Here is a 144,179-nt window from a genome sequence, read left to right as displayed (position 1 = left end):
GGTAACGGTAACAGGATTAACGGAACAGCATTATACAATGTCATAACTGATTAGTATTTAAGACAAGAGTAGGGGAAAAGGCGTTAATCACGGTAAGTTGTGAATCGGAACAAAAGGAGGGTATATCCGCTACACGAATTTTAGGCTATAGAATAGGCCCTATGAAGTAGTGAAAACAATATTTGAAAACATTTCTGTTCATTTGAAAACGAAACGTAATGTTAGGATTTTGAGAGCTTGGCACTCTTTAATCTTTTGTTTTAACAAGAACTGTGACGCGACCTCGCAATTGATATAGCTGGCTGCGCTTTGTCTAAATACCCACAACATACTCAATGTATTCATTGTGTCATTAGGGTATCTCAGTGTGTAATATTCAATACACATTATGAATGGGATTTTTCAGTTTTTACGATGGCGCTTTCGTGGAAGACGTTGGCCAGACCGTTTTTAATTACATTCATATTTCTCTTTAATGTCCAATTAAATGTTTCACACATATATCTATATCATTCTGTTATTTCAATTTCAACTCAATTTCATACTTCTCATATCAATATTACATAATATATCAATATCATTTGATAGATATAATCTCTGCTGCTTCGCCCGAACTCCTGAGAAACTTGATATTCCAAATTGTAGACATGTGATCATTGAGATTTATCTTATAGAAACTATTTTAATTTTTAGAATTCGTTAAAGTCTGAAACGTGTAGACATAATTAATTCCACATCTTCTACGCTGCCCATGATAACATCCTACTATCATTCTTGCTGTAAATAATTACAGAAGATGTTTACCTTGAATTTAAGGCTAATATGATTGTTGTGGGTATGCTTTCAAGATTAGCATGTTTTGTCGATTCAGTAATATGGAGGATGTAGTTCTAAGTGTTCTTTATAGACAGAACTGTGATTGAATTCTGATTGATTCTGTTTTATGCCGTTATTACATCCACTAATCATCACGGGGAACGATTTGTATGTAATAGCTTGCAAATTAGAGACTATATAGAATGATCCGGATAAAAAAAATCTGATTAGGTTTCAGTCAATATAATCAATCGTCAATCATTTTTTTTTCTTTCTGGTTATATGCGTACTGGTATTCGTCATAGGAATGTATCGATTGGTAAATGCAATGTTTATGTTACGAACGTGCAACACAGTCAACATTTTTAAATTAGGCTATAAAATAATAGTCACCTTGATATATGTACAAAAAAAAAAGAAGAACATGCCAATACTACTTTAAATCAATATACAACTTACATAAGAGTCTAAATGAAGGACTAATTATTAGTGGTCAGCCAATAATTTTGAGTGTTTGGCCAAATGCTCTATCCCATTGAGTGGACATAAATGCTTTTGACAATACATTGCCGATTAACATGTTCACTATACTTTCCCCTTTCATGAATACAGCAGCTGGTGCCTCTCTTATCGGCATTACACCGAAACACAATAATATGGAAAGGATATCGTTTCGGAGTGCCCTTGTGAACTTTTGTAATCGCTTGGCATGGTCGTCATGATTGGCCCACAAGACATTACAATACATGACGTGCAAAGCAAGGAAAAAATTGATGAGGCAGATAGTTATCTTGTAAATGAAAACAAACCAACAACAACACCGATTCCCTGAACTTTGTGAACAAGACAATGCCTCGTTTCTGCGTTGAATCTTGGGAGCGGTACATTGTGAAACTCCAGCACAATGTTACAATGTGTGTTAAACAGGTCCCTCACAATAGAACAGAGCTTGGCGAGATGAGAGCTTAATTGGCTTTGAAAACAGACATGAATAAAAACAAAAAGTTTTGAATAAACGCTAATATTTTCTTCTGGTTCCTTCTTCAAAGTCTCAATTTGTATAAATATCGAACACAGCCATGCCTCAAATCATTCCAGTTTCGGAGCTCAGCTTACAGTTACTTCCATCATCAAAAACCTGTCTTCGAATCAACGGCAGCAAACACTCCATCTAACAGCATAATGGCTTCATCGGTAAGTGCTTTGAACTAAAGTTTTATAGCAATAATCATCTATAGTGAAATTTGTGAGGGGAACATAACAGTAGAGTCAAGTCAAATGTAGTCCGGAAAATTCTTGTCTTGGAATTAGAAATTATATTATGAATCCCCAACTGATGTATAACTATTACTTCGTTCAATTTCCCAAGAGAGATTTAGTTATCACGATTATGCCATGCCAAAATGAACGATGATCGTATTAGCGCTTACAAATCATTGGCTGTGCATCACATGGTGAAATCATGAAGAACAATGTTGATTGCTATTTTAATGGTTTACCAGAGTAAATGTAGGATGGTCAGATCTGATCGTCTTCTTAATAATCTCCAACCACTTAAATCATTCTTCTGCGAAGAACAGCAAGCGCGGCAGTGGCTTTTAAAACCAAACACTTTCAGATGGGATAGCCCTTGTGCTTCCACAGGGCATACAAGGGGGATCACATCTAAACTCGTTATTACATTATGTGTGCTGAGGAACGGGCACCTATGATGAGGATTACTTCAAGCATACTACCATCTTGTTCTATTTTTTGGGCATGTAGCCGTACATCTTTCTTTAACATGCAAAACTGACCGAACAACAAGCCAGGAACATCGACCGTGTTACACCGGAATTATCGTCTTTTTCTTTTTCTTTTTCTTTTTTCACTCAGGTGAACATGTGCTTGGCTCTCTGCCTCTGCTTGATGACCGGATCCACAATCGCTCAGATGCAAGCCCAGCGTAAGTTTGTACCGAATCTGACTGAAATCATTTAATGAATATCAGTTACAATGAAATCGCCGAGTCATTAGTTTGAAAGTGTAACGGAGTGATACGGAAGGTTAAAGGTCGTCAATTCGGATGGTTCGTTGTATAGTATGCATCTTTCCTTCCTTTTCGTAGTGACGAACTTCTTTCGGTTTTCGGAAGCTCCGGAATAACGAATCTTACTTCATTTTCGGAATAACGAACCTTTGGAATAATATTATAATGCTTCAAATGTGCGGATTACCGAACTTTGTTTCATTTTCGGATAAGCAAACACATAAGTACAGGGGATTTGTGTGTTTTGGAATATCGAACCTTCGGAATAAAAAACATCACCAGTAGAATCTATAACCAAATACCCATCAAGCCACCGACAAATTGTTCTTGTCGTTCTACAGTGTTCTTCGTTTGTTGCTTATTGTGAGTGTACCGATGATCTTTTTTTTTTCGTGCTTTTAGACATTGCGTGTTTTTTGTTTTTTGTATCCTGCTTGTAAAAGAAAAGGAAATAACATGATAATACTCTTTAAAAAAAAAATAGTGAAAATATTCACTCTTAAAGGAGTGAATACAAAAAAAAGAGTGAATTTAGAGTGAAATTGGAGTGAATCTTGAGTGAGTTTTATAGTGACCTCAGGGATCAATCCAAAATCTTCGAGTGATCCTTGAGGTCGCTTCAAAATGAGTAAAATGGACATTTTCACTCTAAATTCACTCTTTTTTTGATTCACTCCCTTAAGAGTGAATATTTTCGCTCGATCTTTTTCTAGAGAGTATAAGTTTCACACATAAAAGCCAGTTTGTAAATCAAATTTATGTTCAGTGATATAACAGAAAACGTCAAAATACAATGTAGTAGAAGAAAGTGAGTTAATGTATCATGAATCGTATTTACATCATTTATATTGGATATATGTTATTACAAATTTAGCCAATTCTAACTAAGAAACTGTGCGAAAGAAGGACTGTCGCTATAAGTGGTTGCTTATGAACACGTGAAGGGCTAAGAAATTCATGTTTTTACAGTTCAAATAATAACCTCTGTTTCTTTTCTTTTTTTCAATCTCATTTTTGTCTATTCAGCATCGTCAATAACGCAGATGTTGGGAGGATTATGCAGAGACTACGCGTCCCTGAAGCGCGAAGCGGGCGGCGCGTGCAAAGGGGACGTCATGGAGGATGTGCGCGAAGTCGTCGAGAATAGCGCCATCATACCCGAGTACGTTGAGAACTGGCTCCCCGACAACCTGCAGTCGATGCAGTTCTGCTTTGTCAACGCCCTCGGCAAGGTGCAAGACGTTAGGACTGGATGTCAGCTGATGGAACTTGCTTGCAACACGAACCCCGCAGTGAATGTGTACAAGTGTTCAGGTATATATTTCTTTTGCAGTTGTTTTGAAAACGCACGCACACACACACACACACACACACACATACATACACTCATACACACATTATTATCATGTATATGTACGATGTATATACATTTATATTATAATTATACTAATTTTATGTATATTATCATCATTCATTTTTGCCTTTTCGTATTATCCAGTATGTCCAATAATACAGATACAAATTATGCAAAAAGTAAAAAATTGAAGAATTGAAAATCGATATAGGAATTGCCTATTCTGTAGCAGCACTGCCCCTAATTAATACATCATAATCAGAAAAAATAGCGACATTGCGTACCGGTACTGTAATCATACCTGAACAAGGAAGAAAACAATACCGTGCACATAATTATGTTATAAGCAGAGCTTGACTTGAATTGTGCTTCATCCTACGTTTATTCTCCACGTACCAAACGAGTATTTCATGTGAACATTTCATTTCATATACTAGCACTTGTTGACAACTACATTCTGCTAATATATTGATCGTTTTGACAACTAAATCATGGCATAAATGGAGTAATTATTCTTTGTTACTTCCGAATTTATCGAACCTTCGTCCCACAGATTCATTTCCTGTAGAATATAGATGTTTAGTTAAGCAAGAATTCCTAGTATGAGTCCGCATGTAGATTGTTGTATGAACTTACACGTTTTCCATAATATACCACTTTGTTTATGCAGAAATTCAGGTCCCTGCAACAATTCCACCGACGACCAGGGTTGTCTAACGTTAAAGGTCAGCATTATCAACGTCTGCTCGCGCTGCTCAACCTAACCTGATGTCGTAGCTTTCCTTCGTGACGTCATTATTCATCTCAAGACCACCACGCCCCCATATCACTGAAGTTTCTCACAATCGTGTGACGCTGACGGACTTAATCCAGATCGTTAAGTTTGTTATCCGGACACAAAATTTGATGACATGGGATATCACCATGTAAACAAACTTTACCTTCATAAAGCGCATTTAATCAATATACGTGGAATTAAATTAAGACAATACTTTTGAATAGAAAATGAACAAATCAGAAATTGATTGAAAAACCGTGATATCTTGGAGGGGGAGGGACGGTGTAAATGTCTGTCATACGTTGGTGCATCTATGTAGTTTCCTTCTGGCCAATAGCAAATAACATGAATAATGTGATGTAATTTGTATATGTTGATATGTATTGTTTTGTAGCCTATTTATTCGCTATTTTGTCTTGTTGGCCACTCAACAGTCCGACCCATTTCTTCCCCTGTTGTATGAAAACCGCAATAAAATAAAAAGCAGCGCTCTGTTTGAATTTCTCAACCTACGAAATTGTATGCCCCTGGTTGTTATTCAAATCGTTTGTGACGCCGTCATGAATAGTGTGCTCTGTGTCAAGATTTGAAAGTGCAGTTTGGGTGACAATTATAAAAAGGACATATTAAGTAATGCAAAGATAAGTATGCATATGCTGTATGTGTGTACTTCTTTGTGTGTGTTTGTGTGTGCATACGTGTGTGCATGTGTACGTAGTTGCTTGGGTATTACAAGTAGGCAGTACTGAGTAAGAATGTCAGTGTGCAAAACGACGAACAGATTCAAGATGTGAACACCATGCGAGTAACAAGGAAACTATTTGACCAACAAAACTTGTGCAGCCTTCTCTAAATCGGAAGTCTACAACAATCTGCGATGTCAAAGTAATTTGGACACTATTAGAACAGTATTAAAAGATTATGAAGAGAATTTCACAAAGATTCATCTCCAGGACAGCGAAAGAGCATAATTATGACATATCTCCTCCTGGACATGTAGGAAACCTTTATCTCATTTACATATCTCAGATAGACACAAAACAACAACAAAAACTACTGGTATTCCTTCAGTATTGTAGCTCTACATCACACACTCACACACACAGAGAATGAAAATTAATCAAACCCAACTCGTATATCTAGCCTAGTAGAGATGATACTGCGGATATCAGATAGAAAGGAAGAATAACGAGTCCGAGACGGTAGATTTCGGTCTCGTCTGACTATCACTGATAACATCTCTCAAAGTCACTAATCTGACAGGATCATGTGATTGTCTCCTCTCTTTTGTTCGCACTCGTGTTTGGGAGTGTATCTTGCTTCATTCTTCGTACCGCACCCTGCTCCTCTTGCGCTCCGATGACGGTAACTTACACCTCTGTCAGCCCCACGCTAGAAATGTCAATTTCCAGGGGGTATCAAATTAATCCCTCTTCATAATCATTCACTATAGAATGTTGCATGAAGAAATGAGATATAAATTAACCCGGTCATTTTTCCTGTGTTTAATAGCGACGATTCTTTCCTTTCGTTTTCTCGAGAAGATACTGCTGGGCAGAGTAATTGTTTTACTGCTTAATTTCTCCAACAAAAAAAAACAACAAACAAACAAACAAAAAGGAAGAAAATGTGTGATGGTTTTAAGTACCACCAGTTAGAAAAGTAACAGTTATATTCAACGAGGCATTCATCATCAAACAGCTAACAACAATGAAGTGCAAGATTAACAAAATAGCGGTTATGTTCTTCATCCGTTTTGTCCCGATGACGAACATTTGTTTCCTTTAAAACACTATATACTGAAATATTCTTTTCCCAAAAAGGTAGTTAAGTGTACAGAAACATATCAGCACATATTTCTAATTTGATTTTAATCAGTTAATCACTAAGTAGAATCTCATTTGAAAAAGGAAAAAATGTGTCACACATTAGGCTGATTGCCAACTGATAGATGCTTATTAATAACTGTTATTATCTCAGAGAGATTATTTTACATGAACACGAACGTGATAAGATGAAACAAATTAAATCGTGATTATCCCTCTGCTGTTTAATCCCTCCCTTCTTTTTAGTCAGTCAGCATTAATACTTTATCCAGCCAAAGCTTCCGAATTATGGCAAAAATCTTTGAGTAATGAAGATTATGAAATGCTGAAAATATCCTATTTACGCGGGGTGTCCTCAATAGGGGTGACAGGATAAGCTTTGCTATTCTAAACGAACACTCGTTATCTCTGTCAAATCATCGCAACATTGCATATCATTTGTACAAGTGAGTTAAAGGGGACTTTCGAGTTGAAAAACCTCTTCCATGGACAGGAGACAAGTTTTGAGTACAGAATATCTCGTAAAAGATTCGAAAGGGACGCAATATTTCCTCCTTCAGCTGTTCAGTGAAATTAGGTTAAAGGGACTGTACAGTACTGGTTAAGGTAGGGATTCATGTTTTGAACATTCCTAAGTGAGATAACGAAAAGCCTCTTATGAAATATGAAAGAGCATGTAGTTTTAAGAAGGATTCAACGTTTATTTAATGAAAATTGGTTTTCAAATGGCTGAGATGGTTTTCAAATGGCTGAGATATCCAAAAAAGTGCTAATAATAAAAAGCGACATGCCCCAACTTGATTAGTATCTCTTTGTTTCACCTTGTTTTTGGATATCTCAGCAATTTCAAAACCGATTTTCATCGAATAAACCTTCGATACCTCTTAGAAGCGCATGCTCTTTGACATCTCATAGAGTGGTTTCTGAATATCTCACAAAACGTTAAAAGCTAAATCTTCACCTCGACCACAACTGTACACACCCTTTAAATTATAGAAGAGCGATTGCTTAAGTTTGATGTCAGTAAAGACTCAAGGGATAATCTTATACTGAAGCGGGGCGTATTCAGAAGAAAATTGGCAAATTCATTTTATTAACAATACTATGCCAAGTATCTACTGCTCCATTTCTCTCCTGATTCCCGTCGCAAGGCTCAATCTAAAACCCTCAGCGCATTGATAGACATTTCAAGAACCCAACATCAGCTAGCGTATGTGGGACATAGTCTTGTCTTGCAAACCTCTTTCCTCGTTACCCGGACATGGAAAGAAATATGGAAGAATTGTCTTCACAATACACCCTCACCCGACTCGTCTAGGGTCTACCGGACTTTATCATTCCGTGACTGCACAACTTTCAAGGCTCCGTCATTTAAAGGTGATATCTAGTCCAAATATAAGTTACTCTTGATAAGAAAGAGTAAAACATTACGAGTTCAATGGTATAATTTTAATCGAAATCGGATGAAAAATAAGGAAGTTATGACATTGTGAAGTTTCGGTATTTTGGGGGGAAACAGTTCTTGAACAGTCAATATGAATTCCCTCACAACTTGCCATATCACAGTTTGTACATAAAATTTTGAAATTTCATTTTTTTCATTCAACCGCAAATATATCCGAGGCTCAAATCCTGCTATATCTAACTGATTACTATTCTGAAGTTATTCAATCAGGAAAAGCATCATGTTTCACACTTCAATGGCAGAAACATTGAATTTTCGTATTTTTTTAAAAACATTTTTGTACACGATCAATGGAAAATTGTGAGGGTATGACATGGTTAGTTCACTCATTTGCATATTCATATCCACTGTACAAGAACTGTTTTGCAGAAAGTAGGACAAAGTTCAAAATTTATTGTGGAATTTCCTTTATATTTTCTTTATATTGTTGTCCACTTATAGTATACGTCATAATCTCTAGTAGTCTCCTCATCCAGCGGTTCCAACACCAAAACTTTAAAAATTCATACCTTTTGCATCAATTGTCCGATTTTCCTCAAACTTTCACTGATATGTTCTACTAATGTTGCTGCTTTCACTCAAATAAATGACTCAATTCACATGCCCATGTGTGCATTAGAATTAATCAAACGCAAATGAAAACAAAGCCCCACCCCTCCAATCTGTTTTCCCTTTCAGCGTTCTCAATCTTTTATTGCCCATTGGCAGCACTGTAGGTTGATCACAAAATGTCCGAGAATTAATGTTGCAGAATTATGAAGAACAAGTCATAGTTCTTGTCACATCACCCCCGCCCATCCCACACCCTTCTCTGTTTTTCTATAATGACACATCATACTGGGAGGGACATATTTTTCAAACCAAATACTGCATGCATTCGAAAGCCATTCAATAAATGAATAAAGAAATGAATAAACAAAGTCAACCTAAAGCGCGCAGTGCGCCACCAGCGACAGACTAGCTCATAGAGCGACAGTCATTGGTTCGTCCAGACATTTGATCCCTTGCGTGGGAAGGGTGTCCCGAAATTGAAACTTTTGAAGAGCATCACATGCCGAATTCGTCAAACGTATAAATATCATGCTCTGCTGGTGACGGGTCATTCGTCAAGTTCACCGCCAACAGGAACACAGCCAAGGATACCGGGATTTTAAATCAAGAAAAGACAACATGCCGGATATGGTAAGTCATTTGTTGCTGTTGTTGTCGTAGTTGTTGTTGTTGTTGTTTTTCACTTAAAGCTTTTTTTTTTTGTATCTGCTACACAATAAAGATATTGATCATCGTTGCCGTAGGTGGCGGACGTTCTTATGTGTTTGGAGAATTCGACAATCTGCCATATTGGATAGGCATGTGGACTTTCAAACAGAAAGTCCCGAATTCGAATCCCGCCTGTTGCATTTATCCCATCACAAATGCTTTACCCATGATGTCCTTCGTCACCCAAACAGAGCAAACATCGAAGCATTAACCTTGGGTAAATGGGAGGTTTAGAATTTGTATTTCCATCAAAGTTTTCGGCATTGCTCTGTCCTTCTCATTATCAACATCTTGACAGCTCTGAGACACATTGGTTGCTCTCACACACTTCCTCGTGGGTAAGGGAACACGTGGCAGTATAATGGTACTAAGCCTAAAAGTTGAAATAGTTGTATCTGCGTAGTTCGATTGGAAACATTATTGGAAGGCTTGGAATGATATTCAACCGTAAGATGTGTGTGGGATCTCTATGTCATATCTTTCAGTGAAACACATCACATCATATCAGGAAACCTAAAATGATCTTATCATACAATGGTGCTGATGTATAGGACTGAAGTACATCTCGAGTCGCTCAGTTTCAAGTTTTCAGACTCTCGTTAGCTTACTATTATTATCTAATATCGCAATCTAACAGCTAGGTAAGCATCTAATATTAATCAATCAGATAACAATTGATCTAGTAGGTGTCTTCATTTAGGTCCATAGAAAAAGTGGGCTTGACTAAATGACACAATGAATATAGTAAACATAAAATGATAACGGCGAGCAAAAAAAAAAATCGAAACAATAGGCAACGATGTAAAATTCATTCGTGTATTGTGACAGACATGAGACATTAATGATGTAAAGTTATAAAAGCTCGTATTCGTAAAAGACTTGATAACTAATTGGTGGTAATGTACAACTACAAACATGGATACAAACCTAGCTATAGTTATAGATAGGAAGGCGAGCTTAGACTCAAGAGGTAATGACATAGTGGATTATTCATAGTATAATTATTATTTCATTCCTGTAGTATGTATGTAATGCACAGTATAAAATTTGGCACCAGATTCAAAATTCGGTTGACCAAACTCCACACACAGGTCTAATTCGTCAACGACCATTAAGGCGAATGACAAGACGGCTTTTCTCTAGTAAACTTCATTTGATTTAACTTCATTTGATTTAATTCTATTCATTTTAAGTCATTTTATTGAACCTAGTATTTCATGAATTTTTTTTTTTCAATATTTGGAGTCGATTGACATTCGATACTTTTCCAAGTAATGTTTACCTACGAGTTTTGTATCGTGAGATCGACCCATACTGGAGACAATAGGCGTTTTCACATCAGCCCGAAAAAAAATCCAAGCTCGAGATATTTGTTAACTTCCAAAGTCAGAAAATAGCTCGCTATTTCGAAACATCGGGCTGATGTGAAAACGCCTAATGTGTCAAATTTCGTGAGTGTAATACAGTTAATCGAGTGTGAATGATGCAAATGTTCTACCCTGATGAAAGCATTTGTGATATGTGTGTACTCTTTGATATAAATCAAAATGGTTAACAATCTTTCTTTTTTTTTCTTTTGCTGCTACAGATGAGGCCGATTTTCTTACTGTGTTTATGCGCATTTTTCGGATCGGCACTCGGCCAGAGACAACCGCAAGGTGAGAAATGAGCGAGTAACTTCCAGTAGGAGTACTTATGATGTACTGAAGCGAGACAGCCATTGATTTACAACTGGTGAACTGGACTATCTTTAAAGATAATGAATATGTAAATTACTTAGCATGACAAAATCTGGACAATTCCTAGTTCAGCGATCATACAGATGGCATTTCATGAGTGGTACTCCTCATTCCACTAACTGTCTTTCCACCATAAATTGATAATGTTGAAAATACATTTATATTCATGCCTCTTCTCTGAATTCAATGACTCAATGATCTTAACATTAATTCTTTCAATGTCAAATGAAACATTCAGAACTTAATATAGATATTGAATAATTAGGTGATCCGAGAATCCTCTCGGATCACCTTCTGTATCTGTACTGATTCTTTGTTCTTCTTCTTCTTCTTCTTCTTCTTCTTTATTTCTCCGCAAAAGTTGTGTAGAGACTAGCTCAGAAAGTGCATTGCCTATGAATGTCAAACTTATACCATATGTGTATCATGTCCCAAAGACGACATGTCAAGTAAAATCGTAGTGATCAGTCGACCGTGACGTCACTATGACGTCATTATATGAAAACACATTTTCAATCATATCTCATTAATGGAGTGGAATTTCTCAATGAAATTTACGTCACATAAATTTCAATTCAAGGGAATTCTACCCATATTTTCAGAATTCCTCGCATCGTAAAGACGTGCGCGTACGCGCGCGTTGAAATATTTGTATGCTCCAATCAAGCTCAAATTTTTTTTGCATACGTTTCAGACCATTTGGAGCATTTTTTGAAAAATTGAAAAAATTGGACGGACGCGTACGCGCGCGCACATATACGCACGTACAGCTCATATGCAACAGAAATTTCCCGATTTTTTACATTTATCGGATGTCTGAAAAGTCAAGGAATATTTCTAGCAAGTTTCAAGTCAATCCGACTCAATATGACGTCATACGGGACTGTCAAAGTTGAAATTCCGCGCGCGCGTCAATGGCGATATACAGTACAACAATGCCCCAAAACCGCCAATTTTAAATCCGATTTTACTCGTCAGGATGGACGGTGACCCCCAATTTTCTTTACATATTCTGAAAGCTGATGAGTTGTACATGTCAGTTTATGGGTTGGCGATACTGAAAAAGTGATTCAAAGATATCAAATTTCTTAATAAAGTAAAAAAAGTAAATTTTCAAAATGACGTCATCAATTTTCAAGTTTACTTGGGCGTATCTCACTTATCCTTTGCCAATTTTCACCCAGATTTCAGTATGTTGTAGCTTATTAAATGTTCTTTCATTAATGTAATTACAACATTTTGATTGGATGGCGGCATCACCTCGTAAAAATGGATTAAATGTAATCTTGTCAAATTTGACCAGTTTACGTGTTATCTCTATGGGAGAGCAGTTTTTCTGGCAGTGAAAATTGACATGACTATCTTTTTCGAGCATTAGCTCACTTATGCTTCGGTGAATTTTTCCCAGATTTTAGTATGTTGTAGCTGAGACTTTGGGCTATCGTTAATGTGCCCTCCATTTTTTCATACGAGGCCGGCATCACGTCGAAAAACTTGGTTGAAAATGGCACGTGGCTTCGATGCAGCGTCATTTTGCTTAATACACAGGGCCTATGGAGCATGAAATAGGTCATTGCATAGCGCATCCGACTCGTAATCCTAAGGTCCCTGGTTCGAGCCTCACCCTTGCCAATATTTTTTTTTTCAAACTCTTTTTTTCTTCTTTTTCTTTATTTAGTCTTAATCTCCCTTCCTATTTTTATCTTTTTCTGATTTTTTAATGCTTCTCCTTCAAATTTCTATAAAATAACATAATTTTTTCTTTATTTTTCTTTCTTTCTACTACATTCTGTGCAATAGATGAAGAACAACAATGGTTATCAATCCCATATTTTGCACATGTTTAGTTCATGTCACCTACATTATTTCATAAAATAACAACTTCTTGATCAGACACCATCTTGGGTATGTAAATTAGGGTCAAAGGTCATAAATGTTTCATCCTGTATCTTGGTGAATACATGTCCTATCTTTCCAATATTTTGCACACACAAAGATCACGTTACCAGGATCATTTCACAAAATAACCATTTCTTTCTCAGATGCCATCTTGGCTGTGCAAAGTGGGGTCAATGGTCAAATATACTTTATTCTGTATCTTCGTTATAGTGTATACGGAATATGGTACCAAAGATGGCAAACCCGACTCCCTTTTTTTTAAATGAGAATCCAAACATCACACGGCCAATGTCCATAACCACAGATGAACCTTTACGGTCATGCCTATTGGGATCAGGACTCAAATCATTGACTTTCGAAGAGATCGGATCACCTAATTTGTCAGTGTTGACAAATTCCGAGTCTAGTTACACTTTACGTTGTACAAATATCAGTGAATAATCTTAAGGTATTTGGCTGAGGAGACGATTGCATCGATTCACAATGTTTTCACTAAGTTTGATATCAAAGATATCACAAAATCATTTTGTCAACAACATAGCAACCATTAACTTCTATGCAATACAATTACTAAAATTAGATAATTACAAATCAAAAATCAAATTGCGAAAAAAAGATAAATATCATTCTGTTTTAACTTACTGAACAAACATGACAAAGATTATTGGTTGTGAAGGTAATGAGGGACATGAATTATGAAAGAATGATATCAGACACTTAAATCTGTTTCATCAGTGAAAGTGACCGATTTTACCTTACAATCAATTGTTCATAACTTCAAACACAAGACGGGAGGGGAGGGGGAACAATCATATCATTACCTTTTCTAATTTGAATACGTCAGTTTCATCAATATCAGTTTTTTATGGATCACTGTGAAATTATGGAATGTCAAACCAACTCCGTGATATTTTTTCTTGAATTCAATTTGACGTGCCGACTAATCAAAAGCAGCATGTATCGTGAGTACTTCGTTTGTAGAAAAGGACTGAAAAGTGTTTTTTCTTTTCTCCATATTTTCCGTCTGCATGCAAGTGGCTTTCTTTGAGTAAAAACCTTGTGTGTGTCTGTATCACATATTATGATAATGTTTTCTCTATTATCTATCGCTGTAGTGTCTCGCATTACGTCCATCGTCAGGAGCGTCTGCGGACTCTACCAGCTTCACTCGTACCGGTACGGGCACGGTCGATGCAATCGCAAGGTCATCGATGAGGTGCACGACCACGCCGACAAGGTGTTCATCCCGGCTCGCGGTTTCGGCTACATCCACGGCGACTTCGTCGAGCGAACCCTGAAGCTGCCGAGATACCAGCGGATCTGCTACACGAATGGCCAGGCCATTTATCCTGTGAGGGGCCCCTGTGATATGATGGAACTCGTCTGCAATGGCAACGTCAACGTGGACTTTTGCAGAAGTGAGTTGTTAATTTGGTATGGCTCCATCACCACAACAGGCACACAAAAGCATAAAGACATAAACACATATTTTGTTTAATAGATACTTTATTTTCTGCAAATCAACAAGTCAATCAGCAAATCAATATACATAAGGCACATGATCATGAACATGTGGGAAATATACAAAATAAATTCAAAACAGAGTCGTTTGACTTGCGTAAACAAAGATATAAAAGGTAATTAATGATACAATATACAGTATGCATGTCTATGCAGCGGGGATTACAACAATTATAATTATGGAGCGATAATGCAGAGGGCCGCCATTATAAGCATAGCTTGAAAAGATGGCCGGCCAGAGGAAAAAGTAGGGACGTATACTAGTTTCGTAATAATACAATACAATACAATACAATACAAATTCTGCTGCGAAGATAGCAGGGGAAAATAAACGTGATGCAATTTATATGCACATAAATCATGATGTGTAGGTAAATATGCAGAAACTCATATTTGCGGAATATACAATTTTAGATTGGGAATTGTTGATAAACATAATTTCAAACTACAACATATTCTCAAATTCATGTCAAGTCATAAGTGTGAGATACGTAAATACTGATTCCGACTAAATGTTTGCTTTGACAGACAAGTCATAAATAATGAATGTAAATATGAACACTCACGGTTATGTAGACAGGAGGTGTGTAGTTACAAGACATAGGGAAGGGATTTTAATGACCTAGGCAGATTGTGGAGATGGCTTTAATTTCTTTTCCCACCATATCCAGGGGTGCATATTCCTGCGCCACCACCTCCTCCCCGAAGACCGATGACTACAGCCCCACCAGTGCCTCGTGCTCCCGTAAACCCTCCTGTCCCCGGAGTCCCAGCGGTGCCGGATGTACCACCTGCACCTGGCATTCCACCCGTACCCGGAGCACCAGCCGGCGGATTTTAAATCGGTCAAAAACTCCACTTCGGTCCCTCTTCGCTGATTGCCATGGAAACCACTAGAGATTATCTCTGTGATCATCACCTGGCAAAGACGTCACTTGAAATCAAGCCATATGTTGCTGCTGACAAATGAGATAACCAACAAACCGTGCCGAGAATTTCTGCCAATCCATGACTGATTTTTATTTATCACTATAAAGCTATGACTTAAGTCCTTGCATTTGTAAAACCAAACGAGTGACATATCCATGGATATATTCTGTCGGCAGAAAAAAAAAATGATCCCAAGATTTTATGGTTGCGATCTGCATACGACAAGGTGGTAGCTTTGTGATATTGAATCTGTACCTAGTTATGTCACATCATGTATAGGAGCAGTGGTTTATAGAATCTATAGGCATAATGTACGTCGGCTTTTTCTTTACAGTTTTTTTTTCTCTTGATGAGCAAATACCGAATTCGCATAAAGAAGACTTCTGAAAGAATGCGAATGCATATAAAATGTATATACTTATGTGTTAATGTTGATGTTTTATGTTGTTTATACATTAAACACTATTTTGAGTTGAAAAAGTTGAAAGTTACTACCGATTACACTATTCTCTTCTGTATGCGTACTTGCAAACGAATCCTTTATGAACTTTGAACTATATATATATGTATATATATATATATGTATATATGCATGTATATATATGTATATATGCATGTATATATATGTATATATACATGTATATATATATATATAAATCAAAACAAGGTTATATACATATATATATATATATATATATACATATATATATATATATATATATATATATATATATATCAAGAGTACAAACAGTCGTAATAAACACCGCAGGAGACAAACATATTGGACTGAAGTTTCGGTCAAAGACCTTTATCAAAGACCTTTATCTTTGATAAAATGTTTAAAGTGGCAGATCGACATAGGGAATATCACCCCCCCCCCCTAATCCGTGTTATTGATTGATTGATTGATTGATTGATTGATTGGATTGAATGTATTGATTGAATGATCTGAGGATGCATTAATTTTGTACTTTTCTCCTTGACTGAGTGACTGGCATGTAGTTTTGATATATCTGTGCATAATTTGTGATAACTATGCTTATAAGATCTTGATGTTGTTAATCAACCTTCCATAACACTATGGAATCATTCAAAACGTGACAGAAAATCGCCAGAAAATTCATAAACTATCATAACATAATCAAAACTGTGAGCAAAAGGGCAACTTGTTTAAATGAGAACACTTATTTGGTGCAAGTCATTTTTCACCCTCTGGACAAAGAGCGTCAGTGTTCAGCCAAGAGTGAACAAAAATTTGTTTTGTTGATTGCACTTGATACACGAGAGTATTGGGCATCCATTAATATGAAAAAATCTTCCAAATATTTTGAAATTAAATTTAGAAATTTTTTTTAAAAATGTAACTTTTTTAATATGCCCTGTATATATATATATGTATATGTATATATATACATACATATATATATATATATATATATATATATATATATATATAGATAGATAGATATAGATATATAAGTATTATAAGCAACACGATATACGATATCATAACCTAATATCACGTGAAAGTGTCAAGTCAAGCATCGGCAAGTGTCAAGAGCCAGGTGTCTACGAAAAAGGAAAGTCGTAGAAAATACGAATAACAAAGAAACCTACTTTTGGTACACTATAGGGATGTTCCTCTTTTATATGGTATCTCCCAATCTCCCAATAAATCCAATCTCTGATCTATACTCCTATACTCCCTATCGAATCATCATCACACCTTATATATATATATATATATATATATACAGCAGTGTATAAAGATACTCATGTATAACTTACACGGAAGCCCAACTGCTCTAAAGTCACCGCGTTTTTTTTTATTATTCGTAGACATTTTTATGTTAATGACAACATACGAAGTACGACTTCTTCCACTGCCACTACTGCGTTAGAATTTTCTGTACGCGTATGGGTTTGGCGCCCTGAGAACTTATAGTTATCATTATCAAACAGTGCTATTATCATTGTCATTATCCTTAATATCATCAATACTATCACCATCATCATTATGAAGCGCCAATTCTGAGCAAAGTGTGAAGGGAGGAAAGGCAGAATTGCCCATGCAGCAAAATTTTCAGTTATGGCACAGGTTTTTGGGTGGTGGGAAAGGGGAAACACAACAATAACAAAGAGATTTTTACCTACACAGTTAACTTGAACAAATTGAATAGACCATCTCCCCATGTCAGTCATTCCAATACCCTATTAACAAAGTGGAACAACCCGATATCATCCCCTTTTCGTGCCATATATATTAGAATAAATCAAGGGAGGAAATTAGTGAAAATTGATAAGCAATATCAACTAAGTTGACTTATTAGGTGTGGTTGATGAAGGCTAGAATTAAAGGACAAGTTCACCTTCATAGACATGTGGATTGAGTGAATGCAGCAATATTAGTAGAACACATCAGTGAGGAATTGAGAAAAATTAGACAACTCTTTCAAAAGTCATGAACTTTTGAAGTTTCTGCGCAGTCACTGCTGGATGAGATGACTACTACACCTTGAGCTGTCATATGTGTACGACGATATAAAGAAAAGAAAATTCAACATATTTTCACTTTTCTCGCATGATAAAAGAACGCTTAACTTGCCTCTTTCAGAAGACCCCCAGGGGTAATAATATTACCCTTAACATAACTACGTCAGCGACAAGCCCAGGAAATGTGCACTTTTTCACAAAAAAAGTAAAATTCTCTGTATCGATATTTTCCTTATATTTGTACGCATGTGACATCATACACTGTAGTGTATGGGTTATGAATGGATTGTCCGATTTCCCTCAAACTTTCACTAATGTGTTCAAATAATATTGCTGCATTTATTCATTCCACATGTATATGAACTTGTCCTTTAAGTACATCTTGTGAAGAAATTTTCCTTCACCAACGTGACCACCCACAACCAAAACATTTGCACAAAACTCATCGACAAAATGTTCTGTCTATAAGCTATCTGAATACATTTGGCAAGGGCTAGTCCATTTTATAACAGGTGTGAGGCCTTCAGCAAATGCTGTGTTCGACATAAATACATCGAATTCCGAAAAGGCTGATAGCAGCACAAAGAGGAAGTGGTGAGAGATACCCCCTCCCTGCCAATTTTGAATAACTCGTGCTGTTCCATGGCTGACACAGATATTCATCATTTGGTCGGTTAGAATCGGACATATCCTTCAGAGAAAAAAAAAATGTATGATAATACTTTGTCAATAACAAAGTTATGAACACGTATTTTCTATCAAATTCTCACGAAACTCTCATGTTCATGCATGAGTGAGATCACTTTTTATTTTCACATAAGGTTAAAGGGATCGTATAGTTTTGATTTAGATCCTGTAATTTCAGGCTTCTAACATTTTTGTGAGCTAATGAGAAACCTCTTATGAGATATGAAAGAGCATGTAATTCCATGAGGGCTTCAACGTTTATTCGATGTAAATTGTTTTTGAAATGGCTGAGATATCCAAAACAGAGCGATTCTAATAAAGTGTGGGACCCACCTTTTATTAATGATCGCATTGTTTTTGATATTTCAGTCATTCCAAACCCGATTTTCATCAAATAAACTTTGAATTCCTCTTAAAGTGGTATGCTCTGTCCTATTTCATAGGTGTTTTCTTGGTATCTCGCAAAAAAGTAAAAGCCCAACTCTCCTCTCCACCAATACTGTACAATCCCTTTAACGTTGAGGAGAGTTTCCTTTTTAATAAGCCATGCGTTCATGATTAATTTGCTGAGACACAGATACAATGGTACTCTGTCTGACACGTCACGACAAATCTGAACAACAAATCAATCGTTCCAAAATACAACATGATTCACCAGCTAACGAGGACAGATGAGGGTGATAAGTGTCTAAGTTCGGGGCAGCATTTATCTATTGTAAGTACAGCCTCAAATCATAAGAGAAACAATTAAAAAAAACAGAGAGATGTTAATTAACAACATCGCCAAAATGGCTTTGTGGTCAACGTAGGAAAAAATGGTTTGGATCACAATGCCAACATCACACAGGACGTGTAACAATGTATCAGAATTGGCTAAAGTGTTATGGAGGTGACAAAGAGACAAAACAAAAAACAACAAAGTAGCTCTGCAGTTAAAATGATAATGCAAAGAGAGACTATAGAATATTATTGTCCAGGGAAAAGAACAATGAATAAATGAAATAAAAAAAGTCCTAGTCGGCATAAGGGGGAGGGGTAGGTAGACCATTAAAATCATGCCTTTGTGTAAGTTTCAAATAGTAATAAATTAATCAAAACAAAAACGGTTTATGCGTAGACTTCTTCTAAGTATAAATATCAGATCTTCTTGAAAGATGTCATTGCACTTGCTGTTCCTATCCTCTGTGACTTGTAAGGGGCTATCCAGCAACCGGATACTTGTTAAATTTTCATTGGATCCCGGATATCACTTAATCCTCTTTGGCTACTGGATACCAATTTGATTCCTCAAGATTTCTTCTGATTAAGATGGCAGCAATGGTAAGTGAGATCCACATTGCATCTTTGTATCGGCATCGATGACCGAAATCTTAAACATAATGATTTTACAATTGCATTTCGTTACGTAGTATTAGATTCCTTTGGTTTATGGCATAAGAATAATCATGCATGATCTGACCATATCTTATGTTTCATGTTTGATTCACATGATTTGTAGTGAAGATGAATTTGATCTTTCCTTACGAGCGCAGGGGAAGATGTTGGACTTATTCGGTCTTACCGTTTCGTCTTCTGTGTCATTCTTAAAGCATATATCAAACGTTAAACAAGAAATAATTCTGTACAGTCTAATATATACATACGCAATACATGATACGTTTAATTTGCCATGTCGCATCCTTTAGTTCATACTTTCATTCATTCATTCATTCATTCATTCATTTTTATTTCAATTCCAAAACAATATACAACACGAAAAATGCAAAAACAAGTTATCCTTAGGAAAGGAAGTTGGGAGATCAAATCGAAATTCAAGCTGAAAATGGTCCTCTGCAAATTGGGTGAGAACATCGTTTTTGTAAATCTTCAACTTTCAAAAAAAAATTAAATGAACAATCGGTTTCATCGGTGTGACGACTTCTGTGATGGGTCTCGATTGAAAGCCTTCTTTCCGCGAAAGAATTAAAGCGGGCTGACAAGAAAAATCATTTCCACTCTGCTAATGAATATCCTCTGACACTATAATTGCGTAAAGAAGCAGTTGTATGTCATTTTATGCTGTTTGATTTTCTCCTTTCGTGGACAGTCATATTAATCAGCTTGAGACTTCGATGGAAATGGTATATTTCTAAAATAGAAATGTCAGCACAAACATGTTATTCTCTTTCGTGAATCTTTTGACATCACCAACGGGTTATCAAGAAAATTAATCTATCCCTCCTGAAGTGACGCTTTCATCATGTTTAAATGACATTTGTTTTTCAATGTATGCATATAATTATATATAACTATATATCATATGTACATATACGTATAATGTATATATATATGTATATATATATACATATATATATATATATACATATGCAGAGAAAGAGAAGAGAATGAGAGAGAATTGAAGAGGGGGAAGATGTGCCGTGTCACCTCAAAATAGTTTTCGTACTAAGAATCTTGACTTCCATGATCATGATCTAGGTACAGATGATCCAGGTGATATTCCTTTGCTTGATGGGGTTTCACTGCGACCACGTGTTCGCCCATCCACATCCAGTGAACTTTGCCGGGATGGCCCTGCCTCAAGGTACAAGTCTACTCCAGAATGCCAGATTTCAATTTTCAACTTCAATTTTAATGTATTTCCATATTTCTCAAGAAAATGTCAAAAAAAAATACAGCCTTACAATACTAAAATTGCAAAGTAGAAATCAGGCGCAGCTTTCACCTGAGTGTAATTCATTTCATTTCATTTCATTTATTTCATTTCCAACAAAGTATGAGTACAACATGATATTTGTTATTGCATAGTTATACAAAGTCAGAGAGGGTTGTTTATCATCAGGGAAGGGAAAATATAATGCAATGACATAGAATCATATGTGTATACAACAAGAATAAATGTAGAGGTCTGTTTACAGTAGTATTGGCCTCTAATCATATAAAGGAGGAGAAATATGATGGGCCTACATAAAAGCAAATGTGTTTTTGTTAATTGTTCTTGTCGATTTCTTGATTTTGTTAGGCTACTTCTTTTTGTTGTAATTTTGACAACTTACGAACAATTTTACAAGCATATCAATGCTCTGTCAAAGTGAATAAAAAACAAAACAAAGTGTTACTGATAATCTTCGCCTTTGTTATACGTAGAATCTCATGACTCACACATTCTTTTCCTATTTCATAACTGTGTCCTTGACCATTTAAAGGCTACAAAATTCGTTATTTAGATGTTGATATAATCTTTGTCTAAAACAGTTCAATTACTTTGCTCAATTCAGAATATGCGTCAATACAATGTTCACCCAGCTTTGATTGATTGCCAGGTTTTGCATAACAATGCTACTCTAAATAGACTTGTATATATAGGTCAGTGAGAGCGTTTTTATTGTTATCACAGTGGAAACGGAAGTCAAATCAATAGTTCAGATTTGATGGGAGGTCATGTTTAATCAATGATGCATCCTTTTACAAGAGTGATGATGGACAATAGATATTATTACTATAGAGCATTATGAGTAATAATTATATTGTTTGTTGAAATTAACTTGCCTTGCGGAAAGTGGAGTGTTACACATTCTTTGTTTAACATTTTACTTCATTAAAGGTCTTCTTCCTTTTCTTCTTTTCTTTTTCTCTTTCTTTTCCTATGTCATATGGTAGTGTCATTAATGAGCCCGTTGGTGGATGCCATGTGTGGTTATTATCGCCTAGAGATGGTAGAACAGGGCATGTGTACACTTGACCTCGTCAAAGACGTCGTAGACCACGTGGAAGGCAATATAGACATCTTGGGCTTTGGAGGCGAAGTCGTCGAATACTACCTGGTTGTCGCCCTAGCGGGCGGTCTCTGCGATGCGCAGGGACGGAAGGTGACCTCGCTCCTCGATGGGTGTCACACCATGCAGATGGTTTGCTCGGAGTCGCGGAATCTGAACTTCTGCTCAAGTACGTCACTGCCCCCCCCCCTTCTGTATTATTCAAAGGACACAGTGCGTTACTTGAGCGTTCTGTTGTCTTTTCTCGTCAATGTATGATTTGACATCATAGAGTTACCAGCTGGAGTGATCTCACAAACTGTTGGGGAATTAAGACAACTGACAAACAAGTAGTAAACATTCGTAGGCTCTCCAGTCAGAAGTCATTCCATTCAAAGCCGTTTGACATTTCCTATTAAAGCAATGCAATAGTGGGAAAAACATTAAGCGTTGCATGTGTTTTCAGGGATAGGGGGTCCAGAAAACAAAACAAAAAAAGAGACAGAGTCACTACAGGCTTGTTTTTTGTTATTTGTTTAGTGTTCAATACTTCAACTTAATGACACAATACATGGTTCTAATACTTTTCGTTGCACCACGTCGATCAAAAGCTTTCACTACACTAGATGGAGAGTCATCCCATCTTACCCCTTACTAAATTTGTGAACTCTCTGCGTGCCACATTAAAATCCTGTTCATAGGTATGTGTGTGAAATTTGTGCATATTTGACTCATTGGCGCAAAAAAGGGTTAAAAGGCCGGGCTATGATAAGCAACATGATAGAGTCGGGGGGGGGGGGGGTGGCTCCCATTCCACCCCCATATTCGGCTGTCGACCACGTGATCGTGACGAAAATCGGCGCCGCGATAGCATTTTGCAATGCCGACATAGGCAATCACAGCCCCTCCTCCCACCCCCCCCCCTCCTTTGCCGGCCTATTATAGTAAGGATTAGACGGGAAATCGGAAATGTGATACATTCCAGATGTACGATCCTTATATTCTGATGTTCTTATGTAGGATGAGTGAATTGAGTGTTCTTTCTTTTTCCCATCTAGACAATATGGTCCTGTGGGACAATAATAGTAATAACAAGCATAATTATGTACATCCCCCCCCCCTCCACCCCCACAGATCAGGTCATGCAGCCGCCTTCGAGGCCCTTTCAGCCACGAGGAGGCAACGCCACACTCAACATGGTGAACTTCCCGAATCTCAACATGTTCGCTGCTGGCTGGGATACGGAGTACGGCAGCTACCCTCATCTCGGCCACCTCGGACAAGGAGGGTTAATGTCGGGCTCTTCTTGCATCTCAAGCATCAGGTGGATGGTCCTCGCCGCCCCTGCGATAGGGATGCTGGCTTACGCCATGCAATAGATGTCACCACTAACGCTAAGCAGGACGAAGCAAGACAACGTAATAAAATTCAAGGCGACACAAGATACGGCAAGGTCAAGGGTAGCCAGCGCTATACGTGCTTCACGCACCCGCATTGAAAACGTCCTTGCGTGTGGGCATTATGGACTCTTTGTGGAAATTCATGAGGAAGCTTTTAATCCGAATCTTTTGAATAACAACTGAATTATTGAAGGAATTACTGAAGGACCATTAAAGCTGTAATACGAAGTTAAGGCTTTTTAATAGTAGGCCTATATCTGTATGATGACGATCGATGTTGTGTTAGTGAATTAATTCGAAAGAGTTGCAGGTCATCTCTTATGAAATTTGTATTCGGGTATGTATGCAAGTGGTATGCCGGTGTTTGTGTGTCTGTTTCCAAGTATCTTTGCATAGACATGAACTCTTTATTGTCTTTAAAAAAAAAAGTTCATTCACGGCAATTTAACCGCTGAAATAACATTATACATGACTTACCACGTGCGACTTTAGCACATCCTAAATAAAACGCAATCCAATTTGAAATGTTGCGTTACTCCGAGTGGTGCAACGATTATAAGACTGTGTAAAGAGGGTAATTTGTGATGTCAGAACTGGATTAATTCTCACATACCGATCTTGGCCCAATTTGCTGACTGAAATCATTTAATTGGTCTTTGTCAATGTATGTTGTTTTATTTGCTTGTGTGTTTGTTGGGGTTTTGCATCTGAATGTGCATGCTCTTGCAATCATAATGTACGGTCTGGGTTGTGTTTTGTACTCTTTCCTCACCATGTATTAAAGTTTTGATACTTGTAAACGCTCAATCGTTTTAGATATCTTGTATACTTTTTTTTTTAGTTTGCCACCTTGAAACAAAACTTGAGTAACTGAGTGAAGCTAGAATGACAAAGACATTGAAGAGAAGGAGAGGAAAATCAAAGAGGGGAAAGAAAAGATAGAAGAAAATACAAAGTGAGAGTCTGGGAAGATGAGCATTTAAGAGAATGGACAAGAAAAACGACAAGAAGGGAGGATACGCATTGTTATGAGAAATTAAGGGAAGGAAAACATTAAAAACAGAAAAATGGGAAAAGGAGCTGCAAGGCAGTGTAAGGAAGACTAAAATTAAAGATTTCATCATGCCTGTTACTGTTAAAGATTTTTGCTTGAACTCACATGCAGACAAGCACATACACAATTATTACATATCTTATTACATTTACATATATGTTTATCATGCTCAGCAAAAAAAAAAAGTGATTTTTTTCAACTTTATACGCTCAGCAAAAAAAGAAAAGAAAAGAAAGTAAACACTTTTTTCAAGTTTATATTTCTCATAAAGTATTTGGCTAAAAGTTGATGTACTACATACCATATGATAGGTAATTTAATTGGCTATCAACCTGGTAGGTCAATAGAAAGGGAAACTTTACGCATGAGTGAACACCTTCGTTTTTCTCTACCAAGGCACAAAAGTCAAAATGGCAGAAATGAAAAAGCTGTCATTCATGCGTAAGTGCTCTTTCATGTAACGATAAGAACAAAAGACAAATTTAACACAATAAAAAACATGAATTAAGTTGATAAATAAACCTATGATCTCTTTAATATCTTTGAAGCCCACAAGACCAATAAAAGCTAAAAACAATGGAGGAAAATGAAGAATCTTCTGTCAAATCCAAATTCAAATAAAATGAGAGAAGAAGCAATATTCAATTCAATTCAAATGATTTTATTATTGCATTAATAATAGATAATCTTATTAATATATTTAAAAGATGGTAAGAATTTGAATTTATTTCTCAAATTAGGAAAATTGTAAATAACATTTGGTTCTTGAATTTATCTCATGAATTCTTGAATTACTAAATCATAAGAATTAAATAATGCTCATTTGATCATCTTTGTGCCCTCACTCCTTATGTCATTTGAAGTTTGAGTTGATAGAAAATTCTTATTTTCCCCCTTTAGTTCCCCAATTTGATTTTTTTTGGGAGGTTATAAGGAGATAAAGAGAATGAAAACTTATTTTTGCTATTTCATTCATGTCTCTCATTCAGTTGAACAGGTCTTTTGTTATCACTGTTATCTTGAAGGGCATTTGTAGATGAAAGACAACATGTCAATTTTTGCAATTTTTACTTTTGTGTCTTGGAGGACAAAAACGAATGTGTTTACTCATGCGTAAAATTTCCCCTTATATTGACCTACTTTGTTGATAGCCAATTAAATTACCGTTAACACAGTATATAATTCATTGATTTTCATCGAAATATTCTATGAAAAAAATAAACTCGAAAAAGTGTTTACATTCTTTCTTTTTTTTGCTGAGTGTATTTCTCATAGAATATTTGGCTGAAAGTTAATACATTGTATACCATATGTAATTAAATTGGCTATCAACCTAATATGTCAAAAAAGGGAAAGTTTACGCATGAGTGAACACCTTTTTTCTCTCTTCTGAGGCACAAAAGTAAAAATTGAACAAAATGAATTGTCATTCATGCGCAAGTGTTCTTCCATATAACAATAAAAAAGAAAACTTTAACAGAATAAGAAACATGAATTAATTTGCAAAAATAATCTATGATCTCTATGATATCTTTGAAGTTCAAAAGATCAATAAAGGCTAAAAAATAATGGAGGATAATGAAGAATCTTCGATCAAATCCAAATTAAGATAAAATAAGTGAAGATGTCATATTAACAAAAATGGTAGAATTTGATTTTTTTTTCAAATCAGGAAATTTGTAAATTACATTTGGTTTTTATATCTTTGTCATGAATTCTTAAATTACTAAATAAAGAATGAACTAAACAAATTTTGTTCATTTAACCATCTTTGTGCCTTTACTCCGGACCCTATGTCATTTGAAGTTTGAATGGACAGAAAATTCTTGTTTTCCCCATTTAGTTTCCCACTTTGCTTTTGACGTTATAAAGAGATAAAGAGAACGTAAACTTATTTTTCTATTACATTCAAGTCTCTCATGTGTTAAATTGGTCTTTTTGTTATCATTCTTATCTTGAAGATCATTTGCGAATGAAAGACAATATAATAAAAAACAATTTTTTGCAACTTTTACTTTTGAGCCTCAGAGGGCACAAATGAATGTGTTCACTCATGCGTATTGTTTCCCTTTGTGTTAACCTACTAGGTTGACAGCCAGTTAGTTTTTCATCAAAATCTTCTATGAAAAATATGAACCAAACCATGTGTTTACTTCCTTCTTTTTTTTTTGCTGAGTGTAAGCCCCTATATATATATATATGTGTGTGTGTGTGTGTGTGTGTGTGTGTACGTATACGTATTGTTTATTCTTAAACGATATGTTCGTGTGTGGGATATATATATATATATATATATATATTATATATATGTATATATATATATATATATATATATATATATATAATTTGTCTCATTTTGAATATGATGCTGATATCGACTGAAATTCAAATAAAGATCATCCTAAAAAAGAATGTATTCAACAACACACATGCACACATACATGTACCGCACGCACATCTATGTATCTATTCTTCATAATTATGGAGAATATTACAACCTCCCGGAAGTGAAATCCTTACACAATGATATGAATGACAGAAAATTATAGGAGTTTAAGTCTCCCTGAACTCCGTGCATCCCAAATTGAAATGGTGTTCTATCACGGCAGCGCCTGAATGAACACCGAGTTTGAGTAAATACTGACAATATGCGCAGATTCGCTCACCACCTTCCGGGTTATACAAATGATCACGATATCGAATCCATCTGGAAATGGTAGCCGTATCATGTCACAATTCTTCATCCGAGGTTTGACAATTTGATAATCTTGAGAGAAATTACACAAGTGTAAACTATATTAACATGGTATGGAAAATAGCTTTTATTAAGAAGCAGTATACTCAATTTTGCTGGAAGACGACATAACTTGCCCCATTAAAGATTATCCTTGGTATATATTATATTATGCATAATGAATGCCATATGAAAAAAAAAACGCGGCCTTTTTGTTGTCATATACATCGTTACATGTATAGTCCTTATAGCAGCCATGGTGTTCAAGCATTTAATGGATAAAGCAGAAGCAGTTTATACGCCTACTGACTTTCAGCTTCAATCTTTTAAATCAGCAAGATGAACATTATTGTCACATTATCGCAACCTTCACTCCCTCCCTCTCTCTCTCTCTCTCTCTGGGGGGAGGGGGAGGGGGATGATAAATGTTTTAATGCTGATCTCATAAAGAACGGTCTGTGTGCTGTAATGAGATAATGCACAATAAAGTTCCTTATAGGGAACATTGTATCACTTATCTTTATACTGCGTGCTTACAGCAGACTTCATTCAATTCATGTAATTTACTGAAAATCAGAATCCAAGTCAATGAAGCAAATGCAATTGACCCTCGATTGCAGTGTCTGCTGTGGTCTTTAGTGATTTCGGAGGAAGACGCGATGTCGAGAGAATAAGGATGGGGGCAAGATGCTATCAACAGATTTATCATTAAATCGACAATAATAATTGATTAACCTACTATCTTCCTTCCTACAGAGGCAGCCTTGAGCTAACATCAAGGTATAGCTTAAACAATGGCTTGGAATACTTCCAGCAAACTGTTCGCTGTAATTTGTTACCGTGCACACACAGAGACACATTGCATAATATTCTAGTGCAGACTATGACAGAGTCAGAGGAGTTCCATTGGCCAATCAGCTTATAGCGCCATTTCAAGTCCTCTGTCGAGTTGAGAAGTGTTGAAAATGAAGAGTTTGTTTGCAAAAACCAATAAGTCCATATTTGCCAAATGGAGATATTTGCGATTAAAGGTCAAGAAAAATAAAGAGAATAATAAGAAAATTTTTGCTTCTTTTGACCATATAACTTCAAAAATGTACCTTTATATGTAGTGACCAATATATCATTTAAAAAGTATTATTTTGTACTTTATTACAGAGACCGTACTTCAAAATGTTCAAAAATGGACTTATCGGTTTTTGCAAACAAACTCTTCAAATGTTTCTTGTTGCACTCTCTCAGCTACGACTGTAGTCTGGTTTCCAGACCCTTTGCCAACTGGACTCCGCGGGGACGAAGTCGCCGCCCCGCGACGAAGTCGCCGCCTTTAAACCCTAACCTCTGCGCGACAAAATCAACTTAAACTATACTAGTTTTCGACGTTGAGGGCGTCAATATCATGAATAGCGAAATAGTATGGGCAGAGGGTCTGGAAGCCAGACTACTACGACTGCACACTCGCTCTTTTCTTCACGTAGTAGAGGATGTACACTGGGTAGAGGAAAGTTGCTACGTTGGCAGCTAGAAACCCGACAAGAACCTGTGGAATCACAGTGGATAAATAGCGAGACGGAGACACACACGCAGACACCGTCAGTATTTCACGCGATGCCAATTCTGATTGATCATGTATCATTTTCTTCACATAAGGAGACAAAGGGTGCTTTTTTCTCACTCTTCACAACCATATTATTGATATTTTGTTTGCGCTTTCATTTTTCTGTTGATCACACCCGGATTTCCATAAAACTGGCATCTTTAGAAAGCTCATTCTCAGTATACCGTCATTTCAATCTTATCAATTTCAAAATAATAATAAAAGCATTTTTTTTCAAAGCTATTGTATTCGATATTACATATTGCATTGTTCCAACTAAACCAATCGCTTAATTGTTCCAGAGTACTTATCTACCACATATTCACTCTTTGATCATTCGATTATTAAAGCATCTCGGGCTCAACCTTTTAACGTTTATTCATTTGTCACTGAAGTATACATGGCTGCGTTCATAATAAACATTCAATTTAACCGGTTTCTTCTCACGCGTGAAAGCGATATACTTACGTAAGTTGGGTCTCCCTCCAAAACTTCTTGCATGAGTATAAAGAGTGGATACTGCACAAAGCCAACGACTCCGATCAGCATGTAAAGCATGCCATAGATGATCGCATAGTACTGCATTGGAAATCTGTGAGTGGATGGGTTAGATAGATACTGTTAAGTCTTATGAATGAATAAATAAATAAATAAATAAATAAATGAATTAATTGATTGAGGAAAGGGGAACTCTTCTTCTTTCGGTTGATACCTTATTATGTTGACAAATGCCACGCATGACTGAGCACATGGCATTTAAAGACAACAATGGCAAGTTGCATTTTTTTTCCCAAGTTTGAGTGTTATCATGAAGGAATAATGAATATCTCGCTGAATGGATGAATTCTGTCAATGAAAGTGGTCAAATAAATAGGCCAGCCCGTAAAAATGCCGGTTTGTGTTTAGGGTTTCTTTTATAAACATTTTATGGTCCATAACCTTAACATGGCCACCTGTCCCATGACATGGTCACTCACACAAAAGCTAACCACCACAGTCCATTTTTTCTCCTTCAGTTTAACACATATCTCGCAGCGACAAACCATGACTTCAATATGAAGAAAAAGATGGATTATGGGTTGGCATTTGTGGTAGTGACCGATATCGAAAACGTGGCCATGTTAAAGGTTATCGACTATAAAAGGTTAGGAGAAACCCTAAACACAAACCTAAAGTCGTGCAGGCTGGCCTGCTTATTAGACCACTTTTATTGACAGATCTCATCTATTCAGGGAGACATTCAATGTTCCTTCATGATAACACTCAAAATTTGGAAAGAGTGCGATTCGTCATTGTTGTCTTTAAAGTTCGTGTGGTCAGTCATGCATGGCATTTATCAACACAATTAGGTATCAATGGAAAGGAGAAGAGTTCCCCTTTCCTCACCATCATTATTGTGCTTTCTGCAGCTGACAATAATTATTATCAAATAGTAGCCCTCCAAAGTTGGATTACCTCCTTTTTTTAACGCACTTATGATACATAGTTGAGCTCGAAGTGACGCTGAAATAGTGACACTGAAAACAAACAAACAAACATTCAAATATACCCAATCTGAGGTAATGGATCATTTCTAAACAAAAGAGAAAAGAAATAAGACTATTATTATCATTTTTTTAAAAGGCTATTGTTAAAGGGAATTTCTTTTTTCTGCAGTTATCGCCTTTGTCTCTCTTTGGGCGCTCATCCAATGCGCCAAATGAGTCATCGGCCAAACACAGAAATCTCGAGAAGTTATTTTCGGTGTTCTTTTTAAACAGGCAGTGAATAACAATACGCATAATGAATATCGCATGTCGAATTTCTTAATCAATGGCCATACTTAAAAAAGGAGTTTCATGGTTTATTTATTTATTCATGTTCTTTTTTTTTTGGGGGGGGGGGGGGAGGGGGAGTATAAAGCTGGTCCTGTGCTGTGCTGTTTATTACTAACACGTTCTCTTCTTTGTTTCTTTCTTTGATGTTTGCTTGGCTTACATTATGCGTCATATTTGTATTTGTTGTTGTTGTCGTCGTTGTTTGTTTGTTTGTTTAGCTGTTTGTTTGTTTTTTGAAAAGGAAAGATGCCCATCGGGATACAGTCAATGTACAAAATAGCTGCAATGATTCTTTATTATCCCCATGCGGTATTTATAACGGTGCAATAATAGTGGTTACTACTGAAAAGTCATATATTCCTCTGTTGCCTAGATCTACTTTTGCTACCAGCCAATCACTTTTAAAGTCTTTACAATAATCCACATTGGCTCCACTTCTAATTATCTCATGCCAATCTGATTATCTATACTTATTTTCAGTATGATGATCCTTTACGTTTTTATTCAGTATAAAGAAAAAATAAAACTAATACACAAACTCAATTTCAAATTCAAATTCAAACTTAAACTCCTCAGAGCTACACATAGTCATGAAAATTGTAGATTACACTGCAATTATTTCATAATCTTTGTAATTCTTATACCCGTGTTTTAACATTCATGAATTAACAAGAGACACTCTTCACATATTAAAGAGTTCGTCTTTCATGAATTTTATCAATTTTTCCTCATTTAGAGTAAATTTCTAATTTCGTGATTGTATGATTCTAATTTGTATAAATACCCTACTCTGTTATATTTAAACGTATATGCATATTTCGGTATACAAATCTTGAACAATTCTTATGCTTCACTGCCACTCACGGTAATAAACCATGAATAAATGATAAAGATATGCGGTCACTCCGAATACAGCGTTAAGTACCTCATTCTTATCACTGACACACACACCCACCCACCCACACACACACACACATTCAAACTTTAATAAAAGCAAAATCTAAAGCGGTAGTGAGGGTTTGATAAAGACAGAGTGAGTGAAAAGAAGAATAAGAAGAACAAGAAAGGGAAAAGAAACAGACAAGAACAACAGACTGGACAATGGGAGAGATAATCTAATCTATTAAAAATCAAAATATCTGAGATAAGATGAAAAATGAGGAGATAAGAAGAGAAAACGAAAGACAGTATGAAGAAAAAAATATGGAGATGGGATGAATGATGCGCTGAGAGGGAGAAGAGCGTAGACAGAAAAAAGAGCGAAGGAGCTAAAAAAAAATAGAAATATAGATAGATAGATAGATAGATAAAACATAAATCACAGATAGATAAATAAATTATAATCAAAACTAGTTTTGATCTACTCACGTGACCGGAACTACACCTGCCGAGACGCAGTATAGAGTGGACCGGCACAGGGTAAGCATGGCGAATGTGAAGGGCTGGAGGGGCAGGTAAGGGATCAGCATACACACCGTGTAGATCATGGACATGCATGTGGTGAGTGCGATCGGCAAGCAGCTGTTCCTAAGGTCCGCCAGGGGCCCGGTTGCAGAATCACCTGACGGATGTCACCAGAGAACAGGCGGATAATGTAAAAGCTCTGCTCACTTAGCGTTTACAGAAGTTGTCCTTATTAATTGAAGTTTAATTTATCACATAAATGTATTAGCATCATACTCAATCATACGATGACGTATGCGTGGTCGCACTTGAAATGAAGGTAATTTGGAAGGAATTTGTCGCAAGAGAATCTTTGCCATCAACTGTAACTCATTTGTGACGGACAGACAACGGATCAAGGCCATTGGGACCCCCAAAAGTCCCGCCTTCACATTCAGCTGATGGCGACACAGCTTCTGGAAAGAAATGCATTCTTGTGTTGCATAATCTGCTCCTTGCAGATAGGAGTATGAAGGTGATTTGGAAGTAAAAAACGCATAGTTACCTTCACCGTCTTCATCCTTGCGGCAGAATTTCAGCTTCTTCCTGTCCAGCAGCAGACCACTCAAGGGCGCCCCCACCAGGCTGAGGAGGCTTAATATGGCGAGCAGGTTGGTGTATCGACTAACTGGCATAGAATTGATACCAGAACACATGTATTAGATCCATTGACGTTGATGACAAATATTATTTCAACATAAAGCTCCTACATATTTCACTTTCGAACTTGACATGACATAATTCGGCATACCTTACATTGTTTGGCAACAATACATCCATACTAAACGTTGCTATTGATTTTCAGTCATATCTATGCGTATGCTACCATTAGTAAAGGTTTTCCGTCTATTTTCGCACTTTTAAGAATAAATTCCAAATAACTATATTTTTTATATTCATATTCGTTCCGAGAAGCACAAAGAATGCAAATCCTATCTTAAATTTAGTCAATTGCCACTGTAATTCGCATTTCATCAACCATTTTCGAAGACACCGCATTCGAAATCGTCAATTGCCATTGAAGAAATTCATCCCGACCTGTCATCCAATGGAGAATGTGGGGATCGAATCTGTCTTCGCTCGCACAATTTTTACCAACTTTTTTTTTGAAACAAATTAGTCAGATGGTATTGCGGTCTTTTATTGTGTGTGAAACAATTCCGCGTACTCTTTTATCTTGGTGTGTTTGTATGTGTGTGTGTGTGTGTGTGTGGGAGAGGCACACGTGTGGAAAAGTGAATGGTTGCAGGAAAAATGAAATAACCAAGAAATCACAACAAAAGAGATATGATATGAACTTGAAGGAAGATTCGACGAAAATGATCGCTAAGAGCGGAAAATTGCTTTTGCTGTTTTGTTTGCATCACGAGTGATTGATGAATTTGAATATTAAATGACGAGAATGTGTGACAAATTACTAATTTGAATAAACTTTGCTTGAAAATGATCACTGACAGAAGACTTTGAAATTAGGATTGGCATATTCCAGATATCTCGGGACGAAATTGAACTATACAAATCTATCAGGTTGAATGAAAACTAGTATGGAAACGAAAGGGAGACCTATCATACATTGTATTATGAAACATTGCCAGGGGCGGATCCAGGGAGGACCGCAACCGGCGCACGCCCCCCCCCCTTTATTTTTTGTTGAAACAAAAGAAATAAAAAGAAAAAAATGGGGGGAGGGGTGCGTGCGCCCCCCCCCCCCTTTAATTTTGTAAACGTGCCCCCTCTTTACGGAATTCCTGGATCCGCCCCTGATCGCTATTTTCATTATCATGCTATCAAACATCATCTTTCCATTATTGTTTTCGCTATCATACGATGCTTTTTCATTGCAGTCGTCGTAATTAACAGTATCCATCGTATCGCTCTCATTCTGAACTTTACTGGTGTAGTGTCATCATTGAGTTTATCAATTTGCTTTTGCATTTGCAAAACGAAATAAGACCGAAAAGAAATCCGGAACAATGTCCACAGAATATAATAAAAGTGATTGCAATCATCCTTCCTTTGTTCATCAGGGACTTGCAAAGAATGATAGGCCTACTAATTAGGCCCTACATTAATTTCCACCAGCAGTAAAGTAAGTATTGCCGATTACGTAGAGTTACCGACGTCCAGGTCTCCATCGGACAACCATGTCAGCCACGGATTCATGATACCGACGACGAAGAACATCTGGACTTGGATGATGATGCCCCAGAAACACAGACAGACAAACATTGGATTTTTCAGACATGACGCAAGGGACGGATACTCCTTGTTCCGAAACATCTCCGCCTCTTCTTCGCGGGACTCAGTCGACTTGCGCTTAGCATTCCCAGCTATTTCCGGCAAGGATTCACTGGCTTTACTCACTGTAAATAAAGATAAAAGATCAAAATTGCATAATCATTGCCATATTCGTTTGAGCAGGACGTTTGCCCTATATACTTTGGTTTCTCACAAATATCTTACTATCAGTAATATTGGTTAAAAATATGTATCGCGAAAGCTAATGTATGATGATGATGATGACGATGATGATAAAAGTAATTATAATGCTAATAATAACATTGATAATAATGATGATAATAGTTTAAGTTTTCCCGTTCATTTTCAAACTTTTTCCATTCAGTTTGATAGATTTCTAGTTTAATTTAGTCCATAGAAAGCTGGAATAGGCCAATGTTAGTTTCAAATTCCTCTTTTGAATTTTCAATTCGAAAGAAGAAAAATGATTTTGAATGACGGTATGTCAATGCCTGAGTAAATTTGACGAAAATGAATGCTTCTGATATGAAATTGAACAACAAAACAATGAAATTGGCCGGAAAACGTACACTTAGAAGAAAAGAAGAAGGGGAGAAATAAGGAGAAGGAGCAAAAAGGAAAGCAGAGGAAGATGCAGTGTACAACAAAAAATGAGAAGATTTGAAAGAGAAGAGGATCGAGAAAAAATGACAGCAAATTTTATCATGTTGAGGGGAAAAAACAGTTCTTATAAACCTTCCACTTTCTCTTCGACGTCAAATCCATCATTGTTGTACTCGCCACTCTGGACGCCCACTTCGCGGCTAAATGGATGATCTCCATTGGATGTGAAGGCGTTCTCCTCCGTTCTGCCGCAGAGTTTCGAGCAGGGTCTGGAGAGCCGGTAACCAGACGGGAGTGGCCAAGGGATGTGGTCCTTCGGTAGGAGAGCGGTGTTGACGTTGAAAAACAATGCGGTTATTGCAAGCGCCGTCGCGGACAACTGCAGCGACACTCCATTGTCATAAGCAATCTGTGGTGGGGGGGGGGGGGGGGTAAGACTTGACTTTACATTGGTACATGACATTTATCCTGGCTAAATACCAATAAAACGCTCACCAAGGAAAACAGTTACACCTTTGAACCCGTGCATTGTCTAGACTCTATAGGACGTATAGTCTGCCTTTGCTTGCTGGTTCCATTCAATGACGTCACAAATATCTGGTGCATTACGATAGGTTTTCGAAAATACCGTCGAAAGGTATTCTCCTCGCTTTCATGCAGCACTTTTTGCCCCCGTGATGTCGACTGAGAAACTTAATGGCTAGGCTGGCTCAAACTTCATGAAATATTATTCATGTTTGATATCTTTAACTTGCAGTTTTCAATTTAATTCAATTCATTTATTTTCATTCTTCTTTTTTCCAACAAAACATAACACATAATAAATCTGGAATTACATCATAAACATAAATATTCGACTTTGCAAAAGATAAATGATACAGATAAATAAAATGATGCATACTGGCAAAACTGAGAGGTCCACTAAAGAGCAAGCTGGTATGTTGTGAACCACTCAAAGAAAGTTTTAGCTGCCCGTAAAACTTACTGTTAAATCGATCAAGGCTTGACTTCACTTTCACAGAGTAAAGTTGATTTAAAACTATCCTTGTATTTAAATAGTGGCATAATTTATTGTATCTATATGCGGTGGCATATAGACTTGATGTAAAACTGACCTTGACGAGAAAGAGGATGAGAGAGGAAGTGTCATAGCAACCATTCATGACTCCGATGACAGTTGATTTCTTCTGTGGAAACAAGTTGGACACCTTGGGGGGGGGGGGGGGGGGGGGGGGGAAGAGCCGGGATGGAGGGGGGGGGAGAAATTTGCACAAGATCAACAAGACACGCAAGCCTAGAGTTCAAATAACACATCCGCGCCGTATTACGGTTGACTTTTAAGGATACGAACAGAATGGCGAAAATTTCGTGGAAATTGGACTTCAAAATAGTGAAAAAGTGAAGTTTTAGATTGCCACATGCTTCAACAGAATACCTCAAGTGATATAGTGTCATTAACTCACGATTTTCTCATTGGTGTTTTGCACAAAATATCATTGAAATAATGTTTTATACTATAACAATCTTCTGCATCTGATCTGTGATGGCGAAGTCAGTCGTATGATGTGAAGTTAATCAATTGTATGATCTTTGCAAGATGATATCAATAATAAAAACCCGTTTTTTCTGCATTACATCTTGTCTATCAGTGTTACCCAAAACGGAATGAAATGAGGTTCAACCAGGGAGGTGGACCACCTCCCTGGTTCAACTGACATGGACATCCGTCCCCATCGTTACATGCATTCTTTGACCGTTCACAGCTCTCCCCATCCCACCCCACTAGACCTATATAATTCTCTTCATCACCACCTCCGCAATAACAACAAGCAAACAAACAAACAAAAGAAAAATACACTCACAAAATTACCTCGAAGCTACTTATGATGATTAATAGTCCACCTGTGCCCTGACAGATGAGCGCAGGATAGAGTAGTTCTGGCACTTCGGGCGAGCTCAGGGCGAGACATACGTACCCGAGCAAGACGATCAGCCTTTGAACATAAAATAAACGTTGGCGATTACCAGATTATCCAATTTTGTTTTTGTTTTTCTTTTGGTTTCTGAAAGTGGCATCAAACTCAATCATATTCCCATATCAAATTAGACTTTCATATGATAAATGAAAAAAAAAACAAGATTAAACAGTCATAATAGTAGGTCGTAAATGTTTCACTGAGCATGAACGTGGAAGGAGCAAGTCATAAAGTTCAGATTTCTCTTGACACACTGCAATCGGTAGCAAATGCAATGAGGTGATGACGTCATGAGATGAACAGCTCTTTAATTATTCATGACCAGTGCAATTCAGTCAAGCTGCAGCTAAAATCCTCAAGTTCGTTTGTACGTAATGAGTATTATACAATTAAGAATTCGTTCCATGATATTTTGAAATAAAAGGAAACTACGTGAGGACGTGAGAACTTCCATTGCTGTGTGATATTCTCTCAATAATATTTATGACACTTTTTAACTGTCTGTTTATTTGATTGTCACACTATTCCTTACAGTCAATTTGAACATGATATGGTCACTCTATAGCTCTTTTTTTTGTCTGAATGTGACAGAAAAGCCATTGATAAGTCTGGACTCTGTACACTTTAACAGTGAGATCACAAACACACACACACTCACCCACACATACACATTTAAATGATTGAAACTATCCTATTAGAGTCTAATATGTTCATACTTTGCCTAAATAAAGGTGTAACTTCATCCTAGCGAAAAATGTCTTTAGTTATCAGCAAGCAGGTGTATCTTTTCCAAGCGGACGACTTTGAAAAAGATAAAAATTATTAAAGTGTAGAATGTTTAGGTAAATATATCAAATGACAGCTATATAAGGACTGTCAAAATTTGTTACAGAATTTAAGAAAAAATTATAATCTACGTTGTCCTCACGTGAAAGCAATCCGGGCCACTCGAATCCCGCCTTTCTGACAGACAAACCCCACCGGTAGCATACTGATAGGCAGGGTCACCATGGAAACGGTGTACGCCAAGACCAATTCGGCATCCTGCTCCTCGCATGCGTCGCTTGATTTCGAGGCTGGTATCGTCGTTGGTGACTTCTGCGAGTTGCTGGTGGCAGTGACATTGATCCACCTCGTTCCATCTGAATTGGTAAAAATGAGAAGGATATGAGAAAAGTATATGTATATGTATGTATGCATATATATGTTTATATATATGTAATATTATATATCATACAATACTATACTATATTACATATGTCACATCATATTCTATTGTATTATATTATATTATATTATATTATATTATATTATATTATATTATATTATATTGTATTACTATATCACATAGTGCGAGAGATCGTCCTGTCCGAAACGTACACGGTGCCTCATTGTGGGTAGCTTATAGTGAAAGAAATTAGACTTGTTATGTGTGTTCTGTAAAAGTAATCAAAAGTAATTACATTTTAGGATCTATAATTACAATTGGCGTAATTATCACATTTAGGGTGATGCATACCAGAGGTTTTCATTGGCGTGGACGGGGAGCTGACCTGCTGGCAGAGGTCGCTGTAGTAACCCATGTCTTTGAGCACGTAGACGAGCGACGGCCAGCCGATGACGATGCCGGCATGGAGGAGGTTCTCCAGCGCCGTAAGAATAAGAACTACCGCTCTCTCCGTTTTGATGCCCATCTTGAATCCTGAAGACCACCGGAGAGAAGAGGGGTTGTTTTACGCAGTTGCAGAAGTGGAAATGTATAGTTGTATCAGTTGTATTAGTAGTAGGAAAAGTCGTACTATTTGAGGTAGTAGTAGTAGTAGTAGTAAAAGAAGAAGTACGTAAATATTAGCAGAATGTATAGTAGTGTTGCAATTCTCCTTGTAGTATAGTAGGACCCTATAAATGGAGACCTACAAAGAATAACACAGAACATAAAAAGAATGAACATATAAACAAAAAAAAAGCACTCTTAGAGCGCAAACTTCTGCCAGGCAGCCCGTTTCCACCCATTATACACCCATGCTTATAATTCCCCAATTTCCCAATAGAATCGAAGCCTTTAATTTACGTCATCAGCCTCCAGCTACTACTATGCGGTGCCTCGCTCGAGGAGAGCACTCGCTTTTAGAGCGCGTAACTGATGTGCAAACTTCAAATACGCGCAGGGTGAACTCCCAAGTTCACTAACTATACTCTCTGCTAAAAGTTCAAATATCCTTTAGAAATCCATAAAAATTCACGGATCACTACCAAAAACTTAATCATCCGTTCCTTGTGTCATTATCAACTTTTCCTGCAAGTTTCATTCAAATCCGTTTACAACTTCTTCTTTTTTTCAGTTATTTTGCACACAAACAGACGCCGATGAAAACATACCATCCTTACTTGGCGGATGTAACAAACCAACGCCGGCAAAAATGACAAACGACAAAAAGCAGATCTATAGACGATGAAGACAAAGATTAGGAAAAAGGCAATTGAGAATAGGACTATCGGACAGAGAAGATAGAGAAAGGGCAAATTGAGATTATGACACAGAAGATCATTATAGCATATTTTAGAGTTTGATGAAATATTGATCAAAACAAATTTTCTTGATAGTTTGAATGTAAAACTCACCGTTTTAGGGTTATGTGAAACTTGGATGAATGGCAATTTTACGTCATTGTCACAATTAAAAGGTTATACACTGGTTACAAATAAAAGAGATTGTAAACGAAATTGAGGTGTGGCACTCTATGATATGTGAAGCATGACTTGAAAATTGAACTGATATCAGATATAAATTATAATTTAATATAATATTCATACTACTATGTTAAATGATTAGAAAAAAAAAACACACACACACACAAATGATTTAGAGGGAAAATGTATGAGCTACCAAACTGTTATCACTTTGATTGTATGTCAATTCTAAAATTATATTAGATTCATCCTATTTCCGCAACTAACTTGTTTTTTATAATGCATGTAATGGGCGACTCTAGAGGGGTTATAAAGACCAATGAAATATCAAACTGTTCCTGTTTGCGAGAGATAAACGTATAATATATAGTATACAGCATACGTACTCCACTACAAATTTGTATATAGTTATGAGGAAATAACATGACAAATATAACAGTTTGAGAGCGCTTCCTCACCAAAAAAACGAACAAGCAAACAAATAATCAAACAAAGAGTAAACCAATCTAAGCATGATATAGATTATGATAGATTTTGCATGATGTCATAAATATAATTATTTGTCAGCACAGCTTGCAGTAAACTGCTAAAAATTTCTGATTTGTATGTGCATCCCTTTGAAATATATCATGCACAGGTTGAATAATTCTGGCGATCGTCCTAGTAGACCTATCATATGGAATGGTATATGTATCTATGTTCGCTAACGTTCTTCTTGACTAAATGAACATATTAATTCCCCCCCCCCCCAAAAAAAAAAGTTACTTAATGACAATGAAGTCTCATGATATGTAATGCACATTGTTCAAAATAAAACGAATATTACATTTCATGTTGTATAACTATATCATTGTTCACTCGCCGTTTCATTGATCATTAGCTCGTTGGCTCACTTATACACTTTGGGAGAGTTAAAGCCGCTTTTGCGGTACCAAGATAATAGGCAAGTCATACCAGGGAGGTGGAAAAAGATCATTACACCTCACTGCATGCAACACGCGAGCAAATGACTATCTTATATCAAGTAATCCTGGCAAAGATGCCTGGGCCAACGTGAGAAACACTACAATCAGTCCAGCGGAAATTTCCAAAGCTGTCTTTATCCTGGTCGAGAATAGAGAGATTTTAGTGAACACAATTTTTTTAAAAGTTTTTCCCCTGTAGCTGTATGACACGTAGAAACGGATTATGAGTACAGGTGAGAAGGGGACTAAGCTAGGGGAAAATGGTTTGGTTTGTTGGTTTGTTTGTTTGTTTGTTGTTGTTGTTGCTGTTTGTTTGTTTGTTTTTTGTTTAGTGGGTTTATCTGTTCAATCACGGAAATAAAATACTTGTTCCCACCTTCTGTAAAGCGGGTTTCCGCAAGTTCGTTGATATATATTTACAAATACAGTGTTGAAAAACATACCTAGTATGCAAAACCCATACAGAGTACAAAATAAAGCATTTGCAATGACAAGTGAAAGGTAAAATTAAATATAGGTAACACATAGAAGCAAAATAATGCAATGAAAAGTAAAGAGGACACCGCATAACTCACAAAAATCAAGATTTAGTACACGGACAAAGCAAATATCTACCAGATAAAATGGTATTGGGTGTATAACTAAATGTGATGCTGTAAAAACGCTTTTCTCAGATCGAATAAGGTATATAGGGTAAATGAAAGTCAGCAGGTAGGGAAGAACTCACCTTCAAACAGAATAGAATCACTGGACAGCATCAAAGCGACCTTTGCGTCCCGCTGGCAGACTGAGATCTGATTTGGTCAAACTCCATCACCGACATTATGATACCGATTACCGATCGTATCTATTCACTATACTGTGACAGTGGGCAAGTCACGTGAGCAAGTCACGTGATCATGGTAATGGACACTCTCTGTTCAACCTACACGTATCAATTAACTTTGCTCATCACACGCGACCAAATCGCAATGTTGCGAGATGTCTACGCTAAAGTTTCCATTTTCACATCTCCTTCTTTCATAGGGAGATGATTTGACTGAATGCTTAAAAGTTAAAGAAAATACCCACCTGCTTGGAAACGTTCTGGTTTTTTTTTTTTCAGACCGTCTGACATTCAAAAAGAGAAAAAAAAATCCATCAGTCCCATTGATTCCAATTTCAGAAGATTTCAGATCACTTTTGCGCGATTCCAGCAAGTGGAAAGACTGAGTTGGGGTGGGGATTGGGAGTGGGATGGGAGGTTTCGTCGAGTAGCGACCTCTAACTGGCTTCTGTAATTTCAGAAACTGAACTCTGGGAAAGGCGGCGGTAAACCACGGGGCTACTAATTTTAGCTCCGTGGGTTAAAAAAGAAAATACTTGAGAAAATACTTGACTCTGTTTTTTGGGGATGAATAATATACGCATACCTGAAGGTTCACACGTTCAATGCCTCGAGGCACAAATTCTTTCCACAAAATAAAAAGGAAACCTAAGAAAATGTTATGTGTTCTATTTTTTTTGTATTGCGAGTTTGATTTTCTGAGTGACCCATATTTCTACAAGCTTATGTCTTTGACGTGGTCCTCTCCTTGCAATGACACAACATCCTTTTCACATTTCAACAGTAGTTTCACAGTAGTTTCACGCAGGTGCCTATCTATAGTATTGTTGTAATACTGTACATGAAATTTTCCCCTTGACATTGTATTAACAAAAATGTGATATTGGAAATAAAATCTCATTTGAATTGAAAAATTTGAATTGAAAAAGTCATGACGTCATTTTGTTTCGTATATCCATTGTTTAATTCCTTGAAAGTTACACAGTGGACCCTCGTTATAACGATGTCCTCGGGACCGGTTTTTTTTTTCTTTCGTTATATCAAAATTCCGCTGTGACCGAACAAATGATAAACAATAAAAACACGTAGAGCGGATAATGTTTTATTCAATGTAATCGGAATTTCGTTATAACCGTGTTCGTTATAATCGGAGAGCACTGTATTTCATATCTTCCCTGAACAGTGAAATCAATCGCAGTGATAAGCGTATCATTGTTTCACGAGCCTCCCATTCACTCGCAAACATACAAACAAACGTTCTAACAAACACACGATAGTTAGATTTCCTTATTTCCAAAGGATTTCAATGAGAAGAAGATATCCTGTGCCTTAAAGTTTCTCTTATCATCAACCTGCCATCACCATAATCATAATTTACCACATGAAAAGATTATGAACAGCACTGGTATTGTACGCACGCTTTGCAGTACGTGATTTTTGCTGATAATACTCTTTACGCGATATCAGGTATGGCAAGTCTCTCTGGTGACTCTTTCTCTCTCTCTCTCTCTCTCTCTCTCTCTCTCTCTCTCTCTCTCTCTTTGTTGATTTAGTCTTCTTGTTACAGTCAATTAAAAGATAGAGTGGAATTTTGTTCCAAACTGCAGTGTGGCACATGCACTCTTGTTGTGATGTAAACTGTTGATCCACCTCTCAGGAATATACTTTTAACGGCGCTTCGTGACCATCATTGTGACAAGGCCAGATGCAAAAGCAGAATAATGCAATCACGGACAAGTTGGAAAAGTTGCAAACAGACTGGCACAGAAGTCTAACTAGAATTTAATAAAAATGTGGGATTTCATATGTAGGTAGTGTTATGTCGGCAGGCAATTCAATCTGAAATCCAAGGAGAGCTGATATCTTGACAGGTTTGGGCTGCACGTATTTTTGACTTGGGAAGGGTTGGATTGTTAAAGGACAAGTCCACCATAATATACATGTGGATTAAGAGAATGCAGCAATATTAGTAGAACAAATCAGTGAAAGTTTGATGAAAATCAGACAATCGTTCAATAGTAATTAATTTTTGAAGTTTCTGTGAAGTCACTGCTGGATGAGAAGACTACTACAGTGTATGATGTCACATGCGTCGAGTGATATAAGGAAAATATAAGGAGAATTTCACAAAATTTCATCTTTTGAAAAAAAAAATGCACATTTCCTCCACTTGTTGCTGAGGTTATATCAAGGGAAATATTATTCCCCCCTGCCTTCTGAAAGAGACAAGTCAAGTGCCTCTTTAGTATGCGAGCAAAGTGAACATATGTGAATTTTCCTAATATTTTCTTTATACCATTCTACGCATGTGACATCACAAGCTGTAGTAGTCTTTTCATCTAGCGATGGCAGCATTAAAACTTCAAAAATTCATAACTTTTTAACTGACTGTCTGATTTTCCTCAAACTTCCAATGATGTGTTCTACTAATATTGCTGCATTCTCTTAGTCCTTTATATGAAGGTGAACTTGTCCTTTAAAGACTGTCAAGGCGTCAACGTATGTTTGTCTTTTCTTTGTTTCTTCACAGCTTTTTCTTTCGATTTAATTGGTTGATCTCGGTTCATCTTTCCGTGATCGATATTCCGTGCGTGACATCGGTGACGGGTCAATCTCGAATGCCTAGCTTGTTTGGATGCCCTTTGACCCCCTGTCGTAGTTCTTCCTGTCAATGTGATGACCTGATAAGTCACGTATTTCAGCCTGTCGGGCTTGTCAATATTCATTTTAACTTTAAACATATCAAATATAAGACAAGTTCCGTTCAGATATAAATACAATCGAAGAGAAAACGAGAGACGTTTTAAACGGGGGGGGGGGATGTGGTTTCATCCCCTTCCCTACACACACTATATACATGAACTCTTACGATGCATAGGTCAGCCCTAACTAGTTTGTTTACCTTGTTGACAACAATGTTAATCGGTTGAAGAACTCTAAAACACAATGTAGTGTGAATCTGATAGGTATCGCTTATTTTTGTCGTTCAGTGGGTTACGAAGATTGGTTAAATCATTGATCGCAATGATATTTCTCCGAGTTAACCCTGCAATACCTTTGCCAGAGAAGTTATATGTATAGCGTATGTAGTGGTTACATCATTATACAATAACACGATTCATCTCCGTATTTTACCACTCATTTAACTTTCATATTTACATATCAATGACATGTCATTTTGTTTACCTGTTTTTATTTATTCATTTATTTACATTTATACTTTGTTTATTGATAAACATATTTTAACAATAATATAGTGACGTTTGTTGCTTTAATATGCGGTGAATGATATTGAGTAATGAAAAGTTTTACACGATAAATTATGAAAACGTACCCTTCAAACGTACAATGCAATTACACATGCCTTCACAGAACAGATATATGTTCCGCTATCAGCAATTCCATACAATTGTATATGTATCACTTTCTCGTCGCTTCCAACGCTCTACACTTCTAATATGGCTAATAGTCTCTGTTGGTTTGATCTTGAATGTATCAATTGATCTAGTATTTTTTAGTTGTCTCGTCTCTTTACTTCTATTTCTGTTTCCTCCCTCTCCCCCTTTCCACTTCTTTTTTCATCCCGCACACTTGTAGTTAAGTTTTCACCTAATTTTTTTCTCTTGTGAGGTGCCCACATTCCACAAGCACATTCTTTTGAGTGGGTACCTCCACTTTTTTTCGCAGAATGTATAAATATGGTTGTATGAAAAATGTCTCATTTTGTAATGACTACTGACAAATGTTATTCTTTGCTATCTATGTATCATTCCTTCAAACGCAGGTCGAATTTATACTTTTTGTACATTCTGTTGAAAGAAGTGAAAATAAAACCTTTGAATTGAATTGAATTGAAATTGGACCTTAAACTTCAAACACCTTTTTATGACGGATTTTGGGGGTATCTATCATGTGAATACTGACAATAAACAAAAGTACACAATAAGTCATTGAAAGATTGAAATGAAATAAAACCTCTATGTCTGGGTGAGACCACACCACAGTGGAGTAGGAATAAGAACGCAGGTGTTTTGTAACACCAAACGGCATCATGTACTCCCAAACGGATGATTCTCTGAATCTGATGTGAGTTGGTTTCACCTTTGATAGACGTTGGAACAAGAATCTATATGAGGAATAATTTAGCAGACAGATCATAGGTTTAAGTTTCAGTTTAAATTTATTTCATACTTCTTGAATCGATTAAGTTACATCACAATAATGGCACAAATTCCTGTGCCTTGTCAACGATAGACAAACAAGAGAATATACCTACGTGATATAGACAGCTTTTAGGATGATAACTGGTCGAAATCAAAGTTGCGGTTCGGGTTGCACAAAGAGAAGTATGACGGGACCTATATAAAAGCAAGTTTGTTTGCCTGTATAAAGCCCCGAGTGATCAGTGTTTGTGAAAGAGAAACGAAGAGTGGATAAGAAGTTCAGACCAGGGGGCATTTCATGAAACATTTTGTCCGACAAAGTTGTCGGACAAATTTGCTCTCAGCCAATCACATGCACGGATTGCAGTAGCTTGTAACAGCTTGTCAGAAAAATATCCGACCAAAATACTTCATGTGGAATGCCCCCAGATCAATTAATGCGCAATGTCTATTATGTTAAAAACTAAACGTAAAGCATATTATTTAGTGCGTCGATTGTTATGCAAATAGAAGCAAGTAATCACTGGTCGGATTTTGTGCGGATGAACCTGACTCGAGAGCCTCCTAACAGCTGGTGAAAGTTAAGGGGACCGGCTGAATGAATAGTCATCATCAACTCGAAATAAAAATTTATCGCGCTAGCCTGTATTGTGCCAATTTTTAGTCCAGCAGCTCTGTCACGAATCACGCAGGAGGGGAGGGGGAGGGAAATTTGATAGGCCTTTGTCTTATTCCAGTTATGAAAATAGAAAGTTGTCAAGACATCCAAAAGTGGATGGTCGATGCACTGCCAGTGATATAAATATGCGATATCTGTCGAGAATTATTAAGCCTAATCATTTTTGTTTGTATTCAGTGCATGTCGCGGTTGTCCCGTCTTCCAAACTCATCGCACAGGGAAATACGATGGCGGAGATTGTGAGTGACTTTTACCTTTCGTACGTACGCTTAGATTGGGAAGGTGTCGTGTATCTAGGCCATGATTCTTCCGGTGTCGTGCCTCTTTAGCTATGTATTACATTATGTATTTTCCTTCAAATGGTCATGCTACCATGGTGTGGTCCATTATTGACCACTGTTCTATACATTTCTATATCATGAGGAATAGATAGCATGCCTTCCGACCTATCTAGGGCCTATTTATGTTCCACATGAAGGTAAGGATTGTTGTATCGTCTATAATCTTCTTTTATCAATATTCTTTTCTAAGTTCTGTTGTGATCGAGATCGCAAAGCTGTTAATGTATATTGCAAATGCTACGTTTTTACCTTGGAATTAAGAATAAAGAAAAATGTAGCAGGCTTATTCCTGTCCAGACAGAATGATAAACAATGAGAAATGAACATGTAGCTAGCAGTATTTTTGGAAGGATTGTCCTAGTTTGACCGAAAAAGAAAGGAGGAGACAAAGCAATAAACATATTTCTCTTTTGGCGTCTGGCTTGAGTCACATTTTCCAGAGCAGACTCCAAAGCATGTCCGCTATTCACGGGGGCATTTCATAAGGCGTTTTGTTTGAAAAAAAAAAATTGCCGGAAAATTTTGTTCTCAGCCTATCAGATGCAAGGATTTCCGTAGTTTATAACAGTTTGTGAGGAAAAAAAGATCTGACAAAATGCTTCATTAAATTTCCCCCAGGTGTCAAAATATATCACATACACCTGTCATTCTTGCCAGATAACGTTGATGACTAACAAAGCTTGGTGATCGTTGCTCTTTATATCGATCTTATTTCCTTTTTTCAAGGTTGAACATCTAACGATAAACGACTTCTCGTGTTGAAAGATAATACTATATGATATCTTTTATGAAGCTATTTGACAGCAATGTCATTTGCATCTTTTATTGCACTAATGTGCTGTACAACTTCTTTGGCTCATTCTTCTGTTGAATGATATATTGATATTTGAAGCACATGAAAGGAAACATTTAATTCCCATTCCATACCATACCTTTCTGCTTTTTAAGATCCCCCTTTCAATGTGGCTGAAGTTCTTGGCTTGCTGCAGTTTGGTAGGAGCGCAAGGTGAGTGTCTCAATCCAGTCTTTTTTTTAGCAGAAAGCTGCCTTTAAATGGCATCTGTCTTGAAACTTAATCGGCCCAGATTTCTCTTTTTTTTTAAATTATGAATAAGGCTTAAGCAATCATTGCTGGATTATCATAATACTGCAGTGATATGATGCGAAAGACGCAGTTCAAAAATGTTTCTGTTTGAGAACCGTTAAAACCAAGGTACAGAATAAAGGACTTCTGTAGATAAGAGGGGATTTTGTGCGGTGATCATCAGTGTAAAGACCCGATGGCGTGGCGATACCATGGGGTGTGAAAGCTGGCCCGACTCCCATATACTCGGGAATATCCGAAATGAACTGTGTGTAGCTTTATCACTTATATCTGTCTAAGGTACACACACAACCGAAGGATCTCGACTGGAGCCGACCGTTACCGACGAGCATACACTTCGATGCACGTATTTGCTGACTGGCGCTATATTGGCGTGGTTTTCTAATACACCATGTCACTACGGGCAGCGTATGACTCGGGCCATTCATGAATGGCCGCTACACACCTGGGCCCTGTTTCACAAAGCAAAGTTACAAACAACTTACGAACCACTGGTGATCGGTTCTGATGTGCTATACTTATCAGAATGTCCATAATTCAGCACATGAACTGATCACCAGTCGCTTGTAAGTCGTTCGTAATTTTACGAACAGCTTTATGAAACATCCCCTTGTCTTAAACTAATCTGTGACAGTCAAAGTTCCATAGCCTGGTTTCAGCTGCATGTCTACTGTCAACGAAACTCCTGTTTCCTTGCAACAGAACTGTAGGGATAAAAAGTAAAATTGAAATGAGGCGGCGCTTTACTTTCAGTAAATCGGAGTGGCGCTTCTTTTCGTCTTCTTCTTGTCTTCGTCTTCTTCTTCTTCTTCTTTGAAAATACAATTATCTACTATTCCTAAGTTATACAGTAGCAAATGACGAAATGTGTATTTATTACCTCCCTGCAGGAATATCATAGTCACAAGATCACTTATCATAATTTCTTTCTAGGTCAAACGGTGTCCTGATAGTCAATATTCATTGTTGTTACCCACTCCGAAGCATTATTTTGAAAGTGATAAAGTTACGAACGACTTACGAGCGACCGGTGATCAGTTCTTGTGCTGAATTATGGAAATTCTGATAAGTATTGCACATCAGAACTGATCACCAGTCACACGTAAGTTGTTCGTAAGTTTACGAACAGCTTTATGAAGCAGGGCCCTGATGAATGTTTCTATTGATATACAAGTTGATGATGTATTATGGCGGAAATGGTGATGTTTATCAGAAACATAGTATTAACACTGATTGAGTCTAACACGAAGTGCAAAAATAATAGATTCAATTTTCTTTATGTCGAAGGGTTAATCGGAGTAGCCTCAGACTGTATAGATTTGATTCTATGTATCTCATTTGTTTATCTCACTTATTTGTTACTATAGTGTCGTCCGTAACGGAATTCCTGTTTCCCTTGTGCGGGGACTACCACTCTGCCCTCGGATCCGGTCGGACTTGCACGAACGAGCTCATCATGGAGATGCGAGAGCGCGCCGAGACTCTGATCGAGTCCCCCATCGACAAATCCGTGTACGCCGACCTGGTCGAGGTCTACTTCGACACCGTCGATGTCGGAGCTATGTGCTGCGCCGAAGGTCTGTCGGTCAGCACGCTGTCGTCGGGGTGCCAGGCCATGGACGCTATCTGCAACCTCGCCCAAATCGTTGATTTCTGTTCCAGTAAGTTTAAATTACAAGAGAAATATGACATTTATAATCATACGTATAAACATAATTGTGTATAGTACATTAATATCCATCACGTTTCAGTATGCATTTCATTGATGTTGTGTGTGTTTGATATACAGTAGTCTTATATTGGCACTTTAAACCCTATTGTTTCCTTCAAATGTAAGCAGACTCAAAACAACAACAACAACAACAACAACAACAGCAGCAGCAGCAGCAGCAAAACAAACACACCAACAAAAACAAGACACTGTCGTCTCCTAATTTTAGTGTAAGAACCGCCATCATTTATTTTTACACCGGTCGCGAGGAATGCCGACGAGTTCCAAGTCTTCTTGTCGAAGAAATGGAAATTTTGCCCTAAAGAGAGCCTTATCAGCAGCAGGATGAAAATTTGTTTGTTTATCTTCTTTTTTTTTGGGGGGGGGGGTTATGGTTGGGAGTCAATGATAATAACACAAAAACTAATACTATCACTAAGCAAATAACTGCAATTGAAAAAAATATCGTTCATATCATTTATGAGAATCGCCGTTACAACAGAAACAACAGCTACAAGTTCCATCTATTCCTAAATTGACAAGGGTAGTTGCTCCAGAAACGCTCTGCCATGTTGAAATCTTTCATCGTAAACCAATTACGAACAGAGTTTCAGGTGAAAGGATGTGGCATTTTGAAATCCTCGACTAGCTGATACATCTTATGTATAAAGGCAAAGTCACTGTATTTACCTGAAATCCCAAAACTTCCAGTGCAATCAAAACTTATCATAATAAACTCCTACTGAACCAATCACTATTCACGGAAACAGACAGTATCTTGTGTTTTATGATAAATGGAATCTCCACACGTGAAATTATTTACACAGACATAAACAAAAACAGCTTCAAAATACACACATAAAAGAGTTAACACTGAATCGACAAGTTTCCATCCCCTTAGAGAGCCGACGTTTTAAACATAAATATCGAATTTGATTTTGATTTCATTTCAAATATACAGCATATTAAGTAGACCTGGGCCCCGTTGCTAGAAACTTTGCGTTTAAACGCAACTTGCAACTGATTGTCACTGGCCAATCAAAATCATTGTTGCATGCATGTCTTCTTAATAGGGCAGACCCTGAGCCAATCAGAATGGTTGTTTCAAAATTAGCAATTATTTGCAATTGATTGCAACTTTCTTGCAACATGGCCCTGGTGTCCAGACTGTAATCGAGGATTAACAGAACTGATTAATAACATACTATTCGATTTATCAAAACCTCTCCACGTCCTAGTTTTGACTGATAACACTCACATATTACACATGATAATTCAATAGATCGACCAAGTATTTTGCCGAAAAATAACCAAGTAGAGGACTTTATTAAACACAGCTGTTGCACAAAGCATATAATATTAATCACTGAGGTTTGCTTTCTTCCATTGTTTTTGTCTCTTTAAATTCAGCACGTGTTACTTCCTAATGCATATATAGAGGAGAATAATCTTGTACTAGAAGAGGCCAGCTTTTTTCACGTGGTCATTCCCGAGTGGAAATCTGAAAGGGGGCATGATGCATGGACGAGTAATAATGTGGAATTCTGATTATTCATCCATTGTTTGTATGCATGATTACTTGGACACTTTTCACCTCAGTAGTTTCACACAGAATATATCACCCCGATTTATATAGTTCTCTATAATGACAATTAAATTTGTCATCAATTTGTCTCCTTCCGTGAATTACCCAGTTTGGCCCCATTGGTATAAATGCGGCTTGGCACTATTTCCATCTTGATTGTAAAATCATTTGTCTTCAATGAAAATTATGTTATTTGCTAAGGTCACATCCCTATAGTAATTTATCAAAAGATATTCCTGGTAGTCTGTGGTCACAGATGTGCTATCAATCGCATTTTTTTCTGTTTTCTTTTGTTTGATTTCTATTTGGAGTGAAGGAGGGAAGCGTATTTTAACAGTGATCAATGGGATTAGTCATTCTTACACAGGAGTGTAAGAGTACTAGTCCTGAAGACTATCTGAATAATCTGAAACAAAGTCTGAAGTGCAATAACTGTGATCGTTTCAATGCATCTGAATTGATACAAAGTTGAAAAGTGGGTTTTGGGCAGAGTAAGTCTGAAATCAGATTAATCTGAACTCTCACATCTCCGTTTGAAATGTCACGGAATGCTTCATGCTCCATGTTTCTCTTCCCAATATACCGCCATCTATAGTTTACAATCTTACAATCGATCTTTTTCCCCTTTTTTTGAAACCCAAAATATGTGGCGTCGTTTAATTCAGAAAATTCAATATTGGTGGTAAAATTCAGTGATTAAAGGGATCGTACAGTTTTGGTTGAGACCTAATTTCAGGTTTCTAACATTTTATGGTGAGATAATCAGAAACCTTTTATGAAATATGAAAGAGCATGTAATTCTATGAGGAATTCAACATTTATTTGATGAAAATTGGTTTTGAAATGGCTGAGATATCAAAAAAGAGCAATTCTACTAAAGTGTGGGTCCCACACTTTATCACGATTGCTTTGTTTTACTTTGTTTTTGGATGTTTCAGTCATTCCAAACCCGATTTTTACCTAATAAACTTTGAATTCCTCTTAAAATGGTATGCTCTGTACTATATAATAAGTGTTTCCTTGGTATCTCGCAAAAAGTTAAAAGCCCAATTCTCATCTCCACCAATACTGTACTATCCCTTTGAAGGGAAATTGGTAAATCCCTTCACTGGTTATTTTCTAAAGTTTCGATTAGATCCATGTGCCATCATCGCTGAAAAGAATACTATGCTAGTCATTCGTGATGCCACAGCAGGACAAAATGATGGAGAGTATCAATACAAATAATGGTTTGACCAAAAAACAAAAAATCGTTACAAAAGTACATGTTCAGGGTAATACTATTCCCTTACCTTCCGAAACAGCATAGGTATAAGTGGGGTGCTTTTTCATCAGGCTAGAAAAATTGAAATGGCATTGTATAATTAGGGCCTATATATTGGATTTTCTTTATAACAATGTTTCTGTCATCATTCTCATGATTTTGGGGTAGTAGATGGTAATCATGCATCGTCCTTTCTATTCATACTGGTTACAGGCCTTGTACTTCCGCCGTTCGAACCCACGGTAAACTCCACCGTACACTTCCAGACCAGCAGGCCCGGTGGAGGGTACGTTTGGAGCGGTTTCCCCCGTGGCGGACGGGGAGGTCGCGTTCAGGGAGGTCCCCGCGTTCAGGGAGGTCGCGGTCAAGGCGGTCGCGGTCAGGGAGGTCGCGTTCAGGGAGGTCGCGGTCAAGGCGGTCGCGGTCAGATCGGAGGAGGTCGGGGCCAGAGAGGACATCGTCGGGTCGGGTTAATGTCGGCCTCGAGTCGGATGCTCAACAACACGTGGCTACTCCTCGCATCTGTTGTCATGGTTACGGCTGTCTCTGCGACGAGGTAATCGTGCCCGTGACACGGTCCTTGCGACCCTCCTCTGACAAACGCAGCGCCGATCCCCGCAGAGTTGCTGCTATGAACTGTCCAATATATCGTTTATTGCAAATACTATTTACTTGCCTTGTTCTTTGTTCAAGCTTTTAATACGCAAGCAACTTATCACGTTTATGAAGCAAAGTTTTGTTGGCTTTGGGTTGTTGTTGTCTTTCTTTCTTTCTTTCTTTCTTTTGAGGTTTACGGAACTGCCATTTTATAAATGAATTCTTTGAGAGTGTGAAGAACATTCTCTGGTTTGTCATTTTTTTTTCAAATTCTGAAGACGCATTCGCAAGGTTTGACTGCTTTAGATGGACGCAGGCCTGATACTCAATCCTTGATAATGTTTTTTTTTTTCAAATTCTGAAGACGCATTCGCAAGGTTTGACTGCTTTAGATGGACGCAGGCCTGATACTCAATCCTTGATAATGTTTTTAGTCATGTTGCTATTTTTTATCTTGTTGTTTTGTTTTCCCCGTCTTGCAATCGTCATTGGTCATTTTATATTGTATTTGACTGTTATGTGTACATGACATTGTGTGCGTTTGTGATGAGTGTAAACGTGTGTGTGTGTGTGTGTGTGTGTGTGTGTGTGTGTGTGTGTGTGTTATCTTACTGTAGTAGGTGGTATTTTTATATTGCGAAAGCCTGTGTTTTATTTGGTCATGTACAAGAAATGTTTGTTGTAATTGTCAGATCTGACATGAAGACGTACGTATTGTATCTTTGAATAAACACGTTGGCTTTTTACCTGCTTGGTTTCTAAGATGTCTTGTCTCAATGAGCTTTGTTGTGTTATTTGATTTGTCAAAACCGTTCTGATTTTAAAACATCACTCTACATACAATAATAGCCGGCATGCCATCTAATTTAATGCATTATTTATTGCTATTCTTTTACGTGGAACAACATTTGAAGCAAGTAGTATTCATTGTCATCATTTATTCTTATTTTTTCCTCTCTGTTGGACAATGTACAATATCTATGATTCATGATTTTTATATGATAAGTTATATGACATATGATTTATAAGAATCAACTAATACATGCGCATGTGTAAACAAAACATGTATCAAACCACATGGAAATTAAATCTATTGGCATGATTTATGTTATTATGTATATAAAACAATTGCGCATTTTCCAATCACAGACAAGCAGTACTCGACATAAGTGACTATAAGTTGCATCAACATCGGAAACAGGTGACATTTGAAACAAAGCTTTATTACTACTTTAATAGCTCAACTAATGGGGTGATTAAGTCACTTCTATTGTATCCAGAATGTAAATTTATAATACCGCTTCTCCGCAAAATACAAAGCGAACAAAAGGCAAAACACGAACAGTCATTTCTATTTTTGTGCCATTGTTATCGGACGAGAGCCCAGATGTGTAAGGAATGACCTTAGTACATGGGTACATTTGGCATACAGTACTCGGCGATCATTGTTTTCAGCCATTGTGTCTTACCTTCTCTACGTATGTGTAGTCCTCGTGTGGCTTGATTGTTTAATCATTTTGCCATTTGCTCACTGGATCACCTTTACTTTCATATTCACGCAGGACAAATTGATAAAGACCATCATCTCAAACTGACTGCATTAGTCAATACCTCAAACGATTTCAGATTTCATCATCAACTGGGTTGTTACTGCCTGCAAAAGTTGTTGATGATAGTGTAGTTCCTGCTGTAATTTACATCATTGTTTCGTATCAATTAAACGTCACAATGAAAAGTGATTCTAATGTGAGTGAGGGGGGAAAAGATCTCACAGGGTATTTCTAATCACATTTGCACATGTTGACGCAGCCTGCAAATATCCAATGTAGAATGTAGCTACCCACTGTAGTAACCATATACTTATATTTTTTATGATTGTAATAACAATCATAATCTTATATACATGGGCAGAGATAGAGATAACTGGGCCTATTAACGCATTAGACAGGCCTACAGTACGGAAATGAACAAGATTACGTCCATCCGGTAAACACACACACACTCACATGCACACACACACACACTCACTCACACACACGCACACACGACCCCACACATATACACGCACAAACAACAGGCAACAATATAATGTTACGTTTACTCGACGAAAATACCAACTGATAAATTGTTACGAAGTATAGAGAAGAGAAGATGTTAAAGGGGCCAATCATCCGGCGATAATTTTATGCTTGCAACTGTGGCTCCTCGACCTGTCAATGCCAGCAAAATTGCAAAATACATTGGCATTCCAAATCTGTGGTCTTGTCACTGATCTCTATAGGGATATTCCCAATAGAGATCGGTGGATCTGACACATTTCACTATTAATCATGGCAAACTTGTGTGTATGGTTGTACGTAGACCTGTGTACGCATGTATAAATTCATGTGGTAACATGCTATGTGTGTGTCTACGTTCGTGTTTGCGAATGTATACATCGACCTTGTCTGTCTATGCTTACCCAATAGATGGCGCTATACCAACATGGATCAGTCTTTGCGACTGTCAGACTGGTTATTTATACAAGGGAGATGGGCATATCTTGTGTTCGCTCGAAAAATCGATTACATAGTCAACATGACAGACGTAATCCTTATTAATTAATTTATTTATTAAGTCTTCTTTAAAAGCAGGGTAGTCCCATTCAGTGCCACAAAGGCCTGCTCTACAAGGGAGCCCTGCATTGATATACATTACATTACATGTGCACACAATAAAAACAAGAACAAAACGAACATAGATATGATACAGCTAAAGAACAATCGGTTCGTAAAAACATAAAACGAACGGAGAAAATAGATATCTGAATAATTCATAGCTAGTGCAAATGATTCATATCAAATGAGAGATTGATGTTGGCGAACACGATTCTTAAATGTTTGCAATGAGGAGGCTGTTTGAATAAAAGTGGGCAGCTCATTAAATGATTTGCTTGCAGCATAATTATGCGAAGGCGCATTTCTTATATTCAGTTCTAGGTCTGAGTATATGTAATTGGCAAGAAGGGGCATATCGAGTGGTATAAGTAGTAGGGCGTTGGGTCACAAGTTTGGCTATGTACGGTGGGGCTAATTGGGTAACAATTTGTACACCAGGACACAGTAACGGTATTGAATTCTTTGTTCAACTGACTGCCATTTGAGAGCATGAGTAAGAGCTTGCACTGACATATAATAACCTCCATTCAATACTACACGAGCATACTTATTTTGACAGCGTTGCAATCTGTTTAAATTTGTCTTTGTTAGTGACCCACATACAGCACAACAGTAATCAATATGTGGAAGTATGGAAGAAAAATACAGCTGATTCATGATTTTACGTGTCAAACACGATTTGATTCTTCGCATACACACAATAGAACGAGAAATTTTCATGACTACTTCATCTATGTGCGGAGACAAGTCAAGAGTTTGTTCAAAGATTACCCTAAGGTGTTTTAGTCTAGTGACAGTTTCCAAAGGCCTGCCATTCATACAAACTTGAAAAGAGGGTCTTTGTTTTCCTCGGCGAGGTCTAGATAACATGACTTTCGGGTTTTTTTTTTCTAAATTAACAATCATACCATTATCTGAAAACCATTTACTGAGGAGTAGAGTGTCTGCTTGGAGTTGTTCCTATACTTTATAAGCATCACGTCCTGGGTGAAATATTGCCGTGTCGTCTGCATAAAGAGATACTTTAGTCCAAGGACTAAAGTTTAAGCTATTAACAGGAACATCATTGATGAACATACAAAAGAGCAATGGCCCTAGTATTGAACTCTGTGGGACTCCTGTTTGAACGGGGAGAAATTCTGATCTCTTGCCTTTAGAAGAAACGCACTGCTCTCTCCCTATTACATAAGATTCAAGCCACTTTAGTTCAGTTTTGTCTATGCCGAAGTAGGACAAGTATTGAAGTAGAATTCTTGAGGGTTAATCAAAAGGTTTGATATCTGACGTTGCCCAAATTGAGACCAAAAGATATCCAACTCGTCCTCAACAAATTACTGGCCTATTTGATTTGCTTCATGGGGTTAAATGTCCAAGACGTCAAAACTATATTCACACCACTAACCACTTCTACGAAACATCTAGTAAATGACAGTTATAGCACTGCAAGCGTTGAGTCACGTAATCTCTATACTGATAACACCAGTTACTTCCTTACGCCTCGCAGCCATAAAATCCAGTCACAAACAAGGTCCTCGATAAATTTTCAACACGTGGCTGCCCATTGTTTCTGTCTGACGTCCGAAGATAATCGACAAGTTTCTGCCAGTGAATACACGTGACTGTAAATCTCAGAACTATAGTCACTACATTAATGTGATTGCGGTACCTGTTATGATTGTTTGTTCGATTTGTCACGACTTTTTTGATGGTTTGATCTGTTGATTGTTTATCATGCAACTTGAAATCTCATTTTCATCTAATTATCAACTTTGTATATTTTTTTTTTCATGATGATCTTTCCCCCTTTTGCTGATGATTTTTTATCTTTTAGCAGTTAAAAAGAAGTCCCCCGTCAAAGTTTAAACTTTGCATTATTGACATTATCTATCTTGCCTGTCTCTCTTCATTCTATCTCTCCCTCCCCCTCCCTCCCGCATCTCATCTCTTTAACAGCTGCTGACCAGAACTGGAAACAAAAATACTACAAAAGAATTTGTCTTTCCGGTAAGTCAGTCACAAGCTTCCACGAGCAGATCTTCTTGCAAATCATCCTCCCCCACAAATATAGACACACAAGACCTCATGAGTCATGCTTTTCCGTCCGGTCAAATCCAGTGTCCCTCTTTCCCTGGCCTCTCCCCCTCACATGATCATCCGTAAGATTTTTTTTTCTTGACCCCCCCCCCCCCCCCCCCATTCCACATTTCTTGGTCTCAACCTTCCAAATCCCCCTTTCTGTTTTCATAACTTTATTTTTTTTATTATGAATTACACACACGTGAAAGCTGAGGAAAGAAAGTACAGATATCTACCAAACAAATGAACGAAATTATGATTTCGACAACTCATACAGGGTGCCTGGTGCACCAATGTTCTGGCCTCTTTATCAAACAATGCAAAATCAATGTCGGAACAGTCGTCATTATCAATGTCCTTCAGAACTTTACCTGGCGTTATCGAATTGTCGATTGTAGCAACCGATCGTATGAGGTTTCTTTAGTAAAGCAGCAGAAGTTTAAAGAACAAGTATAAAGCAAAAGCACGGACAGTGACACGCGTATATTAGTACATATATTTTTAAAGGAAGGGGATACCTTTAAAGGGACTGTACAGAAGTGGTTGAGGTAGGGATTCATGTTTTGAACATTCCTAAGTGAGATAATGAAAAGCCTCTAATGAAATGTGAAAGAGCATGTAATTTTAAGAAGGATTCAACGTTTATTTGATGAAAATTGGTTTTCAAATGGCTGAGATATCAAAAAAAGTGCTAATAATAAAAGGCGACATGCCCCAACTTTATTAGTATCTCTTTGTTTCACCTTGTTTTTGGATATCTCGGCCATTTCAAAACCGATTTTCATCGAATAAACTTTTGATACCCCTTAGAACTGCATGCTCTTTGACATCTCATAGAATGGTTTCTGAATATCTCACAAAACGTTAAAAGCTAAATCTTCACCTCGACCAGAACTGTACACACCCTTTAACAGACCTCCAAAAATGCAGCAAAACATTAAATATGAACCTCAGGGGACTTGTTTAGGTCACTGCTGAGAAATTTGGAAGTCAACAGTTATCTACAATTTGAATAATGCACAAAACTCAACTACTCAGTAGTTCTGTGTGTCAGCCACACTAGCCTTTTTGTTGCAGTCTTCTGTATTTTTTAATCTATAAACACAAATCTAAAAGTATAAGAGCTGATGTAATAACATATAGAGTGTGTGGCAAGAATGTATATAGAAATGTTTGTAAGTTTTCAGTGATGAACTTTCTTCACAAAATATACATGATGGACACACATGCAGTGCATGGGTCTGCAAAGGTAGCCTAGTAATGTACTGGAATTTACGGTGAGCCCCGAAAAAAATTCAATTCAAAATCTAACGGTCAATACAAATGTACTAAATGTTACCTTCCACATTCAATACTTTATGGGAGATTCTAAAATGATACTCTCTTCAACATACCACTGTATTTATACAACTCTTCATTTAAGGCATGCAAATGGGATTCCCTACCTTTAAGTGACTGATTCCATTTGCAGGTTTATTTCCGTTCATTCTAATTTGTACCTCAGGCAATATTTCTTTGTGTAATAGATAATGTATTATTTGACTTTGGAATGTTTTTACCTTGATATATAGCTGATTCTGGGTGGATACACTGGTCGGGTAGGAAGGCCTCGAGCCTCGGTGATTAAAGCCCTGGTCACAACTCGCCGTGCGTGCTTTTCGTCCGTACGTTCTTGGCGGAGGCCACGGCATTCACGTTTTCTCTAAAAACGTGGGGAGGAAGTGACTAGCGCAGGGAGGAAGTACGTCAACGCACGACACTCGCACGGTTGCGCAGGGTGTAAGTACGTGGCCCGCACGCCACGCCTGCGCCATGAGGGGTTACGTGCATCAAACGTTGTGCACGTGGTAAGTGAGTTGTACGTGCTTACCACTTACAATCTGCGTGCGATTGCCACGTTCTCTTGCGGAGGCTGTAATTACACGTGCTGCTCACGTACGGTATCCCTACTCTGTCGCATGTTGTAAGTGCGTGCAAGTGCGATGATTTTTTTTTTTCCCCGTCAGATGCTAGGGGTAGGCCTAATTATAGGACCATCTTCCGAGGTTCTTCAGATGTATAATCATACGTCTTCTCCATACGTGTAAATGATATATAGTTTAACCTTCTGTGTGTCGTATTCATTTCATGTCTATAGGTTTTTATATTTTGTTGAAAGAAAATGAGAATGAAATAAATGAACTAAATGAAATATGTGAAATGTGTGCATATTTGACTCACTGAGAGAGAAAGGGTTAATAGACTATAATCATCAGGTACAGGACATAGGTTACGTCACGTATAAAATGGCATTGTATTACCTGATGTAGGCTAATAGGCTACTGTCAATATCAGGTATACAATGACATTGTATCTATATAACATTATTTTGGTTGAAACATCCTAACACATTGGCGCTGGAGGTGAGATGCATATGATTTGCTGTTAAGTTTACCATCTTTATACCCAGTTTCAGAGGTGGTGGCATTTCAGCCATGGAGGCATTTTTTAGCTAGATTTATCAGCATAGATTTATCAGCATATTACTAGAACAATGAATATATGGAGGCCTATGGTATTACAGTTTTATCTGAGTTTGAAGGTGTCACGTTTGCAATTAAGGCCCTATATAAGGTAATACTGTCACACAAATTTTTTCCTTACTTAATTTCAAAATAAACACATTCTAAATTTCAGAGAATGGTACTGACTTTATCACTGTTCTGCATACACAATGATGGTCAATGCCTTTTAACCACGCTTGTGCAGCTCTTAAATGTAACAATTTTTCAAAACTTCAAAAACGTGGTCACTTCATGTACTGACCACTTAGAGCTCAAGATTTCTATATGCTTTGCTTCTTCAAGCAGTTTTTTTACGGTGTCTTATGTGCCCTTTCTAATGATATAACAATGCGGAGCAGGTGCTCATTCGGCAAGTTCGGTACGGTCTGCGTGCTCTATTGAACAGTTGAACTCAGGGAAGTGTCGAATAAGCACGGGCTGCGCACTTATTACGTGCTCAACACGTACGTGCTACGTGCGCCGTCCGTCGAGCAAGTGACGGTGGGAAAATTTTAAAAGACGCACGGAGTCAGTGCGTTGTACGCACGTTCGCTGTAGAGGGCACGTACGTTGCCCGCACTTAGGGCGAATCCGTAGCCCGAACGCAGCGAAATTCCTCGTGTCCGAAAAGTGCTACGGCGTGTCTGCGTGCTCCAAAATCCGCACTGGGGCGGTACTTACTACGTACGGATCCCCAAATTTTGCCCCCGTTTTTGCAAGTAGACAGCACGCACTTGCAAGTACGGCGAGTTGTGACCACGGCTTAAGTTTGACTTCCTCCCCTGGCAGCCAGCGGTATACACCTAGAATCAGCACATTTTTTTATGTTATCACGTAACATGATTTTCTAGTTGAAAATCCAAATGAATGATTATAATGATTCTAATAATCATGATAAGTATTAAAGCAGATTATTGAATGACTGAGGCCAGCTGTGGCAACAAAATCAAACACAAAAGCATATTACATTAACGTTTACAGTAAAAGAGAGCCTTGAAAATATCTCGTGCTTGCGTCAGGATGTCTATACATGGAAATACTGTACTTTACAATCGCGACATATCTTACGAGTACTTCAGAATGAAGTCAAGTGGATAAACTAGGCACCATTGCACGAACACATATATAGACATAGTACATATACCCATACGTAACACAGACACAGACATACACACACACAAACAAGGATAGACGAAATGATACAGCAAAGGAACATGATGAGCTGATGGTGTCATTACTTCACAATTTTACATTGATTGTCTTTAAAAAGTGACAAAAATAGAATTATTCTGTTATTGAAGAGTAAAACATTATTTTTTCCAATTTGAATAACATCAAAATAGTGATCAGTGAGATATATCAGGCTTTAAGACTGGGGCATAATGCGTTTGACATGAAAACTGAGAATTCAAAATGAAATAAAATTTGCATACAAAGTTGATTATGGAAAGTTGTGAGGGGATGGCATAGTCCCTTTGATATTTGAATATCTATATCAACTGTTGAAAAGCTGATCCGTGAAAGTGACAATTTCAGATTTTTGATGAAATTTTCAATGCTGTCCTGATAAAATTGTACTCCTTCATTTCAGACTTATTTTTAGCTAGTGTGAACAATAATTAGAGTAACTCCCTTTTTTAATATAGCACACACCGAGTCATATGCATGCTTCATAGCTGGGGAGGCAAAATGTATTCTAGTAGGCCTGGTGGTGGTATTGCAAGATCGGAATTTGCCTTTAAAAAAGATGTGATGTTTTACCGCTGATCAAAAGAAAAAAAAAGTGTATATGCTTTCTTTGTCTGTACTGTTTACAGCGTGCCAGTTACTTGTGCAAATTTACTTGTGAGCTTTCAGTAGGGCGATAGTCATAAATCGGCGCTTGATATAGCTTAAACACGAACATGTCACGTTCCTTTCCTGCGTAAAAAAAGGATTATGAAGTATCTTGTGTGTATGTGTGTGTGTGTGTGTGTGTATGTGTGTGTACGTGTATTTTTACGACTTTGTTTAAAGACGCGAGAATGACGAAATCTTTGTTTTGAGAGGAAACGAAAACTGGCTTTATACATACGAGTTCCACAGAGCGATTTGACGGTAGAGTGCGAGTTTCAAAACTAAGGAACTTTGTTGGAACAGCTAGGAGAGAACCTCAAAGCTGAGTTCGGTCAGGATGGCGGTTTATTTGAATGTCAGTAATAAAACACGTTGAATCGTTTGTATCTTTAACAGGGTTTTTTTTTTTCTCTCTCTCTCTCGTTCTTTAACACACCCATGTAAATCATTCAATAAATTTTTCATTTGGCATCGTTTAGAAATGATAAAATAGTTAGTTCTTATCTCCTACACCTCACGCACCGTCTTTTACAACCTTAGCGGGAAAAAAAATCATGCTGCTCTTTCGATAAAAAAAAGAGATAGATCAGCAGTTATCTTAATTCTTGCATTTCATACTCTTGCAAACGTGTAGAGTCTCATGTTTAGCTGAAAGACATGAATGTAATTGGAATTGTATGTCGTTGTATAATATTTCCATTTTTGAGCGCATAGGGACATAACGCACTATGAGTTATGCGCTATATTATTATTATTATTATTATCATTATTATTATCATCATCATCATCATTATTATTACCTTTTTGCTAACGGCCTCACACTGTAGGCAAAGGTAGAGACATTGTAAACATATAATATCCATCCGATTGATATTAACAAAAAGAAATGGACAGAATGACACAGAGGTGGCCATACATCTTTTGATTTCTCTGCCTATGGAACAAAGGATTTCTGAACACGTTGAAAAGGAAAGCGACTTTGAGACTCAAAATGCGGAATCGTATGCTAGATTTGGGATGAAAAGTTGATCACGTTTTCACAGAAATGCATTTCTGTTACGTGATGCAGATAGGAGTGGTACTAGGCTAGCCTGGCATCCATGAACCTCCTCGAATATACACATAAAAACACATACAAAGACAATGAAATCTGGAAGAATATGAAAATTATTTGATTCAAAACAAAGCGCATTGTTATACTTGGTTAATCAACTGAACGCATCTTTGCCTTAATATTTGTTTTTTATTGTCGTTTTTATTGGTGTGTCCTTGTCTAATCAACTGGTTTCATAATCAAAGAAATACAGTTTGTGCGCAACAATTACTGATTCCAAAGAGGTGAAGTGTGTAAGGTGTGGAGATAAAGCTACATTTTACGACCTAAGATAAAACCATAATCTGCTCGAAAGCAAACAGCGCCACAGGGGAACATAAAATGGCAAACTATATACCCACGTTAAACTGAACCATGGACCTGAGTCCATGACTGAAGTATACACAGCGTCGCTGAGACATCATAATGATCATGTGAAACGGTACGCTATTGACTAGTTCGTGTCGTACACGTGCATCATCATTCTGCGCACTCTTATGGGATGGTTCATTGAAATGGGTTGCCCGCAGCGGTGATACACTGTAGAATATAAGCTGTTTTCAATGACGTTTCAGTTCTTTTAAAAAAAATGTACAGCCAGGAAAACTGTGAAGAAAGGTTTTCATAACAATGACATTCGTAGAGGATCCACCATCCACCTCAGGTAACCAGCCGCTGAATCGATGAATAAGCATATTTTCCCTGCTTTCTTTCCATTCCGACGAGGCAAGCTTAAACTGACAAAATGACTGCTTCATAGTACAAAGTACGTCCAGTGAGGACAAGGTTTATAGCCTGTTTACGAAGAGCAAATAGCACTGCGCCTTTCTTTTACCTTTACATGAAATCCTTCGGTTGACTGATGACGACAAGTGCTTAAATGATTGCATACTCGAGCAAGAATATCACGAGGAATGAAATAATACGATAATGTGATGCAACCAGCCGGCTGCTCATCCTGTCCGAACGCTTGCAGGTGTGGTGGGCACGAAAGATTGTTATTTCATAATGTCGGGATGGACTTTCTAAGGTAAGCCGCTTTCAAAGTCATCACACGAACTTCTGTGCATTCTAGTAATTAGAATAATCCTCCAGTATTCATTACTCTTTCTTTTCCGTGCAATAGTGCCACTTGTTTTCCATCCACCATGTCAATGTGGATAGTAGTTTACCCATTTACAATCCTTTCAGCACGGCGCAGTCGAGTGTGGGAACACGGCCCTTGTTATGCGATGACTGATAAACGCCGTGAAATGCACGGCATACGGGCGATATCTGGACGAATTCGCATTGTACATTTTAGGCCTTATTGACTCATCGAAGCATTACCTCATTCATAAACGTAAACAGTGCATTACTTGCCGTACTCATATGAAACAGACATAACGAGCTATGTTGAAAAGTCGGAATGTGATAAATACGGTAGAGATTGTAATTGTAACGAAGGTACAGTTGGACTCGTGTGGTCAGTCAGTGCACAAACTAGTGTAGAATCTCACTATCTATTCGCTTTGTTGTTATTTTGGCATTCTCATTTCACTTGTTTCTTGATTTCCTGGCTCCGATAGTTACAGTCGATTGCAAGGTAGAAATATACAGCTGTATACAACGTTTTTACTCTTTGTAACAATAAATAACAATTGTTGATATTTTCACAGCGTCTTTTCCACTAACGTACCTTCCGTGACATCTTCGGTGAACAGAACAAGTTTCCTATGAATTTCAGTGATATCAATGCCGTTATCTTTTATCGTTTTCCTGTCGTCCCCCCCCCCCTTTTTTTTTTGACGTTTTCAGAGGATTTCAAAACCTCTATCTTTAGTTTCGGTTTTTCGCGATGAGACGATACACTACAGGGAGGGGCTGCGTACATAATATTAATCTTTGTTAGTGGCCACTACATTGCATTAAGATTAATTTGTATTTCATCTATTTCTGGCGTTTTCGAAATATTATTGAATGTTAAATATGAACAGGTTAACAGTTTTAGTCTAGATTCACCGAAACGAACTGCAGTGAATGAAATTAATTTGAGTAGAATCACAGCGAAATCAACGACCGGCGCATGAGTCAGTCAGACATGATGATAATACAGTCTGTCACCAACACGCATTTTATTTTTCACATGTTGGCGTATATGTTAAGCTATCTGGCTCTGGCGAATGATTCTTTTTATACATTGAAACATGATAATTCAGGAAATCCGTTTTCATTTTGATCAAGGCACACAAAGAATTGCATAATATGCGAGGTATATGGTGTATGGAGTCCGTGGTGTTACTGGTATCTAAGGATGTGTCCTCTTGTTTCATTTCGTTAAAAGTTGTTATAGGATAACAATTCTTGGAAGAAAACAGTTTTTTTTTGTGTGTGTGGCAACAGTAATCACGAAGAAGGATTCTTGTCAGTATCGTGACATTGTATTGCAGTAAGAGGTGTTTTCATAGAAATGGAGCGCTGGTCCAGGTTGAGTAAGGTTAATCAAAACAATTCCTTAATCAATTAAGTATAAATCCACTCCGTGCCTATACAGTCCATTTGATGAAGAGTGAAATTACACACGCAAAAGGGATGGGAGTTTGGAATATTTGGAACTCGCACATGAAATAAGGAATTTATGAGATTTATATGCATATATGTAGGGACCTATATATAATTATATGAAGAACCAGACTGGTAATGCATTTTTGGTCAATAAAGCATGAGTTTATTTGACTCAAATTTTCGGCGTCCTACACGCCTTCATCACGAGTCTTGACAATGACGGTATTATGACAAAGCAAAACAAAAACTGAACACGTAAAGCGCACACTCATAGACAGATTTAGTTGCTATGAGACACGGCTGGGGTGCACGCCATTTACACTGTATATTGATTGGAAATGAACATAAAAATGAATGAATGAATGAACGAATCGATCAATCAATCAATCAATCAATCAATCAATCAATCAATCAATCAATCAATCAATGATTAAATGGATACACTACACTTCAATTATTGCTTATAAACATGAGAATAGATCGAAACGCTAATGTCTCTTGCATAGACTGGATAGTCATTTAATACTTTCACTGACTTTATCTACATCCTCTGCACCCCTTTAGCAATAGTTATGTAATCTTAAGTTCTGCAGTGATAGTTTGTGTTACGTCAGAAGGACACTCCTGCACAGGTCTATTTGGATGGGCTGCAATTAGTAGTTCTTCGCACCTGGGAGTATACATACAGAACATGTCTATCGATAATTTTGTTTGTTGTTGTTTTCGGAGAGTGGTTGAAGTACATCACTTGGACTGTATGTAGCAAAGGTCAACGTTCTGCATTGCTGACAGATGGTGCATGATTATCATTCTTTTTACAGCAAAAATAACAATAACAAAAACGTGAAGTCAATGTTTGGATTTAAACACGACGAAACAGCAAGGTACGAATCCTCAGTAACAAGGTTCATTGGGGTCAATCAATAAATTAACACGTGTCTGCGCGTACAAACGTGTATAATTTTCATTTGATCGGTAAAATAATGTGTTGTAATGACCTTTTCATGTCATTTTCAATTTCAATTTATTCATACATTGCTACATTGAACGTCACATTACAAAATACAATCAATGAAATACAGTCAGTTTTTTTTTTTTGTACAATAAGGTGTAATATCAATGCATTCGAACAGAACTTAAAGGTAGGGGATACCTTTTACAGAACTCCCAAAATGCAGCAAAACATTAAATATGAACCTCAGGGGACTTGTTTAGGCCACTGCTTAGAAATTTGGAAGTCAACAGTTATCTACAATTTGAATAATGCACAAAACTCAACTACTCAGTAGTTTTGTGTGTCAGCCACACTTAAGCCTTTTTGTTGCAGTCTTCTGTATTTTTTATCTATAAACACAAATCTAAAAGTATATGAGCTGATGTAATAACATATAGAGTGTGTGCCAAGAATGCATATAGAAATGTTTGTAAGTTTTGATGAACTTTATTCACAAAATATACATGATGGACACACATGCAGTGCATGGGTCTGCAAAGGTAGCCTAGTAATGTACTGGAATTTACGGTGAGCCCCGAAAAGAATTCAATTCAAAATCTAACGGTCAATGAAAATGTACTAAATGTTACCTTCCACTTTCAATACTTTGTGGGAGTTTCTAAAATGATGCTCTCTTCAATATACCACTGTGTTTATACAACTCTTCATTTAAGGCATGCAAATGGGATTCCCTACCTTTAAGTTCACTTGTACAATAGACTGATATCATAATGAAAAAAGGAAAATGATTTAGAGCTATTCAGGATAAAGAAACAAACAGTGGTCTGACTGCATTATGGTAAAATGAACTGTGGAATATGAATACAGAAGGCTGTCGATGAATAAGCAAATAGCTTGAAAATAAGACTGAAGAAAACAAAACACACAAAAAACCTATTTACAGGTCATCACATGAAAAGATTCATTTGAAAATGGGCTAAACGCCCTTATTAGATATTTTTAAGTCGTCCGTCGTCAGACAGAGCACAAGTAAACATTTCCAGTGATACCTCACTTGTATTATAACCAGGAACATTCTTGAAGTTATGATTAAAAAAAAAAAAAACTCGTATTTTCTTGAAATTTTCTTTTTTTATAGCATCTTTAACATGTCATTTTCTAAGTATCTCAACTTTACAAGAATGGAGTTATCTCGTTTTCAATAAAGCTCTTCATATTATAGCGTGCACTGGAAAAGACTACTTTCTAGTTTGATATAGATTAGATCATGAGAATTACTCTGTTTGATAGTCCGTGTTTTATTAGGATGAGATAAAGATGAAGATTTATATACAACACGAAATCGGAAAAGCGTTTTTCAAGCGTATCAAATCGGCAAGGCAAAATTCCAAAATAGCTTTGAAAACAACGAACGAATCACTGAATGCCTGGTGACTTCCTAAGTTGAACGCACGATTGTTACATATAAAGCAAGGAGATGAAAACACATGTGTTTGAAGTTCCTTGTATAAGCAGAAACTCGAACAAGGAATACAATCTGCCCCATATATTCCACAGCAAGTATACAGGTTGAATCAGAAATCGTTTATTTTCGGTTTCAATTTAAGGAGGTCGCACTCTGTAGGGCAGTCTTGAATAACCCCAACAGACTCTCCCTGATCATACGACTGTGATTTTCTTTTTTCTTTTTAACGGCAATATTTATATTCTCGGCTGTCTCAATACAGAATGAGGAACCCCACGCTTCCGATATGTTTAGAAGACTAGCACATACAAAGTACCTGCACTGCGTGGACACGCTAAGGTCGCTGAGGATGGAACATTTCTCCTTGAAGATTAATGGGCAAGGATTGTTGTTAACTACGCTCTTCCTTTGACGACCGTGGTCTTTTTGTTTTGTTTTTTTTTTCACACTCCGGCAGAGGTAAGTCTCATTGTGACGTTCTGCCCTTTAGGCACTTACTTAACATTAAGTAGTGACCATGCAGTTCATATTATTAAAAACGACGGTATCATCAGTATGCAGTCATGTAGAGTTTAGAAAATACATGGAGAAAAAAAAAAACCTCCTCACATTATTTTTTTTTGGGGGGGGGGCACGATGCACATTTTGTTTAATTTTTTTTTATTGCCATCACTCAGTGAATGTTAGCTAAAGAGTCATTTTATTCTTACGATAATCTTTAATGAATAATCTGGCGATGGCATGAATCAATCGATGATTATAACAACTAACATTGATTTAAACTCCTTGGCATGGCTGTTGAACAGGTTCACATTGTCTCATTTCAAACCTCTTTTCTTTTTCATATTATTTCATATTCTCGCGCAGCTGCAGCCACCCACATTATTATTTTATGCTTTTCCTACGACAGTCTTGTCAGTGTTTTCTCCTCTTCTCTTCTCTTTTTGTTGAAGAGTTTATTTGCAAAAGGGGTGAGATCCACTTTTAGTACTTTAGAGAAAAAATAGGTTTATTTGTGAGAATTTGTACACAAGTGTATGGGAAATCTAAATCTAATTTTGCAATAATTTCTGTTCAGAGGGCTGTCTGCAGTTGAAATTTTCACTGTAGCTAACTAAACTGGAATTCTGTGCAGTGCTGCTACTAACTCAATTTTTATCAAAAATGAATCTAACCCCTTTTGCAAATGAGCTCTTATGTGTGTGTGCGGGCATGCTTGTCCAGGTGGACTTGCGGGCGTGTAGTGTATGTATGCGTGTGTAAGTGACTGTGTTCTTTTGGGGGACCCCCCCCCCCCCCGCATCCGTTATAGGTTCCCCTGCACATAATCTTAGTTATCCAATATAAATGTGACGTGCTCTAGACTGATTTAAATCCATTTTGTGTTATAGAATTAATATTTTTGAAAGTCTGCATAATACACTGAAATTTAAAATATTTGTTACTATTCATTGATCCCGGAATGTATGTTACAAATGTAATTTGTGTGGAAACTTAACAGATGAAATGAAATGAAATGTGTCGTACTGTAAGCCAATCTTATTTCTGGAGCCATTATCTTCGTTAAGCGTTTCTTTATGTTGATGGTCTCCTATTTTTCTGATTTTTCTTAATGTTTTTCTTTGGAACGCCCGGTCCATGTGATTCTTAAGTTTGCATGATATATACAAAATAACACCGGCTCGTCTTCACTCTATATAAAGTTATGAAAATAATGTCATACATTTTAGTTAATCACTCACCTATTTCAACTGTTATAATCAAACAATATTATACTCAAGTACTTTATTCAAATGACTTTGTGATACGATACATTTATGTATCAAAAAATGAAATACAGAAATGAAATCAATCAATTAAAATTACATGAAAGTAAGATTTGGAACTATATGCAGGCTGTATCGAAACAAGTTTTCGTTTCTCTCCCTGTGTTATCTACATACCAGGCCTACGGTCTCCAGCAACGTCTCCCTGCGCCACCATGCCTTGTAGCATCACAAAGACGGAACGAGTCGTGGTGCTCGTCTTCACCATGCTCGAGAACCTCGTCCACACCGCTCCCATCTACGGCTGGCCCTCACTCGTCTACGTTCTCAAAGATCTCGACTACTACCGCGACCTGTGCCCGCCGACGACGGGCGAACCGGCCAACGACACTCAACCGAACAGTACCACGATGGCACCGACAAGTTCTCCGGTAGTCTGCGCGGCACAGGATGCCAGGTTGCAACTTATCTACACGATTTCATCAAGCATGGTTCCTTGTAGCATGCTCTTCGAGGGGATTCTTTTCGAACGCTGCGGACAGCTGGTATGCCGAGTAATATTCCAGTAAGTATGCACTTTGTATTAGGAAGGCTTGAAATTGTGTATATGAGTCCATTATAGTACATGAATAATATGTTTTAGATTGATTAATCATTTAATATGGCCTAATCAAAAACAAAATCATTTATATTTTGTACTCCTTCGTAATAATATGTTATGTCATCGGATGAGAACCAGAATGGCGTTATCGCAATCTTTGGGAGTATTAAGTTATTGGTATCAGGTTGCAGAGCTTGATCTCCTCTACATCATAGTGTCAATTTTAAATCATTTTCATTTTCAGTAAAATGTTAAAAATCAAAACCACAATGGTACTCTTTTAGGCCTACTCGATATTTAGAAAAATGCTTATGAGTCTACCCGCTTTTGATTAAGTGAACTTTTCATATCACTTTTGATTAAGTGAACTTTTCATATCATGAAAGTTGATTGCTTCATTTTTATTTATGCTCAAATCGTAGAATGTTATAGCGCCCGTCTGGTTCTCAGCTGACGTTATATTCGTGTATGTGTGTAGGCATGACGACATTGTGTTGTGCTGTAATATTGTTGGCAGCATACTCACATGATGGGGGGGGGGGGGGGCAAGAGTGGTCATGGAATGATCGTATCCTCTTTTTTTCAAACACGTATCCAATGTGAGTAAAGCATCCCTCCACCTTGATGTTTAGATGTAAATTGTCGAACATGAAACTGTCAAAGCCGATGACAATAATCAAGAGCGCTTTGACTGCCAATAATTGGCGTTGCGAACTCTGAATTGTCAGAGTGTACCGCCTGTTTCATGGAGAAAAAAAATTGTAATTAACTCCAACTGTTATAGCGGTTTCGCGCCAAAATTTATAAGACAAACTGAAAATGCGTGCGTTCGGTTTGTTCGATGTTTCGCTAAGCAATTCATTGCTGGTGGCCGTTTGGTTAGGTTGAACGCGTGGTTCTCTTACCTCCGACTTGTTAAAGTCATGTCGGTCCAGGATAATGTTTTGCGTAGGAGAAGGGTAATGTCGCGGTAATCACCCTATAGCTGGCTAGGGTAGAATTTCGCAAAAGTTACCGCGACAACGTCCGAGTAACATTTTGCGGGGACCGTTTTAGCAGGGAAGGTTAAAAAAAAGTTACCCGGACGCTACCCGGACAATGTCACTGTAACAAGGCACTGAAATAAAGCTTCAGACATGCGCTTTTCAGCAACACAAATGGTAGCTTAAATTTCGGCAAAAATCGGGAGAGAAATATAATTAGGTCGTACATGGATGAGCTCTTCCTCCATTCCTCAATTTAAAGTGGCTATATTATAGAGCCTAACCGCCGAAGAATGTTTTGAAGTGTAATTATCCCAAGGATATTAGAAGGCAAGATGGGAGATATGCATGCCTATATTCTTCTCGGTTATGCATAAACTCGTTAAGTATACATAGGAAAGGAGATTTTTTGTGTGTGTGTGCTAGAGAGGAAAGAGTCTCGTACATTGACAATAGACCTACGATGGAGTTGATGGCGTCAGTCAGCTAACTTACGGCATCCTGATGAAGCAGGGAGTCGGATAAGCTCTCTCACCTCCCTGATAGAATGAAAACTACATTATATATCAACAATCTGATAGTCATGATATGAAGAAAAACGTAACAAACAGAATTAAGCGTTGACATTCAAAGATACATGGAACAAGTGATTAAAGTAATATCCAATGATTTCAGCTGGGAGCTTAAGGTGTGACAAGCAAAAATTAACTAACGCCATGAACCACACATGTGGTGCCACACGAGGAGAATTCGTTTCGATGTTATCAGTGGGAATGCGGGGACTCTCAAAAATTCAAATGTACATAACACTTTATGGAACACTGTTTTAATTATTACAATATGCGAACAGGAGGAGTTGTTTGAAAACGTATACACTTTATAACGACTGTCAAGCTGATGTATGGATACTTAAAAAAGGGGGGGCAACATGCTGTTCTATAATCGCCTACATGCTTATTCTCACAGTCTTGTCCATCTTAACGCTTTTTCATCCTTTCTACAATAACAGAAAGATGTGTCTCCAAAAAAAGTATGATAATCGTTTTGTACCTTTCCTGTTCCAAGTTTTTGAAATCGACATTCCACACAGCTTTCCACGTGATCAGAAACTATCTGGAAAAACAAATTATGCAATCCCTCGACATGACAATGATGAAAAAATAGCCTCTTTACACTATATAAAATGGCAGAATTCAAAATGATATTTGTTGCGAGATATGGGAATATTTCATGCGAGCGGCGCTCCTCTTTTCTGTGAGACCTGCACCTTATTAAAGATAAACGTAGAAAACAAGTTGCATTCAACATTATCCATAGACTACGTAATACATTTTTACAAGGTTTTCCACATGTTATCTTTATATGTGTCTTATTCTCATCCTTTGTATTTGCTTCGCTTTCCGTTTTAATAAATAGATCTCAGTTTGACCATCTCTCTCATGATTATCGTTACCTGTATACACTCCAAAAACCGACCTCAAAAATTTCTGTTTGAAGCAAATATCACAATTCATGTCTCAAAATTGTGAGATGATTATAAATATATAAGCAATAAATGTCGCACGTAATTATCATCATTAAATGGGATATCAATCATGAAGAGTATTTGACCAAAAAGGCCACTTGAATGAAGCTTTACCTCGTCATCGATGAAGCTATAATCACAGTCCCATTCGCTACAGTATTGTGTAATGCTGAATCATGTTTGTCATAATGGGAAAAGTCATTTCACAGAAGAGAAAATCATAATTTCTCAAAGCCAGTTGAGTACAGATGCAACATTCCCGCGTTTATTGTTTGTCGACCCCATGGTCGTCACGATTGATACTAGTATTCATCTTAGAAATGTAAGTGCGGCGGCTTTTCAGTTTTGTTTCTTTCAATTATTTTCCCCCATTAATTTCCATGTGTTTGTTCTGCTCCATTTTTCCCATCGATTTCTCATTGTCAATTAGCGAAAAATAGATTTAATTTTTGCACCATTACCATGTGTCACACTTGGGGCGTCTTTAATGATAATAATGGCAATCATCCAGTTATCTTCAGGTGACAAGCAATTTAGTCAGCTAACGAAATCAGCCAGAAACGTGGTGCCACACGAGGAGAAGAAGAATAGATTTCATTGTACTTATCGATGGGAACGCGGAGACTCTCAAACTGGATTTAGGTAAATGAAAAGCGATTAGACGACGGATGGGAGAGGGAGGGGTCAAATGAATGAGAGATTAAGGTTATTTCGGGGCATTTGCATTGAAAACAGAAAAAAAAACATGAATAGGAAAAATCGAAGTTTTTCAATTCACCATTATACACTAGCAGAAACAGAAAGAAAATAGAAACTTTATGGCGTTTTGGCAGAAAATGCGCATGCGCGAGAAAAACTGGATTATTCTGGTTTTTCCGGTCCAATTATATGCCCAACTTTTGGTGCAGGCTTGCGATCTAGAGATTCCGCCGAGGACAAAATAATACATGTATCATGTGACCAAAAATCAGACTAATACTTCTAATTAGGTGAATGAATAGCGATTAGAAGACGGATGGGGGAGGGAGGAGCCAAATAGATGAGAAATTAAGGTTATTTCGGAGCGTTTACACTGAAAACAGAAAAAATACACATGAATAGAAAAAATAGGAGTTTTTCAATGCACCATTACACTATCAGAACAACAAAAACATAGAAGCTTCATGGCGTTTTGGCAGAAAAATGAGCATGCGCGAGAAAAACTGGAATATTCTGGTTTTCCCGTAAATTACAGGTCCATGCCCAATTTTTGGTGTAGGCTTGCGATCAAGAGATTCCGCTGAGGACAAATATCACATAACCAATAACCGGACAAAATACTTCAAATTTTAGATTGCCGGTTTTCTTTCACATACCAGTAGTAGGTGAACAATTTTCGACGAGACATATGCAAAAAAGGTAGTAAGTGTAGTAAGTGACTCAAAGAAAATGCACACACGTGCATCTTCGAGATTCCGTTTACATCAGGTACAGTTTTGTATAGGAGAATACCGAAATTCATAGCGTGAATAGAGATTGTGGGGATAAATGTTTCAACCCCTTTGATGTCACATAATGACGGATGACGTGTTTTCTTTGGCAAAAAGAACAAGAAAAAGAAAAAGAAAAAAAGACGTAGAATGCGTTCCAAGAGTTTCTGTTTTCTTTGGTTTCTTGCAACAAAGTTGCTTCTTTACATTTTCATTTTCAACTATCTTCGTCTTCGGTCATTATCGCCTTCGAAATAAATACCTGGAAATGAAAACTAGACACATATAAACTCTTACACGGAATGTATAGAACAGTAGATAAAGGCATATGGTGGCAGTTGCAACGAATAGTGACCTTGAACTTGGAATGCATATTTGATTTGATGATCAAGACCTCATTCATTCTCTCCCTCATTTTTTCTCTTTTTTTTTTGTTTTATTTTAGCATTTTGCTCCTTGTTGCCTACCTCTGCATTGCTGCCAGTTCGCCCGAAGTCCCCGACCTCCTTTTTCCAGGAACTATATTACTTGGTCTGGGAGGAATATTCATTTTGGTGTCGACATTTGAGGTGAGACAGAGTAGCGAAGAAAGACCATCAAGTGATGATCCATAAAAGTGCGATAAGCCAAAAGATTCGGAGATACAAGTTTGGGTCGAAACCAAATGCGTTATCATTGGTTTTGTGTGCGCATTATTATGAGTAAGGATTATGAATGTACAATCGAATTTATTCGGTCCTGTAACGACGGCGACTCTATAAAAATTCAAAGGGATGTTTTTCTTTGATTATGGCACTGAATTCTATAGGTTGGTGATTTGGCTTAGTCGATGGCGTATGGCAAGCCATATTACTTTTTAAAACGATTTTCTGATATCACGAATTCCCTTTCGTGATATCAAAAATTCGAATTTCTGATATCACAAATTCAATTTTTGATATCACAAATACTCATTGGTTTATCACGTAAAACCAATTTTTGATATCACGAAATCGAATTAGTGATATCACAAATTCAATTCGTGATATCACGAATTCAATTCGAGATATCACGAATTCACATTCTTGATATCAAGAAATACATTTTGTGATATCACTAATTCGAATTTGTGATATCATTAATTTACATGGAATTTCAGCACATATCTTTCGCAAAGAAATAATTTGATTTCGAGCATTAGTTTTGCGCTGAAATTCAACCGTAAATTCTAGCGTTTGTTGAGGGCAGAAATACACAGGGAATTCGAGCTTTAGTTCAGTGCAGAAAACCAACGGGAATTTAAGCGTTAGTTGAGCGCAGAAATACACACGGAATTCGAGCATTAGTTTTGCGCTGCAATTCAGCTGTGAATTCGAGCGTTAGTTGAGAGCAGAAATACACAAGGATTTCGAGCATTAATTTTGCGCTGAAATTCAACTGTGAATTCGAGCGTTAGTTGAGCGCAGAAATACACAGGAAATTCGAGCATTAGTTTTGCGCTGAAATTCAACTGTGAATTCGAGCGTTAGTTGAGCGCAGAAATACACAGGGAATTCGAGCATTAGTTTTGCGCTGAAATTCAACTGTGAATTCGAGCGTTAGTTGAGCGCAGAAATACACAGGGAATTCGAGCATTAGTTTTGCGCTGAAATTCAACTGTGAATTCGAGCGTTAGTTGAGCGCAGAAATACACAGGGAATTCGAGCATTAGTTTTGCGCTGAAATTCAACAATGAATTCGAGCGTTAGTTGAGCGCAGAAATACACAGGGAATTCGAGCATTAGTTTTGCGCTGAAATTCAACAATGAATTCGAGCGTTAGTTGAGCGCAGAAATACACTGCGAATTCGAGCATTAGTTTAGCGCAGATATTCCTATGGAATTTCAGGTGTTATCTTTACATAGTATATAACGATAGTTACAAAAAAAAAAACTAAATGAAGAGTTTTGGCAACTCGTCTTCATTTAAAGTGATTAGGAATTGGTTTTAAAAGAATCGATGAAAATAAATCGTTTAGCAACATATCTAAAGTGCTATTATTGATATGTTGTCAATTACTTCAAAGTCATTATTATATTTTTTTTTTCTCCATTTCTCGCCACTGATTTGGCAGAGACTGGTTGACTTACAACTTTTGTTTGCGTTCCTCTTTAGGTTTACTCTGTCATGTGAAAGATACTCTCTCCCGACCCCCTCCCCCCCCCCCCCCCTGTTACTCCTCCGAGTTGATAAGAGAAATTTCTCATTGCGCAGATTAACAAAACTGAAGTCCTTCGTACCACTACTTTTTCTTACTACAAATTCTAACTGTTTGTTTGACATGCATACTGCTGCATAAACTCCTCATAAGATCTGGATATCTTCACTCTTCTTGATCTGGTCTGAAGACTTTTGGGCTTGTGCATTCCAGTGTTGTTCTCCCCGGTTTTGGTTCTTGAATAAACTTGCCTATATGATTACACTTTAAATTATTTTACAAAATCATAAACATATTGGGGCAGGCAAACTGTACACCCAACACTATTGGTCTTAATGGATACACCCCTTAGTTCTGGAGGACTGATTTTGAGGAGTGAGAAAATGTCTTTAGGAAAAACACGTTGCTTTATGTGACCATCAGCCGACACCAGTGGTGGACATTAAATTGGCAAGTTCACGACTCTCTCTCGCACCCCGCATGACTCACAGTCTCTCTCTCTCTCTCTTATTCTCCGCTGCTGACATACACCAGGGAGGTGAACCTCCCTGCATACACAGACCAGAGGGTTGATTGCCCTCGGTCGGTCCTCCGCAATACAAACACATGGTATATGCTTTTATAACACACATACACATACAACCACACATAATTATCATCGATTTGGTGGAAGAGTCTTACTGTAAAGGGAATTACCACATGAAAAATGTATCATAATTAACAATAATGTAGTAAAAGATGACAATTTGAGGACCAAAACGATGAATTAAATGTAGGCCCTAAGTGAACATACACTGTAGTATCATTGAATTCATGATAACATGTTGCAAAACAATTGATTTGTATCAATAATTCATCGAATATACCTTGAAGATCATTTAGGGAATGATGGATGTGTAAATATTTCATATATAGTTATTGGTATTTTGAACATTGTTCTAAAAAAAGTTAGCAGTATATAGTATACCGTCCATCTGAATATCAGCTCAAAAGTAATGTTCCATTTCCCTGTGTATTTCTGCGTTAAAATAAAAACAAACAAAAGCGCTCGAATACACAGTTGAATTCCAGGGCAAAACTAACGCTCGAATCCCCTTTGTATTTCTGCGCTAAACTAATGCTCGAATTCACAGCGATTTTCTGCACTGAACTGACGCTCGAACTCCCTGTGTATTTCAGCGCTCAACTAACGCTCGAATTCACTTTGTATTTCTGCGCTAAACTAATGCTCGAATTCACAGCGATTTTCTGCACTAAACTGACGCTCGAACTCCCTGTGTATTTCAGCGTTCAACTAACGCTCGAATTCACTTTGTATTTCTGCGCTAAACTAATGCTCGAATTCACAGCGATTTTCTGCGCTGAACTAACGCTCGAAATCCCTGTGTATTTCTGCGCTCAACTAACGCTCGAATTCACAGTTGAATTTCAGCGCAAAACTAATGCTCGAATTCACTTTGTATTTCTGCGCTCAACTAACGCTCAAATTCACAGGGATTTACTGCACTGAACTAACGCTCGAATTCCGTGTGTATTTCTGCGCTCAACTAACGCTCGAATTCACAGTTGAATTTCAGCGCAAAACTAACGCTCGAATTCACTTTGTATTTCTGCGCTCAACTAACTTTCGAAATCACAGGGATTTACTGCACTGAACTAACGCTCGAATTCCCCGTGTATTTCCGCGCTCAACTAACGCTCGAATTCACAGTTGAATTTCAGCGCAAAACTAACCCTCGAATTCCCTGTGAATTACTGATATCACAAATTCGATTTTGTGATATCAATAATTCAATTCGTGATATCACAAAATGGAATTTGTGATATCAGAAATTCGCATTTGTGATATCACAAATAAGAATTCTTGATATCACAAATTCAAATTAGTGATATCACAAATTTATTTCGTGATATCACAAATTCGAATTTGTGATATCAAAAAATCATTTTGTGATATCACGAATTACCATTGGTTTTTCACGTGAAACCTATTTTTGATATCAAGAATTCGAATTTCTGATATCACAAATTCGTTTAGTGATATCTCAAATTGAATTTTAGATATCACAAATTCGAATTTCTGATATCACAAATTGAATTTGTGATATCAAGAATGGATTTTGTGATATCACAAATTCGATTTCTTGATATCACAAATTAAGTTCATGTGCTACACTTACGGGAATTTGTGATATCACAAATTTAATTCTTGATATCACAAATTGAATTCTTGATATCAAAAATTGGATTTTTTGATATCACAAAATGGAATTTGTGATATCAGAAATTAACTTTAAATGTAAAAAAGGCTTGCCATAATGGCGCGTCTACCTCCCGATACAAATGAACGGAGTTCGATTCCTAAGTCTTTTATAGCTGAGCAATGTTGTTCGTAATCATATCGTCCCTTTATTGAGAGGCAAAACGTTCAGTCTCTTGGCTAGGACACAAAAGCTCTGCCCTTTAGAAGTCCCCTCCATTTTCGATCAATTTTTATTTGATATTTTTATAAAAGACATAACATTCCTTGTTTTTCGTTCACAGTATTTTCCTTGATTACAATTTTGGATTTATTTTGTGCACTTTGTATAATCAAATGTTTATTTGCAATCACGTTTTTGTTGGAAATGAAATAGACGAAATAAAATGAAATATAAAAAACATTTGATACAAAAGAATACTGAAAGACCCGTACTATATATTCATAGTCATGCAATACAATGACGCCCATGTGGCCCTTTTTTCTATTCAATTAATGTAAATTCTGATCAACACAGGTAACGTCAAATAATTGATTATGTGACAGTACTATAACAATATAAAACAATACATAACATGCATATGACAGCAGATAGCAATATGTAAAACTATAATTCCAGATGCAATGATTTGTTTTCTATTCTAATTTTCCCTCATTACACTTGACATTAGTTCATCATTTCTTTGTGTTTTACGAATCTCTCTCTCTGTCTCTCTCTCTCCCTCTCTCTCTCTCTCTCTCTCTCTCTCTCTCTCAGGCTTCAAACCTATTTCCTTCAGGTAGAGCTGTCTTCATCGGTCTTCTGGCAGGGGCCAGTGATTCTTCTTCGTGTATCTTTTTACTTGTAAAGGTATATTTCTAACTCTTATACCAACAATCTACGATGCATTTATTCAAATCAATGAACTGGAAAGAAAATGCACTCGGAGCGACGTTTCGCCAGTCACCAATATTGACTTCCTAGGATTCCGTAGAAGTCACTGGAAGTGTAGAACTTTAACATCATGTTATATCTGCGTGAAATCATACACAGTGTTTGCGCATTGGACCTTGTCCAGCACGCGGAATTCGACTCTGAATCCTGCAAATGGTCCGGTCCCACGTGTACGACAATTTAAAGGGGGATTCCAGACCACTTAATAGTTAGTTTGAGAAGAAAGAGTTAAATATGACAAGCACAACAGTGAAAACTTGATCACAACTTGAAAAATAAGAAAGTCAGGAAATTTCACAGATCCAATAATCATTTTAAAAACAGTTCTTGAACAGTTGATTTTGAATTACATGTATGTATATGCATGAACTGGAAACGTCATCACCTCAATTTTCCGCTGATTGTGTACCCAAAAGATGACAAAAATTAGATTTTTCAGATCTAAAAGTGTAAAATATAATGTTGTTCCTCGTTTAATAACTCCATAGAAATGATCAGTCAGATATATATTATATGAAATTTAGGCATAATTACGTTTGATCAAGAAAAAAAAACCTGGAATGGAATCTGAGCTCCTTGCCCAAAGTTATTACGTCCTTGCATGTGCCAAAGGAAAGTTTACTCGAGTTTATATTAGTGTAAACCAATCTAGGATACTATTTGAATCGTTGGAGCTTCGATGTTGGTTCATACGTTTCAAGTGAGTTTATTTCCAGTTCTTTGATTTAAATATTGTCTACTTCGACTCGATGAATTAGAAGAACCTACATCAGTTTTTTAACAATCTAATAATATCCTCTGCCTAAGTGTTAGTTTTCACAAGAGAAAATCATTATCCGCAAAACGGTACAACAAGGAACAGACTACATTCAAGGTTAGAGTCCGAGGGAGAAACAATTAGCCACATCATTCCATAAACAAAGTCGACTCAAAGATGAAACGCTAACTTATTTGCAGCGAAGCAAAAACCATCTGACTGCACCAAATACAAGCATTCATTGTCGTTGGCATCTTTGACAAAATATGCTGCGTCGGGGTGGTTCTGTGCACTCGCAATTCGACGTTTAGCAGTTCAAGTTCTGCAAATTAAAAATGTGAGAATATAAATGCATTAGATTACATGAAAAACAAAATACACAACGAAAATACAGGAAATGGCTTCAGTATTCATAAATCTAACTACATGGGCAATTTCGATATACAGTGAATCGAGAGACATTAGTCAATTATCTGGATAATACATCACGCAATTTACGTTTTAATTTCCAATGTTCCGATGTTCTATAATATTTTTAAGCAAGTTAAACTTAAAAGTGATAATGTCACAACGTTCCAATCAAAAATCTTCAAAGAGTTTCAAAACTAACATTAAATAATTTGCATTGTTATGACCTTATACGTTTTCGAGATTTTGCTCTAAGGGTTTTTGCCCTAGAATCACCCATGACTTTATCGCACTTAAGCATAATCCTATATGGATTTGTCCCATTACGTACAGTAGCGCATGAGGTTGGAGTTTGGTGACCTTTTGTTTTCTTCGTTGTATAATCATTTTTTCCCTTCAACACAAAGGTTGCCTATGACAACGGAGTATCAATGAACGCATGTTTCTACGTCCTGGCAATTTCGACGCTGTTCTTTCTCGTGAACACCGCCCTGTTACCGCGCTCGCACATCCCGTGGCCACTCCCGCCGAACTACGAATTACGCAGATGCTGTTGCTGCTTCTGCGCAGATGGCAAAAATGACAACCCCGTAACCCAAGATGCAACAGACGCTGGAAGCACGGAGGTCGAGGCAGACGATCGCTCCTTCACAAACCACAACGAAGACAAGAAAGAACCGCCATCGGAAAACCTGGCTCTCGAAAACAAAGGATTTGAAGGTGACGAAAATCTTAATGGTAAGTGTCACCTGAAGACCATCTGTATTATGACGCACTGATTGAAGAATGTTCAATGACTACATAGACAATCAAAACTGCCTACAGCGGCCAGCCAAGAGAACCTGGAGGAAAAGGACATGGTTTAGCTTAAGTTCGTTAACCAGCATACAAATCTACATTACATTTCTGATAATAACATGAAGGAAACCATTCTCGCATATGTCAGAGGAAGCGTCAACAATTCGGCAATTATATCTGTTTGTGTCAGTACTATAATCAATACAAATTTACTGCCACGGTGTCACAGTGGATGTCAATTCTTTTTGGACGGGAAAACAGGATGCAGGCCTATGTATTCGATAAATTCTTAGAGGAAGTGTGTGAACTATCGCAAGAAGCAATTGTAGCTTAGATAGGATTAAAAAGTTCGGCGACTCTTTATACTTTGTACCTTGCACAAATAGTATAAATCATATTGAAGCGAGTTGTTATTTCATTAATAAAAATTGTTATAGTAAATCATTAGAAGCACCTGTCACGTCGTGCTTTGCTTGTTTTACATAGAGGCAAAAGAAATCAATCATTCTGTCAAAGAATTCCTCAAGACAGTGTACTATCATTGTTTTCATTATCTTCGTTAGGTTTGTTTTGTTATCATACTGTTGTAATGCGAGAGTCCCAGTCGATGTATAAATAATATGGACAATCTCAATTTCAATTTCAATTTATTTCAATAAGCATTGATGGAGATAAATTCCAAATGGAAGTGAACAAAATGTCTCAAATCACCACGGCAAACTGAATGTAATCGACTCCCACTTACATTCAATTATGCTCATGATTCTACACTCGTTTTTTAGCTGACGATAAGACAGTGTCAGTCACGGCGGAGAACGGGGCGATACCGATTGACGACGTCGTCATCAGCAAGAAAGAGAGAAAGTCCATGGACGAGTCGTTGGCCGAGGAGAAGCGACTCCTCGACTTCCCCAGCTTCTGGTCCAGCTGCCGCTCACCCATGTTCATCCTGATGACGATCTGGACCATCTCCTGCCAGGGTGAGATCTTCTTCGTCATTGGAGTTATGAACTCCTGGCTGACCTGGATCGCAGATGGAAACATCGAAGAAGGTAGATTACCCGAATACTCGGGGGAGGGAGGAGGGAACCATGAGGTCAGTCTCATGGTTTACCTCAGGACGGTGAGTTGGCTCAGTCGATATACCGCGTCTGCATCACGATCCAGAGGATCCGGGTTCGATTCCCGGTTTCCACTGAACAATTTTGTATACAATCATAATACCGTCCCCTCTAGCAGGAGGCAAAACACTGTCCCTTGGAAGACCACGCTCAGGTTATGACACTTTTACATTTGAGTATGATTATTATGTCTGATGCCATTACCGCTGTCATTCCTGCTCGTTGCAAAGTTACAAATGCAGCGTCAAGTTTCAATACACCTACACTGTATCACATTTTTCACTGTTGGTGCATGCTACTACAATATAACTATCATCTATTTTCTCTCGACAAGGACACAACTGTATTCATGAAAGCTATATGAAATTATTGCTTGGGAAGTCGTACACCAATATTTGTATAACGCCCAGTCATTTTGCTTTTCGAATATCATTTTCACCCGAAGTAGCCGATCCAATGCCATCTTGAGTGGCCTTCATCAGTAAGTCCACATAATATGTATTTCCAAAAATGAATTCGTCACTTAAACAGTGATGCCAAACTCAAAGAGGACCAATCAGAAAGAAGAAGCTTTGGGAATTTTCAGTCATGGATGATGCAAAATGGAATAGTCAAAAGATATCGATAATGTTCATGTGTTTGCACTGTTTTTTTTTTTTTCTTGTCCTTTGGCACAGTGAGTTCATATACAAACATCTTGGCCATTACAAGCATAGGAAGCGTGGCTGTATCGCCTATGTTGGGTCTGCTTTTCCAGAGGAACAAAATCCGGTCAAACAACGATGGAAAAGGTAGGCAAGCCCGGAGGATGGGGATGCATTGTTTGTTTAATACTTATCGGTCGTAGAAAGAGTAGTCACGAACAAAACACCATTGTCATGCAAAGGATGTGAAATTAGGCATGCGTGGTTTTTTTTCTATTTAATGCCATTATTGTTCATTCCGTTTGAAGCATTATAGCCTTTAAGCTTCGTATCGCGTGTTTTCATATTGTTTTATTTAGTATTTCTCTACCGTCAATCAGCACTTCAAAATATCCTAAGCAATGAAATTTTAATGCACAGAGCTTTCTTTGTCGTTAGATTTGATCATCACACAGACGAATAAAAAAAAGATTGTTTCCAATGCTGGAAATTTGTGCACTGGTTTTCTTTTATCTACCCTTGATAAGACAAGCCAATTAGATTTCAGGCTATAGTCTTAGTATTATTCTTGAGTTTGACTTTTTTTGCGAAGAATTGTCTTGCAGTATGTGAATGACATTTTTATGAGCTATAGGTCATGAAAGAGCAGTCTGATCTTCAAAAGAAAAACGTATTCTGAGTAAGCTGCAGTTTGATATCAAGTAGCAGCTGGAGAAACTTTGTGATATATATATGCACACGCATTTTCACGCATCCATAATTATGTAAGCAGGATATAATTACTTAATGCCATAAAAAAAACGATGTATTTGCTGACATTTCAAACTGCCGCATGACATTCATACGTAATTATGCCGTCTCTTGCGCGATACTCCTTTAATACAATTGAAGACCTGAATATAAGAACGACCCAAGTCCAAATTTTGGCCAAATTCAGTTTGACATGGGAAATTGTAGCTTATGCATGGACTCATCTTGTGTATAAATGATAAATCCTAATTACCCCCGGAAGTGTCTGAAATGAATGAGTTAAATCTTATATTAATGTAAGAATGAAGGACTTGGGTCATTCTTACATTCATATAATAGCGCCCTCTTTCATCCTCTCATCATATAGCAGAATATCATGTATATGAATCAAAGAACGACCCAAGTCCACCACACAAAATGGAATCTCCACAATTAATGTAAATGTTAATTGTCATAATAATATATGTTCTAATTTGTATATACAATGTTGCCTTCCCATCACAGTTAAATAGAATATTATTGGACAAATAAAAAAGATTTGACGTGTTTTTTTTTTAGTTTACTCGAAAATGGTCTTCCATGGACTTGGGTCGTTCTTATATTCATATACTCAATTTATTTCGTTTGCACACAAACTCCCGAACAAGCTCTCTTTTCAAACTCTCGCTTCACGATATCCGCGCAGAGGCAGCACGAGGACCGTACGCAGACCTTAAGGATAGCTGGCTCCCCATCGCTTTGGCCACTGTGACGGCCATTGCCATGTCTTGCTGTATGATGGTGCCAAGTCTGCCAGTGCAGTACGGCACATTCTTTTTCCTTATGGTGTCCAGGGCTTTCTTTTACGGAGCTTCCGGAGCGATAGTACCAATAACGTAAGCTTGAAATATCAAATCCGTTACTTTTCATTCCTCAATCCAGCAAATCTCTGCTTAATTTCCGAATATTTTGGATCTGTATTAAAATGATGAGTCGTTGATGAATGCATTCCCTATAAATTCAAAGAAAAAGGTATGGAGCCTGAAAATGGGGATGGAATTTGGTAAGGAATTCATCATCACAAATAGCTGAAATTCGTTTTTCCACTCTTATGTACACATACCAGACATATCATCATAATAGCCTTAGGGAGTGTTCATCATACTAAATAGTTTTAGATTTTAATAGGCGGATAAATACGTCCTGATAGAAATTTCATTACAAAAGTCCAATAAGTGCTAAGGGCATAATGTTCTTGAAGTTACTGAGTTGTAGATGGAAGCTATGCTTTTTTGTTCTCTTTAAGTTATCATTATTCCTGTCTTGCTTTACTTCATTGTCGTTTCCTTTTAAGGGATGGTAATCAGTAGAGATAAGTATTGAGCTGTTAACTTTTTGCGAGATACTGAGAAACCACCTATTGCAGAGCACACCATTCTAAGAGGAATTCAAAGTTTATTCGATATTTTCTTTGTTTTGAAATGGTTGAGGTATCCAAAAACAAAGTCAATCAAAGCGATCCTTATAAAAGGTGAGTCCCATCCTTTAGTAGGATCGCTTGGTTTGGATATCTCATCCATTTCACAACCAATTTTCATCAACGAAACATTGATTCCTCATGGAATTACATGCTCTTTCATATTTCATAAGAGGTTTTTCATAGAAAAGTTAAAAACCTTAAGTCAGGTTTCAACCAAAACTTCATCATTCCTGTAACACGTTGGAATATAAAAGTAAGTCCAGCTTTTGATGTCATAGTGGCGGAATAAAAGCTGCAATAGTTGGTTGCTCGTCAGCTTAGAGAAACAACACAATTGTCGTCTCACCCTAAATTCCAACAGCTTTACACACACTGTAACCTAACAGAGCTGTTTTGGAAACACAGCGAGAAATAGATTGAACAACATATACATCTTCATCATATCACTCAAACAATATGAATTTGCAAATACTTGATATGACTTCAAGACACATAAGGTTATGTCATAACTGAATAGCAAGTAATTTCATTAGTCATTGTGTACATCAAATAGATTACTTTTTGGTCACATTTCACTGGTGGCAGGTAAATCAAATCAATACTTGCGGATGATTCATGTGTGTTCCAATGCTTTCAAATCTTGAATCTGTAGATTTCCCATGCGGTTATATCCATCCATATTCGGTATGGTGAACTTTGTGGCGGGAGTCTTTTCCTTCACCCAGTATCCTCTTTTCATCCTCATCCAAGAAGAGCTGGATGACGACCCAAGATGGGTAAGATGTAACCAAGCATCATTTATCTCTCTCACTCACTATGCTTCATCATGTACGTTAGTTTGATAGGGTCGGCATTGGACGAGACATTTTGTTTGGCGGGTATAGGCCTACATGAACACCTTTTGTTTCTTGTTATCTTCAGAACCCGACCCCCAATATAAGTTATCATTCCGGTTGTGGTCGTAGAGTGATGGGGAAGGGGGACAAACTGAATTAAACAAGAGGAATGTTTTCAGCTTCTTTATTTTCTGCGAAACGTATGTGTTTACATGACTAATATTACGAAGGAAGATTCATTTCAATTGCTTATATAGCAACTCTAAAACTGCAGGGTCAAATAGATTCCTTCAATTTATGGAGAACGTCTTTTTAACAGTTGATGAATTTCTACACACTTTTCTTTCTTTCTTTCTTTTCTCTATAATTGTACTGGTAAATCTTCGATCGCTGACATCAGTTAACTGAGCATGCTCGTAATAACTTAAGAAAATATTATACGTCTTAATAATACCTGAAATTCAATATCAGGAATTATTTCGTGTCTTTTTTCCTTGGGTGTCAGCATAACTACAAGTGTGCTTACTTTGTGTACTTTTTTACAGGTCATTGCTGGATTTTTGATCGCCAACGTCATATCATTGTCATATCCGGCCTACATCTATTATTACACAACGAAGAAAGAAAAGATGAATAGGGAAGATTCGAGAAGCCAGGGTGAAATCTCATGAAGACTGTTTGGTGTGTTGACATTTTTTTTTAATCGAAAGTGTTGTTGGTCTCACCTACGAAGTTTGCCAAAACATTATTTCACGAGAACGCTAACTCTCCAAGAGACTCAAATACGAAGTTTGCCTGGACACTATTTCGCAAGAACGCTATTAGACTCAATAGGAGACTCAAAGACAAAGTTTGTCTGGACACAATTTCATGAGAACGCTAATTCTCCAGGAGACCAAGTTACGAAGTAGCCAAGACACTATTTCACGAGAACGCTTACTTATACCAGGAGACTAAGCTACGAAGTTTGCCTGGACACTATTTCGCGTAACGCTAACTCACCAAGACACCATCTCAGTTACGAAGTTTACCAGAACATTTTTTTTTTCACGAGAACGCTAACTCATAAAGACACGATCTCAATTACGAAGTTTGCCAGAACATTTTTTTTTCACAAGAACGCTAACTCACCAGGGGACTCAACAACGAAGTTTGCCAGGACACTATTTCATGAGATCGCTAACTCACCTGTGTCCAGGAGACTCAGTTGCGAAGTTTGCCTTGACACTTTTTCACAAAATGCTGCGAAGTTTGTCTGGGCCACGATTTCATGAGAACGCTAACTCGCCAGTTGCTCGCCAGGAGACTAGAATTTTGCTGGTATACGATTTTACCAGAACCCACAGAAGGCACGAAGCAGCATTCTACCTTCACTGCTCTCCTGTTAAGCAAAGTATCTAATAGAAAAGTGTTAAGGCCATGAAGAGATGCATAGAGTTTGAATAAGCGTAGCTCCTTACAACCTTTACAAGTTTAGCTCCTTGCAACTGAGGTCGTTGGCACATTACATTTCCAGTTTGGCTATCTTTGTCATCTCGCACAAAAACTCGGAAGATACTGGCAGTCCATAATGAGCTGAGATAAATTCATGTAGAAAACATTCGTGCTAGAGGTGCATTTATGCACCCCATGACAATCAGGGGGGTGTTTCATCAACGTTTGTCGGCGCTGACCAATTTCGGCAAAATCCTTGGTTTTGATTGGCTGAGATGCTGCGGTCACTGACTGTTACTATGGTGATTCAAGTTGTCAGCGCCGACAAACGTTGATGAAACACCCCCAGGCCTCAAGGAGAAGCACTTTGTCTAGCGCGTAAAGATTTGTTGTGTTGTTCATCTATTGTAGAAAATACTACGATATACTGTGTTCTCACTTGTGTTGTGTGACGAATTTGTAATAAAAGCGGAAGCATTGTGCCGTGAAGAAGACAGATTCTATACTGGAGAGCACGCCTTCACACAATTCTGAAACGAAATCACTGACGGGCAGAATCAAAGCATATTGAACTTCCTTGAGGTACATTTGTGTTTTAACACAATGGAAAAAAAACAACCTTCAATTTGTTTTTATATTTTCTGTTTAGAAAGTTTTATGTACTGTGTATAAGGCAGCTGTAATAGATGGCATAGAAACTGCAGTCAAGTTAAATCAGTTCAATTCAAATACATTTATTCCATTTAGATCAGATCAATCACAAAGAAACATTTACATTTGTACATGGAATACAATAGCTATACAATGATCTCACAAGGACATGTTATTAGCTATATTCAGCGTGAAAGAATTCTCCACCTAGTTTCCTCGACAATTTCATCTATCTATCTAATATCTATCTAACATGTAATGAAAATATGTTTGTGATGTCATTGAAAAAGCATAATCTGAATCATTTTAATCACTCCATCAATTTCTTGCCAGTATATTTCTACAATAATAGTGTTTATTCATTTATGATTTGCCAATCGACTACAAATTATGCAATGTATACACGCCAATTATCAACACCAAGGTGCCTGAAAAAACAGAAAGCAATTAAAGCAATAATTCCCCGAATACATCTGAGAAGAAATGCAAAAAAAAAATCATAATCATAATCATGTGATACTAGCATTCATTATTACAGTATCTTAATGAACGCCGTGCATTTGAATTGGTAGCAGAATGTTGGAAAATACATTTTTCCAGTGATTCTTTATTCGAATTTCGGTCGCAAAAGAAAGCATTGTACAAACACAAACAACATTATACATAAACAGTGTCAATCTATCATGTCAATCTTACAAATTTTCCACTATATAGCATATGGCTTGCATATGGCTTGCTATAAAAGTAGCTCTTTGTACCACATATCGTACATAGTGTGTGTGTATGTGTGTGTGTGTGTGAGTGTATGCGTGTGTATGTGTGTGTGTGTGTGTGTATGGGAGGAATGTGTTCTTTATGAATCACAGCTTATCCTTGTTAAGAATTGAATAAGACTGCCAAATGCAAATATGTACATTGCGATATTCGGCACTGCGAGAGCCGCATGGATGTCTCATGATAATTTGATTGATTCGATTTGAATTGACTTGATTTCTGAATTTCTTTTTGCGTACATAGATGAAATACAAAGTCGATTTACTCCGCAATGCCGGAGAACGATGGCGTAAAATAAAAATGCGGATAGATAGGGCTCGAGATACATCTATAGTAACCAGGACCTTGTGTATGTGCAGTGAAGCAAATCGCGGAAAGTGGCCTCCTCTTGAATATAACTGCGGCTTTATACTTAAAAGGATGACATAGTTTGGGTTAAGGTGGGGCTTCAGGTTTCCAAATTTCTTAGGAATTAGATTAGTTAATACTAAGAGGAATTCAATATTCATTTATGATTGAAATCGGTTTTGAAATAGATCACATATCAAAAAAGGTCCTGATAAAATGTGGGGCGCACATTTTATTAAGACCACATTATTTCACTTTGTTTTTGGATATCTCAGCCTTTTCGAAAACGATTTTTATCAAATAAACTTTGAATTCCTCTTAGAATTGTATGCTCTTTAATATTTCCTAAGTTGTTTCTAATTATCTCTAAAAAGTGAAAATCTGAATCCCCCATCTCAAGCAAAACTATGCCATCCCTGTTAAGCCCTACAGCCGGGAAGGTGTATTATTGCTTTTACTTGTCTCAGTTTTTACAATGTTTAATGTTCATATTCTAAATAAATACCTGAGACTGAAATATATGATAAATGAATTGAAAAACATATTGTAACTGTCTAGTCTTCTGTCCTGAATGACTTAACTGCCTAATGTTATTCAATAATCATGAAAAAAAGAGAAGAAAGAGGACCCAACTGGAACCTGATAATTGAAGAAGTTTGTTCATTGTAATTGTGTATGTATGATCCTTAATTTTCAGATTGTTTTGAAACACATTTGAATTTGAATATGAATGGGACTTCAGGAAAGCTCATGAATCATTATTGAGTTTATAAAGGACTCCAAAAGAGAGACGTACACACTAGTGAAGAATGTTAACCAGTTGTAAACTTGTGCCAACACTTTCTTTGGTAAATTAATATTTCTCAGTGGATGCATCCTCCCCTACACGAAGTATTTTTTTTACTGACTACAACAGAACTGTATGATATTTGTGTTACATTTCTATTGCAATTATACACGAACATTGTACTTCCATTCTGTTCGTTTGAAAAAAAAAGCAATAAAGTCTGAACAAAAAAGCGAAAAACAAGCCAATGTCGTTTGTCCCGTGTCTCTCTCCCTTTTTTTTCTGCCCCCTCCCCCCCCCCTCTCTCTCTCTCTCTCTTCACAAATGAACGGAAATAAATGCAGAAACTGACCTAATGGCTAGCATATTTACCTGCAACACAGGTGTTCAAACTGAGTGGATCACTGTATCACAGATCAGCTGCTGTAGTGTAAACGAAAATGTTTTTATTCCTATCTCCCTCTCCCTCCCTTTCTCTCCCTCCCTCTCTCTCTCTCTTTTTCTAGGGTGGGGTGAGAGGAGAGTGCCGTACGTTAACAAACGTTATCGCAAATGAACTACTGAAAATTAGTTATCGGCATTGAAAATGCTGGTTGAGCTAAGCGGTTTTTCTGGATGAGTGCGTACTTAACGTGATCAGCCATGTGACAACAATTTACAGACACGTGAAAAGTTCAAAAGCAGAGTATTATCTTCTTTTTTTTGTCATGATACTCAACGTCGATTACGTAGACCATAAGTATGAACATCCTTCACTTTGTGCATTTGCTTGCTATAGGAGGCCCCATCATATTAAAGTTGTTTCTATCGATCTTCCATTATGTTCGGAGCTCCTTTGAGCACAACATCACTCTTCAAGCAGTATGGCCCTGCTAGAAGTCCTGAATTATGAATTTGCTGATTCCTCCAAAAGTAAACTGTATCATAAACAATGCGGGAGACCGATATCTAGCACATGTTGGGCAAATTCTTTAGAATGGACTGCTTGCACAGTTCTTTCATCCAAACACAAAGATGTCTCGTCTTAAGCAACTCAATGCGGAAATTATATCATGATCATTTTCTTGATATATCGTGGTGATGTATTAATTTTTTCCTTCTGTATTGATTTTTTAAAGGATTTTTGTTGTAAAAGAATTTAAACGTTCAAAACCAAAGTATAGATCTTTTCTTTAACTGCTGAATTAGTGTGCCTTAACTGAAACAAAAATAATAGTATGGCAAGCTTTGAAATTACAATATAAACTTCTTTTTTTTATTTGTCATATAGAGATAGACAAGATAGACCAAATTTTAAATAATGACTTTAAGACATACGGAGTTTTAAAAAAAAAAAGATTACACATGACGACATAGAGCTATTAATGTGAAGAAAAATACATAAAAGTAGAATATATGAAGCCAGGGGGCATTTTAAAGATTCAGGAAAACTTTGACCCCGTTTGAAAAATGTTCGATAGTTATCGTTTGTTGTAGATTTGGGAAATAGAAGTAAATAAAGCTTGAAACCACATGAGTTGATTTTTATTCCTTATGTTAAAAGATTTCAAATACCTATCAAATTAGGATGCCACAGGCCAACACCCCTCTGTTATTTCCATCTCCACAATGTCTTTCCAAGTGAGCTATTAACTTTCACTTGAAACAAGAGAATAATGTCGTTGATTATAGGAAATATCAGACCTAAAACAGGAGGTACTGTTATCACTCCTCATCTTTTCATCCCAAAATGTAGCTGGTCTGTCAAAGAGAATCACTTACTCCTTTCCAAATCTAATGATCCTTGACAAGTAAGACTATTTATTTTCATAAACAGTTTCGGAGTGACTGGACTGGTTCCGGAATATCTCGGAATCGACACAGCAGGATGTTCTTCATAACCCTACGGAAAGCTGGCATGGTCCAAGCGTACAAGATCGGGTTGATGCAGCTGTTCGCCACGACCAGGAGGTTGGCCCAGGGAATGGCGGGGTCGCTGTTTGGTATCATCATGCAGAGAGCAAAAGGGAACATACAGACAAAGAATGTGAACACCACCAGCACCAGGCGTTTAGTAACGGCGATGTGATGGTGAGATTCGCTCCGCGACGACTTTCTAGAAAGGCTAGAAGAACATTTGCTGAGCTGAGGTTCAGGAGGAACTGACTGCCTCGGAGACACGTCTACTGGTTGTGAGCAGCAGGCATTGTCTTTTCGTGGAGATGGCGAACTCCTCTCTGATTGATGAGCATCTGATTTTTCCATTGTCACGTCTGACTTCTCTTCAAAGTACGCTGAATTGGTGAAGACATGAGAATGAGAAATATTACCTGAACTAAGCTGCAAATCTATGATCTTTTCCGTGTCTTTACAATTGTTATTTGAGTAGGCATCGGACTTCCTGGAGGCGTTGTTCACATTTTCAACTTTGCCGTCGGAACATCGACTCCCATTATCGTCTGATGCATTTAATCTTTTTTTCATGAATTTGTTGTGGCGTTCGATGAACCTAAATATTCGGAGGTAAATGATGACAATCGCAAAAAACACTGGCATTATTACTCCAAAGGCTGGAATCAGGCTGTAGTAATCAGAGTTCGGAAGAGTTGTGTCCTGCTGGCAGGTCTTATAATTCTCCGAGTAACCCAGATGGACGAGCCCGGCAACGTGAGGTATGATGACCAGAAGAAACGGATACACCCATGACATGGTGACCATGATGCAGATGTTACGCAATCTGTAATGGACGTAGAAGTGGTACGGTGAATGCGTTAAGTGATACCACCTGCAGTTTGCGATGAGTGCGAGGGTGACGACGCTAGTACCGAGACAAGTCAGCGTCACCGTTCCCGTTACGGTGCACAGCCAGTCGACAAGGGGCCAACCTTCCCGGGCCAACATCGCCACGATGTCGAAAGGAAGAAAGAGGCATGTCACGAAATCGGCAACGCTGAGATTAACCACGAACCAGTTCGTCGGCGATCGCAGTTTCCGTGAGCACAAGATCGACATCACGACGAGGCCGTTTCCAATGATTCCGACGGTAGTCACAATGCAGAGGGCAATTGCTATGACAACACGCTGAGGATAATTTTCGAACACATACAATTCTTCAGTCGCATTGGAGATAGTAAAATAGAGTGAAATACCAGCAGTTTCCACTGGTGCGAAACTTCCACTCATCATCAACGTCCCCATATGCCCCTGAAAAGACTTACTCAGTACGTTGATGAGTCAACTCGAACTGTCAAGATAGTTCCTCAGGTTACAAACAAATTTCTTTATCAAATGACATTGTTAAAATCATACGCGGCATGAACCTCTCCACCTAGTGGCTATGAGAAACTTGGAAGACGGCATATCCGCTATTTATAAACTAAGTTATTTCCGCCACACCCAACCAGTGGAGGTCAATGCCATCAAATGATTCCTGAATTTGTCCTAAATGAACGCATTGTGGTGACAAGGTTTCCTTCAGGGTATCATCAGGAGGAGATAAATGAAATGTTCGTTCACTAATTGACAGATTTAACGATCAATTTGTTAGGTAAACGGTGCAGACTAATAGTGACAAATACCCCTACTGATGGTTAATCATCAATGAAAGGCGGGAAGAATTCATCTCCCATGTTTATATCACGCCAGTTTCACATGGCCATCATGCATCATCTTCATTAGGAATTCCTGGTTTCTGTTGACATTGCTTCAACACTTTTAAGCACATGTTTAACTATATTTATGGTCAGAAAATGCACTGCAACGAGATATTTACAACTCCAATGCGAAAAAAAAAATAGTAGGAGTGAAATGTGAAAGCGAATTTTCAATTGTAAAAGTTTTAATACTTAGTGTAAACATGATGAAGGTTATTGGCAGACCATCACTACTGCATTTCACTCGTGATACAGAATAAAAATAAGTACCGACTGTTTACTTAATGTTCCATGGCATAATTCCTTTCGGTACATCTCAGGATGGCCAGATTAGGTGTTGAATAACAATTCAAATCACTGTTTTATTGGTAGTCAGCAACCGGAAGGGGGAAATCTCTTTACGTATACAATATGCTCTTAATCCTATTCATCTAGAAGAAACTTTCTCTTCAAACTGCTGTTACTCACCAAGTTTACCTATCTCAAATTTCAGGGTTTGATAAAATTTTTTAATTTTTTAATAGTCAAAACCACTCTAGGAGTAGAGAACTATGATACAATAACTGTCGTGCTACAATGTGGAAACATCGCAACATGGTCATCGAGAGTCATACATGTACTTACTCAATTTTAACTGCTGGGGTGCAAGGTTTATGTTTTCATCTGCTAATGTTGTTCACACACTGCGCGAATGTCACAGAGCATGAGTGACGTGATTCCTATGCCGGGATGTTGAAAATTACCTTTGATTCTTGAGCAGATTCCGACCATGAGGGGCAAACAAACCCCTATCACCGTGGTGACAGGATCGGACAGCTAAACCAACTCCGAGGTACAGTGTTCGCTGATGATTGTTTCCATCTACCGTTGGTAGAAATGATATTCTTAATAATAAAGGCTTACAGGGAACGACTGCAACAACAATTGTTACATCGGCTGATGGTCAATTGCTCCACGTACCTCTCTGTAATTTCACCTATTAAAAAGTTTTGTTGTTTTTCTCAGGTTAATTTGATTGGGAAAGGGACACTTGCAACTGATATTTTGCCTCATTAATCTTACATCTAAAAGCAATTTAGATCAGAAGAGGAGTAGGTGGGGAGCGTTATATGTCGAACAACATTCTGTTTAGATGGTTGCTTTTTACAAGGTCTACCCTTGTTAGGCAGACAGGTATACGACCAGTAGAAATGTCATATTGTAAGGTGTAGTGTTGTATTTGCCTCTGGATGAACGATTCATGTCTACAGTCGACATATTATAAGATGTTTATCCTCTTGTACGGGGGTTTATCATAAAAGCAAAAATAACTGGTTGCACAACAAATATTAGGACTCATTTCATTACCCATCGAAAGTGCAGGAAGCCTACTTTTATTTTGTTTCCCTTTTATCTTGCCGTTTTATCTTACCCTTACCTGAATATTTTTCCTTTATCGAAACAAAAAGTCAATCTCATGCAGGGCATGGTATACTGACTATAATGACCTGTTCCTTTCGTAGGTACCTTTGTATGTGCTTTTTCTTATTCGTTGTCTGTCCAGAATATTCATTTTGTTGTGTCCTCACTCTGTTGCATATTAAGCATGAATATCGATTCAATTATACTTTCTTCCTTACATTTATTTCGGAAATGAGTGTTGTTTGTGTTTGATATTCACAGAATTGCACTATTGGTATACCAAATAGAAATACTGGAATGACTATTCCACTAAAAAGCTAAAAAAGAAATGAAAATGAAAGAGGGTCCCTTGACGTTTATCATACATAGCTACACTGCGATCCGGACAGAATAACTGCATAAATCGTTGATTAGTACCTCCTTGATATAATCGCGTTTCCAGATAGAGTTTGTATAAAGGGTTATATGACTTTTCGTTTGTAGCCTACTCGTGGACAAAGTATTTATGTGACGACACACTAAGAACATTCAATTAGTCACATACACAGGCTGGTCAATTAAGCTGATCATTTTGAGTAGGAACGTCATGAAAAGAAAATGGAGCAATAAAAGTGCAATTTATACTACATACATAACAAAATGTTATCGTTGTAAAACATTCAATTCAACTCAATTCAATTCAAACTTTATTTCATTTTTCGAAAAGAACATAAACATTTCACTTTCTTTGGTAACAGAGAATAAGGTTACATATAATCAAAACAAAGTAAAATTGAAAAGAGAACATAATTGTGGAATCTTGGGATAACAAATAATGTTGTAATGAAAATTGACTGAAGTGATATAGACGATATAACATTACACAAAATATCGAAAAATGGAGGGACCCACTAGAAAGGCAATGCTTGTAGAATGTGGGCCCCTAAGGTACAGAATGTCAATAGAAAATGGACTGATGCAAAAAGGGGAAAAAAGATTGGGAATAAAGTCAGATTTTAAAAAAAAGGTCTTGAAGCCCAATAAGAAGACAGAGTAACGGACAGACACACATACACAGGCGAATGAACATTAATCGAGACTGAGACGACAAAACTTATGAAAGGGGACTTAAATACAAGACAGAGGGAGACAAATTGACATAATAGGAAGACGATACATCGGACAGGAAGGAAAAACAGATCCAGCGATCCTCGACAGAACTATATCGAAAAAATAATGGGATGCGTGGAAGGGATACAGAAATATGGAAAAATAGAGAGAAATAGATGCGGAGGTAATACAAGTAGAATTGAATCTACTCAGTAAGTGTCTCAGGACAACAGGGACGAGAAAATATGTGACAGTACAAATTATTATTGGTAATCAAAATTCTTCGAAAAAAAATTTAAATGAGCCAACAGGCTGATTCACTTCTGTAGGAACATAAAATTGCAATAAAAAAACTTTAATCTCCTTTTAAATGAAAATATAGAAGGTGAATTTTTAATGTCATTATTCAGAAAATTCCAATAAGGTGGGCCAGTATAAATAAGTGTGTTCTTAGCAAGAATCGTTCGTAAGAGAGCTAAGTGAAATTCATTGGAACGTCGAGTGGGATATTCATGGAATGATTGATTTCTTTGAAACATTGAATCGAAAATGGAGGGGAGTGATTTATTGCTCTACGTATACATAAATTGCCCCAAATTAAATAAATATAAATCTTTAATTTTTAGCAGCTTATTAGCGGCAAATAACATATTGGAGTGGGAGGGTATGAAAGGATAACTGATGACACGGAGAGCTTTCTTTTGTAGAAGGAAAACTCTATCCAGTAGGTTCTGGTGAGTGTTGCCCCAAACTAAAACACCATAACTAAGATATGGCAATATCAATGACGAATATAACATAAGTAATGATTTTTGTGGGATATACAATTTCATTCTATTTATAACACCTATATTACGTGAGATTATGTTTGATATATAATCAATATGTAACTTCCAGGAAAGTTTATCGTCAACAATAATTCCAAGGAATTTAAAATGTGAAACTCGTTCTAAATGAAAATCATTCAAAACTATAGCTGTACTCAAAGTGTCAACAGTATTACTAAAAATCATATATTTCGGTGTTTTTTTTTTTTGGTATTCAATGATAATTTATTGGCTCTTACCCAATTATTCATTTTTTGTATTTCCGTATTGACTCTTTGAACAAGAAAATTAACATCATTGTGGGCAAAAAAAAATACACTGGTATCGTCAGCAAAATGGATAAAGGACAGTACATCGGATGCCTGACAAAAATCATTGATATAAACAATAAATAAAAGTGGCCCTAATAAACTTCCTTGTGGAACGCCAAAATTCATTTCTCTTATTACTGAACGATTGTCTTTAATTGTAACAAATTGTCTTCTATTTCCTAAATAACTCCTGAACCACTCCAAGGCCTTCCCACGTATTCCGAAATGTGATAACTTGTGAAGTAGAATATCATGATCAACTGTGTCGAAGGCCTTGGAGAAGTCCAAGAAAATAGTAAAATGAGAGTGATTATCAATTGAGTGAGCCACTTGATCAACAAAATAAAGAGCATGAGTTGTATTATGCTTCTCTCGAAAACCAAATTGAGAATTAGTCAAAATATTATGCAACTTCAAAAAATTAATAGTTCTCTTATAAATGAGTTTCTCTAAAACTTTGGACAACGATGATAATAGTGAAATTGGACGATAATTACTGACCTCAGATTTGTCACCCTTCTTAAATAATGGAATTACTTTAGCCAGTTTCATCTTATCAGGAAACACATAATTAGAAATTGATAAATTAAAAATCTGAACAAGTGGATCAGCAACTGAAGATATAACACCTTTAAGAATACAATCATCTATATCACCATAACCAGAACTCCTCTTGTTCTTAAAGGAAGATACAATATCCATAATTTCATGCCTATTAGTTGGAGTAAAATAAACAGAATTGGGATTACACTGACCTAGATATTCAGTAAAATGATGCTCTGACACAGGGATATTTTAAGCGTAATTTTCACCTATCTTTGAAAAATAAGAATTGAAAACATTTGCAATGTGAACAGGGTCACTGATGATTTCATCATTCAACTTGATATTATCAATAGCTGAATGTTTACTCGAAACATTCATAGCTTGCTTTAAAACATTCCAAGTGGTTTTCATATCAAACTTATATCTTTGCAATTGCTTAAAGTAATATTTTTTCTTTTCGGAACGTAAAATCATAGTTAGGGTACTTTTATATGAAGTGTATTTATGTTTTGATCGCTCATTTTTTTCCAATTTGTATCTATAATATAATCGATTTTTCCTGTTAATCGACCTAAGAATTGATTTTGAAATCCACGGTAACCTAAATGTCTTTTTATAATCTGGTTTCTTTTTTTGCTTTGGAATTACATTATCCAAATGAAAATTGAATGTTTCCATGAAATAATCAAAAGACAAATTGACGTCATCACTTTCAAATACTTTGGACCAGTCAGCATTTTCGAGAACCGCATCAAGACTAGCTAACTTTTCAGACAAAGCTCTACGACTTAATAAAGGAGATCTAAAAAAAAATGCATTATTAACAGAGGTTTTAAGAGCAAAATGAGTCATAATTGGATAATGATCAGTCATATCTGAAAGAATTATATAAGAATCAGTAAGGGGTAGGGTGTTACAAAACAAATTATCAATAAGGGTGGCAGAGTGATCTGTGACACGAGTGGATTTCGAAATAAGCGGAAGAAAAGAGGAGGACAAGAATGTCTGAAGAAACTCGTGTGCGACAGTATCATTTCCCGACTTAAGTAAGTCAATATTAAAATCGCCGAGAAAGAAATAATCCTTGTTTTTAAAAACAGGGGATTTCACCAAATCAGAAAGGTAAGTTAAAAAATCCTTGATATTGGAGTTGGGAGGTCTGTACATAATGCCTACCACAATATTTCTAATTCCTGGTATGTAAAAAAAAAGGATTCAACAATATTATCCATTCTCGAAATATCATCATGAACAATACATTCAAAAGTATGCGATATATAAAATGCAACACCTCCACCACTCTTATCGGGCCTATTATTGACAAACATTTTATAGCCGTCAATCGAAAAAAAGATTTCAGAGTTGGAATTTAACCAGGTTTCACTTAAACCAATAACAGAGAATGACTGATCAGCATCAGTCTCCAAAAATAATTTGAACTCATCAAAATGTTTGTTCAAACTCCGAATATTTAAATGCAACAAAGAAAATGTATCATTAGAAAAGCTATTACACATATCTTTACATTGATTCCCCGTAATATAATTACACGACATATTTTCAGTTAACTCTTTACTGAAATCAGAGGGCAATTCATTTACGGAAGAATTTAAGTTCTCAGCGACAGAATTGTCATAAAACGTTGATCGTGAATTAGATACTCCACCAACTGAATCTGATTCTAACCTTATTTATTTATGGCTGCATAAATACAGAAAAGGCAGTCGGCTGGCAGTACATCTGATTTGATTCAACAAGGAAACAGGAGACCGTCAGCATAAGCATGGCTTGACAGGGCTCATGTCCTCATTAGGAATGTAGCTTCAATAGGTTTGCCTCTCACGAAAGGTTTTTTTTAACCACATTCACTGCAAAGGATCATAATAATAGCAAATACATTTATCACACTGCATCTGGGAGTGAATGTACATGGAGGATACTACACTACTAAAAAGGTACACCTTGCTCTGTTTTTTTTAATGGAATAGTACAAGATTTCTATCGATTTGGTCAGGAGCACGCCATAATGCACAGTGTAGTCTCAGCTGTCCGTCGTATATGTGAAGCATTCTAACGTTTTTTCAACACATTATACTTATGTTAATGAGGCAAACTCGGTTCAAAGCTTAACGCGTTAGTAGATAACTGAAGTTGATAAATTCTACAAACATCGCCTCCGCTGAAGGAGCAAATGGCACGCTTCTCATCATTAAAGGTCATTAATTACCTCGGCACTTATCCAGAAGCATCCTGTGAAACGAACAGCCACTTCTAAGCTGTTTACTTATTGTAGATGTTATCGGTTTTTTTTTTCTTTCGGATAAGCCATTGCTAAATCCGATGATTTATTATTTTCTTTCTTTCCTTTTCTTTTTCTTCTCCTTTAATACAGAATCGCTTGAGAGAAAATGGCGAAAACAAAAATTTGCATGACGCGTAAGTGTACATGATACGGGTATTTTTGCCATTATCATAATCCATTATCTCATCTCTCTCCATCTCTCTCCCTCCCTCCCTCCTACTGTAAACTTTAATATTTCCCACTTAACTTCAAACGTGAAGTAAGGAATATTGGTAACCAGTCTTCGAGTCATTGCTCATTCATTGCTCACTCCAACACCTATCAAGAAGCACGTAGGAATTTGAGTTGAAATGCAAGGATGGACCTCGTCTTGAAGACTCTGGTTCTGTTACTCCTCGGATCTTTTTCATCATCAACCCCTGTCAACGGTCGTGACTATGACGGGTAGGACTTTACTCTTCTCTATGTTTTTGAATCCGTTTTGATTTAACGAAAAAACAAATACCTAAAACAGGGCTCCACACTAACGGTGGCCCGGTGGCCCGGGGCCACCAAAAATGAAAGTCGGGCCACCAAATTTAAAAAAAGGGCAAATTTGGTGGCCCGCCTCGGGCCACCAAAAGTTTTTTTAAAGTATGTCAATAAATTCGTATCTTTTTGCGCCGGAAATTAGCAGTTAAATTTGTTTAAAGGATGGAAGAAAAGGACTGAATGAGGGCCTGAGAGTGAGTGTTGGAAGTTTGTTGAAGTTTATTTATGAGAAGATAATTATGTCCAACTTCTAATTCTTACTATCATAAAACTTAAGTATTTGACTCATTAAAAAAAAAGATTTTTAATGTGTTTTATTGTTGTTTTTTCGGGACACCAAATTTTTCTCTCGGGCCACCAAAAATTTGAAATTTAGGATTTTGGTGGCCCCATCGGGCCACCAAACAAAAAAGTTAGTGTCGAGCCATGCCTAAAACCATCATGTAGGTCCTACTGTATATAAAATGTGCACCTGACTTTGAGAGAGATGGAATGAATGGAGATACCATGTTTGCACGCGAATTTGTTTGCTTGGGGTATCATGTTTATGGCGTTTGAGGGATTTCCTGCGTTGTTATTGTTTTGTTTTGTTTGTTTGTTTGTTTGTTTGTTGTTGTTGTTTGTTGTTTGTTTGTTTGTTTGTTTGTTGTTGTTGCTGTTTTTACATCGGTGACATTCTGAGGTCTACCGCCCTGAGGTAAAGTGATATGGGGGAATTATTTCTATTTAAGCAAAACACTTTGTCCACAGCGTTCCTACTGCCCTTTTAATCGATACAGGCCAGACAGGGAGATAACATGCTGTACGTTGTCTTTATGTTATACCTAAATCATCATATTTTATCAACCTTAATTATAAACATTATTTTCGTCATCACTACAAATATCGTTATAATTCATATCTCACATCACTGATATTCTGTAACTGCTCACAAGATCCGCATTCAGCAGTCGTACTTTTTTTCTTTTGATCTCTACATTGTGGTTTTATACCTTTGACTAAATTGTACGGAAATGAAAGCAAACAAACAACATCACACATGAACTTATAACAAGGTAAGTACAATGTAATATCTTACAAAGTAAGGTCATTTACTGTATTCTTTTTTGTTTGTTTGTTTGTTTGTTTGTTTGTTTATTTATTTTTCTCCAGATACCAGGTGTGGAGAGTCATCCCCTCGACGATCTACCAAGTCAAAAGTTTAATGAAGTTCGATCATGGTTTAGATGGACTGGATCTGGTGAGCTCATGTCCTAATAAAAAAAAAAGTACTTTAGTATGTTGACTCTATGAAAAGAAATAGTATCAAAGAAACAATATGGTTACAAAGGGCATTTGTCGTGACTTTGGATATTCGTACCCGGCGGACTATCAATTATGAGTATCCGCCCCTGACTGCATCAGTTTGGCCCCTATCATCTGATATAGGCAAGGCATTTTGGACTCGTTGCCGATAGTCCTGGGCAGGGAACTCATTCCGGTCGGTGACTGCCTCCAAACACCTCTTGTTTCATTAGTTGCCAAGTAAAATGAAGCGCGAGGCAAAAATACCAACAACTAAGTTTAATAGAAATCGGCCGTACAGTATTAAGAAATTATGAAATCGCAATGTTTCATTTTCTTTGAAAGAAAAATGATGTTGGTTCCGTTTGTATTATGTGTCTACAAGAGGACTTGATGTCTTCACCTCAAAACCCCCCTAATTTCCATCCCAACACAATTAAACAGAAGTTCAAATCATACTAATGATTTTAAACTCACTATTTACGACTTTGCAATTTATAGAATGATATGACGTGCAGGATATAATTGGTTCTCTTATATGTAACAGAAATGAAATGTGAATTTTGTCCTTGGGCGAAATTGTCCTGTCATTAAACTTCCATATTATGAATACAATGTTAATCACTGCTTTCTGGGGAGAAAGGATACAACTTTTATTTACAACAATCATTGTTTTCCTTTACTCTTTTCAAGATTTTGATTGAATTCAGCCAATGAAGTTTTATCTTGATTTACATTTTCACCTTTGGTTGCGTGTCCGTGTCCATAACATCACACATTTCTCTTTCAATGATTATATAAGTTTGGATATACGACATTATTGCGTCCTCGATTTGAGGGCATGAGCAAAGTGGGATTTCTTGATCAAACGTAGAGTACTGCTATGATGGTTACAGTTCGTTATTCCAAAGGTACGTTAATTAAAAAATGAAAGAATCGTTGAACCAAAGGTTCATTAGTACGAAAATGAGATATGGTTCATTATTCCGAAGGTTTGTTAAGCCTTATGGGTAGAATGCAGAGCATTTTGCAGTTTTAAAGTCACATGATACAAAGGGACAACGTACACAGTATCGACACGTAAAGGTTAGCACGTTTTGAATTGTGGGGCTTATACTTGTGACAAAAGATAAAGATTTCTGCCTGGAAGTCACATTTTCAGACGACCACAACCTATTGTTAATTGCCAACAAAACAAGTTTGTATACTTCTCTGGAATATTGGAGACAAACTCTGATTATTCACGGACAGTTATTTTTCTCTTTTACGATAAATTGACCCTTATCCGCACATCAGAATCTAATGCTTTCCATTTTGATATATGAAGTTACTCCCGACACACTTCCATTGCCGAGGGTTAATTCTATCTTTATCACACTCATCCACAAATAGAATTGCTCCTGTTTACCATTGAATTTCAACCTCAATGCAACATCTGTTCGTGTTTTTCGTGTGGGCTTGATCTCTCCGTGCCTCAAATGTGGCATGTTCATTGCGAACAGATACCAATATACTTCCTTTTTCCTGTGAAGAACGTACATCGTAGATAGAATTGCTTTCGTTTCAGAAACTCTTCTGCCATGGTTTGTGTAAATAAAGTGTATGATCATCCTATTTCTTTTTTTACTTTTAAGACGGACAGAAATATGAAGCCTATGAACATATCGATTTTTTTTTTCCATGAAAACCTGCCAAGATCGACTTTTGGCGGAAAGCAACTCCTTCGTCGGTGAACCGGCCAGTCGACATCATGGTGCCTCCTATGCTTTTCAATCACGTGCGGGATACGCTGACGTCACTCAACCTCGACATCGACGTCATAATTTCTGATGTGGGTGGTCTGATTGCCAGTCAGATGGCGGAGAATCTGGAGAGGCGCAAAGCACGCAAAGTGTCCCCGGGAGTCAGTTCGCTTGAGGACTTTGACTACACGAATTACCACACATACGATGAGGTGAGAATACAAAATATCGTCAAAGTAATATCGATATCATTATGTTTCGTTATGAAATGTTTATAATCATGAAACCGATCATGTGGTTACTGGTGTTAGATTTGATGACTGCCCTCTTTTGTCTTAATATGCCGCAAATGTATCTGGCCACGTTGCAGCTTATCTTATTGCCATGACTGATGTTCAAATCTGACAAAGTCTAAACCCGTCAATGTGCTTTGTTTACTTTATACATCCTTGCAAAGTTTGGCAATACATGTATCTTTTTTTTCTGTAGTCCATGCCATGAAGAATGGTGATGCACGCGTCAAACCGGTCAAACTAATTATACATTATATTAGTATCTCAGATCCCATAGTATATATTCTTCCACGAGACATCGAATTTGTTTGTTTGTTTGTTTGTTTTTTATCGTTCCATATTCCACATTTCAACAAATACATAAAACATAAACATCACAATACAAAAGCCTGGATAAATTGTCACGTACAGCTTATAAGACAATAAAACATGTGAAATATGAGGAATCTACATAGAAGCATTGCTTGTAGGGTGTAGATTCCCAGATGCGGATGTGAGATTATTTCTTACTTGGGTATGTAATTAAAGGAATTACAATTTCTGAATTGGAGAAATATAAACGCCAAAGAGTAAAAAGAAAAAGAAAAAAGAAAACAATGAAAACAATGTCCGCGGCACAGACTTCTTGAGTGTTGCGTGATCACCCGAGCGAGGTACAAGTCAGATGCAGTGTACAATAGCAGAGATACCAAATGTGTACAAAGGAAGTTCAGGAGATAATACAGAAATCACGAGCGAGGCACATGTTACATAATCGATAATGTCAGTAATGTGAAGTATGAACAGAGAATATCAAGGAGGATTGAAGAATAGCTATAGATATGAATTCAGAAAAACTAGTTTAAGTTTATGTTTAAATGAATAAAGAGACTGAGATTGGATTATTTCTCTATCCAACTCATTCCAAAATTTAGGTCCTGTAGTGGTTATTGTTTTTAAAGCAGATACGGTTCGTACAGGAGAAAGATGAAAAGAATCTTTTTGTCTAGTAGGGTAAGAATGAACTTCAGTATTTTTGACAAACATCGAATTAGTGAAGTTCTTGAATTAGTGCAGTTCTTGAATTAGTGCAGTTCTTGAAATACTTGAATCTCATACAAATTCTCATAAAATGTTCTTATTTGTCTTTGCCATGCAGCTATTCGTATGCATTGTTTCCCTTGACGCAACTTCGTCCGAGTAATGCATTTTAATGTAATCACAATACCTTCGATTATTATGTCTCTCAAATTGCTGTTATTAAATCTCAAATGCCGAATAATTGGTTTTAATGATACAGTTGTACTGATAATTATGTTTGTTTTATCGCTTACAACGGCACAGATCCAGCAATGGGTTGCCGACATCGTAGCAAAATACAGTGACATTACATCTCCTTTCGTCGTGACCCGAACCTACGAGGGCCGTGAAGTCAACAGCTTCCGGGTAAATACTATGCAAGTAACTTTGTGTGTAATGATAGTGTTCGTGATAGTGAAATAACGCTTCTGTGGTAGACTGTGTGAGTGAGTTTAGTTTTTCTGGGGTTTTTATGACGATTTAGTCATCATCTTCTTCTGCTATTGTTAGTAAGTTAGTTAATTTGGTTGCTTTTTTTTTTGCTTGTTTGTTTGTTTGCTATATGTTGTTGTCACTAATGAAACGATTCTGTATCTCCACCGTAAATGCTGAGGTATTAGTTATGTTCAGACGGCAGGCCCTAACCTCGATGTTAGGAAACCTCGAGGTTTAGCTCTTGCCCCCTAACTACGACGTGTGTCCACACGACGAATCTTAACCTCGAGGTTACGAAACCTCGAGGTTAAGCTTCTGCCCCCCCCCCCGTAACTACGAGTGGGTCCCACTCGATGTTAAAACCACAAAACCGGAAGTTTCAGCCCACACTGCTAACAAGGCGTCTATTTATTCTATAGTCCAACCCTGTCGGACTCGCTTACACTGCAGAGATAGCACTGCACTGATGACTTTATGCCTTTATGAAGATATTCGTCGAAAACATTTTTTAGCGTTGGAGAAGAATATAGAATACAGTAGCGAGTTGTGAGACTGTGTCTATCTGGTAAACTCTACCTGCTGTGATTGTTTTGATTTCCACCAGATACGAGGGAGGAACAGCCAGCCTGGCGCAACCCCGCCTCCAGCGGTCTGGTTCCAAGGCGGGATTCACGCTCGGGAATGGATTACACCAGCTACCGTCATGTGGTTTACTGCGAAGGTAAACTACCTCATTTCGTCACTTGGGCCCACAAGTATGACTATTACAAACAATATATTTACTGAGTGCGCAGGCGGATAGGGTCTTTTGATATTTTAAAGAGACCTTTTGTATTTTGCCAACATGGTAAATTCACGCTTGTTATCCTCTTCAAACTGTTACAGAATGTAAACCAAGATCTTTAACAGACCTTAGATCTTACAGCACTGGAATGACATTTCATAACCTTTATAAAGAAGGTTGCTTCTCCGTTCTATAAAATTAGTAAACATTGACGTAATGTTCAAAACATGAATCCCAACTTCAACCAGTACTGTACAGTCCCTTTAAGCACTTGAATAGACCCTGCACTTCAGGGCATCTTTTCTTAGTTCACCACTTTTCCAGAGTGTGTGCTTTCTTTCCAGCATTTAGTTAGGTTCGGGGAGTCCATTTGAATTGAGATATAGGCCTACGTCATTTTAAAGCTTAAAGTCTGATCTTTCAGAATCTGCCCTGAACTAAAAATTCATGTCTGCCGACTATTTGTTGGTTTTGTAAAGCAGGGTTACACATAATTTATTTAGAGAGATAGAGAGAGAGAGAGACATAAATATTATTATACGCTCATCTATTCATTCATTTCCCTTTCATATTCCACATCGCAGTTACTTGAAGACTACGAATAATGGAGATGATTTGGCTGTGCAAATGTTCGATAACATGGACTGGTATATCACTTCCTTCCCTAAACGCTGACGGCTACATTTACACTTGGACTCAGGCCAAGTACATGATTTTGTGAAGCAACATGAATAACTTATCATATTTAATGTTATTGTACTATCATGCTGTGTAATAAAGTAAACAGAAGGACGTGCACCTGGATAATGAGCCAGAACAGTCGACGTTTTGCTCCTTTATACTAACTTTAAGTTATTGGAGATGCGGGTAATATTGCCTCAACTAGTGGCAAAGGTTTTGTGACTCACACGGTTGTATATGACAACAAAGCACAAAAAGTGAAAGCATAAATAAATTATGTATCAAGGTATTATTTTGATATCAGTGTGGTTAGTTGCTTGTCTATAAACGATTTGATTAAGAGTACCTATGCGAAGCCTTGTTCTGTAGATCAACATTCTTCACATAACTGAATTTTTTATTACAATTCTCTCTCTGCTTTTCTTTGATACTACTATTTTGTTACAGGATCGTCTGTGGCGCAAGACAAGGTCTGATAAATTTTGGCGACACAAACAGTGGTTGTAAGCGGAGCTGATCCGAATCGCAACTGGCCGTTTGGCTTCGGTGGTAAGATTTGATCGATTTCTTTCTATTCAATTCATTTCAAATCAAATTTTATTTTCATTTTCGAAAAGAACATAGAATTTCACTTCCTTTGGTAACAGAGAATAAGGTTGCATAAGCAAAATAAAGTCGAAATTTTACCATGGTCTTATTGGAAGAAAATGCAGAAAAACATTACTTACTGCTCATAACTTTCCAGCCAAACTTTTGGCTGCAGCTGCAACCTTCCAACGGTTATGCAAAAGGAGAAGCGGTCAATGAACATCCGCAGAATTCGCGGCTGCTGGATGATATGAAAGGCTTTACTATTAAAGCCAAAGTTACGCCAGAGGAGCAAGGTTAAAGGGGTCCATCTTTGCACGTTCCATTACCATGCATGATCGGCCGTGGCATTTTTAAGTCGGCTTCATTCTATGTTTGTCTCAATCGCCAACGAAAAGGTAATGGCAACAAGTCCGTTCCCCCTGCTCCAACATCTATCATGGACCGGAAGCTCTCCTCCGAAGTGGAGGTGGCAGGAGTGGTGGACTACCTTCGCAATCTGAAAGCCGGGGGACAGGATTTTCATTTATTCTTAGACTGGCACAGCTACGGCCAGTTCTTCCTCTCGCCGTGGTCCTACTCCGCCTGGGCGCCAAAACCGCCGGATTACGATGATATGGTAACAACTATTAGACAGTTAAATTTGCTTTATTTTGTTGTTGATGCTGTTCTTGTTATTGTTATTGTTGTTGTTGTTGTTGTTGTGTATGTGTGTGTGTGCGTGTGTGTGTGTGTGCGTGCGCGTGTGTCTGTGTGTATGTACATGTTCATGTAATCGTCAGTTTTTTATTGCAATTATTGTTGATTGTTTGCTTTAAAGAGACTGTAGGTAATACTAGTACAAGTATGTTTATATTTTTCGTTGTCGTAGATGATCATGGCCAACGCAAGCCCGCTCAAGCGATATTTGACGTTCATCGGAACTGTATTTCAAAGTGGGTCTTCCATTGAGCTTCTGAGTAAGTGTGACATAAGAACAATTAATGTTGATCTTCCGCGCCTCCATCAATGTACATACGCAGCGGGCTCTTAGAATTTAAACAAGGTCTTGTAATAGGCCCTATGTATTCTTTATATTACTGTCAAAAATACCAACAATAGCATTATTGTAAGCACTAGCTGTGCCTTCAATCGAAATCGAGTGTTGAATCGGACAAATCCGAAAAATGTTGATGTAGTGCAAGGGTGTAGAGACGTCACGGTGGTGTCGTGGATTGCGCACCCTGCGCTTTCAACAATAATGTTTATGATTTTGAACGTCTTTCCTGATTAAAGAATGGTTATGTATGGAGACTGGACATATCGTTAACGAGACTACATGGATCTGGGATATATTCCTCATTATTATTATTGTTAAAAACACTCGTCATTCTTATCATCATTATCATCATCACTGTCATCTTTATGAGATTACAGTAGTAATCTAAATAATCTGGTAACATCTTTCAATTATCAGATGAAGCCGCAGGGTCCAGCAAGGACTGGGGCTACGTGCCTTACGACCCTTCGAACAGGTTGAGTGGCGGTCTCGGAGCAAAGTACTCCTACACCGTCGAGCTCCGCGACAGGGGCCAGTATGGATTCCTCCTCCCTGCCTCTCAGATTCAGGGGACCGGGGAAGAAATGTACGCCGGTGTGCGTGCGATGGGTGACCACATCCTCCGTGAGCTTGGGTTCATTGCCTGAGACGAGTTTGGTTTTACAATACAAGAAATAGTTTTCACAAACCTGACTGTCTCTGTTTGCATACACGTAAACGGTACTTTTCATTTCATAAATCATTTGGTTGCAAATATAGGAGAAAGAATAAGTTGTTGCCTTCAAACATATGTCCATTGCGGGATATAAGGGTCTTGAATTTGAAATAATTTTGTTTTATTTTCGTGCATGTTTGTCGGTTTTGCACACTTTCTTGTTCTAAAGTACACATTTTGGATTAAGAAAAACTCAGTCAATTCAATGGATGAAGACTTACATACGGCATGTATTTCTAATTAATATAAAGCCAGCAAAACCTTTCCAGAAAATATAAACAAGGCATTTTGGTTTGCTCCAACATGTTTTTTTTTTCTCTTGATTCATTGCGACGTAATATGTCACGTTTGATTTTTCACCAAAGGAGCTGAATAATATCTAGAGTGTAAAACAGAATTTACAAACCATTTTCCTGAATGTAGATTTGAGTGTGTATGTTGCTTGATAAGTTACCGTGTACAGCCAAATGAAATAGCCGATTTTTTCTTTTTTTTTTCTTTGCTTGCTTGATGGTGTGTCAAGGAGATTTTCAGACTCACAAACTTACAAAATGATTAGTAAATTGTCTCAGGTGATTCAGAAAAACAAACAAACTTTCAATCGTCCATTCAAGAAGAAAACACCTCGAAAAAAAATAGCCCCTAGCAAAGCCAATCACTAGACCAGTTAAACGTATATAAAAAAAAGAGATATTTCGAAAAATAGCTATGGACTAGAAATAAAATCGAGTGTTCACAAGATGAAGTGTTCTATAAACTCGTCAAGTTGATCAAAATACAAATAGACATTGGAAATTCCTTCAGGAGGTTGTCAAGAACTCGACTTTTCTTATTTTATACATTTAAATCACTCTCTTGTGTGTGACTTCATTAGGTAACGTAGTGACGCGTCATGTATGATATATATGCATATAATATATATGAACATATCAAAATAAATACTGTGTGTATTTATATACATTTATATATATATATATATATATATATATATATATATACATATATAGATACACACTTACATACATACATTTATACATATTTTTAGGGCTAGACATTAGTGGTGGCCCGAGACAATATATATATATATATATATATATATATCGGACAATCAAATGTCCAAAAAAAAGTTAGCTCTTGGTGGCAAATTCGGGTAGCTAGAATTCAAAATGATTTTCTTTTCTTTCATTTCGGGCCACTTCATTTCTTTTTGGGGCAACCAAAATTTCAAATTCAAAGATATTAGTGCCCCAAACGGGCCACCACAGATTTGTGTGTGTGCGTGTGCGTGTATATGTGTTGAGTCGGTATAATTATATATATATATATATATATATATTGATATTGATATTGATATTGATATAGGCACTACATGTATATGGAAAATAAAAGAGTGTACGTGTGTACGTGTTCATTGTTCTTGGGGAGGGATTACTTTCAAATATTGACTATACAAACCACGAATACCATGAATTGATTTGATGACATTTATCGAGAAAGAAACACCTGTCTTCAGGGATATGTTATATAGGTACCAATCTTTAGTTCTCTAATTGATTCAAAAAATATCCCAAGGGATCTAACGAGAAAGAAGCAAGGTCTCCATAGAATGTAGTTATATAGTTCATGTGGTTTCCTACAACACAGCTCGGATTGGGTCGTGGCCTAGCTTTGCCCTGTTAACGGATGAAGGATGATGAGTTTGACTCGAAGGCGCATTTATCTAATTCCATCATTCAGACTGCAAATACTAACAATGTTAAATCCTTCCCAGCTGCTACATAAGAGGTTCAAACTTAAATGTACAAACGAGCATTATTCACACACCAATACGATGACTACATGATTACAGCTCAGACAGGTAAAGTAGTCTTATCTATCGGGTTGCCTGTAAATGAAGAAAAAAGACAAGGAAATTGTCCTTTCATAGACCTAATGACGCATTCGGAAAGAAAATGCCCACAAGGAGGATATTGCAACACCAAAATGTCAAGTGAAAAAAAGGATTGCCTCCTGGTAAAGAGAACTAAAACTGTGTCCATGATTAACAACATGTTAGCAAAGCATTGCTCCAACTTTACTAGATGACGGTTTTATTCAGCATTCTGCCCACGATTATTCGAGTGGAGAATGCTCTCAAAATGTCACACTTGTCTTTTAAAGCATTTACCTCTCATTTTCGAACGCTTTATACCGTATGTCCCCCCCCCCCCAAAAAAAAAAAAAATACAACGGGACCCTCTGCAACGATAACTTTAAAAAGAGTGAATCAATCCATTACAATTTCAGGATATGAAAATAGAACTTATTTCCCACATCTTGATACAGAAAACCCCACCCGATTTGCTTCAGTGGTCAAAGAGAATAAGGATCCTTGTAGAGCATGTCAGGAATCCCTTCTCTTCAAGTTTTGTTCATTATGTTCATAGTTCCAAGAGCATGCAAGTGCTGAACTTGGAAGAAACAGGCAAATTACATGCTTAACAACAATCTCCATTAACTTTCTATGTGACCGCTTAACCAAACTGAATAGGGTTTTCTGTAAAATATAGGTAAGAAGTTATAGTTTTATTCCCCGAAATAGCATTTAGATTGTTCAATCATTTTGAAAACTATCAATGCGAAAATCGATTGTAATCTTTTTAGGGGACATACTGTACATATATATCTCATACACACACACACAAACACACACACATACACTCACACACTCATATATATATATATATATATATATATATATATATATGTGTGTGTGTGTGTGTATGTATGTGGGTGATACATACATAATTATGTTGAAATAAAAATCCTTTGTAATTGCACACAAATCGACTTGGATTTTGGATACCTAAATGCAAGGATTTATAATGTACGCCTTTTTAGTTTGTTTGTTTTTTGGGGGGCAAAATGTAGAGATTCATCTTTTTAGATTGGCCTGATTGCAAATTACATAAATAATTATGCTCCATAGAAAAATGTTCTTGAAAGAATCTGAAACAAATTCGCTAATTCCGAAATACATAACAGTGAAATGCATAAAGACGTAAACTATGCAGATGAACAACACGGGTGGGAAGTGTCATTCCGTGCGACTTTCGCATATAAATTATGATAAGATAACTGGAATGTGAATTTGTTCATATTCTGAATCAACCCAGCGGCAGCTTTCAGACATCACTTCGTACGACACTATTTGTTTCCTTCATGTCCCCATAAATATCTCATCAAAACATGTTACACAAACAATCGTGTTTGTTGTACAAGTATAGATAAGAAATCCAATGGAGCTCAGAAAAAACCAAAAACAAACATGAAACTCCACAGCCATAAACAGATTTACAATCACGCTTAGAAACACACGTGCAGGCGCAATAAAAGTGCGAATTTAGTCGGTATTTCACGTAATCATTGGGAAATTTTAAGGTTGACTCTATCTGACGAATCATTTCCCGACATTTTGCTTTCACGAGGCCGACAATTATCGGGGCTCTTGATTACGGACCATGTATGGGAAGGATGACAAAACATACCAATTAAAATGATTATAATACTCAATTATCACAATACTCAAAGAAAGTGCGATGAAAAAACATTTATACCCGAAATATTCCAGTCAGTCTAAGCGATTGCACTCGTTATATTGTAGCATTTTCATCTTTACCTGTTTACCAGATCAAGGTTGCCAGAGGTTCGTAATCATGATCGTGGAAATTGTGGCCGTGAGTCCCGTGGTTGCTTACTTTCTAATAACAATAATAATGATAATAAATATCATCTATAAAGCGCTTATTACAATGTTTCTAAGCGCTGAGCCTCTCAAAGAAACAATTAGAATAATGCCTTCGGCACCACTTCGTGGCGGAGGCATAAAAAAGAAATTCAGTCAGGAAGTAGAAACAAACTGTAGTACGATGAAACGCAATACAAAATACATAGAATACACATTGTAAATTTTAACTTATAGAACGAACGTAACATAAATACATGTAAAATAAATCCATACAAATTACATGACATGAGAGAACAGATGAATTTTCAGTAATGTTTTGAAGGAGTCTACTGTTGGAGCTTCACGGACGTGGATGGGTAAGTTGTTCCAGAGTGTAGGTGCAATTACACTGCTACGCTTCCTTTCACCAGTCACGAACAATTAACAAATCAGTTCAAATCAAATCGAATCAAATCGATGGACTTTATAAGGCAAACCGTGCAACCGTAAGCGATGGTTCATTTCCTCATGGTACAGTTTAGAAACCTGGGATGGAACGGCTGTCTGTCGATCAGGTAGGATCATGAGTAATCCGGGATGGTTCCGCGCATGGTCCTAACCCTAGTCTCCCAGCGACGTTGTAGAACCGTTGTTTGACGTATTCGTAGAACATGTAATCATACTTCATTCGTTTCTTTAGTACAGCGTACGTTGACGGTTTCGATGTCTTTTTATAACTGGTTTTTGATCTTGCCAAGAAGCGGGCTGTGGAGAGAAGAAGCACCGCATCCGTTCAGGTAAAGCTATTGTAATAGTATACACTAAGCGAAACACCGTGAGTTATACTTGAGCGTTTACTTATATTTTTTCCCCAATACGGTGTGTTCTTGTCACTATTCCGTGGAAATCGAAAATATCGAGAAAAAAAAATCAAGAACAAAAGGGAAAATCATGAAATGCATGAAGATACAGAGGGACAAGGAGGAATAACAGATAATATTATCTTATATAAGTTAAACCAATTTAGGAGTGAACGGACATTGACAGAAAAATAGATGAACAATCATTTATTGGGTAGCAGTGCTAAAACAAGTGCCTGGATCGGACTGCTCTGTAAATCAGTCGACTACACATTATCGTATAAACAAACGTACGTCAGAGTATAACTTTCTCACAGATGGCCTCTCACTTTTTCTATTTTTTTTTTCTATTTTTTTTTTAGCAGTGACCTACGTTTTAACAGTAGAAGAGCATAACTTTGAATTGATCTGTACCTTTAGCGTCCGAATAAATGTTCGCTGCTTCCCCGAATGTGGCTGGCAGAAGTTTTTCGAACACTCGAAGGGTTAAGTCGTAGTCTTCTACGAGTCCTACCACAAGGAATTTTTCTATGTTGCGCTTTGCTCGCTTAAAAGCGTACTCTGGATCTTGGCTGTGGATGTAAGAAAAATGGAACAATTCGAGAAAAAAAAAGTTGAACACGCCTATATACTTTATTGCATAATTACGTAATCATAATTGTGATGCTAAGTAAATCCGGATCACATCCCATATAGGTTCTTGAAGGAAAATGTCAATTTTTTCTCACTCTACTGAGTAAAACCCTTAATTCAAGCTTAACCCAATCAATTAACTCGATAAATTAACTCATTGTCCCAATTCGTTAAGCTCTAAGTTTCCATCAGCAGTGAGATCCTCAATATCCGGCCTCTTCTCTCTCTAAAAAAAAAAGGAAAAAAAGAAACTTGACAAGAATTGTTTTCACATCTACAGATTTGTTTCAAATTTCAGATTTCTTTGGAAACAGATGGAAAGAGTAGATCGTAAGAGACTCACTAGGCAGGAGGAACTTCGTCATAACCCCTTTCCTGTTAATTCAATTCAATTCAATTCAAATTAAATCAAATCAATTCATTTTTTTTCATTTTAATGGTCCAATAAAGATATTACAGGAAATGCAATACTAGATCTTCACATATATTACTGATGGATGTCTCTTTACTGGATCTCGGTTAAGGAAAGTGTCACTATATAAGATACTGCTGCAGGTTTTGTTAAAGCCTTTCACACCTACCTAATCACACACCGAGATACTTTAACAATTTTGTCGCATATTCCTCTTTAACAGAAGAAATCTAATGCTTGTCCAGGAACGCGTTACATAGTTTCACGTAGCAAGAATCGAACACCTTTATCAAATATACAGGTTCAGTTGAAAACTTTACCCTTTGGCCTTAGTTGTAACGATTTCATATTTCTTGTTTGTTTTGTGCATGTCTCTATTGTATTGTGCTAAGACAAAGTTGTACTATGTGTACCGTATCTAAATGCCTATGATTATAATAATAATTACAATAACAATTGTTATTGTTATCAATATTTTTACTACAACTACACTACCGCTTTTTAATCATGTATATGCAACATTGCATTATGATAATGATTTATACATATATTGCAAAACATGTACATCAGTAAGAAAACTCATTGGTTATACATCAAATCACCTACGCGTTAAAAGTGGAAATTCACGGGAGTAAAATAATAATAATTATTATTATAATAATAATACTGACAAAGCAATGGCATGATGCCTGTGTATATACACTATATATCCATTTTGGTCATTACACTCCACGGAATTTTCTTTGAGAGATTACCTGCATTTCAGACGATATCCACAAAATGACGTCACATAGATATTCATATTCAAGAAATCGGAACAGTCGCTCCTGTTCTTCTCGACGCAATCATCCAAAGTCTGCAAAGGAAATTGAATTGAATTGAATTGAATTGAAAGTGAAAGGGGTTGGGGAATTGATGGAAGTAAGCCGATATACTTGAGAATATAATTGAGAATACAGATAGTGAGGCTATTTTATGAAAAGTTTGGCATAGAAAACTGCATTTGATATTGTATTTCTAATTGTTATGATCATAAGATTAACAATGATTTTTCTCTTTAAGCAAAGTAAATTCTTTCGTTGGGTAATCATTTTCTCACCTACGACAACATAATGTAACTGCCATTTGTACCGCTCCTTTTCAATATTCGGTACAAAATGCTTACAATCACTACTTGTACTATCATTATCATGACTATCATTGTCATTGTTATTTTAATCATCATCATATCATCATCATCTTTACATCTCATCATTTTGATTTCTGCGAGCATTATTCGTGTTTCGTCTTCGTCTATCGTTCTGTGAAATCATATGTAGATACGCATCATGTTTATATACCTTACCTCGTCAGGACCCGCTCTGTGTTTGCCGAGGCTGGCCAGGACTTGTTCTCGGCTCATGTCCTGGTCCCCGTGACGCATGAAGTAAAAGAAGGATTCGAAACGCCCCACGGGATCCCTGATCATGCTCATGTAAACAGGTTTCCTCTCCGGCCTGAGCAGAAAGGAATTACCACACAATGCACAAACACATTATACCCACCGTTAAATCAAGGCATAAAAAGATACCAACAAAAACAACAACAAACAAACAAGCAAACAGTAGGCCTATAGAATAACCAAACCGGATTTTAACGACACGTATATCATCATGGTCATCCAGCATGAGTTAATTTTCACTAAACGTTCAGCTTGCATATACCCAAATCAACAACACCTGGCATCTGGCATTATAATTTGATCACCTCAAAAGATATCATTTTAAGAGAGCAGGAATATAACCTTAAAGAGGTGGTATACCAGTATTGGTTGAAGTGAGGATTCGGCATATAAATTTTTGCAAGATACTTGTTGATATATGTTAAAGGGTACACAATTATATGAGGAATTCAAAGTTCATTTGAGGAAAATCCATTTTGAAATACATGTAGTTGAGATAACCAAAAACAAAATAAATCAAAGTGAACTTTGAAAAGAAAACTTAGAAAAGGTGGGTTCCACCTTTTTTAACGATTGCTTTGTTTGGATAGCTCAGCCATTTCAAAACCAAGTTTTATAAATGAAATTTGAATTCCTCTTTTCATGCTCATAATGTTCTTGCATATTCCATGAGAGGTTTCTCGTTATCTCAAGAACAATCTTTAAAAAAAAACGTTATAAACCTGTAGCCCCATCTCAACCAAAAGTGTAATACTACTACTACTACTAATGATAATCATTTATTCATAATGATAATGCCTTATTTATGCAGGGAAGCCTCTTTAGTGTTGCCACTGCTCTACCCGAGGACCCTGCCATTATCATCATACCATAGCGTTGTCAGGTACCCATTTATACACCTGGGTCGAGAGGGACATTGTGGCTAAAAACATCTTGTCCAAGGACGTATAAAAGCGCTGAGCGGGAGTCGAACTCGGGTTCTCCGATCGGGAGTCGGAAGTCTTATCTACTATGCCACAGCGCTCCCTTACTGTACCATCCCTTTAATCATGATTCTTAATTTTGGACCAAAGTCGATAGTTGTTGTTGATTTCAGGGTCTATTTTCATTGTCTTTGTTATCATCACTATAGCTTTCAATTTGATATCTTATGTATTGCACTGACCAATATACAGGGAAAAAACCAACCCGGCTTCCGTCATTCATAAACGTCAATGAACGTATGCAGTGTACAGCAGAGCTATGATTCTCGGCGTCATTTTTTGCTGGCGTGACTGTGATTAGCACTTACTTCCTTCTTCTTTACAAGATTAGCCAAAAACGGAGACAAAATTGTCTGAGAGACGGATTACTGGCCAACTTACCTGTAAAAAGGAATGTAGCGATAGTGTCCGTGTACAATGGCTCCGGGTGATGCCCCACGCATATAAGACAACAGCTGATTTTTCTGCAACAACAAACACAAAAACGTCAGATATTCCCCCGGGATATAGCATCTGGTAAATTCTTTTAATAACCAAAGCCAAAAGGGAAATGTAACAAGACCAATTAGTCTCAAATCAAAGAAATTAGATCGAAATAAGACAATTCCTAAGTCTGTAAACGATGTTCTTGCCTTATGCCAATTGCCATACTTGTCCCATTCATATGCCATACATTGACGCTATACAAGGTGAAAAAGAGAAACATCTGCATTACGTGGATTTTGATTTGGTTTTCTAAGAGGAAAAAAAATACACATTGAAATGAAACGTTATATTTATGTAGGTATATCTTGTCACATCGTGAAAAAAACATACTTATGCTTCATCGCAATTGTGCGCAAATATGTTGTCTCACGTGGCATCTAGGTTCAAACCCCTTATGTTTGCAATGCTTTCAAGCTGTATGAAGGTAAAGGTCAAAATGTTCAACCCCTCAAGTAGGTCACTTGCAGAAAGGGAACCCGAACCCAAAGAGAAATGTGGATTGAGTGAAAACAGCAACATTGGTAGAACACATTAGTAAAAGTTAGAGGAAAATCACACAGTCGATACAAAATATTACGAATTTTTAAGTTTTGGTGCTGGAATCGCTAGTGGATTGGGAGACTACTGGAGATTATGGCGTATGTGATGTCGACAACAATATAAAGAAAATGTAAGGGGAATTCCACTGAAATGTATTTTTCATGAAAATTACACATCCCATCAACTTAATACTGATATATGTTAAGGGTAGCAATCATTCCCCTTGCTTTCTGACAGCGGTTAGTCAACTACTCTTTCATTATGCTAGAAAAGTGAAATCTTGATGAATTCCTTTTGCTGCTTTCACTCAATCCACATTTCTCTTTGGGTTTGGGCTTCCTTTAAACTAACTCGGTTGTCTCCTGAAACGTTCACTTGCCAACGAGTGGCTGTTTCAAGAGGCTAAGGTCATACTAATCCCCCTATCGTGTACTATAGAGTGAAAAATATACAGCTGAAGCGAAGAGTGAGGAGCTTTGTTTGATTGCACTTACCATTTTATCCTCTTTATTGTTACCTAGCATGTAGTCTACATTGACCGGTGGACCGAAATAACGGATTTGGTGCAGACTAAATACCGTCCAAACGAACGTTCGGGTGCCGCACTTTGGCATGCTTAAAAATAGCACCGTTTTATTCTGCAGAAGAGACACAAATGCAAAGGAGAAAAACATGACTTGTCTAATTCTGATTCCGTCCTATAATTGTAGTCTGTTTCTTCGAATCTAATTGAATGTGATGTGCAAGTACACTACGAAAAACAGGAAAGTAGTATCTTTATCACGGTGATAGAATGCTAGAACGCCCGATGAATATGAAGAAGATGATCCTCAGTATTTGATGTCCTATCAATTCATCATCAATTTTACCATTCGAGGCAGCGAATGATAGGAAATTTATCAGGAGACTACGCTATGGCTTTCTGGATCTCCAGACACTGACCAAAAAACAAAAACAAAAAAAAAACCAATGATTTCTTCATTTTTCTTACTCATTATCACATCTATTTTCTTAACCTACGTTTTCGGAATTATTACATCATGCTTATACATTGCATATAATTTTCTCTGTTTATTTGATGCAAATGAAAATGAATTTGAACTTTGAACTTTGAACTTGTGAAAAACAATGTTCGCAAGGCACTCACCTTTTCGTAGACTGGCTTTCCATTCAGTGAAGTGTCGCTATTTGAGTGGTCGTTCTCATTACGACACATGATGTCGTCTTTCATCAGGTTCTCGTCTTCACATAGGCAGGCAGATCGATTGTCGCTCGAATTTGAGGGGTCTGGCGCAATTCCGCACAAGATACGACAATCATCGTGTGGAATCGCGCTACCCTTTACCAAGCTGCTGTTCCGGTCTACTGTACGAAAGGATGTGAGTGTGAATATCGAAGTTTGTAAACATCTTCCTGGGTGAAATAAGATGGTCGTTTGGTAATAGGCATCAAGAATTCTTTATTGCAGAAGTCGTAATTTGATAGGACGCTAGATTAAGTGGATCAATGCACATAAACTCGACTACATGATGTTGATATCACAAACCTTTTAGCTTTTGTTTGAAATTTCAGAATTACGAAAACGAAACAAGATCGATATGAATCAGTCCATATATGCCTTTACAAAATAAGAGACCTTGGCACACTAAAAATGAAATATTCGTGACGGGTTTTTTGTTTTGTTTTGTCTGTTTGTTTCTTACCTATTAAAGGGTGTTTTTCAAATAAGCCATGGTAATCCCTGCTTGAAAAACTCTTGAAATTTCCATCAAATTAAATCAAACTGCATTCTTTTTAATCTATATAATTTTAACCTATATTAATTACTTTATTTTCTCTGTGATTTCTCAGCATTATTAAGCCTTATATTCCAGTTCAAGAGTTTACATCGCTTTAATTTTGAAGCAGTAATCTTAAATTCTTTTCAAGTTATTGCGTCGTTCGCGAAGTTATGAAATTCAACTATGAGAATGCAATATATCAAATCTATTAAAAACAGTTTGACTAAGAAAAAAAACCTAGACCTTTACGAATTAGACTACAATTTGACATGAAATTAAAGTTCAGTTCATACTACAAATACATACAAAGAGAGAGGTGAAAATACGTCGACAAAGAGAAAATATTTTACAAGAGGTTATTAAATGGATCTTATAGTTTTGGTTGAAACCTGATTTTTTAGAGGAGATATTCAGAAACGTCTCATGAAATATCAAAGAGCATGTAATTCCAAGTGGGAGTCAACATTTGCTAAAAATGAGTTTTGGAATGGCTTAGATCTCAAAACCTAATAAAAGGTGGGACCCACATTTTATTAGGATTGCTTTGTGTTACATGTACTTTGATTTTTTTTTTCGATGTCACAGCCATTCTAAAACCGATTTTTCATCTCATGAACTTTGAATTCTTCTTAGAATTGTATGCGCTGTATAATACTTCAAAAGTGGTTTCTTAGTATATCGCAGAAAGTTAAAAGCCAAATCCTCATCTCTACTAATACTATAACATCCCTTTAACATTTTTTTTTACCTTCATTCCGCTGCTCCAGTGTGGGATAATCATGATGATAACTCACTATGTAGATAAGCAAAGTCAGTGCGGACATGACAAGTAGGAGTGTGCGAACTTTACATTGTTTCTGCACCATGGTGAGCTGAGGGGATGCGTCGCAGAACTAAAAAGTCCTTCAAAGATGCATCAGTCATAACAACGATAGTTCCGTCAGCTGTTATATTTTGTTACTGTATCGGCACAACTCCGTTCGTCAACGGTAATGCAGGAATAACAGAAGTTGAGAAATACATCTCGCTATAGAGTTGACTGATTACCATGTCAATTGTGTTGGTTTCTTGTGGCTGAGAACCTGAATCTCACAGTTTTTGCGCAGTCACGAAATAGCACTACTATCGTGTCTGCTCCGAGGCCCAGGGGCTACATTTGACGCTGAAAGGTTTCGATGCATGGATCGCTGCACGAATCCATATTACGAAAGGTGTCACGTGTTGTATCTCCGTAGCCTTTCAGCGAGTTCTCTAAATAGTCCATTGTATTGCCTCTTTTCACAAAAAACAAAAGAAAAAGACAAGCAAAAGAAACTGTAAGCTATGTGCTGACATTTAAGGACAAGTTAACCACCTTCAGAGACCTGTGGACTGAGTGAATACAGCAATACATGTATAATAGAACACATCAGCAATAGTTTGAGAAAAATCGGACCATAAATTCAAAAGTTATGAATTTTTGAAGTTTCTGCTTAGTCGCTGCTGGATGAGAAGACTACTACACCTTGTGATGTCACATGTGTTCAAAGACATAAAGAATGTATTAGGAAAATTCAAGATATTTTAACTTTTCTTGCATAATAAAAGAACACATAACTTCCCTCTTTCAGAAGGCATATCCAAATAAGGTGGTCTTGTCCTTTAAAGAAAGGTCACTTTTACGCAACTTGATAAAGAGACATGACTCAAATATTTCAATATCGATGGTCTAGGGAATGGCAGACACAAAATTACTCTTGGGAAAGACACGACTTTTTTTTCAGATGGACGCATGGTGATGTTCTCCCTTAACGAAACGGTAGTTATGAAAGCACCACACTTGTCAGTAAAGTCCTATAATGGGCTTCACTAACTTTACAATAGAAACAGAATAGTCTTCTTGAAAAGCAGATCAGTCAAACTTGTCCAGATTGTGGACTGCCAGCATCTAATTAAAAAAGGGGGAGAGAAAGAGAGAACCAATGGAATGAACGTTACTCACTTTAACGCGACTCCGTACCTTCTGTTGAATTCGCAACTGTCCCAAACATGGCGAGAAGTTCAAATGTGTACTACTGGTCCAAAATCCCAATCCGTACACTGCCCCTGCATTTGCTTTTACGCAGTGGGAACAGCGTTCATCTTGACCAGTTTGGCAAGCAGACATAAAAGGGAGTGACTCCAGGATTTTTCTTTCTTTCCTTCTCACGAATTACCGCACAATGGGAATGTTTGCAGAAGCCACCACTTAGGCACGAGTAAATCCTAACAACTGCTCCGAAGACTTGCAATGCAATGATATAGATCGGTAAACATGGGCTTTTGAGCTTGGTTTATATCTACAGGTCGGACTAGACTGACCTTGCTAAAGGCTCTCTTACATCCGGTCGTGCGTGCTCCTGCGAGTGGTTTGCGTGCCAAAAATGGGCAAAGTAGTGAGATGCACGCAAGTGGAAAGTACTTTTTTTGGTGGTCGCAAACACGACGCATAGCACGCAGCCTGAAAACTGGCCGGCCAGTTTTCGCTACGACCTGGCTGCGACAATTAAGCACGCTCGGAGTACGCAAGACAAAAGTACTGAGTAAGTTCTATAGGTGTGCGTGTAACGCAGACAAAACATGCAACAATTTCGGGGGGTATCTTCCCACGAAGGCGTACTTACCACGCAAGAGGCTTTTACTTTCCACTTGCTTTCAATTATGTACGTGTTAGCAAAAGGGAGGTGAGCGCACCTCCTCCGTGCGTATAACCTACTTCCAAAATGCGTGGTGAGTACTACTACCGTACTTGTGAAGTACGTCACACTCAGACGACGAACGTGATCAGCACGATAAAAAGTGCGTCAGAAGTACTATGTTGAGACATGCTCAGGTGCATCGTGCTCCTATAAGCCCTGGTCACAACTCGCCGTGGGTGCTTTTCGTCCGTACGTTCTTGGCGGAGGCCACGGCATTCACGTTTTTTTCTAAAAACGTGGGGAGGAAGTGACTAGTGCAGGGAGGAAGTTAGTCTAGCTTCTGGACTCTTTTTACTCGTAGCCGTGATTGTACGCGACAAGCCGTATGAGGGCGTGACACCCGAGGATTGCGAGTTGGGCGCGCAGTCTCTCGATTATCGCAATAAGAAAATTTACGCCCTCTCTTGGTCGCACCAAGGAAAAGGGGACGGAGCCCAGACTAGGAGGAAGTACGTCAACGCACGACACTCGCACTGTTGCGCAGGATAGACGTGGCCAGCACGCCACGCCTGGCCCTGAGGGGTTACGTGCATCGTACGTTGTGCACGTGGTAAGTGAGTTGTACGTGCTTTCAACTTACAATCTGCGTGCGATTGCCACGTTCTCTTGCGGAGGCTGTTACACACGTGCTGCTCACGTACGGTATCCCCCCTCTGTCGCATGTTGTAAGTGCGTGCAAGTGCGATGATTTTTTTTTTTCCCGTGAGATGCTAGGGGTAGGCCTAATTATAGGACCACCTTCCGAGGTTCTTCAGATGTAAAATCATACGTCTTCTCCATACGTAAATGGTAGTTTAACCTCCTGTGTGTCATATTCATTTCATGTCTATAGGTTTTCATATTTTGTTGAAAGAAGATGAGATTGAAATAAATGAACTAAATGAAATACGTGAAATGTGTGCATATTTGTCTCACTGACAGAGAAAGAGTTAATAGGCTATATCAGGTATAGGATATAGGTTACATCACGTATAAAATGGCATTGTGTACCTGATGTAGGCTAATAGGCTACTGTCAATATCAGGTATACAATGACATTGTATAACATCATTTTGGTTGAAACATCCTAACACATTGGCACTGGAAGTGAGATGCATATGATTTGCTGTTATGAAGTCTACCATCTTTATTCCCAGTTTCAGAGGTGGTTGCATTTCAGACATGGAGGCATTTTTGAGCTAGATTTATCATCATAGATTTATCAGCATATTACTAGAACAATGAATGTAAGCCAATGGTTTTGCAGTTTTATCTGAGTCAGAAGGTGTCACGTTTACAATTAAGGCCCTATACAAGGTAATACTGTCATAGAAATTTCTTCCTTGCTTAATTTCAAAATGTACACATTCTCAATTCCAGAGAATGGTACTGACTTTATCACTGTTCTGCATACACAATGATGGTCAATGCCATTTAACCACGCTTGTGCAGCTCTTAAATGTAACAATTTTTCAAAACTCCAAAAACCTGGTCACTTCATGTACTGACCACTCAGAGCTCAAGATTTCTATATGCTTTGCTTCTTCAAGCATTTTTTGACTCTGTCTTATGTGCCGCAAAATATGATACAAGTGTTTATCTATAAAATTATAAATAAATATATATATATATATATATATATATATATGTATATATATATATATATATATATATATATATATAGCTTCGAAAGAGTTTTGAAAGCCCTTTCTAGTGATATAACAGGCCCATTCTCAGTAAAAGCGTTCAAATACGGAATTTTGGTGTCGCCGACATTCCATGACAGTTTGCGGTTCCCTGAAACCTATTAGATACTATTTAGATGTTTATAATATATCACGAGGACTTTATTTGTTAAAAATAAACACGATCAAATGCGGTTGTCCGCCTTTTTGTATAAAATTTTGCTGTTAAACTTCGTTAAGACCCCCAAAACGCAGTGTCGCCGGCTATTTCAGAATTCTGTTTTATTGCTCCTCTCCGTCCACAAACACACTTTCCAAATATCATTGTCATGGATGATGAGCATATCATATGTGCTAATCACAATACTCAAAAAGTTCCAAAATTTTTATTGACTTCTTTTTTATAGCCTTTTGAAACCTGTCGCCAAATTCACCGCCAGATACGTTACCAGTTTCTTTAGTGTTACAGCATTGCGAAAATAACAAGACTATGCAATGACCCTGTGTATATGAAACCCTGAGGATATACTTCATACATTGCAAGTACTTAGATTTTTAGTGCAACAGCTCTTTATTGAGAATACGGCACAATGTTTGAAATATCAGTTTTCTACACTTTTATTTGGACAGATACGTTACATACTTTTCACGCCACCCACTGCGACAGATATTGCAATGTCAGACAAATTGTATATCATACATTACTCCTCGGAATGACGCATCGATTCAACATTAAAGTTTAGTACAAGTGAGAAATATTTGGTAGATATCGCTCTCATAATAATATGATCGACCATATACGTTACCACAGATACGTTACCCCAGATACGTGACCGAATTTTGCGCATTGGTCTTGTGCCTTCTGGGGATCAAATCTGGTCAAAATTAATCCCTACACATTACATGCTTCGTTTTGTTGGACCTCAGGATTATATTCTTGCACCAAAAGGACAGAGAGGTATAAAAGAGCAACACTTCCACATGATTTTTCTTTCTGCGTCAGTGTCTTACAACTTAATGCGAAGTTTTCCGACAGATACGTTACCACATAATCAAAATGCTGAAAAGAAATTGTAAATGTTTTTACAAACAAATCGTTGTGTGCTCATAAACTCCAAAGTTCTTTTCTATAAAACCCAGCCACTTTCATATTCTATGCAACAACTTTGAACGTTTATTTTACAAGACGAAGCTAAGATTCAGCGTATCAGTTTTTTGCTTTTCAGATTCAGCAGATACGTTACGTATAATTCAGGGCACCCACGATGACAAATAATGTTATGTAAAACAAAGTGTTCATAAAACAATTCTGCCTAGAATGACGCTTCCATAAAAAATTAAAGTTATGTTCAAATGAAGACTATTCAGTAGAAATTGCTCTGTAACTTCACCGACAGATTCATTTACGGTACGCCAGATACGTTACCAAACTTTAAAAGAGTAAAAAGTAGTTTATGAAACGCTTCCGAGAAAAGTTTCAGTGTTCTGTTGCATATTCATTCTAGTGTTTTTCAACATATGAAGAACAACTCAAGATTCATTGATAAGTTGAACAATTATCTATTCATTTTCATTAAAAGGGATGAGCCAGATACGTTACCATAGGTCAAACGAATGTTTAGCACATCGAGTTCATAGATACTGTACCTACTTCCTTCTAAGTGCCTGCAAAAATATATATTTTAAACCTTGTTTGCGTTATCCATCAAAACTTATTGAATATTTATAGTCAGATGGATAAATACATTCAGACGTAAGATGAGAATATTCTGTGAATGATTGAACTCAGCTTTCACATTTAGGACTCTTTTCCACTACATTTCATAGTTTATATATTACGTACAATGTTTAAAACGGTTAATTTGGTCTTACATCATTCATTTTTACATCAATTCATGAGGTAAATAATTAAACAGGTGATATTTATTAATTCATACACAACTAAAATTATTACTTATATTTTACCAGATACGTTAGCAAAGGTGATTCGACGTTTTTCATTAGTTACTTCCCCAGGAAAGCAATTCATATTTGTTTCCTGTGGAAATTCCAGATCGGATCGTTCCCTTTGCATGATTTGTGGGATTCGAAACTTTATTTGTACGAGAAATTTGCTAAAAATACAACATGAATCTTAAGGTTATATTTCATTTCAGCAAAAAACATATTTCAACCTACCACACAGAAATAATTTCTACCAATTAGCAAGGGATGACAACATCTTTACCTCTTGAAAAAACCCAATATCTTTAGGGGGGACAGATGTCTTTTCTTGAACAGAAATTGGATCAAATTAATAAATTTAATTCAAAGTTAAGAGTCCATTACAACATGTAAATTTGCGGTAACGTATCTGATTGGTGATCAAAAATCATAGATGATGCTCTATTTCAATTCATTTTTACTCAATGAATGGCCATCATTTAGAATGTTCCACTTTTTGTTTCGTATTTGACCGGTTTTGAAGTTACCGAAAACACATCTTTGAATGTATTACTTTGTGGTTGATTTTTCGGTTTTACTCACATGGAATTGAACACTTAATCTGAGAATGTCCCAACAATCGTTTTCTGAGTATGCGAATTTTTTTTTCGATCCCATAATCCTTACAGGGCATTTCTGCCCGGTAGGTGAAATAGAACAGTATGAATTATAATTGCCAACATCAGGACATCTTGGAGACGAAATGATGATACTCTTCCGTCGGCTCGGCTCGTGTTAATTGCAGAAATCACTGCGCACATCTTGCGTTTTAAGTGCGGAGCAGGTGCTTATTCGGCAAGTTCGGTACGGTCTGCGTGCTCTATTGAACAGTTGAACTCAGGGAAGTGTCGAATAAGCACGGGCTGCGCACATATTACGTGCTCAACACGTACGTGCTACGTGCGCCGTCCGTCAAGCAAGTGACGGTGGGAAAATTTTAAAAGACGCACGGAGTCAGTGCGTTGTACGCACGTTCCCTGTAGAGGGCACGTACGTTGCCCGCACTTAGGGTGAATCCGTAGCCCGAACGCAGCGAAAGTTCCTCGTGTCCTAAAAGTGCTACGGCGTGTCTGCGTGCTCCAAAATCCGTACTGAGGCGGTACTTACTACGTACGAATCCCCAAATTTTGCCCACGTTTTTGCAAGTAGACAGCACGCACTTGCAAGTACGGCGGGTTGTGACCACGGCTATAGAAACTGATACGGACAGCATGCTTTCAGTTCCGCGTCGACATTTTTTGCAGCGAGTCCACATGAATGATGAAGAGACTCAGTGCCCCCTTTTATATTATTGTGATAATCCGTGCGTTCTTCCAATTTGACGCACGATTGTCTTGCTGAACACTTCCGGGCTCCTTACATTTCTCTTACGTTTCTCTTACTTCGTAAGTACGATTTCTGAAAACGTACGCTTCACTTGCAATTCACGTACAATTATCCCACTCATTGTGTGCGACAGAAGTAGAGATCTTACGTGCTCCTTACTTCTTCCTACTTCCAAAGAGGCGTACAGACCACTTGCGGGCGTCACTTTTTGAGCAAGACACACCCACTCATTAAGTACCTACTACATACTTCCTCTCCGATTTAATTTTCACCCTGCGACAACTCCACGTTTGACAGGAACTCCGAGTCCGCACGATCTCTTAACACGCACAACGGGATGTAAGAGTGGCTTTACTCTTCGTCTCGTGGTGATGGAGGATGAGAATGAGAGTGGGAGCGTTTAGAGCAGACTGGGAAGACAGAATAAGGTAGATTTCTAACAAGGCCTTTAAACAGTAGAGACATGGGAAATGAAGACTTTGACTTAAAAGGTAAACGTTTAAGAGGGCCTGAATACACAGTTCAAGAGGGCAGTGAAAATGTCACTGATGATTGAATCTAACTAATCATCGATTTGATTTGCCAATGAATAACAATTTAATCGTTCTTTCTTATTTCATATTGTATGATTCGTAGACGTATTACTTTGCAATGAAATAACATATGGGATTGCTTGCAACGTAATCTTTTGTGAAATGCAGGAATAAAAGCAAATCATTAAGTGGAAGAGACGTTAAGAAAGTCAACACATTTCAGTGTTTCGTTATCGTGTCAGAAACACAATTATACTGAAATGCTTTTTATGTTGATGACATTCCCAACAAAAATCTTAGCTATAGCTCAGCAAATCATTATAGAGATGATAAAGATATATAACAATGTTACATCAAGTTTCAATGTTGTGTGAAAATTAATTTCCTGTAATATCCATTTAAAAATGAAAGGTATGATGTCGAAATCCTCTAATTTCACGTGTAAAATGTTCAATTATTTCCTTTCATACCTTTTAGCTTTTTCTTGCCTGACTTATATCTTTTTTGCGGTAAAATCCTGGGATCCCACATTCAAAATATTCCGCAAACAATATTAAACACTATGAAACGAATATATGCCACAAGTTTAATCAAATCGAACATGATATTGGTCGCAGTCATACATAATTATATACATATATATATGTTATTCTTTTTTACGAAAATGAGTGTGTTTGTGTATGTGTGTTTAATCAGAAGAGATCTTCTTTTAATACTCAAAAATTTTCAAGAACATCTCGATCCATTTGAAGTAATGATAATTATTGCTGGGTTATTGCAACAGCAGAACCGACAAGTTTTTGCTAATATTTGTTGAAGCCGAGGATCGCTGTCTCTCTTGTGCGTTAATGTCTGCTATACTTTCGGGGGGGGGGGGGGGGTTTCGTCTCGTCTCTTATTATTCTTAATCTCTTTAACATTATTATTCCTTCAGTAGTTATATTGCTGTCTAGTCTCGTTTCATATTCATTCCCGTCTGTAAGTGTGTCTATTTGTTACTCTATTTTCAGTGGGCTTTCAGACTTCTTCTTTTTTACCGTGCTTCAATGTATCTTTCCTCTGATGTTCTTTACCATAGAACCCACATTCTACAAGATCTGCCTTTTTAGTGGGTCCCTCCATTTTGCGCACTTAACGCATTGTTAGTCTTTACTTCAGTCACTTCAGTTTTGATGACAATGTATAATTTCTATATAAGGTTAATCAATCATTGTATAAATAGTTTTTTTTTTTCATTCCACAGTGTTTCTTCTCTGTTACCAAAGAAAGTGCGATGTAAATGTTTTTGTCGAAAATTACAAACTTTGAATTGAACTATCATACATTGTAAATTGCATTGAACTGAATTGAAGTGAAAAGAAAATACATCAGAAAACACATGTTTACATCTGCCTGGTGGTGTGAAGTGATATCTTCATCGTATCATTAATTTGCATATTATGTGTTATTATGTTGTTTATATCTCTGTTCTCTGAATATGACAATTGTATGATGTGAAACTCTAATGCCCCATCAATGACTTTTAAAAGTATATCGAACTTCCGGATTAGCATGACAAATCGTACAAACAGGGGAGCATTTCATGAAGCATTTTGTCCGACAAAGCTGTCAGACAAATTAATTTTGCTCTCATCCAATCAGATGCAAGGATTTCAGTAGCTTGTAACAGTTTGTCAGAAAAATATCCGACCAAAGCGCTTCATGAAATGCCCCCCCCCCCCCGGTCAAACTTTAATAATCTACGGATCTTTCCATTGTCCAGCTCAGGAGGGACGAATTGTAGATTAATGTATTATATAAGAGATCACGTGATTTTCGGAAATGCAGTATATCTGTCATAACTTACATCTTCGCCAGAAAACGATTGAAGGAAGAGACGCAAAATATTAAGAATTTAATTACCCGCAGTTTTCATTTTTGGCTTTGAAATTAATGCCAACGTGAAGAGTACGCAGTGATTATAAGGACAGAGAGTAGTCAAAGTTTAGAATCGCAACACGAATTAAGTATGATGTAGATCTGTTCAGTGTAGATCGTTGTTTCCCCAGATTTTTTGAACAACTCAAATTAACACATTCGATAGATCTGGATTGCGACACATTAACGGTTTTCACATTATTTTCTCACAACATCATCTCACATATTATGCATGATGATGACGACTGTTGCTCACGTCATTTCTATTCGGAAAGTATGTTGCATTAAGAGTCCACGAAACCAATTCTATATTTGGGCATGATTCCAAAATATGAATAACGGCGCAATTTCTATGCTTGTTTAAGAAGAACGGTAGTCCCGGAGATTCTTAGAGACGGGGTAAAGACTTGCAGAAAATAGGCAAAATAGGCAAAATATTCCATTCACAGCGAACAGCACTATCATATCGGTGTACTTTATAAGTCCATACTTTATAAGTCCATCAAAGTTGCCCAATATTGCAATAATTGTCTAAGGGACACGTAGGTCCTCAAAAGTATAATTTATGATAGGATTTATGCCCTGGCTTTCAACTTAAGATGCAGTCAAGATCAAGCAGTTGTACAAGACATATCATTCTGGAACACCGAGATAATTTACTTGAAAAAAGGGGGTTCCGAACACCCTCAGTCTTCGAAAATTTGAGCACCAGGTTGCTGATGTATATGAATTTTTATTTGTATCAAATTCCTCTAGTTTCTACCATATCGGTTACTTTGCAGATCTGTTATACTGTCAGCGACTTTAGGTTGTTCAATGTTACACGTGGTTATCGTGGTAACGTGTATACAAAATTATATAGCAGAAGCCTATAGTACAGAAGCGGGTTAATCTAACCTTTGCGTAACTAATCATTTAGAAAAATTAAGATGACAACGGTTGATTCTTGCATTTTATCACTTCTTTAAAAATAGTCAAAAATTCAAAAACTTACGATTAAAAAAAAAAATGATTAATTGCGCTTATTGCAATCCTTTGCCAAACTTCGAAAAAAAGAGAAGTATCATTATCACAGCGAGTTATTTCCTACAAAAAAAGCACCTTCGAAGTTCAACGGGTCTGTTATTGCCGAAATTATGCCACACGCGTACATGTGCGCAATCACTTATGTTCTCAAGGCAGAGACTTCTGCAACTTTTGCTGGGAGATTTTCTAAATTTTCAGTGAAATAATCTATACAGTCTCCAAAATACCATACAATTATAGGCTTACTATATTGTTATACTAAGATACTACCCCTACACAGCAGTAAGAATATTAATGAAGAAAAGTCCAATATGTTTACCTGTCTCATACCAAAAACGAGGAACAATGTCAGGTGAACCTTAAATGCTTATCCAAACATCCACTCCTTCGATTTCGGAGATACAAAGACTCTACGAAAGCATTCCATCATGAGTAGTCCCCAAAATGAAAATCACAAGACTGATTGTTTGGCCAAGGAGGCTCGGTTTGACTGTGCCTCCGAACTTTTCTCGAGTAAAGTGCATGGTCCAAAGTGACATGGTGACGTGAAAGTCAGGCTGTGCTAGCACATCAGCGCCACTTGCAAATTTATTTTGCAAATGAAGCCCTTGAAACCGGCGATAAAGCAAAAACGAACAAATTTGCAATTGTGCTTGGTAAACTGCTTAACATTGCCATGGCATGTTAGCTTATGTTTAAAAATATGTTTAGAAAAGAAATGTCGTTATGGCGACTGGTATGCCTCCGTCATATCTCATTGTTCTCCCAGTGAGGTCTGAAGTATATCTTCACAAGCTTGGCAAAAAAAAAGGTCATGTTTGAGAGTTTTTGCTGCACAACCGCTAATGTTTTTGAGTGTTTACATGTACCTTCCTTGAAGCAAGATTCATTTGAATAGCCAAATTCTTTTAGAGAGCAAGCATTGGGGAATTTGAGCATTTCTCTTGATCTTTATGCTCCTTGATCCCATGGTCCATAACTTTCTACAAATAATCACTCAAGTGGTGATAAGATTTTTTTTTAACTTCGATGTAAACCTAGTTGACCTTTGACCTCACATTCCCAAGAGAATCATTGCTAGGCAAAACATAATTCTTCACGAAGAAACCCGAAACATTTCCGAGATATGGAGAAAGAAAGCAACATTCAGTGATTTCACTTGACATTTGACCTTTTATCCCATTTCTACCCTTAAACTAGACCCTGAGCGTGCATGTGCAGTCAAAAGTTTACAGCCACAGCTTCGTCCATTCACACATGCATACTCATTCTAAATTTCACTTGGATACTCAAATTGATTTCAGTGAATACGCCGCGTTCACAAAATGAATTACGGACGGAGGTAAGGAAGGACGAACAGACAATCACCTAAAACACTCTTAATGCCCGCAATTACACTTTTTGGCGTAAGAAAACAATAGCAAACAAATACGACTACAGTCAACATTATCATATAAACAGATACCCCACAAAAACTCCTTTCGATCGATATCGATGGAACGTTTAAAAGTTTGGATCAGCACTTATGATTTTTTGGGTCATTTTGACAATGATAAAGTCAATTAGCCTTGGTTTTTAGATTGTTTTTATTCTTCTCCTACAAAGCAATATATTGGTTTCCTGTAACAAGCATGACAAAAATGGATCACATTACTACAATATATTACATAAATAAAAATCATTACTGATTACTTTTTGCAATGTGTAAGAAGGGCACGGCGTCAGGATTTAATCATGCCACTCTTTTGTTAGATTTGCACTTTCTGATAGTGATGTTCAATACTGGCATGACGATACAAAAACGTTCACGGTTAACTGCAAAACTCAATCTGACTGAAGCCAGTCGTGCCAAATGCAGCTTAGGCAACGAATTATATCGTATGATTTTCCACGATGATGCTTAACGAAATGGGTTAGTCTTGTTTTTGTATTTGTTTGTTTTTTTGTTTTTGTTTGTCTGTTTTTGTTTGTTTGTTTGTTTGTTTGTTTTTTGTGTGTGCTTGCAATAGTCAATTCTGTTGGTTTTGATTTGGTTTCAATTATCAAAGTTGAATAGTTATTATTCTTATCAAGATTGAATAGTTATTGTTCTTATCACTCAAACCGCTATCATGTCAGCTTGAAATGGGATGCTTACCTCGTGGTTATGCGTAGAAATTGCGTAGCCCATATCAAACTGACAGCGCATGCATACTGTGATTGCTTAATCTTCCCCAACTTCTTATCTTAAAGAGTTTTTACCACTTCTAATGTCCCAGCTGCAAAACTCTGCTTCCTTATCTTAAAACGTTTTTGAGTTTATGAACCACACCACCAAAAAATAATCAATATATCGATAGACATGAATTAATTTTCTTGATAACATATGGCGAAATCATTTCGTTAATAGTGGTCGACTGTTCTACTTTTTCTTACTTGTCAAAACTAGTGTTGAATTCTACTTTATCTACCATATTTAACAACAAATAAAGTAATTACAGAATTCGCGACAATCTATTACACTTGATTGAAAATTATGATACAATGGTCATATTTCATACTTGTTTTTTGTCTATAACATATATAATGAATCTTACACTCATCGGAAAAGGATACAACACATACAATATATTACAAAACATTCCTAATGCGGGACTGCCTTTTTTTTTTTCAGCTCAAGCATAATCAAATATTTTATAGTGTATAATCAATTTTTCATCTTTTTTAAATAACCTTAAACATCTTTTAGAATAATTTGTATAGTATATACACTACATCGCGTAAATGCACGGTTACTGAAAAGATTTGTTTATTGTAGCAGACAAACAAGATAATGAAAAATGAGTTCACCTTATAGAATTTAACATTCTCACGGTCTATATTATACATGCAAGTCACAAATCTATATGATACAGATATAAGAGCGGCAGATACGCATGGCCAATTTGTCTTGTTAGGTCTCATTTTCCATTAGAAGTGATTAGCAGTTCAAGCAAATACTGTCAACGATGTCATCTTATTTTACTAAACAAGGTGTAAGTTTTTTCACGCCTTGTTATGCATACAAATCATATATCGACATGACAGTGTATCATGTCACGTAAATCTGTAACACTGATTGCACCTGTCAGGGATATGGGTTAGAGAAGTTCACGGGCTACAGTTAACTTTGCCTAATGCTTGGCAACCTTGTCAAGTGCATCCAGTGTTAAGGTATTTTCGTGTTATTCCAATGATAAATTATTTTTAGTTTTGTTGTTGATTTTTTTTACTGTGTGTCTTCTGCCAAATACAATAATGATAATAATTATACACATATCATACAGATACTGATATACAAAGGAAGTTTCCTTGTATGATCTTCTTTACCAAGGACAGTGGCAGCATTCAAATCACTTCTTTTTCCATCTTTACCAGGAGCAGGAGCCAGTGAGACTCCAATTGCAGCCGGTGAGCACATACAAAGCTTAATGTTAAAATAGAATTGTTGATATTGATAAAATGGCATAGATGAATTTGTATAATCAAATAAAAATGAATTTCTAATTAGTTCTGCAAGAATTTAGACTTGGAGGCAAAATGGGCAGTTGCCCAGCAACATGAAAATCTTTGAGGGGGGCAAATATATCATTTTGCCCCCAAATAATCCCCTAGATACCAAAAATTCTCTTGCTCTTTTGAAAGAAAATTGTCCAATTATTCCACTAAAAGTTTAGTTTGGACCAGATAATTAAGTGTCAATTCTCAAAATGCAAAATAACTCTCGGGGACGCATAGCAGGGGGATATCCTGTTGTTTTAGGTTGTTAGGTTAATTCCCTTCCATGTACTTAGTGCACAATTATGATTAACATGCATATTCCTGAATAATTCTCCAAAACTGTGTACCAGATCTGTCACTTTCTACTGAAGTAAGACAAGGTACAAAGGTAACACTGATTGTAAGTTTAGTGTGTTTAGATAGTCACGAGTGATTATCAAAATGTCACTTGATTAAATCTTAATCATAAACTTTCTTTATCTTTTGTTGTCATCAAATCAACCTGTTCAGGCTATTCCTAAATAACAAAATAATAGCTGAAAAGTGACTAATCAGAAGGGGAAAAAAAGACACTGTCAGATCAGCTTTAAAGAAATCCTCATGTAACATCGTCCCTGTTTGACAGAAAATACTAAATTGCCGTTTATAGTTGACAGACCTCTGCATGGTGTCATGAATATGCATTTGTGCTAAATGTGGCCTGTTGGGCGAGAGAAGGATAAAGTTCTCTTGTTACTCTAAATCTGATATCATTGGTGGTGATGATTTGCCTTGTTGTCAGAATGTGTGACATGTTGTTGTGCCACCAATATTTCCCTCATTTTTGTAGTAATGAAATGGAACTAGACGCCTGATTCTGCTGTGTTATGAGTGGTCCGAGCATTTCCTTCTCCTTGACCAGACAATCTACGGGTCTCTTCTTTTGCTTTACCGATTTTCTCCCTCCAGAGGGCGATGTTTCGCTTGCTGAAACCGAACACGAGAAGCAGCATAACTCCCTGCAAAGAGTTGACAGCCGTGAACACGTACCAAAGCTCTCGAACCTTACCGTAGTCACAGACGAAGGCGAGTGCCCAGGTGAAGCCCATGATGCAAGATAGCTGAGTAAGTGAAATAAGTGAGTAATAAAGAAGTGCAAACAGGGGAAAACTTACCCAAAAATACATTTTTATAGGCCTGCTCATGTATATGCACATGCATTCCCAAACAATGATGAAGAGAATGCACAAGTACCATTTACACTAGCGAAAGAAAACAAACACACTCGCAAACACACACACACACACACACACACACACAAACACACATTTGACCAGTGCTTATGACTGTCACTTGAATATTCATTAGTTCTTTACTTTATTTGTTTATTTCTTCTCTTTTGTGGGGGCCCGATGTCTTATCCTTGAGACATGATATAGGTGGTATAGTAGACTAATTGCAGAAAGGACTACCATTATGCAGTGAGATGAGAAAGAATCGACTGCATTCACAATTAGTAGGAGCTAAGTTGGAAATATTTCAAAACTTTCCAATTGACCATGAAATCAGAAAATTGTTGAAAGCAAAGAGTTCACAAGCTGGCATTCATTTTTATTTATTTATTTATTTATTTTTTTTTTTTTGGGGGGGGGGGGGTGCCATGGATACTGTTCAGTCATTTAGGTCTATAACCCTTATCCACCAAAACATCAATAACCGACAGCAGTTTATCTCATAAATGCAATATCGATACCTTTATGTAAAGAAACAGATCTTCTTTCGCCTGGGTGATCACTGGTCTATCCTTCCGCACCATCTCCGAAGATTTCTTAGTTATTCGGATTCCTCGGATTGTGTCTGCAAACAAGATGATGTTGATGAACAGGAGACAAGCCAAAGGAACCCCGAAGCCATACAGACTGGCATTACCTCTAGTCAGCCAGCAGATCCCGTTCTTGCCATATCCAAATGTAAACCCAGTACATTGACAAAAGTCGATGGTCAGGCAGATGCCAACAATGACAGCTGGAGCTCCCCAGGCGTACAGGGAATACCAGACAAAGTGGCCTGTTGAAGGGAGGTTCACACGGATCTTTGCTCGAGAGCCAAACGTACGGCAAAGGTCGATGGCGAGAACGTTCATCCAGAAGAAAGATGAAAGCCAAAAATAGTGTGATGTAGCGGCTATTGTCTTGCAGAAAGTATTTCCTTGGACAGTTATCGCGTTTAAATGAGTCAGTATAAACACAACCAGTAAGGAAAGTGAGAGTGAGAGAACAGATTTTCCGGATATATTTCTTATCTTTGGGAACATGATGTAGGTGAGGATGAGAATGAGGAGGGAGAGTATTGACAGGGAAATGCCGACTTGGGAGATAATATTGAGACCCCTTGGAAGATCACTGACATGATTCACAGTAGTCAATCGACAGTATATCGCCGATCCGTCTGGCATGAGCGAGAACTCACCAGCTTGAATTATGATATCCTCCTCAATTAGTCTCAGTGTCAACTGTCCGCTATCCCCGGTAACCACTTCAAAGGACTCCGCATATAGTCTGAATTGAGAGTCACACAGCAAAGTGTCTAGGACGTGACACAATGACTCCGCGGTGTGGCGCCTCACGACAAAGCTTCCATTTACACTCGTGGCATCTATTACGAAAGGTTGCAGAAAATCACCGGTTGTGTTTTCTGAATTCAAGGGATTGATATTTGAGCAGTTCCACCCTGCCGGAGCCTCGAGAGTAAGTTTACAAATCGTTACATTTCGTGACATAAGACCCATTAAGCTGGACTTAAGATGGTAATTAGGAAGGTTCAGTGTCATCAAGTCTGTTCTATTTACTCCGTAATCATAACAAATCTGACATGTTGCATTATTCGATGTTATGTGAGACGAATAAACCTTTTCCTGAAACATGTTATTACCATCATTAGGAGTACATGACTCCTTTGACACAAAGGCATCTTGGTCCCCAGGCAATCCAATGACATTAGCCAGATGTGAAGAAATGCGTGATTTGTTCTTACTGGTTACACTTCTCAGGGGACTGCTGCCTTCATCAGAATAGAAGGAAATGCATACTTGCACAAACTCTCCTCCTGTGATCGGCTTGCAATCTTGAGTTTCACTATCGAAAGCAAATCCGTGCCAGCAAAACACAACTTGACAAGTCTTTGTAAGGGGATCAAAGGCTTCATTTTGTGCACACGTCCTTGCAAAACCAGAAAGCTCAGTGGGACTGAAAAGAAAATACGTTCCAATAGTTATACCTGGAATAAAATATGATATAATCGGTGGATCACACAGATATGTATGAAATCCTAATAAAAATTGACGGCATACATCAATATGGTTGCAGTATGCACAATGAAGATTCTGATACACCGTGCCATCACCACTCATTACTGGATCATGGTATGACGGGCAAGAAACCTCAGTGTTACCATCTGGTAAAAACGACTTTGAGCATGTTGTGAAATGGGTAACAAAGCAAGGCCTTGGAAGCATGTTGTTGGTAAGGTCGTTTGGTTTCACAACTTTAGACGGAAAACAATCCGGAGATTCCAACAATTCATTTAAAAAGTTAATAGACGACGTAAAGTTGAAATAGCTGAAATCGTCGCAGTCCCAGTCCAAACCCCATTGCTGAAGATTAGCAAAAGGTATCCCGTGGCAGAGAGCGCAGTAGATGTTCTTGAAATGACCAATCCCGTGAACAGTCACGGGGGTGATGAAGTACGCGTCACCAGGTGTGGAAATCCGGTCAGGAAAGTCATGTTGCTCGCAGTTCATCCGGAGACTACTCTCCTTAGGGGCGCTTTCAGGGCACCGTGATATCATCTGGAACGCTACGAATGATTCCCGGATATCAAATACCCTTGTGCAAGTCATATAGGGAACATATTCGTCTTCCCATGCCATTTTAGCCGGTCGAGCTTCTTCTGGAGAGGGAAAGGATTTCTGGTTCAACGTTCCATTGTAAACTGCCTCTTGACGATCTGCACAACAATCCCTATACTTCACGCAGTCTTCATCACACTTACAGAAACGCTTTGTCCACTCGACTGTACAGGACTGGAATCCAATGGCAAAATTTCTAACAATTCGTGGACAGATCAATGGAAGTTGGTACCGGATTCCATTGTCTTCGCACCATATTGTATCTGAGGGTATAAAAGACAGATCGAATAATACATCAAGTGACCCATGCTTCTGTAACATAGCATGACTCTCGTCTGATTTTGTCCTTTGCTCTCTAATGCAAAGAACTTGCTTATGGAAATCTTGTCTGCGAAGGAAGCTGACGCTTTTCACAACTTAAAATCCCATTGATGAATGCTTACTATGTGCACTCATCAATCGTGTTCATGACAATAGTATTATTTCTATTTCAATTACGTACGGCATGTAGGTTTTTTTTTTTTTATCGTTGACCCCTGTTACCAAAGAAAAATATTAACAATAGATAAATGATTAAAAATGCGGCACCGAGGGCTGCCGGCCTCCCCTCCCCCATCCCCCCCCCCCCCCCCCCCCATCATGGAAACGGAGCGACGGCCGATCATTTTTTACTTGACATGTGTTTTGTTGTTGTTTTTTCACAGGATTTGGCAAAATGTTCTGAGTTTATCATCATATTTGTCAAATTGTATCAATGATATACTTTGTTTCACAAAATTTCATACAATATTATTGCTAAGGTAGTTCAAATCCATGCTTTTATACTTTTATTTCGTCTCTCCTGATATTCCTGTTGCTTGTGACGTAGATTTTACTAAATCCATAAATACTATGTCTAATTCGTTACGTGATGGTGTACACATATGTGACCCCCAACCAGTGCCAACAACAAAAGGATCCTAATGTCGCTGACAGGCGAGCCAACCATGGCCCAGAAAAATGCTATTTTCAGGCCTTTCATTTAGCTTCGAAATTTCGGCAGATGATAGAAGATACATTAGACTACAAAATTATGTTAAAAACAGAAATCCAAACGTTTTGACAGATTTTGGTGATCTGACTTCAAACTCGATTTTCTCGGCTCACCCGTCAGCGACTTTAGGATCCTTTTGTTGTAGCGGGTCACATATATTCTGACTAATTGTAAATATATTATGACTAATTGCGGTTTTTATGAAATATTTGTTGAGTGATGGTTGAGTGATTTAACTTGCTAGCATCTCGCTACCATCTGATAAACACAATTGCTTGCAGTTCATTTCAGAAGAAGTTCTTAAGATTTGCTCTGAGATCCTACAAGGTATTTTTTAGTCCGATAAAGTAGAAGTGAACGAGGAAAACATTTTGCATCCGGGATGCTTTCATAATACAGAAGATGCATATATATTGTACGGTCAGAGCAGGTTTGCATGGATACCAAGACATATTGGCCCGAATTCACTAAGGTGGTACAAATGAAACCATGGTTTAAACCACGGACAAAAACCATGGAGCGCCAAGTGTAACACAAAATATTCCCTTGCGAAATCAGTCTTTTCGTCGATGAAATGATTATTTTGTAACGAAATGACAATATTTTGTAACTAAATGAACATTTCGTCCACGAAATGATAATTTTGTTAACGAAACGGCCATTTTATCGACGAAATGACCAATTTCGTAACGAAATATTTCGTGCGACACTTGGCGCTCCATGGTTTTTGTTCATGGTTTAAACCATGGTTTCATTTGTACCACCTTCGTGAATTCGGGCCTAAGTGTGTGAAAATGACAATCCCAAGTTGTGAATCCTACCTGTAAATTCCACGAGTTCTTTCCCAGCTAACAAGGATGGCATTTCCGCCAAGCAGAGCAGAACGACGATGATTACTTTTACCACATCGCTCTCGCGCTTTCTCGAGACATTCATACTTTGTGATGAAATCTGACAAAAGTCTGTGAACAGATCCCAAATAAAGCCTTGTCATTTGCTTGTCGGACAGAGAAGTTGGTGAGAATCACTATAGGGTGAGACTGTTGACCCCGTTTTATATCTACCGAACGGTGATTACTTTGCTTTACGTATATGATTTTCCCAATGGTAGACAAGGCATGTGAAGGTCTCCGGCTAGCTGCAGTACAGTTTGCAACTGATAACTGTCGTCGTCACCTATACGAGGTGTGCTACCATTATGATAATGATTGTACCGGATATCGTCGGTTTGAGAAAGATGAGGGCGTTAAGTCCTCGGAAGGGCTCGAAATTAATTATCCATCACTCGGAATTTACTTCCAATTCATCGAAAGGGCCTACCACGAATATTACCCGGCTGAAGCAATTTACCGGGATGATAAGTTGTTTTGAAATATTTTGATATCAAAATGATATCGATCGTAGTACACGACTTCTATTCTAAAGGAGACCTGTAGAGCCCAAAATTTAATGTCAAAATGGCCCACCAATGTCAAAATCACCACGAATGTCATAACAAGCCAACCACAAAGGTCAAAATTACCATAAATGACGTAACGCGTTAACCAGCAATGTCAAAAATTACCACAAATGCCATAACACGTCGACCGCAAATATCAAAATCTGATTAACCACAAATGTCATTACACGTTTTCCATTTTTACTGCAAATGCCATAACGCGTCTACCACAAATGTCCAAACTCCTTGCTTGCTTGAAGATAATGAAAAATATTGAATCATACTACAATTTTATTAACGATTGTCTGTCCAGGGAAATGGGAAACGTTTCTTCCATCTCCCTGGTCTGTCTGTCCGTCTGTCTGTTAAATGGGATGAAACTTGGAGGGTAGAAAAAGGCTGATCACAGAATTACCCCAAATGTCATAAAGCGTCAACCGCAAGTGTCAAAACACATTGATTGCATTTTAATAGTGTAAACATGTATATAGTACATGTGTACATGTGATTACACCAAAAAAAAATTTGAGTTCTCTCACACATCACTTACTAATGACTTAATATGTTTGTGGTAGCTCTTCTTTTGTTTTGCCCAATTCAATTTGATCAATGTTTGTTTGTCCGTCTGTCTATTAAATGGGATGAAACCTGGTGGATAGATGAAGGTTGATGCCAAAATTTCTGTAAATCTTTAAAAAGCCATGCCGTCCACTATCATATCCTGGAATCCCATTTTCTTGGCTTAATTTTCAACTAATAATTAACAATATTAACAATATTTCTGGTCAGTTTTCTTGTTTGCGTTTGTTACATACTCAAAAAGCTGCATCACTTCGGTGATCCCACGCATTTATCTCCAAGTTGAATTATCCTTCGGGTTTATGCCAGGTTAAAGTGTGTATGTGGGTGTCACACACAAACGCACTGCTATAGCCACTGACCATTCGAGCATTGAGAATTTGGGTTTCTGGGACGAACACTGAACTAGGGCTTTCTATAGTGCAGTCGGTAGAGCACCGGGCTAGCAATCCGGAGGTCTCGGGTTCGAATCCCGATGGAATCCCATTTTCTTTGCTCAATAATTGCTCAATTTTCCACTAATAAATAATAATTATTCATTTCAGGTCAGTTTTCATGTTTGCGTTTAATATGGACTCAAAAAGCTGCATCACTTCGGTGATCCCTAGCATATATCCCCAAGTTGAATTATCCTTCGGGTTTATGCCAGGTTAAAGTGTGTATGTGGGTGTCACAAACAAACACATCGCTGTAGCCACTGACCATTTGAGCATTGAGAATTTAGGGTTTCTGGGACGAACACTGAACTAGGGCTTTCTGTAGTTCAGTCGGTAGAGCACCGGGCTAGCTATCCGGAGGTCTCGGGTTCGAATCCCGGTGGAATCCAACTTTTCTTTGCTCAATTGCTCAAATTTCCACTAATACATAATATTCATTTCTGGTCAGTGTTTCTTTGCGTTTGTTATCATTTTCTGTCAGTATCATTATATTACGGTGACGTGTTACGACATTTGTGATGATTTTAAACTCGGGTGGTATATTTGAAAATCGTGAATTCCCAAAGTGTAGACATAAAGTGATTGGAGGGGAGTCGAGCAGGGGGAGGGTGTGTGAGGGGGAGCTATGAAGAGCCCACAAATGTCAAAATCGTCCACTGTCAAAATTACCACAAATGCTCGTACCCTCTCCTTAGATTTTGGGCTGACAAATTTTTCAGAATTCCACAAAAAGTGATCAGATCCTGCTATTCAAATCTTAGAAATGCAAAATCTCCCTCTTACGTGTGAGAGAGCGGGATACCTCCTTCGCACACATCTTTGTAGCTTTGTACCCCTCCCCTCCATCCTGGAAACAGGTCGCTTTTGACTTCACCATCATTTCTTTACAAGTTTCCGTTAAGATGTTTGACTGTATCCTTTTGTTAAATTCTTATATATCAATAAATACTTTTTTTAACATAGATTCCTATTGCAAAGCGAATTAAAATCTATGATTCTGAATGATGACCA

The 144,179-nt window shown here is 37.4% G+C and overlaps 5 protein-coding genes, 1 long non-coding RNA gene and 1 pseudogene across 8 annotated transcripts; 2 read left to right on the top strand and 5 right to left on the bottom strand.

The window, feature by feature from the left end:
* Positions 1-29,181: 29,181 nt before the first annotated feature.
* On the bottom strand, positions 29,182-39,126 carry LOC139730408 (equilibrative nucleobase transporter 1-like). The gene is made up of 10 exons (XM_071641268.1): positions 38,952-39,126; positions 38,361-38,574; positions 37,327-37,450; positions 36,572-36,664; positions 35,589-35,865; positions 34,712-34,957; positions 33,106-33,222; positions 32,520-32,712; positions 29,803-29,926; positions 29,182-29,277 (listed from the first exon to the last, which is right to left on the bottom strand). Exons 1-10 carry the CDS (start codon positions 39,124-39,126, stop codon positions 29,182-29,184), a joined length of 1,659 nt encoding a protein of 552 aa, XP_071497369.1.
* Positions 39,127-64,472: 25,346 nt separating this feature from the next.
* On the top strand, positions 64,473-88,652 carry LOC139730393 (equilibrative nucleobase transporter 1-like). The gene is made up of 11 exons (XM_071641257.1): positions 64,473-64,594; positions 68,791-68,987; positions 70,475-70,859; positions 75,318-75,441; positions 80,066-80,158; positions 81,815-82,145; positions 82,988-83,257; positions 84,004-84,117; positions 85,406-85,595; positions 86,832-86,955; positions 87,561-88,652. Exons 3-11 carry the CDS (start codon positions 70,510-70,512, stop codon positions 87,684-87,686), a joined length of 1,722 nt encoding a protein of 573 aa, XP_071497358.1. The 5' UTR covers positions 64,473-64,594; positions 68,791-68,987; positions 70,475-70,509; the 3' UTR covers positions 87,687-88,652.
* Positions 88,653-92,815: 4,163 nt separating this feature from the next.
* Positions 92,816-94,186, bottom strand: LOC139730407 (uncharacterized). The gene has a single exon (XM_071641267.1). The coding sequence runs from the start codon at positions 94,184-94,186 to the stop codon at positions 92,816-92,818; it is 1,371 nt and encodes a 456-aa protein (XP_071497368.1).
* Positions 94,187-101,475: 7,289 nt separating this feature from the next.
* Positions 101,476-110,200, top strand: LOC139730405 (carboxypeptidase B-like; annotated as a pseudogene).
* A 3,460-nt stretch (positions 110,201-113,660) lies between these two features.
* LOC139730392 (uronyl 2-sulfotransferase-like) lies at positions 113,661-119,963 on the bottom strand. Its single transcript, XM_071641256.1, has 6 exons — positions 119,824-119,963; positions 118,685-118,767; positions 117,225-117,375; positions 116,635-116,735; positions 115,249-115,406; positions 113,661-114,739 (listed from the first exon to the last, which is right to left on the bottom strand). The coding sequence occupies exons 1-6, from the start codon at positions 119,941-119,943 to the stop codon at positions 114,546-114,548; spliced, it is 807 nt and encodes a 268-aa protein (XP_071497357.1). The 5' UTR covers positions 119,944-119,963; the 3' UTR covers positions 113,661-114,545.
* A 519-nt stretch (positions 119,964-120,482) lies between these two features.
* LOC139730415 (uncharacterized) lies at positions 120,483-133,414 on the bottom strand. Of its 3 annotated transcripts, XR_011710926.1 has the most exons (4): positions 132,596-133,414; positions 123,092-123,373; positions 121,859-122,384; positions 120,483-120,691 (listed from the first exon to the last, which is right to left on the bottom strand). It is a non-coding gene; the product is annotated as an uncharacterized lncRNA (long non-coding RNA). The 3 variants fall into 3 exon arrangements; XR_011710927.1 differs by lacking the exon at positions 123,092-123,373; XR_011710925.1 differs by lacking the exon at positions 132,596-133,414 and having other exon boundaries at positions 123,092-123,606.
* Positions 133,415-136,637: 3,223 nt separating this feature from the next.
* LOC139730404 (adhesion G protein-coupled receptor E2-like) lies at positions 136,638-138,230 on the bottom strand. Its single transcript, XM_071641265.1, has 2 exons — positions 137,528-138,230; positions 136,638-136,895 (listed from the first exon to the last, which is right to left on the bottom strand). The coding sequence occupies exons 1-2, from the start codon at positions 138,227-138,229 to the stop codon at positions 136,638-136,640; spliced, it is 960 nt and encodes a 319-aa protein (XP_071497366.1). The 5' UTR covers position 138,230.
* Between the last annotated feature and the right edge of the window lie 5,949 nt (positions 138,231-144,179).

Source organism: Diadema antillarum, unplaced genomic scaffold, assembly GCF_040938485.1.
Source record: "Diadema antillarum isolate AM-2024a unplaced genomic scaffold, OU_Dant_1.0 seq00000310_RagTag, whole genome shotgun sequence".
Classification (NCBI taxonomy): domain Eukaryota; kingdom Metazoa; phylum Echinodermata; class Echinoidea; order Diadematoida; family Diadematidae; genus Diadema; species Diadema antillarum.
This window is presented reverse-complemented; position numbering and strand designations above follow the sequence as displayed.

Excerpts from the sequence above, each read along its gene's own strand:
- LOC139730407 (XM_071641267.1), bottom strand. The coding sequence starts at position 94,186 with ATGGGGACGTTGATGATGAGTGGAAGTTTCGCACCAGTGGAAACTGCT.
- LOC139730404 (XM_071641265.1), bottom strand. The coding sequence starts at position 138,229 with ATGCCAGACGGATCGGCGATATACTGTCGATTGACTACTGTGAATCAT. Across the intron at positions 136,896-137,527 it reads ATCTGTTTCTTTACATAAAG|CTATCTTGCATCATGGGCTT; the intron begins GTATCGATATTG and ends TCACTTACTCAG.
- LOC139730392 (XM_071641256.1), bottom strand. The coding sequence starts at position 119,943 with ATGCCAAAGTGCGGCACCCGAACGTTCGTTTGGACGGTATTTAGTCTG. Across the intron at positions 115,407-116,634 it reads GGATATCGTCTGAAATGCAG|CCAAGATCCAGAGTACGCTT; the intron begins GTAATCTCTCAA and ends TTACATCCACAG. Across the intron at positions 114,740-115,248 it reads CATTTATTCGGACGCTAAAG|CCCGCTTCTTGGCAAGATCA; the intron begins GTACAGATCAAT and ends TTCTCTCCACAG.
- LOC139730393 (XM_071641257.1), top strand. The coding sequence starts at position 70,510 with ATGCCTTGTAGCATCACAAAGACGGAACGAGTCGTGGTGCTCGTCTTC. Across the intron at positions 70,860-75,317 it reads GTATGCCGAGTAATATTCCA|CATTTTGCTCCTTGTTGCCT; the intron begins GTAAGTATGCAC and ends GTTTTATTTTAG. Across the intron at positions 83,258-84,003 it reads AGATGGAAACATCGAAGAAG|TGAGTTCATATACAAACATC; the intron begins GTAGATTACCCG and ends CCTTTGGCACAG.
- LOC139730408 (XM_071641268.1), bottom strand. The coding sequence starts at position 39,126 with ATGGGCATCAAAACGGAGAGAGCGGTAGTTCTTATTCTTACGGCGCTG. Across the intron at positions 32,713-33,105 it reads CTGCCGCAAGGATGAAGACG|GTGATTCTGCAACCGGGCCC; the intron begins GTGAAGGTAACT and ends GACATCCGTCAG. Across the intron at positions 29,278-29,802 it reads TGGAGGGAGACCCAACTTAC|GTTCTTGTCGGGTTTCTAGC; the intron begins GTAAGTATATCG and ends GTGATTCCACAG.